This window comes from Selaginella moellendorffii, unplaced genomic scaffold (genome assembly GCF_000143415.4).
Source record: "Selaginella moellendorffii unplaced genomic scaffold, v1.0 SELMOscaffold_9, whole genome shotgun sequence".
Taxonomy (NCBI): Eukaryota; Viridiplantae; Streptophyta; class Lycopodiopsida; order Selaginellales; family Selaginellaceae; genus Selaginella; species Selaginella moellendorffii.
In genome coordinates this window covers 710,905-838,410 of record NW_003314270.1, presented here as the reverse complement: position 1 = coordinate 838,410, position 127,506 = coordinate 710,905, and the positions used below count along the sequence as shown (strand labels likewise).

The window sequence follows — 127,506 nt, the reverse complement described above, 5'->3', positions numbered from 1 at the left end:
AGATGGCATTACTATTGGGTTTAAATCCTGATAGTGTGGAGAGTGATGAAATTCCAAGATTATTGTATAGGCGTTGGAGGCAAAAAATAACAGTCTGAGATGGCATGTATTTATTTAAAAATGTAACTTATTATGGCATGGGGTTCCATGCCATTGTATTAATATTAAAAGACAATTCTTTGAGAGGATTTGCATTATACTAGAAGTGTTACAGCATGTTATTGGAAGTCTACGAAGTTGTTTTATTAATAAGGGGAAAGTAAAGATTGAATAGGGACTTGGGCTCCACCTAAACTTGGAGCAACTGAGCCAATATTAAAAGGATGGAAAGAAATTGGACGACGATGACAAGGAGAAGAGAGAGGTGAAGTAGTGGCAGGGGGAGGAGAAGTGATTGAGTAGACATTTCCTTGTTTAAAATAAAATGGCATGTGCCTCAATGCAGTTGAATTTTGTTATATTTATATACTATATAAAGGTTTGGAAACCTTATTTTACAAGTGGGATAATGACAATTCCCACTTTAACGAAATAGAGCTTGTATATGGTTTGTTCGAAAGGAAAGTGGGAGAAGATCTCAAAATGACTTCAAGTTGAAGGCTATGGCAGGGATCTTGAGAAGTGTAGGACAAAATGGATGAACTTGATAACTATTTACAAAGCCATCAAGCTCTATGATCATTCCACTAGCTATAGCAGTTACTTTGCACTGACGACCAAGGAGTGAAGTGTTGTGAAGCTTGGGATTATTGAGAAAAAAGTTTTTGATGAGATCAATGAGTTCCTCTCTGCAAAGCCAAATATCACTTTAGTGAAGCTTCATGACAGTAGCAATCATCCTCCTACAAGATCCAATGGTTCTGGCAGTGGTTCTTGTAGCAGCAACTTTGGCACCAATATTGAAAATGAAGAAAGAGGCATAGCAGAAGAAGTCCACAGTCCATTGTTGCAGCAGGAAAACTTAGGTGACAAAAAAGTTGAATTGACTGGCCAAGCAAAGAAGAAGGCAAGAAGGAGCGATCTCCTCACATTAGCTGATGCCCTCAAGGAAGGGAATGAGGCATCACTCAAGATGTTCACCGCTGCCAAAGAGATGAGATTGAAGATGCATCAAGAGCAAATAGAGCTTGAGAAAGAGTCCATCCACCTCAAGCAAGATTGATTAGCCATGGAGTAAGAGATAAACCTTGGCATAATCACAGCTTTAGTTGCAATAGCATCTATGATCTAGCAAGGTAGGATAGATATATTCATGTTAGATTCAATTGGTATTTTCCTTTCTAGCAATTCTTTTTTGGCATTGGGGAGCAAAAAATAAAAACCTAAATAAAGATAGTTAATATAGATAGTTTATGTTCTTTTCTTTCTCAAAATGCTATTATATTTTTAGGAAATCCTCCACCTTGTGTTGTTGGTCTTGGTTATACACCATTTGATATCAATATAAAAAAGGGATCAAGAGTTCTGAACAAGGTAGCAAGAAGAGAAGATAAGTTGTAGATAGCTTAACAGAAATGGATAAATAGGAACAGAAACAATTAATACCACTGTGGTCTTTTCACTCTCATGTCATGGCTACTACATCAAGCTCTCAATAACCACAACTAGAACAGATTTGGTGGGTGAAACTATGATCAACAATGTGGTTTGATAAGTTCGTGAATAGATATTATAATGACAAGCAGTGGAAAGAGAACTTTGGAATGAAAAAGCAAACTTTCAACAATTTGGCTAATTGTTTGCATGACTTAATCATGAAGCAAAACACACACTACCACATGGTTATACCAATTTGGGATTGGGAAGAGTACAACATTTGAAGTTATCAAGGAGACATGTGCAGTGATTCTCAAAGTCTTTACAGGTGTGATCAAGTTTTCGACATCATCCTTAGATCTAGAAAAGGTTATAAATGGATTCCAAGGGATTACAAGACTATCAAATGTTGCAAGGTGCATAGATAGATCGCAGATAAAAATAGAAAGACCATGGGTCACCATTGCTATAGCATCATGTTACAAGCCATTATGGATAGTAAGAAGAAGTTCTTGGATATTTGTTGTGGCTGGCTTGGAATAGTTCATGATGGACATATGTGGAAAAACAATGGCTTTCAACAACAAATACTACTTGGAGAAGTCTTGCAATAACTAGTGATGGAGCTTCTAAAGATCCCAGATGTTAATTTGAAGCCATATCTACTTGGTGATAAAGGGTGTCCTTGCAATATCACGATTATGACTTTATTCCAACACTTGGTAAATTTAAGTATCTTGAAGCGATTTTTCAATAATGAACTCTCCAAGGCTTGGCAAATTGTTGAGTGTGCTTTTGGTCTTCTAAAAGGTTTGTAATTGTTTCTTCAAGATTTTATTTTCAGGAAAGTTTCAAATCCTAAGTAGCAAAATCAAAATGCAACCAAGAGATGCTATAGATGTTATTTATGTATATTGCTTGCTACATAACTACTTCATCAATAGTGGAGATGCAAATGTTGATGAAGAAATTGAAGAGTTAAACTCACAATAATAGAGACCATGCTGGAGGTGGCCACTAAAATGAAGCAAATGGAGAGGAGTTACGAGAAAAGCTTCTTAACTATTTGTCAAGAGCTTAAACTTGAAGAGAAATAGTAACTTTTTTTTTTTTTTTTGGTGTTACATGTGTAAGATCTCATGAAAAGCTATAGCAGTAAATCATGAATTGCAAGTATTGCTACTATCATCACCAATAAGAGATCCACCAAAAAGAAAAATGGAGGCAAGAAAAACTGCCAAGAAGAATGTCTCCACCAAGAATAATCCAACAGTTTTCTTAAACAGATTCCTATGATACTATTAGAGTAAGAGGGAAATTTCGAGCTAGCACTGGATATTTTGATTGGCCACAAATGCTTAGATTGTGCAGTAGCATTGTGGCATAGGATTGCCAGTAGCAGCATCACATGGCCGCAATGAAAGATCTTTGTTAGGAAGTTTCAAGCTAGCACTGGATGTTTTGGGGCATAGATGGTTACCTCTAAATGGCATGGTGTAAGGTATAGCGGGAGTGTGAACCGGTTATGGCTAATGCTATTATTAACTAATATTGGTGTGAGAAGAATAGCATTAAAATTTTAAATTAGGTTAAAATCTAACTCCCTAATTATTTTTAAGAGAATGACCGTTTTCAAGAATCCAAGGGTAAGAGAATATCTATCACCCCACATATTGAAAGATTATACCCAGTCTTTTATTACATCCCCAAGCACTTTCAAAATAAAAGCTTAATTCACTTCAAAAGTCAATAGTCCAAGTCAATTCCAGCTTGTAATATCATTAGTCCGCCAGAGGCTGCGCTTGCATCAAAGCATGCAGAACGTATTAAGCTTGAACCTCCACACGCCACTTGCATTTTCCATATGCCTAGATCAGTAGATTGGCGAGATATCTATCCCGGCATCCATCTCAGCCAGATGCTTGGAGTCGCCACTAGCATGAACTAGAAGATCGAGCCAGAGGAGAACAAAATAATGACGGTCATAACTTGCCTAGAGTTCTTGACCAAGTCGATCACTGCGGGACATTGGAAATGCAGGGGATTTTGCCGCCGTGCGGGTGATTGATCTGGAAATCCGGGAGAGAAGGATAGATACCTCAGCAATCTGATGATCAAGATTTTTGTTATTCATTTGGTTGATAGAAAAAGCTCACAATACTCTATGATTGAGGTTCAGCTGGCGAGAGTTGGGAGAGAGGCTAATTTGAATTTCCCTGAGATTTATTATAGTCATGAAACTGTTGATGACCTCGACTCCTTGTCATTGTAATACTTCAAGCTGAATCTCAGGTGAGACTGTATTGCACAATTGCTTCTTCCTCATTTTCGTTTATATGGATTTATAAAGTAGTTCCTGATTGACACTTGGAGGATTACCAAGCCCCACCGTGGCAATGCTTTGAAATCTTCAACACTAAACTCACAATATGTTATCTCGATAAACTACCCAGGTAAACTACTCGGGTGATGGAAGTGCTATTCTTTAGTGTAATGTATTCTTAAGTAGTGTAATGTACAAGTCAAGATCTAGAAAATGGCGGCGGGGTTTCTGCCTGGGCCTCACTGACGATGGGGTTTCCCTTCCAGTTGCAACATTATACTCCCGAGAACTTGCCTCAGGTACTGCTCGAAAATTTCCCTGTCTATAAAACTTTCATGGTGGTTTTTATGCGAGGCCGCTCCACCATTGTTCATCATTTTGAGTGCTCCAATGATCTCGGAATCCATCTACAGAGAAGAAGTTTTTTAGTTGTTCCAGAGTTGGAACTCTTTTCCCCCACGAGAAGTATATTCACATACCTCTTCGATTGCTCCAAGCGGTGGCAAACCAGCTCGAGGTGAGACGAAGTCCAAGCCAAGGATGAAGTCATCCTTTTTTATTGAGCGTTTTCCAGGCCTCGGAGATCACCTGTTGCGTGAAGCGCGAACCTATCAGAGGTAACATGGAGAGAATTTTGTGCTTTTACCTTCTTGTTCTTGTCGCTCAGGAAGGCTTTGACACTTTGGCCGTCGAATTTCTTTCGTACGTGAGCCACAGTTCTTTGAAGAGCTCCACATACTCGTTTTGATCGACGAGGGCGTCCTCGTTAACTCCCGATCTCGAGAGAGCAGCGTCCACTACAGCGTCCACTACGGGCAAACTCGCCTGGAAGAAAACAGTTTAAACACTCCGAGGAAGCTCACACAACCCCAAAGAATTCCGCTTGATCACGGAATTCCTCCGCATAGATATTGCTAACGTAGCTACTGACGAACTGGTATCCAACTTTATCATCTCCAGCTATGCAGCGCCTATCGAAGGAGGCCATGTCGTCAATCCGCTTAAGCTTGCTAACCTCGAGGATGTGCCGTAGAGACATTCTGATGCTGTTCATCTCTGCAGAGTCCTCAAAGGTTTTAAGAGCTGCCCACTCGTCATCGTCTTCGAGTAAAGCCACAGCTTCGTCAACCGATGCCTCCACACCAGTTTGGTGTAGGCATGGAGCCTGCAGCTTTTGTCGAGCAAATCCAGCGAGAAAGAGGGCATCCCTGCATAGTGCTCCACAAGCTTGGCGCGCTCTGGAAATCTCGAGCACAGCAGCCCAAGCACGGGAAGCTTGCCCATGAAACCTCTTGAGAATTCACACCGCAAAGTTCCAACGACAAAGGATCTCAAAGAAATCTCTCGTACCTCAGTGAATCCGTCCTGCAACACCACGACATGCATATCAGTGCACCGCATGTCATCGCGGTAACTCCATAGACAACGAGCTCAGCAGTGGAGGCAATATAATCCACTTCCTCACGAAACCTCTTTCGCTTTTCTCTCCAACATTCTCCCTCTCCCACGCTGCTGCTAAAGATATCGAACAATTCCGCCTGATCAATGATGAACAAGAAGCTCTCGCCAGCAGCTCTCCTGACCCATGAACGTCTTTCACAGACGCGAGCGCTGCAATGCGATCCAGCCGCTTGACATCCCTGCAGTAGCAAAACCGCAGCGCGTTCATCACATAGCCCACCAAGCCGTCGTCTCGATAACCCATGAGAGCGCTCTCCATGTCCCAGAAGCAAACAACTAATCATGCAGCAAGCCAGCGCCCTCAACAAGCAGCTCTTGCCAACAACGAGCGCTGGTCGGCGTGGAGTCTCAGCCGCTCGCAGTAGCTCCTCACGGCCTACAAACGCGATCTCGCCGCCGGGTCTAACCGGTGGCTTCCCAACGCCTGGATATGGAGATCCGTGATCGCGCCTGACGTGCATAGCTTCACCTTGTCGATCTTAGCTATCTTGTCGAGTGCCTGCTTCGCATGCTCAAGATCGCAAGCCAAGATATAATTAATTGATTTTAAATAGAACTTTACTGAGAGTTAATCAGAGATGGTATGAAGAGAGCGGTAATATAATTATTATAATCAAATTACTATTGCTTTTCTATAGAAATATTCATAATAAATCATTGATTGACAAAGAACCAGTTGAAAGCATCTAAAAAGTTGATTGTCAAGGAGATGAAATTTCTTTCTAATTCTTTTCTAATATATTAGTGAAAGTTCCTGTTACAACACATCTATACAAAAGAAAAAGCTACCAAATAATAAGCGTCCCACTTCACAAGAACTTCTCCAAGTTCTTGGAAAACTTTAAGGAACTGGACAACTCTCCAGGAAGGGCACGATTCCTGGTTGAGTCGGGCACGCTGCCAGTGGACAATTATCAATGGTAGCCCCCCACCAGTTCACAGAGTAGTCTCCCATCCTGGTGGCAAAGTAAACCAAGATAGCCATAAACGCGACGCCAGCGTCCAAGGCAGCCGATAGAACATAGTTGTGCCGCTGCCACCACGCCTTCCTATACCGGAAGATGAGATAGTTGAAGACAAAGCCCATGAGAAACCAGCTCCAGTAGTTCACTGCTGTTGCCGGTGGTATGGCTCCGGTGGCTCCCAAAAGAATCGGCATGTTGACGAGCCTCAGCCATCGCTGCTTGGGAAATAGCTTGATTGCGATCCAGACGAACACGGGTGCCACAGCCCCGACCAGGAAGAACCAGTTCATCTGGTTGTACTGGCCGAGAGAGCCCCACATTCTCATGGGGCCGATCAATCCCCAGATAACCGAGGCGTCGAAGAAGACGGTGTCGTTGGGACACGTCCAGGGGCTGTTTCGCGGGAGCTCGCTGGGATGGCAGATGCCTTTGATGGAGCTTAGCAGCCACCAGGCGGTGCTTAAGTTGACGGTGGCTGCGATGACAGTGCCGAGAACCTGTGCAAAGATGAACAAAGAAGTAGAGCCGAGTGAAAACTTGATTCGAGTGACTCTACCTGGACTGTGAACATGGACCTTGGAGGTATTTTCATGTAGTGCCCGAGTTTGAAGTCGGATAGAAAGCTCACGGCCTGAGTCATGCTTATGTAGCCGTAAGTTTTGAAGAGAACGTTGGCGACTGGCCGGTTTGGATAAACATAGCCGATGAGATACTCGGTGATGACGTTTAGACCGGGTACCTGGAAGCGTAGGGAAAGAACTATTTTCTTGTCAAGGAACAGTTTGCAACCAAAGACGGCTTCATACCTGGTTTGTGGTCGCGGCGATTATGGCGATTGGCATGGTGAAAATAAAGGCGATGCCAAACGCAAATAACAGCCCCCACCATCGCAGCTGAACTGTGGAGTTGAAGTACTCACAAGTAAAAATGGCGAGCGCCATAGAGGCGAACATCATTCCTAGAAACCAAAACTGTGGGACGGTTTTATAGCGCATCATCAGCCTAGTGTGCACGTCAACCTTGCGAGATGTCAAGGCACTCGTTGTCATAGAATAAATCTCCCTGGAATGGTCGAAAGTTATCAGAAAATGCAAGAAAAACAGCATGCAAAAGCCAAAAAAAAAGAGAAAACAAGACTGAAAAACTTACTTGCCATGGAAAATGGCTACGTGAGCAAGAGTCGCAGTAAGCGCTGCAAACGAGGCCCCATAAGTAAACACAAAGAAGTTGCTCAGGTGGAGCTTGCTGTACGAGTTGTAAGCATCGTAGTCGAGTTGCAGACTGTGATCCTTGATCACCCTGGTGAAGTTGTATTCCGAGCCATCGTCTGCGTAGAGCCCCGAAGAGAATATAGGAAATCTCTTGGCCCCGTAGAGGTTGCTCCAGTAAGTGAGCGGCGTGACCACGTACATGAAGAGTGAAAATCCCACCATCACGTTGGCAGTAGCAAACCAGGGACTCGCGAGTGGACTGCCGAGGTAAGAAGCTACGGCGGCCCAGTCGAAAGCAATGCTTCCCAGGCCAAGTCCATAAAACCCCGAGCCTATTTGTTGTGCTGTGACCGACTTTGGCCAGGCGTAGCATACCCACGACAAGGAGCTCAAGGAAATAAACCAGTAGTCCGGGAATGTGTAGTAGCAAAAGCTGAAGGTAAGCGCGATGAGAAAAAACTGTAGTCGCGTCAGTCCACCCTTTCGACGGACATCCTTTTCATGCAAAGTCCTGTTTCAATCATAGAACAAAGAGAAACTTTATTCTAGTGTGAAGTTAGCAACCGCGTACCTGAAGATCGAGACTTGCACCAAGTTGGAAGGCCACCACATCTCGGCTGGATCCACCAAATACTTGCGAAAGATCCCAGCCCAACCATAGCCAATGATCTGTATCACAAGAACAAGTTTTCTAGATGAAGTTCAAGAGCATAAAAGACTCTAGTACCTGAGTCGTGATTGTGATGAGCAAGCCCACTCCAAATTCCATTCTTCGCTTGTAGAACGCCTTGACAATCGTGACGATTCCAACGGCATAAGCACTGCCGGCACCGGTGTTTGCGAAGATGGTGATGAGGACATGCTCCTTTTTGTTGAAAGCCCCCGGGTTGAGCGAAAACTCTCGGCCGAAGATCGAAAACTTTCTCGTCGGCAGCGTTGCAGCCATGAGTTTGCCGAGCGGGAGCGTGACAATCTGCGCGGAGATGGCAGTGATGATCAGAGGCTCCGTCCTGTACGCGAAGAACTGGTTGAAAAACGCGAGCAGCACGCACGACACGACTCCCAGCGTCCACATCCGAAAAGTGTAAACCGGGAGGCTGGGATCATCGCTAGTGTCGACTGTGAGAGCAACCTCCTCGATCGGAGACTGTTCTTCTTTCTCTCCAACTTCTTCTTTCTCGGATCCTCCCTGGTCCAAACTTTCATCCTTGAGCTTGGGTTCTTCTCCAACTTGATGATCTTGATCTTCTCCTCCTGCCTGCGAATTCTCTTTGCCATCGTGAAGATCTCTAGCTTCTTTCTCTGCCTCCATCCTCTAGACTGGCCTCGATCTGTCTCCTTTGCGAGACCAAAGTGTGCCGACAAGTGAGAACTTCGTATGAAACAAGGAGGAATAATGTCCAAGCTGGCTGGCGCTCTTCCCCATGAAAACGAAACTTTCTTGGCGTTTACTCGGGACCATCTTCGCACTAAGACCGACCTCCTGGCCTCTGTCGGCGATTTGGATGAATCCAATTCGCGATATCGTCGATCACACGGAGAGCCAGGCCGCTCGATTCACACGGCGCGTAGATCGTGGCGCGCGCCATGGCGAAATGTAGGTCCTACCCGCGCAAACCGCCTGGACGAGTGTGGATCATCCATTGCGCTCACGGGCGACCTAACAGCCTTGTTAGATTTCTGTGGCATATTCTGGCATATTCTGACATAAGCTTTGACTTCAACAAGTTTGCACTCCCAGGAATCGAACCCGGGACTGTTCCATGGCAGGGAACTATTCTACCACTAGACCAGCAGTGCTTAGATGAGTATTCCCGTAACCTTTGATTAGATTTTAAAGTATAATTTTATAAAATTTGCACAGCCCAGGAATCGAACCCGGGTCTGTTCTGCAGCAGTGCTTAGATGAAGATTGCCGTAAAAAGACATTAGCTACATAATCTGTAATAACCTTTGATTAGTTTAAAAGCTTAACTTTAGAAAACCTGCACTGCCCGGGAATCGAACCCGGGTCTGTTCCGTGGCAGGGACCACTAGACCAGCAGTGCTTAGATGAGTATTCCCGTAACCTTTGATTAGATTTTAAAGTATAATTTTATAAAATTTGCACAGCCCAGGAATCGAACCCGGGTCTGTTCTGCAGCAGTGCTTAGATGAACGTAAAAAGACATTAGCTACATAATCTGTAATAGCCTTTGATTAGTTTAAAAGCTTAAGTTTAGAAAACCTGCACTGCCCGGGAATCGAACCCGGGTCTGTTCCGTGGCAGGGAACTATTCTACCACTAGACCAGCAGTGCTTAGATAAAGATTCTCGTAGCATATTCTGACATAAAAAACTTTTTTAGATTCCTTAATAACCTTTACTAAACTTTCAGCTAGATTCCCATGGCATATTCTATTGTAAGTATTAGTTTAAAAAGTTTAAACTTTAAAAAAACTTGCAGTGCTTATTTGAAAATCAAAGCTATTAAGGCTAAACCCGATTTTAAACGGCGTAGTGCTCGATTGTCACCTCCTTGGCTTTGTTTCCCATGCTCCTGTTCTTCATTCGCAGTTGGATGTACTCTCCCTGGACGAATTTGCGATACTTCGGTGGCTCGTGGGCGGTGAATTCCTCGAGAGGAGCGATCTCGGTGCTGGATCCCGGGATGTGGAAGAAGGCCATCGAGAATCGATCGTTCTCTCTCCTCACCACCCTGTGCATCACACTCTTGTATCGCCCATTCGTCCACACCTGATCGATCAAAATCGAAGATCGATGGAGCAAAGTTTGATCGAGCTTTTCTTACCTGCATCACGTCTCCAACGTTGATGACGAGGGAGTTTTTGAGTGGCTTCACTGTGATCCAGCGATCGTCCTTGAGAACCTGGAGGCCGGGGACTTCGTTGAGCTGCGAGAGAAGCGTCAAAATCCCACCGTCTTTGTGCTGGCCGAGAACCAATTCGTGCTCGTAGTCGGGGGGGCAGGCCGGGTAGAATGGCAGCAAGAATGAGTCGCCGGATTCCTTGTTGTAGATCTCGCGAGCGCAATCGCCCGAAAGCCCGAGAGCCTCGAACAAAATTCTGGTCAGGAGCTTGGAGAAAGCCGCGCACTCGCGCATCATTTCCTCCACCACGCCCCTAAAGAACAAGAACAATATGATCATAAAGAGAGAAAGATTCCCAGCCTTTACCGGAAGCCGTGCGGCGACTCCGGCCACGCATTGTGCCGCACGCTGGGATGATCCAGGCCGAAGAACAGCAAATGCTCCTTCCGATCCACCACGCCGCTGGCGCCGCTCTGGTTAAGGAAGCCGATCGGGGACATCGGCGTGACGAGATCGAGCTTCCTCTCCAACGGCAGCGCGAAGAAGTCCCTGGTGCACTGCAAAATATTCTCCAGGCGATCGGCGCCGAGGCCATGATTCACAAGCTGGAAGAATCCCCAATCGCGGCACGCCCTGTCGATCTCGGCGAGAGCTTTCACCCTGGCGCATTCATCGCCGAGAACGAACGCGCTATGGTCGATAACAGGGATGCTCGCCTCCTCGTCGATCGCCATCGCTGTCAGATAACCTAGCGATCTCTCTATCTATACGATGCCCTCTGCGAAGCATGAGAATCAAAACATCGCAAAGAAATAAAGACTAAACCCCTAAACCATAACGTTAGACCTTTGACTGCCGGAAAATACATACCGGAAGATACGTTTCCAACCGACGGAATATGCCGGGCTTTAAGCTTTGGGTTTTTTAGGGCTTTTGCATCTAAGCCCGCATTCCCGGGGCAGCCCTAGTCCTAGGGCTTGAGCGCTGCAACGCGCTTTGATCGTTCATCGTCTAGATCTTCGACCCCTCGCGGTCTCGTGCCAGATTAGCAGCTGGATGCGCGGCACAGACTTCCAGCCGATTTCTCAGCGCCGCAGCGGGAGCAGCGAAGTAGGTTCTAGGGTTTCATGGCCAGGACCTCGAGCGGAGGTGGATCCAGGTTCGCGTCGTCCAATCTCAACGATCTCTATGGCAAGCAGGCATTGTCGGGTGTGAACATCGGCTCTGGCGGATCGAAATCGAGGTATTTGCATGGCGGCACGCACGGAGGTATGCTCGTCCTGGCCAGGCCAGTGCGAACGCCGCCGGGGAAGCAGGCTAAGCCGGCACAGCCCAAGCTCACAGTCCCAGCGCCCGTGAATCTCCCCTCTCTTCGCAAGGAGCACGCTGGGAACGACCCTAGCATCACGCTCGTCGGGGGGACTGGAGTTTCGGGATGGTCCAAGCAGCAGGCCCCAATCCAGCAGCAGCAGCAAGCGCTGGTGGAAGATCCGGGCGTGGGCGATGGCCATCTCAAGTCCAACGGGTGGGGGATGGCTCAGGCACAGCACTTTGCGCAGGGCGGCGGCGGCGGAGCTGCGGTGATCTCCTCGGAGCAGTCGCCGAGGACAACAGGGAAGTACACGCCGCCGGCTGCTCGGGGCAGTGGCGCTCCTCTTGCGGCTGCTGCTGCTCCAGTTCGTGCTCCCACTGCTGTGGTGCTGCGCGGGGAGGATTTTCCGACGCTCCAGGCTGCTGCTCCTCTCAATCCCGTGCCGTCGCAGCAGCGGCAGCGGGAGATCCAGCAGCGGCAGAAGGACAAGCAGCGAGAGATGAAGCACCAGCAGCTCAAGTTGCAGCAGCTGTCGCAGAACCAGTTCGAGAAGGAGCTGGATGAAGATGATGGCTACAAGCCGCCGTCGCCGGTTCTAACTCTCCAGCCGCAATCCAAGCAGGGTGGTCTCAGAGACGAGTCTGTCCGGAGCTACTTTTCTCTCAAGGAGAACAGGAAGCCGAATGACTTGTCTTTGAGACCGGGGCCTCTCATTCACTTGACGCACACTTCCAACTGGGCTGACGATGAACGAGAGACGGCTTCCGTGTCCAAGCCTCCCGACTGGGAAGATCCACCGCGCTACGGACAGTCTTCTTTTGCTCGACCGGCTTTTCAAAGAGATGAGCGAGCGAGCTACAGGAGGGATGTGCCCGAGTATGGTCGTAGCAGGGAAGCGCAGGACTTCGGCTGGGATAGAGAGGGGTCCTTCGGGAGAAACGACTGGAACTTTGGGAGGAATAGCGGTTTTGATAGAGCAGAGGCGGATTCTAGAGGGAATAGTTGGCGGATGCGCGATAGCTACCACCACAATCGTGATAGTTTTTCGAGGGAGAGCTTTTTCAACAAACCGGGCGGCGACAGGGGAAGGCTTGGTGCACGAAATGGAGGTTTTGATCTTCCGGTCCGAGTCCGTAGCCCGTACTCTGAAGATACGTTTATGAGAGATTTTCCGGAGCTTCCAAACTTGGATCTTCGGATGGATTTGAAGTACAGAATGCGGAGGAAGAGGGAAGATTCGAATGAAGTCAGCTATCGCGATCTGGAACGTGAGTCATTCGAAACGGAGCTTGAGAGAGTTCAGAAGGAGCAAGAGCAGGAACGGCAGAGAAAGATCGAAGAGAGGGAGAGAGCAATTGAGCTTGCGAGAAAGGAGGAGGAAGAACGAGAGCGTCAGGCAAGGGAAGAAGAGGAGCGCCAGCAAAGACTTGAAGAAGAGGCCAGGGAAGCTGCAGCCCGTGCAGAGCAGGAGGCCCTTGATTCCGTTCGAAAGGTTGAAGAAGCTAAGAGAGCTCGGGAAGAGGAAAAGCGCAAACTGGTGGAGGATGAGGAAAGGAGAAAGGAGAATGCACGTCGAAAACTTCTTGAATTGGAGGAGCGTATCGCTAGACGTGAGATGGAGAAAAAACAACCGAAAAATGGAGTGGAGGCCCCTGGTGACAGCAATATTCCAGCAACAACAACAAAGGCGCTAGATGATAACGACGACAGAGCCACTTCCAGAATTTCTGGTTTTCGGATGCAGCAGGATCAAACCAGCTCCCGTTTACGATCGCCCGACATGCACAGGGTAACTCGTGAGCCGGTCCCTCGTGGTGGAGATGATCGGTCACGACTTTCTTCTGCGTCTTGGAGAAGAGATTTGGGCGATCTTTCGTCTTTCCCCAACGATCACGGCAACAGTATGATGCACTCTCCGGGGCGCAGAGTTCCAGATGAAGGTGATAATTTTTACGGGAACGTGGATGGGCCTGTTGACAGTTACAGGAAAGATCGGGAAGACAAATGGTCCTCAAACGGCGATCAGCTGCGAAACATGTTCGGATCCCCGCGTCCAAACAACTTTCCAGAACACGGTTTCATGGAAGACGATAGACGTTGGAGCAGGCGGCCAAGGGAGAGCAGACCATTTTCACCTCCTTCGCCAACTTCGTATGGCGGCAGCTACGATGCTCCTGATGGAGTTTCCTACGGACGCTTGCGGCAGTCGCTTCCAAAGCAGCCCCGTGTGTTGCCTCCGCCAACAAGAACACATTCTCAGAAGCCGTCATTTTCTGGAAGTCAATCAGCTGCGTCAACTGTCACTTCATCTTCAGATCTACGAGAAGATGTTGCTCCGTCTCAAACAGTAACCGATGTGGAGAACATGGCCGAGGAAATGTTTCCGGAAGACGAAGCATGTAGCGTAGGCGATGTACAGATCGACGTTACTGCTGAAGCTGTAGAGGCTGACACGAAACAACAGGGTGGAAGCACAGTGGAAGTCTCCGGTGCTCCAAATTTCGAGGAAGAGATCTCTGAAACGGTGGACGAGACGGTTGATGAAGAGCAAAGGTCTGATATCAGCCACGAAGAAGACATCTTGAAGGGCACCGGTGAGCAGTCGGAGTTCAACTCGGAGATTCACGAAGAAGTAGAGCATATTGATGCAGCAGATCTGAACGCCACCTTGTCAGAACTCGTGGACTCGATCGTGGTGCTCCCAAAGACTGAAGTGGTGGAGGCTACTCAACTCGACAGTGTTGCCGTTCCTGTCGACGAAGACAAGTCGGAGGAAGTTGAGCTCAAGAGCGAGGTCATTGAAGTTGTTCAGACTTCTGAGGTCCCAGCTGCGTTACTGCCGTCACCATTGCAAACTACACAGCCTTCTCCAGCCGGGCTGCAGCAACCGTTTCACCATCCACCGAGTTTTGTTCCGCCACAGCTTCCTCTACTTGATTCCAGGCCGAGAATGCAAGGTCCAATGCCAGATCGACCAATGACCCTTCAGTTCGGACTTCTTCCGGGTACATCTCTTCTTCAAGGCTCGATTCCAGCGATTCAGATTGGCTCCATTCAAATGCCACTTCAACTACATCCTCCCATCGGACATCACGTCGCACACCTCCAGCCGCCACCTCAGTTTCAGTTTGGACAGATTGGTCAGCAAGCACCACTACTGCCTTCGTTTACGGTTCATCCTCAGGCAATGATGCAGCCTTCTATCATGAACATGGATGGCCAACAAGGCGTTCATGGGCAGCAGTTTCGAATGCAGCCACATCCTGAGAGGACGTTTTGGACTCATCAATATGGCCAGGGAGGCGCAGTACTCCAGTCTCCGGTCCAGAATAATTCGGCGAGCGAAAAACAGGTGGAGGTAACTGAACATGACGATGGAAAGCGCAAGAAAGACGCCGGAAAACCAGCAGCCGCAGCCCAGGATTCATGGAAGCCATCTTTTACAGATGGTCAAACCTCTGGTTACAGTCGTTTTCAAGAGAAAGTTGATGCGAAGCAATGGTCAGCGAGGCACGAGGGGCATAGTTCGACAGAATCTTTTCGTAAGAAGCCTAATCGTCGGGGTAGTCTGGATTTCAGAGCGCCAAACTTGTCAGAACGTGGACATTATGTACCGCGGAAGGGGGTTAAAGGTGACGACGAAAATGAGAAGTCTAGGCAAGCGGCAGAGCTGGCTTCTTCCGAAAGATTATTTGACCATTCCGGAGGGAGCGAAGAAGATGACTTTATCGAAGTCAGATCAAAACGGCAGCTGCAGAAGGAGAAGCAAGTGAAATCCAAGCCAAAGCACACAAAGGTACTATACTTCTACTTGCTGGTTTTCTCGCAACTGATCTTGTATATTAGCAGCAAGCTCCCAAGCAACGAAACGGGTCGAAGCCTTTCCCGCCTAGAGATGCGAAAAATGACAGTATGCCCTTGGCAAATTGCCTCGATGTTGTAGTGACGACTTCACGAACAAGGCAAGCTTCGCTATCAAATCCTGAAGTGGGGTTTGAAAAGAGAACAAGAAGTCCACAGTAAGTGCCTTTTATTTTAGACACATCATATATCTTTGGCTTTTCTTTTCATGCAGACCAACACAGATAAATTCCCTTGTTCCCGATGCTCCAGCTTTTCCTCCGATTGTTGGTGAAGGTCAGAGTGCGCAGGCTAATGGAGCTGCATGGGGTTTTGGTCGATCCAATCAAGAGGTGACTCATTGTACATTAGCTCAATGTCTGAAACGTTTTATAGGTGGTTACGCTTACACAGATTCAGCTGGAGGAGGCAATGAAACCAGCTCGGTTTGAAGTTCCACTTCCCTTGCAGGTACCTCTATCAGAGCATCTCAGTTCGGGACTAGAGTCCACATCCACACCATCTGTTACAGCGAAAGAGAAAGGTCCTCGGCCTGCGGCCGCATCAGGGCCTGTTAATTCTCTTCTTGCCGGAGAGAAAATACAATTCGGTACTGCTGCTTTCGATCTTGTGACAAGTGATCTCATGAGAAGTTTGTCTTGCAGGAGCTGTTACGATGCCAGCATTTGCGTCAACAGTCCCTTGGCTGGGTCCCTCCCGCTCGGAGGGATTTCTGGGTGCTAGAAAAGAACTACAAGATGAGAATGAACTGGCATCGTTTGGCAAGGGGAAACGCTCCCGGGAGAACGAAGACGGGACAATGGACTCGGAGGCTGAAGCTGAGGCGGCCGAGGCAGAGGCAGCTGCATCAGCTGTTGCTGTTGCAGCAATCAGTAACGATGATTATCTACACGGTGCTGACCAGCTCGTTTCGTCGCACGGTATTATTGGTTCTTCTAACAAAGGCTCTCCAGCTGGTATTTTTATGCTGCAGTTTCTAAATTGCATGTCAACTAAGAGGTGTCCTTTCGCTTGTTTCAGGACTTGACACTCAAAACCCAACACAGTCTTCGGGGATTGACGAGACCATCAATGTCTCACTTCCAGCTGACTTATCCGTCGATATGCCACTGAGAGGACCTCCCACTTCTGGGCCACACTTGCCTTCGCTACCTGGCTTTCCTGGTTTGGAGATGGGAACCTTGCTAGGTGGACCAGTTTTTGCATTCGGCACGGGTGGTGAGGCCTCACGCGACTCCAACGGTGAACGTCCTGGTCCCGGTGGTTTAAACTGGCATCCGCGTCACGGTGTTGACTCCTTCTACGGTGGCCCGCATGGCTTCGCAGGGCCTTTCATCAACCACGGACCGATTCCAAGCATTCCTCCACACACTCTTGTCTACACCAGTCCGTTTGGTGGCGTGGGCCAGTTCGGGCAGCTGGGTGTAAGCTACATGGGACCGGCCCACATACCTCCCGTCAAGCAGCCGGATTGGAAACACACTCCAGTGACTTCTACGTCCTCAGGAGCAGGAACAAACAGTGGGGACGCTGGAGGTGGTAACGGACCCGGTGCCGGCGGTGGCAGTATGCTCTACGCTCCGCACAGTAATCGTCACTTGGGCCATGATCCGTCAGTCATCTCGGTAGTTCCTCCTGGTCCATTCGACATGTACAGGGATATGGCATTCCAGGTAGAAGAGACTTTCTTTTCTTTGGTTTTCGTTCAACTGGCTCACTTTTGCTCTTTGCAGTCCCAGTGGTCGCACGTCCCGGGGCCGCATGCACCGATGTCTGGGCCGATCCCGGGCTTTCCCCCGATGCATATGAGGCACCCCCACCCGGCTTATCACATGCAGCATCAAGCCGATATCGCCAACGATCCGAGCTTGGCGTCCGCGGCGGCGGCAGGCGCTGGAGCACCGGCCGAAGCCAGCGACCAGTACCTGGACGAGCTCGGGCTGGGGGATGCCATGTCCACGGCCAGCTCCGACGCGAGCAACACTTTCGCTGTACACCAACAACAACAACAACAACAACAGCACAAACATCACCAACACCAACACCATCAACAACAGCAACAGGCAGCGCCGCCTTTCAAGCCTCCCAGCCCGGTGGTCTCGTCGCTACCCGCGGGAAGCAAACTACACTCCAGAGTGGTGGTCCAACCGGTGAGTGGAGCTGAGGGTGGCGGTGGCGGTGGCGGAGCTGGTGGCAGGCCAAACTCTGGAAGCTCTCGACCCGGCGGTGCTGCTGCGACAATGCCGACTTTCCAGCCTCACTCTTACGTCGCCACCGCCGCTGCCGGTGCTGCTGCTGCTGCTGCTGGCCCGCGACGCTCGATCGGGCACCAGGACAGGAGAGTGGCTCACGGTGGCGGCATTGGCAAAGTCGGGGTTGCAACAGGATGGTCTAACCACAGCCACAGCCAACAGGGAAGGAGAGGTGGAGGAGGATTTGCGGGTGATGCCAGCGGTGGTAGCAGCAAAAACAGCGGCTCCTCGTCGTCGGTGGCGCCGGCTTCCAAGCTCAAGCAAGTGTACGTGGTGAAGCCTCCTCCTCCAGCGGCGGCGGTGGCGATCAACACTGGCGGCGGTGATCACCATGCGGCAGAGATCTTCTCGGCGGACGCGAGACACATGTAGCGCGAGGCGAGTGGCAAGGCGAAGCGACAGAGGAGAGGCGGCGGCGCGGCGCGAGCAAGCGAGACGGAACGAGGCACAAACGCTCAACGCTCATCGCGCAAAGCACAAGAGCTTTCCTTCTTTGACGAGGTGAGAGAGTGAGTGAGTGAGAGAGAGGAGAGAGTCTTTTGGTGACGGGAACGAAGGGGAAGGAAGCTCTCACTTGCGATGCTCACATTCCTTTGATTCCAGAGAGGGATGGATGGGCGCAACCGAGAGCTCCGCGCGCAAAAGCTTTGTATTGGTATTTACGAGGAGGAAGAGGAGAGAACATCTCTCGAGCAAAGTTTGTGTTACTAGGCAACGAGGGCAAAAAGACTGACAGCGTGGGAGTGGTTTTGTAATAAAACAACATGTCTATGATTTAAATTCTAAGACTAATTATATTTCCATGAACTAATTCATTTTTTTAGATTTATATGATTAATGTGACATATACTTGATAAGTGATCATCATCAATTCACCAATTGTATCATCAATTTCTTACCATTTAGCGAACAACTGGCGCATCCATCAAACGAGCAGAAAGTTCCAGGCAAAGAACGCTACGTTGGAAACTCAACAAAGCCAGCTATGGCTTAAAGCAATCTTCTCGCCGATGATTATCTTTTCTAGAAGAGAGTGGGAGATGACGCAATTTGTATTGTGGTCTATGTTGATGATTCGTTGTTTGTCCGCAACAGCTCTGAGCTGAGACCAAACAGATTTTTTCTTCTCAAGGACTTCATCCAGCTTGACAGGAAACGAGATTGGCTCCATTTGCCTACACCAAGCCAAGTATGTGGAGGACATACTTCGGAAATGTTCCATGGGGCGTAGCTCACCAGAACCAACACCAATGATAGCAGGTCTGAAACTTTCTAAGGATACATCTCCTTTCACCGATCATGAGAAGCGTCCCTTGTATCTGGTCGTTTGCACTAAGCGTGGTAAGCAGATTCCTGGACAACCTAGCTTGTAAACGAATTTTTCGGTACTAACGCGTCTTCTGGCCTTTGTTACAAGCAGCTTTCAGCTTCACAGGTTTTTGTGAGCGTTCCCATACAGGCTATTCTTTTAGCTTCTACGCATGGAGCAGTAAACACAAACCTCGTAGGCGTGTTCCAGCTGTGAGGTCGAGTATATGGCAGTCGCAAGGAATCCATATGGTTGAGGCGTCTTCTCGCTGAAGTTGGCGTTCCTCCGGCTGGCGCGACTGTGACAACCAAGGCTGTATTTCCTTGAGCAAGACCTCAACTCTAGAACCAAGCACATGGACACAACTCACCATTTCCTGCGTGATCAGTACGAGGATGGTGTGCTTGTGCTCACATACTGTCCTACTCAGGACATGACTGCGGATGTGTGTTGACCGAACCATTGTCATCACCAAAATTCTTCCAGTTTTGAGCAGCCCTCGGTGTCTGCCCGAGTGGGAGTGTTATGGAGAGTCCGTGGAGTGTCCATTCTTTGGTGATATTGAATTCAATCTCAATTCAAGATCTTACCAGACAGGTTGATCGAGTTTTTTACGGGAAGCACTAGCGTGAAATATCGAGTTTTATTAGACCAAACATAACTTCAAACGCTCACACAAATGGTATGGTATTCCGAACAGAGGGACTCTGTTCCTGGTGGAATGATATTTTTACATGCTCAATACACAACGGGAAGGCCTCCCTATGGCGAGACTGCAGATATGTTTTTTGAAAAGTCATGAGCAGATTCCATAGCCCTATCTACCATATGGACGTGGACACTGCATATCCGCTAACTCTACAAGCTGCCTCTAGTGCAATGGATCCAAGATCATGGTGGAATGTGATTCACGAACTCCTGCCCAGCTATGCTGAACTCCTATGTGCAAATTAGTGCCTCATTGAGCTAATGATACACATCCATAATTGCTCACGGACAGCAGGTATGGCTTAAGCAGTTGTCAAGATTGTGTTAACACAAGGTTCGATGAGTGCAGGGTTCATAGCACATTTTTGTTAAGCTACTGCCTTCGCTAGCTAGGCTTCCATTTGCCGGTGATTACTCTCCATGATCTCTAACTGCAACAGGCTAGGCATATTTTTCATGGGAACTGACTTCTTTATCCATACACTAATCCTCAACCCTTTCCCTTACTCTCCAGAGGTTCACCTCCTATCCACGCCCTCCAGAGGTTTACCTTCCGCATCCACGTAGCAACGACGGTCGCGGTCAAATATACTTATGTCATACTTGGGGCCCTTCAAAGGCGCTCCACGGCTGCATGCAAGTGTCAAACACCCAAAAAGAAAAGAGAAAAAAAGACAAAAAAAAAAAAAAAAACAACAACAAAAAGAGATGAACTCACTAATAGCCAACCCTGTGGAGAGCCTCCTTGAGTGCTACCGCTGATTCCCACTCCTCTTTTGGGAGGTCACAGTTCTTTGGGTCATTGTCTGACCCATGGAGCCAATCAACAAACTTGCTCTTTCGAAAGCCTACCGAAACATGTTCCGTCCTGTGTGCATTGGACCAAATTTGTAAGCTCGGACATAAGGTCAAACCACAAACCTTTTCAGCCTTTCAATTCGCCGTCGCATTGTACTTTCACCATCCGGGTTGAATTTCATCACTGATTCGAGCATCATAAAAATTTATGTGTAGAGGAGGCATGAAGATAACACTTACTCGGAACAGCTTTCCTTTTTTTCAGAAACTCCTCTCTCAGTGAAGCAGCCACCACGGCATCATCCAGAAAGGAGGGAATGAGGGACCGCAGCCGGCTGAGTGGCATGTCATGGATTTTGGCGTATATCTTACCCTTCTCATCCGCCGCCAGCGGCAATCTTCCAAACCGATCCCACACCTCGTCCACCTCCGCCGGCCCCTTCGTCTTCGCCACCCCCTTTGCCATCAAACCCTCCCTCAAGCTTTAGGGCGCATACCTAAAATGGCAAAGGCATCTAAAAAACGACATTTGGTAGGCGAATGAGTTGGGGGCACGGGTGGGCAGGGAGTGAAGGCAGAGCTGCAAATGCGTTGTAGGTGGGATTTTTCTAACGCAATAGCAACATTGACTTTGGAGTTAGTTGGCTTCAGTTTTATGGATGTTTTGAAGACGGGACAGCTTTGCTTTGCTTGCGTTGCTCATGGCGCTTGCACAACAGCGCTTATGGAGCTCAGGTGTATCTCACAGTGTTAGCTAGATATAACGGTGGGAGCCACGGGGCAGCTAAGGTTTGTATTTGTTCTCTTGGGAGCTATCACTGGCACTAATCTCACCCAGCAGCACTTGGACAGAGGTATTCTTGTATTGGTATTTAATTTGTTTGTATTGAAAATGTACAAAATATAGAAGTACATCATATGAAAAGTCAATGCAATGCTTTCAATGTTTGTGTGTCAACCAAGAACCCCTTGCACGTACTTAAGCTTCTTCTTCTCTAAGGAATCACCTATCTCAGATCTGCATTGGCTTGCACTGCCTGAAGCCATGACAAGATAATTGAATACATGAATAATTAAATTTTCATAGAGTTTACAAAATCTATAACCACTGCCCATCTCCATGCAAATTAAATTAGATACAAAAAGTTATGAACTTAAATGTGCTTGCTAAAGGAAAAGATTGGGTTGTGCAGCTGCTTTGTTTTGTTGGTAGCATTGGAGACTTTTAGCTTTGATCATGGAGTTACACATTCCAGAACTGACGTTAGCACTAACACCAAATACGTAAGGTGTTATAAATTTAAATCTGATACCTCGTATGGATTGCATGATCAAAGCACCAAAAATTTTCCTTATCATCTCGTAAATAGCTCCTGGCTTATGACCATCACTGCTTCTAATATATGGGATCCCACCCACCCATTAGAACCCTCTGATGAAGGCCAGAGAGGCCTGAGCCTAGAGATCGAAACTCGACTGGCTGTGAGCATGTTTTAAGGCCCAGATCCTCTAAAGTGTGGTCATGCCCACAAATCTAGTGCTTCTTCACCAGATCTTTCCATCATTCTAGCATATCACCCGGCTTGCCTGCTGGAACCTCCTGTCGCAGCTCTCCTTCAAATGTTGCTCGCTCCGCAAAAATATGACATTTTCCTCGAGGCAAGAATCCTGGAAGCACTGGATCTAAGGAGCTGAGATTTGGGTCCCCTAGGTTGTAGCTACTGGAGCTCAGTTGCCCTGCTTTGGCCACCTCACATGGCGCCAAGCAGCATCTTCTTCCCAATCGACCAAGGAGAGCGGCGACAGCCAGAGGGCTGGTAAAAGGAATCTTTCGCATGACAAGGAGCGAGAAAAAAAATTCCCAGGACATTTACCACTATCCCCCACTTTCCCCTTGTTGTGTAGGAAACTTCACAGCGGTAAAAGGAAATTTCTTATCGCTCTTGCAAATGAGGAGAGATGAACATATTCCTTTTCCTTCTTAGAGTCACTTATCTGGGGAGGGTTTTTCTCCAACTCTCTCTCCTCCAATCTCTTCCAAATAGTCAGCTCCTTTTGGTGTTGGCAAAACCTTCCAAATGTGGCAAGCCTGGGTGAAAATAGTCTAAGTTGGTTTTAATCCACATAGCGATTGGTCCATGGGTTGTTCTCTTCTTCTTCCTTTTGCCCTGACTGCTCTTGAGCATATCTGGCTTGCCAATTGCAGCTCTAGGGGTCTTCTTGTAGCAGGATTTCTGCCCACCAGCTCACAGTACCAAAAAGATGTTGCATATGGATTTTCTAGTGAATCTTTCCTACTCCTACCTTCTTAGTCATGACAGAAATGGCTTTTGGTTCTTTCTTAGGCATTGCCGTGTTCTCAAATGTGCCTGGAAACATTATTGATCTCCAACTATTCGCAATGCATTTTACCCAAGAAGGTGTCAAGCTTTTTCTTGCACCAAAACTTGCTCCTAGCCACTCCAACTCACTAGAGATTCTCTCAAGACTTCCAGCACACTTGGGATTGTTGTATTTCCACAAACAACTTCAAGATTCCCTCCCTACTATAATGATGGGACAAACTCAGAATTCTCTCATGACACTCCAAAACTCACAAAGAATACTCTCTTCCTTCCAAAAAAGATGGAAATTTATTTCTAAAACCAAAGTAAAAGGTCACTCCATCCTTGGCTTTATATCCTCTAAGCCTTAGATTCTCACATTCCCGTGTCTGTTTTGTATGCTTCTATCATGTTTTTGCCACACCTTATGATCTTTATGGATCCTCCCAAGCTATACCAAGCTCCAGAGATGTCTGATTCCTTCCTATCAAAATTCTGTTTTACTCACAAGATACTAAAGTTTGCTTAGCTGAGAAAGCATATGCTTAATAATGCATAGCAACTTTTACCCTTGATCATCTGAAAAAGCTAGAAAAAGCCTCAAACACTCCAATTATAATATTTTCGCAAGAAAGGACCAAAACAACTCAGAATAATCCTTTACTACGTATAAGAAACTGACCAACTCTAGTTTGGACGACCATCTAAAGAGCACCCTCTCAAGGATCTTACCCTGTATAACCTCATAACCAGTCGCCCACTCACATTTGTCAGTGCCACACTTGTGACTTGGGAGCGTCAACAGTGATGACGCCTCCACAAATCTGGAGCTCCAAGAAGTTCATGTTGGGGTTATGTAACTCAAGGTTAGCGTCTATCAGTCGCAAGCACAAATTTGCCTTGCTCACACTCTTGATATGAAAGCCTAGAGTGCATCCCATAAGCCTTGCCAAGCGTAGGAGGGATTTGATTTGGATATGTGAGATAGCACAGATGAAATGCTCCTCAAGGTGTCTTGGCACCCATCAGTGATAAGTGGAGGACTATGAGGAGGATTTGCAACACAGACCTATTTAGAGATGCTAAGGACAGGAAGAAGAGATCTAGCACTACTTCTCTAACCCACAAGATTAAAGACTTTGAGCCTTGAAGTGAAGAGGTTGCACACTACTGCCTCCAGACTACTATTGAAAACTCTTCCAGACTGTGGAATGATTCAAAGAGAGGGCAAAGCACTTGCTGGAAATACTTGAATGGGTACTTATATTGACATCTCGTCAAAGCGAAAGACATCCCTAAAAGCCTCCTACAAACTATTGGAATTGCCATAAGTGAGTACATTGATAAAGTTTGAATATTAGTTATTAAAGCCACTCAAGCTAGTGAGGCTCCAAATGCTTGCAAGTAGCAGGTAAGTCACAGCATTTTGATCACTCAAGCTAAACAAGTTGTTTGTTACTCGAGCTCCAAGCTCCACATTGTTATGATTCTTGCAGGCACCAAGCAAACATGTCCACTCCCATGAATCTGGACAAAATGGCATATATGCTATGAGCTCTCCAGCTTCTTCTAGTCTTCCGGATCGAGATAAGAGATCCACAATGCAACAGTAGTGCTGCTTCGTTGCTTTCAATCCAAAATCCACAGTTAGTGAAACAAAGTAAGAGATTCCAGCTTGGGTTCTTCCAAGGTGAGTGCATGCTAATAAAACACACACAAAGGAAGCCTCATCTGGATTGATATTAAGCTCCATCAAGTAGAAGATGTCAAGAACCTCCAATGGCCTTCCATTTTGGGCATAACCAGCAAGCATAGCATCCCATGAAACACTGTTTCTCTCTTCCATGGAATCAAAGAGATGTCTTGCCATGTGAAGATGCCCGTTCTGAGCATATGCCGAGAGCATGGCCGTCCAGGAGAGAATATCTCTTTCCTTCATTGAGTGAAATATTTTCCATGCTTCTTTAAGGTAACCATGCTGGGAATATCCTGTGAGCATCGCATTGAAAGAGACGAGGTTGTGCTCTTGCATGGAATCAAACACGTATTTTGCTAACTCTAGATGCCCGTTTTGGGAATAAGCTGAGATCATAGACGTCCAAGTTACTATGCTATGCTCTTCCATAGTGTCAAAAATTTCCTTAGCTTTATCTAAATTACCATTTTCTGAATAAGCTGTTAAAATAGCATTCCTAGACACCAGATCCACCTCTGGCATAGTTTGAAATATTCCTTCTGCTTCTACAATATGCTCTTTTTCAGCATATGCTGCCAACATTGCTGTCGAGGAAACGAGATCATGTTCTGGCATAGAGTCAAATATGGTTTTAGCATCTGTTAGTTTCCCATTCTCAGTTAGACCACTGAGCACACAAATCCAGGAAACTAGATTTGTCTCTTTGTTATGCTTCATGTCGTCAAACAAAATCTTTGCCTTGTCAAGATGCCCGGATCGAGAATATCCCGCAAGCATCGCAGTCAAAGCTACAAGGTCCCATTCTGGCATCTGGTCAAAGCAGTATTTCGCCTTTTGCATGCATTCGGATTCTGTAAAGGCGACAAGCATCGACGTCCATGAAATCAAATCCCTCTCTGGCATTGCATCAAAGATACCCTTTGATTCTTCAAGATACCCCGTTTGGGCATATGCAGCAAGCATTGCATTCCACGACACCAGATTTCTCTGCGGCATCTGTTCAAATATTTCACGCGCCTCGTATGTAAATCCATTTTCAGCATATGCCGTAATCATCATTACCCAAGCAAAAATATCTCTATTTCTGCTGGAGAGATTGTCGAAAACTCTTCGTGCAGTGTGTGGATTACCCTGTTTGCCATGGAATCTTATTAAAGAACGCTCTATCATAGAATATGTATGAGGATAGAAATAGTAGATCATAACATCTTTTGACCGTTTAAAACTTCCATTCCATGAACCAGCTTGATAGAAACTCTTGCATTCTTGAGCTCAAGTCGTGCAAAAGCCTTGATGCTGCCAAAAATCTCCACTCCAAATTCCACGCCCTGATCTTTCAATCCGACGCCTACGTCCCCAACAAGCTCGTGGAGCTCTATGGCAGATGTGGGAGTGTCAATCTTGCCCGTTCGGTGTTTGACGGCATCAACAACAAGGACATCTACTCCTGGGTGTTGATGCTCTCGGCATATTCCAGAAATGGGCATATTCAAGAAGCCCGTAACACGTTTAACAGCATGCAAGAGCACAACTTAGTAGCCTGGAACTCGATGCTTACAGCATATGCCCAATCCGGGCATCTGCTAGATGCTCGGGATCTTTTCGATTCCATGCCAGAGAGAGACCTCGTCTCCTGGACCACAATCACTGTGGCATATGCGCAGCGTGGCTATATAGAGTCTGCAAAGGCTCTCTTTGATACCATGCCTGCAAGAGATCTAGTTACTCTTACCGCAATGCTAAATGCCTATGCACAAAACGGACACTTGGACGAGGCAAAGTTTGTGTTTGATTCCATGAAGGAGAGAAATCTAATTTCCTGGAATGTGATGCTCACGGCATTTGCTGATAGTGGGTTTCTCCAAGCGGCCAAAGATTTGTACCATTGTATGCCCGAGCATGACTTGATAACGTGGACGGCAATGTTGGTAGCGTTCGCATCGGACGGTCAAGTGGAGCAGGCCAAAAGAGTATTCGATCAAATGGACGAGAGGGATTTAGTAGCGTGGAATGCCATGCTTTGTGCATATGCCGACAACGGGCATCTGGAAGAATGTAAGCGCTTGTTTGATTCCATGAAAGAAAGGAATATCGTCTCTTGGACTGTAATGGTCACTGCATATTCCGAGTTCGGTTATATTCGTGATGCGAGAATCCTGTTTGACAGGATGAAGGAGTGGAGTTTAGTGACTTGGAACGCGATGCTCTCGGCATATGCCCAAAATGGTCAAGTCTTTGAAGCAAAGAGGCTGTTTGATGAAATGGACGAACGGGATGCTGTCACGTGGACCGCGCTGATGGTGGTTTACGCACAAAACGGACATCTTAAAGACGCAAAACTCTTGTTTGATCGGATGGAGCACTGGAATCTCATCACATGTAACGTTCTCCTTTCAGCATATACCGATTCCGGGCATCTTGATTCCGCGCGTGAATTGCTAGAGAGCATGCTTGAGCGGGATGTTGTGTCGTACAACTCAATTCTATGCGCATATGCCCGTCACGGACATCTGGAAGATGCCTGGAGAATCTTAGAGCTCATGCCGGAGTGGAATCTCATCACCTGGAGCGCATTGTTCTCGGCATATGCCCAGAGAGGGTATCTGGAGGAGGCCATGAAGATGCTTTACAACATGAGCAGCGAGCCGGTCGTGTCATGGAACGCAGTGCTATCCTCGTACGGACAACACGGCTACATTGACGAGGCCAAAGCGGTGTTTGATGGAATCAAGGATAAAAACTTGGTAACTTGGTCGGCAATGGTTTCCACTTATGGACAGAATGGTCGACCATTTGAGGCCAGGCGAGTCTTCGATTCGATGCATGAGAGAAACTTGGTGGTGTGGAACTCCATTCTTGCCTCTTATGCGCGAGCGGGGCTTTCCAGCGAAGCCTTTGAGCTTTTCTATGGCATGAACATGATAGAGTTTCCAGACGATGTATCGTTTGTGTGTGTTCTCGTAGCTTGCAACCATCTGGGCGAGGTTTACCCCGCAAAGTTTTGCTTTGGGTCGATCGCCATGGACTTCGGCTTGGTTCCTACGAGACAACACTACTGCTGCGTGATTGATCAGCTCGGACGAGCTGGTTTTCTCAGCGATGCCGAAGATCTTATCAAAACCATGCCTTACTCGCCGGATGCGCTGGACTGGAGTTGCCTGCTTGGAGCATGCACGAACCAGAAGGATCGCCGGCGAGGGGAACAATCCACCAAGTGTGTTCTTGAGCTGGACCGAAAGGATGGGTCGGCTTATGTGTTACTCTCGAACATTTATAAGTCCAGTTTGAAAGCCAAACTCTCTCATTCTGGTCTGTGAATGTATTCTTTCGTCTATTATAATAGATGAGAATTGTAAAACTTTGACCACCTTTTGTTTAAGAGAGTTTAACAAGATATCCTGTAATTTTATCAATAAGAATGTCAACTTTAGTTTTGAGGATTTGTTTTTTCTTCTCTTTGTACGAACATTAGGTCGAGGGGCATTCAAGACATTGGAGCGCGCATGAGTTAGGCATTTCTTTTGTCGCGTTAAAATCCATCTTCGTCCGCACCCGCACCGAGAGACACGGACAGGTAACTTGTCATCTTTTGTTATCTTTCTTCGAAGAGCTGTGATCATAGATGATGTTGCAATTGCCCGGCATAGCGAGCAATCCCTTGTGGCTCTCACCGTCTCCACACCGGCAATGTAGCAGGTAGAGTTCTCTAGAAATGTTGTTACAAAGAATAGAAGTTGGAAAAATCTCACATTAGCTCTCTCTGCACAGGCCTGTGCGAGCGAGGAGGAAATGGTCAATCTATGCATCCAACAAAGGTACTGCGATTGAAAGGAGAGAAAAATCGCGTCGAAGAATAGCTAAAGTATGGGCTTTCCAGGCTCCAAAGGAGATGGAGAATTGTTTCAAATGCTGCAAAGGTTCATGCGAAAGAAAGCGAGGGCTCTCAAGGGGGATTTAACAACATTGCGAACAGCAAACCATCACCGTAGACCTCTCACAAGAGTATGTATCGTTTTCGACTTTTCTCGCTCCGATCAATTCCACTCTACTTTTCCTTCTTTTGTCTCACAGACTGTGACAATTGGCCTGATTGCGGTCTCAGCAACGCTCTACCTTTGGAACTTGAAGGCTTTGATTGCACATATCTTGAAAAGAGTTTGCGTCGAGGCACTGTCGAGGTCGTCCTTGAATCGATTCGCGTCTATCAGCCTCTCTGCGCTATCAAACCACAGGAGAGAGTTTGTAGCAAACTTGAGGTGGTCCATCGCCCATCTCTCGTATTTACTCGACGTGGTTCTCGAGCGCCATCCTACTTCGTGAGTAAAGCTTCAGGCTCTTTGTTTTCTCATCTTGTTTTGACGCAGATATTTAGTGATTCTCGGGACAACTTGCGCGGTTCTTATTTTCATTGGAGGCTTTGCTTTCTACCATCTCAGGTGAAAAACTTCTGTTTTTTCTCCTGTGACTGGTAAGTTTTTTACTCTTTCTTCTAGAACACGTAAGCAAACGCTAGGCGATGCTTTCTGGGAAGCATGGGCGTGTCTTTGCAACTCCAGCACACACCTGAAAGTAAAACTTACTCTTTTTTGCTTTGAAGTTCTCTCAACTTTTTTTTTGCTTGCAGGAACAAACCGTCGTGGAAAGAGCAACTGGATTGCTACTGGCGATTGGTGGTTTGATGTTCTACTCGCTCCTCACGAGCACACTCACGGCGCAATTCAAGGTTTTACTTCCGGAGTTCTCGTCTCTTTCTTTTCTAACAGCTTATACATCAGGATTTCAATCAAACATAACTCTCTCGTTTCCACTTGTAGAGCCGGATGGAAATCTTACGCGAGGGTGCGCTCTTTGAGGTGATGGAGGTCGGGCATACTGTAGTCTGTGGCACCAATAACCATTTGAGCACACTGCTCAAGCAGCTCAACAAGGCGCAAGACTTGGCGATAAAAAATAAGACAGCAACTTCTCGGTATTGCTTACATAACTTTGTGGCTTTTTTAATTTGTTTTATGTCTTGTTTTTCTGTTTTTTTTTTTTGTTTTTAATTGTCCAGGAAGAAGACTGTAGTTCTTCTATCCGAGAAGATGAAGAAAAGCAACAGTGTTGTCTCCAATACAATCAAAGAATGCAAGGCTTTGAATGTCCTTGTTCGAAGGTAAAGCTCTTTTTAGTGGATCATATTTTGTGAACTCGAGTCATTCTTGTCCATTATTTTGCAGTGGCAAGCTTAACAAGACCTCGACGTTTCAGACTGTTGGTGCTTCCAGAGCCTCTCGTATCATATTTCTTGCGAGGAAAACTGATTCGTAAGTAGACCATACTAATGCGGTATTGATTGTTGTTTTTTTTTTCCTTTTCTCTAAACCAGATACGAGGCCGATGCAGATGTGGTGCTGTCGGTGCTGGCTTTGCAGCCATTACGCGAGGAAAAATCGGTGCAGGTTATTGCGGAGGTAATACTTTCTCCGGTTTTTCTGGGTGCTAGAAGAACTTTTTGATGGAAACCAGGTATCTAAGGAGGGAACAGCTCAATTGCTTCAATCTCTCGCGGGCCAAAACATAACTACTGTGCAAGATTTATCCTCCAAGCTCTTGGTACAGTGCTCTCGACAGAATGGTCTTATAGACGTGTACCACGAACTTCTCGATCATGGAAGTATGTCTTTTGGATTCCTCCTCTCTATTATTTTCTGTGTTTCTTTTTATGCCTTCCAGGACAAGTGATCATTTTGCGACACTATCCGAGCTTAGCTGGTTACAAATATCGTGATGTGCGTCATAGTTTTCAAGAGGTACCATTCTTTATTATTATTATTTTCCTTTTCCTTCTGAGAGATTTGATTTCTCTTCACAGGGAATTGTGTGTGGAATTATACGAGATGGTGCCATCGACTTTCATCCCAAAGATGGTCTTGCCTTGGAGTCTACAGACAGGGTATGAACTTTCTAGTCTTACAGGCGTTATAGCATTTTCTTGTTTATTTTTTTTTCAGTTAATTATTATTTCCCACAAGAACAGCAGTGAAGAAGTTAGTATACTTCCCGCGACTGCTCCGGCATTCAACATGGCAAGCGTCGCTAGAAGATCACTTAAACCTCTCTCAAAGGTAAGTCGAGCTTCCTTTCCCATTATCACAGTTTGTATTAGTAAACATATTTCATCGTATGGATGGTTTTCTAGATCGAGTGGAGCATTCCCAAGAAAGAGTACATTCTTATACTGGGATGGAGACCATCGATGAAAGACATTGTTGCCGAGTATGACGACTATGTTGGTCCTGGAAGCGAGCTGGTAAATCTTTTCCCCTTCTAGTTTTGCGTTCCTTTTCTAAATGGAGATCTATTATTTGCAGCTGATCCTTGCTCAAGAGCCTCTTAAAAAGAGGCAACTGGTAACTTCGCCACTCAAGAACATCAGAGTTACTCAAAAGATTGGAAATCCTCTAAACGAGACAGACCTGGCAAGCGCGATATCCGAAGTCGAGGCTTGCAAATCCAGCACAGATGCCCTGTCCATTGTGGTCATCATCGACGATAAATGGCAGCAAGAAAGTTCGTTCGCTTTTTCTCACTAAGAACTCAAGTACTAAACCAGTTTTTGTTTATATACAGGCATTTCCAAATCTGATAAGCAGTCCATCTATGCACTTCTGCTCGCTGAATCTGTTTGCATCCATTTAAAAGTCAAGGTGGAAAATCGTTCTTTCTTTTTTATTTCTCATTTTGCTTTACTAGGTTGCAAGCTTAGTTGCAGAGCTTGTAGACACAAAACTTGGAAAACAAGTTGTGAAAAGCCATGACACTTTGACATTCATTGGAACAAGCGAGTTAATAGGACTAGTGACAGCCCAAGGTGTTTTTTTCGATTTCTATTTTTTATAATTCTTCTATTTTTCAATTGTTTTGGTTTTCACCATTCCACAGTGGCCGAGAACACGGAGCTAAATGATATATGGACTGAGCTTCTCAATCCCTGGGGAAATGAAATCTATGTCAAGGTGAGAGACTGAGCGAAGCATAAAAAGTTCTCACCAAGGAAATTTTTCTAGGATATCGCTCTCTACATGAAATCCGGAGAGGCTCCAACGTTTCAGGAGCTTGCGGATCGAGCGGTTTTCCGGGATGAAGTTGCCATCGGCTATAGAATGCACAATAGCACAGTAAGTTCTTCCTCTCTGATTCGTTTTTTCTTCTCTTGTTCTTTTTGTTTTCTCATGCAGTATTTTGTGTATAGGTGATCAATCCAGCTTCTAAAGATGTCCCACTGTGCTTCTCACGAGGGGATTCTCTTGTTGTCATCTCTGAGTTTGAATATGGAAATTATCAAGGGAATTAATCCAAGTTAAGTTTTCTTTGAGAAAAGATTTATTCCTCAATATACCTTCAGAGTTCAAAGGTATCCAAAAGGTAAAATTTTATTTTTTAAGGCTATATTAAAAATAATTTTTTATGTAATTTTGGAAACTTTGATGTTTAGTATTACTAATAAAGCATTGTATTTTGATGTTGGTTATTAAATATGTGCTGATTAAATATTAATAGATATACTTAAAATTGCTAAAATTAGTAAAAGTATGATGATGATGATATATATACTTTCATTACAAATTTTTATTTTTATTTTTTATTTAACATGCCTAAAAACTAAATATTAATCATAAAGTTGATGTTGTAATGATATTTTCAAATGTCACAAGATCTCATACTTTACTTTTTAACACATTTTTAAAATAATGTTTTTTTATAAAAACAAAAATAAAAAAGGAAATATTTCAAATTATGAGTGCTTGGAATATGGAAAAGGAATACAGAAATGTGTATATCAATTAGCCCAAAAACCCTAGCTTATATACAGGAGTGAGTGGTCCGGATTGAAACCAATCCAACGGCTACCAAAATCCCACTACGCTAATATTAGTATACGGCATTGTAGCCATACACTTGGCCCTCACATCATCCCCTCCTCTCGGAATAATGGAAGACTGTCATAGTTCTCTTGTAGATGGGCCAGGATCTAGAGGAATGTCAGGAGGAGGCATCGGCAGATCTGTAGGTGGTATTAACTATTCCTAATCCCTTTGTATGAAGCGTTTCAACTGCTGCACGCACAATCTCTGGAGGATCGGCCTGTTGAACATCATGCCAAACCTCATAAACTTGTGGTCCAACTTGCTATAACACCTGATATGGTCCTTTCCACTGTGTAAGGAGCCCCTTAGATAAACCATGTACCGTAAGATGGGGAAAATGGACTAACACCAAATCATCCACTTTGTACTCCGCAGGTGGACAATGATGGGAGTTGTACCACCGTTGTTGTCCCACTTGTACGCTGCCTAAGTATTCGGTAGACTCCGCTCGGACAAGTGGAAGAATGCTCGTCAAATACTAATCCCACGACCTAGCATCCGCAGCTCGTGGCAATTGCAAAGGTAGACCCATCTTCGTTGGTAATATTAGATCATGACCATATAGGAGTTTATATAGTGAAGCACCAATAGAACTCTGCACCCCTGTAACATATGCATACCGAAGAGACGGCAAATAACCATCCCAATCCGAATGCTGAAAGTTCACATACTTCGCAATCATCCCCTTGAATGTCCGAACAAGCCGTTCCACCAGACCGTCTGGTTGTGGATGATAAACACTCGTGAAAGTGTGGCGTATCCCCAGCCGAGACGTCAAAACATGAAATGCCTCAGCCATAAATGCGGGACCATTATCCGAAAGAATCCACTCTGAACAAGAATGTTGGAACACCACTCGATTGAGGAGGAAGTATCCAATAGCAGTTGTAGAGGCACTAGCAAGAGCACCAACTTCCACCCAACGAGTCAAGTAGTCAGAAGCAACAATAACATACTCATTGCCAGCAGTCGACCGTGGAAAAGGTCCCATAAGATCAAACACTACCAACTCAAACGGATGGGAAACTGCAATTGACTCCAACTGTCCTTCCACAGCTTGAGGGGGAGTATTACAAGCTTGGCACCAAACGTAGTTACGCACATACCGGATAATATCACGTCGCATCTTCGGCCAATAGAAAGACCTGCGCAGCTTCTCAATTACACGACAATGTTCCATATGCCCACCCAAAACAAGAGAATCATGGTAGGCATGGAGAAACCATGGAATAAAGATAGAAGGCACCACCAGTCGTAAATGATTATCAGGATCCATCCTCATAAAATAAAGAAGGCTGTCTTCAAGGCAATATTGAGAATGTAAATGCCGGAAAGGCAAGTCATCAGCAAGTGATGCAGGATTCTCAACCCATCTCAAAGCCGTCGAATCCACGGCTCAATCTTTTGAGCCTCGCGAACCTCATCAAGAGAAGGTAGATCTTGCTCTACGCCTTATGGACACTGAACGTCAAGTATAATAACCGCCGACGGCACAGAATCCTCATCTAGAAAATCCATAGAGGCTGGAACAATAGGCTCATCAGAAACATGAGAAGAGAATGGAGAAGGAAGAGGAGCTCGAAAAAGGGCATCAGCATCAGCCAAAGAACTCCCTGGGTGATGAACAACATCAAAATCATATATCTGAAGCTTCAAAGCCCATCGAGAAGTACAACCAACCAGGTTCTTCCGCTTCAATAATGAAATAATAGTAGCATGATCACCTTCAAGTAACGTCCAAGAACCATGTAGATATGCATGAAGTTTCTTAAAACCCCAAACTGCTACTAAACACTCCTTCTCTGTTGTGGAGTAGTTCATTTCTGTTGGTTGTAATGTATGGCTTATATATGCAATGAGATGACGCTGACCAGGCACACTCGAGCTCTCTTGCATCAACACACCTCCAAGACCAATGTCAGAAGCATCCACGCGCAAAATAAAAAGTCGAGTGTAGTTAGGATATGCCAAAACCGGAGGAGTCGTCAACAGCTCTTTGAGATCCCCGAACGCCTGCTCACAATCCGGAGACTAGATGAAAGATGATGTTGATGACTTCAGCAACGCTCACAACGGTGCAGTGCGATCAGAAAGATGATCCACAAAACGACCGAGATATTGCACCTTGCCAAAGAAGCGCTGCACATCATTCACACACTTCGGAGTAGGGAACTTTAGAACAGCCACAAGTTTGTCAGGATCAACTTGCAAACCCTCACGAGAAATATGGTACCCAAGACAAATTGTATCCTTGAACCCAAACACGCACTTTGTCCGCTTCAGCTTTAAACCAACGTCGCGTAGCCGATCCAACACTTTACAAACATTACGAATGTGTTCCTCCCACATCCCCTCCGAGTGGATCAAGACATCATCAATGAAGTCAACAGTCACCTACGGCATATCGCAAAGAACCTTGTCCATCATCTGTTGGAAAGTTGCTGGAGCATTATTCAAACGAAACGGCATCACCAAGAACTCATACAAACCAAATGGTGTACAGAAAGCAGTCTTAAGAATATTTTCTTCGGCCATCGGTACTTGCCAGTACCCAGAAGCAAGATCTAGTTTGGTGAACCAACGACTTCGCCCCAGACGATCCAAGAGATCAGTAGTGTGAGGAAGAGGGTACACATCTAGGATTGTTACTTCGTTTAATAGATGATAGTCGATGCAGAAACGAATACTCCTATCAGGCTTCATCATAAGATGAGGTTCACATACCCAAGGACTCCGTGACTTCCGAATAACACCCTTCTCCAACATCTCCTTGACATTTGTACGTAAAATCTTGATCTCCTTGGGTGACCGACGACGAACAGGAACCTTGATTGGATGAGCATCCCCGGTTGGAATTGGATGACGTGTGGCAATCTTGGCCCCAGACGATAGGTCAAATTCAAAAAGATCAGAATACTCCTTCATGAGCTGGTCCACCGCTGCAACACAAAGATCGTCGGAGGGATTGGAAAAGGGAAGAGCAGAACAAGATGGAAACATAGGAGGAAATAGTGGGGAAACAAAAATAATGGAAGCAGAGGTAGAAATATAGGGACAAAGAGGTACAGAAGTGAGAGGAATGTATGAAACATAAGGAAGTATGAGACAAGGGGGAGACGCTTTAAAATCACATTTAGCATGATTGCGCTGCAACCAATCCATACCAAGAATGAGGTCAAAAGCTTGACTTAGCACCACCCGCAATGACTGCAACTCAAGCTTGAGATCGCCCATATGCACAACCAAGTCCACCTCATCCCATGCACATGCATGTGTACGGCCGTTGCCATAAAGAATGAAAATTAGTTCTGCCGCACGACGCAAGTGTAAACGGCAATGTGTGGCAACAGGTCGAGCAATAGAAGATAAACTCAAACTTGTATCAACCAACACGGAGAAAATAATAGGAGAAATGAGCTTGGAAAGTAAACACTGGATGAACTGGTGCCGAGTGAACCCCTTGATGATACTTCTAAAAGAAAGATGGAGGGGTCACTAACTTATTCATGCAAGGTCCCTCCGTTACTCGCGCAACTCCTCATTTCCCGGATGTATCTCGGTGTCCAAACCGTCCACTGCAGCAGCACCAATGGGACGTTGCTGACGCCAAGGTCTCCACCCAGGAAATGGAGGTCACCAATCCGGAAAACACCGACAACGCCGATAAGTATGACCAACTTCATCACACGCCCAGTAGCGAACATTACGGCCACGACCATGTCCTCGCCCTTGTCCTTGGACTCGAGTAGCAGCAGCATCAATCTCCATTAGAACAGGACCATCACCTATAGGAAGTGGAGCTGAAGGATGTGCAGTGAGAAGTGGAAGAGGCAATGTCTCATAACATTGTGCTAAGCGAAGAGCATCGTCAAGGGTGGCGGGAGCAAGTGCATGCACAAGTCTGACAAGATCTTGACGAAGTGCTAGCCACAATATTCCTAGCTTGATCCGCTTCGACATATTTGGCTCCGCACGAAGCAAAAGACTTTGGAAACGAATGCCAAATTGCATCACCAACTCAAATGGCCCTTGGCGAAGACGATGCAATTGTTAGAAGGCGTCATCACAGTCATCGGCATGTCTGAAGGTGCATTTGAAGACGTCCTGGAGAACGCTCCAATCCCCACGAGTGGTTGTGCTCAAACTGTTATACCACTGCAATGCCGTCCCTTGGAGACACATGGGAAACTCATGCAAACGTCAAGCATCATCCCAAAAATGATATGTGGCAATCACCGTGAAGTGATCGAGCCAATGGTACACATCATCCCCAGAATTCCCGCGAAAGAACTCCGGCCGAACGCGAGGATTGGCACCAAGAGCAAGAGGAGTTGTACCACGTGCCGTGAACGCCGCCATCAATTGAGTTTGGTTGTTCAATTTCAAGCGCATAGCATCAAGCAATTGTACCAACTACTGCTCTAGAGTCAAAGGAGGAGATTGTTGATCTGCCATAAAGACGAATGAAAAAGAAAGAGCAAAAGAAGAGAAATGACAAAAAGCTAGAAGGAAATGGTAGATCTAAACAATGCAAAAAGCTAGATCTAAACCAAAATCCTAAAAAGAAAGAATAAAAGAAAGGAAATGGAAAAAACTAGATCTAAATAATGCAAAAGTTAAATTTAAACCAAAATCCCAAATCCAAGCACTCTTCAGGGGCAATCAAAGATGCCCCTCACCTCCACCAATGTGAGTGTTTGGAATATAGAAAGGGAATATAGAAATGTGCATATCAATTAACCCAAAAACTCTAATTTATATACAGGAGCAAGTGGTCCGGATTGAAACCAATCCGATAGCTACCAAAATCCCATTACGCTAATATTAGTATACGGCATCATAGCTATACACTTGGCCCTCACAAAATTATATTTAAATTGAAATATCTAAGATAAAATTATTTTGTAATAATTTCTCAAAATAGATTTCCACTTTTATCATACTCCAAAATACATATGTCATATAGATCATCATTAAATAATACTTTTTATGTTAAAAAATCATCTTATTCAAAATAATTTAAATAATAAATTTATAAAGGCAAGTAGCTTAATTTTTAAGTAATTCTAAAATCTCATGAAATTTAGCATATTTATTCATATTTATAAATCAATTAAAAAAATAAATTCAGATTTTTATTAAACAATAATAAATATTTTTTTATATATTACTAAAAGAGCTCTTAGTATGTTAATACATACTTATAAAATACATGAGTTTTAAATTTTTTTATTAATTTCACCCGTCATAAATCAGATGTTAACTATAATACCCTCAAAAAAATAGCTGAGCAGAAATTCAATCACACACTCTCTCATATTTTACACAGAAAATATAATATTCCCATAAACTAAAAACAAAATAATAAAAATACATAAATTATCTGTAATATGTCTTTCATACATAAAATAAAAGTTTAAATAGTAATAAAATTAAATTTATAATTTGTATTAAAACCTTACAATTTTAATATTGTACCATCCTTCTCTACTATGAGTTTTATTTGTTTTAATTGCCTTTTACTAATGGTTATTTCTACTCCGCCACAATTCAATGCTTTTTTATCTCCCGTTCAGTGTGTTTCTAGGGCTTAAGGGATGGATATGGCATTGCCGCCAAGAATCCGCAAGCTCGAGGAGAGCGTCGTCAACAGGATCGCGGCGGGCGAGGTGATCCAGCGCCCTGCTTCCGCTCTCAAGGAGCTCCTGGAGAATAGCCTGGACGCCGGCGCCACAGTCGTCTCGGTCATCGTCAAGGATGGGGGATTGAAGCTCATCCAGATCACGGACAATGGGCATGGGATCCGGGTATGTTGTTTGTTTGATATTCCAGAGATTTTCGAGAGTTCCCTTCTGGTAGAAAATGTAGCTTGAGATTTGTGTAGCATAGTCTTGAAGAAATGCTGTGACGATTTGGACTAGATGTGAGATGTTTTAGCGAAGTTTGCGATTGAATTTTCCTCTTCTGTTTCCTTGCAGTATGAAGACCTTCCTATACTCTGCGAGAGACACACCACCTCCAAAATCACTGCCTTTGAGGATTTGCAAAAGGTTAGCACACTGGGCTTCCGAGGGGAGGCTCTGGCGAGTATGACTTTCGTAGCTCATCTCACTGTTACTACAATGACTGAAGGCCAAACTCATGGATACAGGTGAACTTTACGCAGCTTTAAGCTCACATTTCTCGATTTTTGGATTTCAGAGCCTCGTATAAGGACGGAGTGATGGAAGGCGATCCTCGGCCTTGCGCTGCTGTGAAAGGAACCCAAATAATGGTTCGTATGCTTTGCTAGGGGTTTTTTCTTTCTTTCTTTTTTTCTTGTTCCAACTTTGTGTGTTTTGTAGGTGGAAAATCTGTTCTACAATGTCACAGCTAGAAGAAAGTCTTTCAAGAACCCAAGTGACGAGTATGCTCGCGTTGTTGACGTGATCAGCAAATACTCGATCCAAAATCCGAAAGTCGGATTTTCGTGTAAGAAGGTTCGTTTCAGTGTCGTTTTTTGGGACGAACGATTCACATGTTTGTCATAGTTTGGTGATGCACGAGCAGACGTGCAAACTCCTGGCAACACGTCGTCGTTGGAAGCAATTCGAGCAGTCTATGGACCTGGGACCTCTCGAGAACTTATCGAAATCAAAACCTCCAAGAACGATTCCTCGGACTTTTTTGAGATGAACGGTTACATTTCGAGTGCAAACTACAGTGCCAAGAGAACAACCATGATTCTGTTTATAAACGGTATGGACTTGATTGAATATCAAGTTGTTGACTTTGTAGCTGCTCCATTTCAGATCGTTTGGTGGACTGTGCTCCGCTGAAGAGGGCAATCGAAGTTGTGTATGCGGCTGTTCTACCAAAGGCATCAAAACCGTACATTTACATGTCTATTCGCCTTCCTCCGGAGCATGTTGATGTCAATGTTCATCCAACAAAGAAAGAGGTTTAAGAAGTTTTTTCTCGCTAAGAAGCTACTGATTATCTTTTATTTGAACAGGTGAGCTTTTTAAATCAAGAGTCGCTTATAGAAGCAATCCAAACAGCAGTCGAACAAGAACTTTTGCAGTCTAACAAGTCTCGGACGTTTTATGCTCAGGTACGACTCTTGTCTTACAAGCAAGTGACTAGAGTTGTATTGTCGTCCAGACTTCGCTTGAAGCGGCATTTCTGCCACAAGGACAGCCTGCGAGTCAAGCAGAGAGTACGTTCTTGGTCTTTCCTTTCTTTCTCTTTTCTTACAATTATCAGATAAAAGCTCTCAAAAGGCACCTGTTAATAAGCTTGTGAGAACGGACTCGCAAAGCCCCGCCGGACGAATGCATGCTTTCCTTGCCAGTGGAGCGGAGCTTAAAAATGATTTAGCTGCCATGCGGTAAGGCTTCCGTGTCCTATGATCTTTTGATAGACAACTAGTGATGAAACAGGCGAATTGTAAGGCAACGACGGCACTCCAACGATACTTCTGGCTCATCTTCTGGTTCGTCTGCAGTCGAACGTATGCTTGCCGCTGTCGATACAGAGACACATTCAGGTACATACGGAATACCACATTTGCTGGTTTTTCATTTGATATTGACAGGCCTGCTCGAAATCGTAAGGCACTCTACGTTTATTGGAATGGCGGACGATGTCTTGGCGTTGATCCAACATAAGACGAGGCTTTATCTTATGAACTGCTTGACTCTAAGGTAATAGGTTTTTTTTCAATGGGACGAATGCTAACAAACGAAATGCATGCTTTCAGCAAAGAGTTGATGTACCAACAGGCACTCGTCCGGCTTAGACGTCTAAATGCACTCCGGCTCACCAATCCTGCGCCAGTGTATGACTTAATAGTCATGGCTTTGGACGAGGAGGAACAGTGTGGGAACTATCATGCTACTGATGGATCTAAGGATGGAATAGCTCAGGTGATTTGCAATATCTGTAACTTAATGTCCTACTGACGTGTGTTGCGCAGGTTTACTGTAACCAGATTTTAAAGCGTGCTGAGTTTTTGCGAGAGTGTTTCTCGATTGACATTGACGATAATGGAAACGTTTGCACACTTCCCTTGATCGTGGAGCAGCATACGCCGGACATGGACAGGCTCCCTCTTTTCGCTCTGCATCTTTCGAAAAGCGTACGTGATACAGGCGAACCTTATGCACTTTTAAGAAACAAAACTTTGGCAGGTCGATTGTGATGTAGAGGACGAGTGCTTTGAAACGGTAGCAAGGGCGCTTTCGGAGTTTTACGCTCTTCATCCTCCCTTGTTACCGAGACCTTCAACCAATCCTCCGGGTAAGAGCTACGAAAACTATTATCCTCTGCGATCGTTTTGTCACAGCTGTTTGCGCAGAAAGTAATGAAACCGAAATGGACGAAGATGTCGGTTTGGAGGCAGAAAGCAAATGGTCCCAGAGAGACTGGACGATTCAGCATGTACTCTTTCCAGCCATGAAGCTGTTGCTAAAACCACCGGTAAGGATGGCGACTGACGGTACTGCACTCCAGGTACGCCATTCTCATCGCCATTCTGATGCTCAAGCGCGTTCGTCCCTGCCAGGTCGCGTGTCTAGAAAATCTGTACAAAATTTTCGAGAGGTGCTAAGGTAAACTAAGTAAAAGGTTTAGAAGTTGGTCAGGCCTCAGCAGGTTCACTCAGGAACTCCAGCATCTGTTTCAGTGAACATCTAAATTTTGGTTTGATTGTACTTAGTTTAAAACGAGTGTAGTTGTCGTTTTTCCAAACGAAAACTGGTAATTCCCATAATTGCGTAGAGAACACAGAAGCTCAAAAATGTTCTTACTTGCCATCAGAAAAAGATCAAAGAAAATAACTAATTTCGGGACTATATAATATATCTCGTTGAGAATTCGTACACCACCCTTAAAGCATTCGCATTTGCAAAGTGTGGACTCTTCACGATTGTAGCCCTCAAATCGATTGCATGCTTTCTCATGTCTCTGACTCAGTGGAAGTTGAACCAGGGAGTGGGAGGTTTATTCGAAGTAACTCAATAAGCTCAAGGTCCTGAATTCTACATGTAATATATATTTATATATATAAATAAAATGAATCTCTTACGCAAAACTAGTGGATATACCTAAAATATGCTTGAATATTTTAAAATATTCTACCATCTCATATATTATTAAATTTTAAACATGTTTATAATTTATAAAATCTTCAGTATATTTTAGTTTATTCTACCATGGAATAATTAATCTTGTGTTTATAGATTATAACTTGAGAGTTATGAATATTAAAGTATATTCTTTTGTTCTTGTTTAAAGCCCTAGAACCTACATTAGGGCTGACGCCAGGGAGCGATCGATTCATGGAGAGTGAGGAGGAAGAGGAGGGCGCTGCCGCGGCCAGATTCGCGAGCTCCTGGAGCATCTACGAGAATCGCGAGGTCTTGGCCAGGTACGCGGTGCTGGATCCCATTGGATCCGGCGCCTACTCGGATGTCTACCACGGCAAGCGCCGGGACGACGGCCTCCACGTCGCGCTCAAGGAAGTCCACGACGGCAAGAGCTCCTCGCGCGAATTGGCCGCTCTCCAGCTCCTCACAAACTCCAGCCATGTCGTCCAGCTCTTGGATCACGTCTGGCTCCATCCCGGGGTATTGCTGGTGCTGGAATTTCTTCCGGGCTCTCTCGCGGAGGTGATAGAGGAGCGCAAGGAGATCCCTTTCCAGGAATTCGAGGCCAGGAACTGGATGGAGCAAATCCTCAAGGCCGTGGCCGAGTGCCACAGTGCTGGGATCTTGCACAGGGATCTCAAGCCATCCAATCTTCTCATCTCCAGCGATGGCGTGCTCAAGGTGGCGGACTTTGGCACGGCGCTCGTCCTGCCAGTGGAGAACGTCGAGGAAGCGGTGAAGGATTCTTCCAGCGGCAAGAAGAAGCTCAAGGGAGGAGCGGAGTTCGATCGATTTGGCAGCGGCAAGAAACTCGACAGTGAGGAGATCGAGGCATGGCTCCAGGGCGGGAGCTTCAAGCTCAAGTCGGCCGCGACATCGTCAGAGCAGCAGCCGGAGACGATGGTTCCAGCACAGATTCGAGGCAGCAAGAGCTACGATCGTCTGGAAATCGAAGACTCCGGCACCGAAGTTAGTCCTCGAGTGAGCGATGCGGAGGAAGAAGAAGATGGTGCTCGAAGATCATCAGACAGGAACGATCGCTACAGCGATGGCGAGTGGGAGAAAACTTCCAACAAGGATTCCGATTGGTACAAGGTAGAGAGTCTCTCTCTCTCTCTCCGAAGTTCTAAGTTCTCTTTCTCTCTCACTCAGTTCTAAGTTCTCTCTCTCTCTCTCTCTCGGTTTTAAGTTCTAAGTTCTCTCTCGGTTTTAAATTCTAAGTTCCTTCTCTCAGTTCTAAGTTCTCTCTTTCTCTCTCTCTCAGAGTTCTAAGATGTGGTGGTGTTCTTCACAGGTGGGAAACGATGACTTCCGCGGAGAGATGACCGACTGCGTGGGGACGAGGTGGTACAAAGCTCCGGAGCTCCTCTACGGTTCGACGAGCTACAACTTTGCGGTGGATCTCTGGGCCGTGGGTTGCATCCTCGGCGAGTTGATCCAAGGCGAGCCACTCTTCCCGGGAGCCTCCGACATAGATCAGCTGAGCAGGGTGGTGAGAGTTCTCGGTGTCCCAAACGAGACGATCTGGCCCGGGATCTCCAGCCTCCCCGACTATGACAAGATTTGCTTCAACGACGATCGCCCGCCAGTGACTCTGGCCAGGATTTTGCCGCGAGCGTCCGGAGAGGCGCTGCGCTTGATCGAGAAGCTCTTGGTCTACGATCCAGCCTCGCGGCTGTCGGCGTCCCAGGCGTTGTCTCACGAGTTCTTCTCTGGACGCGCCAGCTCCATTGATGCTTGGCTCAATGCTGGAAGTCGCAAGTAATGGAAGATCTAATGGAAGATCTAAGTTCTTCCAAGAAGTTCTTATCTATCTATCCAGCCATGGAAGACGTCCAGTTCTATGCCACCCTCCTGCGATCCTGCGAGAAATCCCGGGATCTCGCCAGGGTCAGCGAGATCCAGGATGAGATCCACAGCAGCGGGCACTCCCGGAACATCTTCCTCGCCAATCTGGTGATCCGCGCCTTCGCCAGATGCGGGAGCTTGGATCGCGCGACCCGCGCATTCGCGGCGTTGGATCGCCCAAATGTGTTCTCCTGGAACACAATGATCGCCGCTTACGCGCAGCACGGGCGCCTGGATCTCGCGCGAGCGGCATTCCAGCGGATGCCCGCGACGATCCGAACGATTCAATCGTGGAATTCGATGCTCCGGGCGCTCGCTGAGGCTGGGGAGCTGGGCGACGCGATCGATCTCTTCGCCAGGATGGAGGAGCGCAACACCGTGTCGTGGAATTCCATGATCGAGGCCTACTCCCGCGCTGGGCGAGTGATCGAAGCCAAGGATCTCTTCGATCGCATGCCCGACCGGGATTTCTTCTCGTGGGCTGCTATGATCGAGGCCTTCCTCGCGAGAGATCTCGTGGATCCGGCCATGGAGCTGCTGCGCCGGATCCCACTCCTCGACACCGTGCTCATCACGAGCGCGATCGTCGCGATTGCCAGATTGGGGCATCTCCGCAAGGCCTGGAGCTTGTTCTTGGGGATTGAAGAGAAGGATCTCATCGCCTGGAACGCGATGCTCCAGGCGTTTGTTCTTCATGGGCATCTGGAAGGGGCGCAGGATCTCTTCGATCGAATGCCAGAGCACAACGCAGTGACGATCAATACCTTGATCCAAGGCTACGCGCAGCACGGGAGCTTCGATCGAGCAAAGCTTTTGCTCGATCGTTCGCCCGAGAAAGATCCAGTAGGATGGAACTCTCTCATCACAGCATATGCCCTAGCAGGGCAAATGGACCTCGCGAGAGAGATGCTGGATCGGCCGTTGGTTTCGCTCAATGTGGTCTCGTGGACGGTCGTGATTAACGGGTACGGACAGCACGGACGAGTGGAAGAGGCTAGGGGAATCTTTAGAGCGATGTCTGGCCACGATTTGGTCGCTTGGAACGCGATCGTTCAAGCGAGCGCGAGTGATACAACGGTGGCGCGTGAATTTTTTGATAGAATGCCGGAGAGGAATTTAATCTCTTGGAACACCATGATTCAAGCTTATGCTGACCATGGTGATTTGGAAAATGCGGCTATGGTGTTTAAAGCATCGCGAGAGAAAAATCTCGCAACTTTGAATGCAATGCTTGTGGCAAGCTCGAAGTCCGGAAATTTGGAGGAATCGAAACGAATATTTGACCAAATGCCCGAGTGGGACGTTATTTCATGGACTACCATGATCATCGCATATACCCAACATGGGCATTTAGATGCCGCAAGAAGAATCTTTGTTAAGATGCCCGTCCAAAGCATAATAACCTTCACAGCTCTTTTGTGTGGTTTTCTAGGCAACTTTGAATTTGTTCTCGCGAAAGCTCTTTTCGAAAGATTCCCAGAGCGAGATCTAGTCTCCTGGAATCGAATGGTATCAGCATATGCCCAAGCCGGGCATATACCCATTTCCAAAAAACTCTTTGACACAATGCCAGAGAGAGACGTGGTCTCTTGTACGGCGCTAGTCACAGTGTATGCCCATTTAGGGTACGGCCTTACAGCCATTGAGAGCTTCCAGACCATGGCCATGGATGCCGTACACCCCAACGACGTAACTTTTCTGGGCGTGTTCGTGGCGTGCGCGCATTTGGGCCAGGTGGCCGAAATTTACGCCTATTTGGCCTCCATGGAAATCGACTATGGCATCGTCCCAACCCAAGACCACTATTCGTGCATCGTCTCGGCGCTGGGGCGATTAGGGCAGCTCAAAGCCGCGATGGAAATGATCCAACGAATGCCCACCGCCGGCACCGCCGCCGCGTGGGAATCTTTATTATCCGGCTATAGATTCCAGCGCGATCCACGCCGTGGGATCGATGCAGCCAAGCAAATCCTGGAAATCGAGCCCCAAAATGCCGCGGGCTATGTGCTGCTATCAAACGCGCTACTTTAGATGGTCAACGGATTCTTTTTTAAAAAGTGAATATACCGGCATACTTTAGGGTTCTTAAAACTTTTTTGTCGGGGTTTTAGGGTTCTTGAGCATCAAATGCAGGGGCTCAAGAGGCTTTTGGCGCAGCGGGACAATCGCGTGTGCGCCGACTGTGGAGCTGCCGATCCGAAATGGGCGTAAGTGATTTTCTGAGCTAGCGCCGTCATCTCTGAGCTGTGAAATCGAGCAGATCTGCGAATTTGGGGGTTTTTGTGTGCATACAATGCTCTGGGATCCATCGCAGCCTTGGCGTTCATATTTCTAAGGTACTGTCCTCTCTTATTTCCTCTCTTTTGACAGTGATTCTCTCCAACTTTCTTTGCTTTCTTCCCTTTCTTTTGTTCTAATAGGTGATGTCGACCTCGTTGGATGAATGGACAGACGAACAGGTCTCTGTGATGGCTGAAGTTGGAGGAAATGCGGCAGCGAATGCAATCTACGAGGCCCATTTGCCCGCTGGAAGCCGGAAGCCATGTCCAGATTCGACTATGGAGGAGCGAAGGGAATGGATAGTGTAAGACTATTGCATTCTTTCTTAGACTGTCTCACACTTCTTTCCATTCTTTCTCAGGAGAAAATACGAGTACCAAGACTTTGTGAAGCCCACACTCCGCTTGAATTCCACAAACCATTCTTCCCATTACAGGCAGTCGTTTAGACAAGAGGAAGAGCGCCCTTCCTCAACCTCTCGTCGATCTTCCATGCGGCATCTCCTGTCCCGAAAGAAGACATCCAAAAACTCTCCATCTAAATCAGTCTGTGCGCTTTGATTGAGCCTTGCCAAGTTTCCTCACGAGTAAGCTTGCGTTTTTATTTCAGGCTGCCATGGTTGAGTTCCTCGGTTTGCTCAAAGTGCGAGTTGTCAAAGGGACGAACTTGGCCGTAAGAGACATTCTCACGAGTGATCCTTACGTGGTACTGAACTTGGGCCATCAGGTACTACTCTCCTTCGTTCTTTGCTCTCATAAAACTCTTGTTTCCGATAGACGGCTAAAACCAAGGTTGTGAACAGCAACTTAAATCCAGTCTGGGACGAAGAGATCATGTTATCGGTTCCAAGCGGGCCTCCTGTTCCACTCAAGCTCGTAAGTTTCTTCAAACCTTTTGTGACAGGAGTGATCTTCTCTTCGCGTTTTATGTCACAGCAAGTTTTCGACTATGACAAGTTCTCGGCGGACGATATTATGGGAGAAGTGGAGGTGGATTTACAGCCGATCGTAGCGGCGGCGAGCGTTTTAGAGGAAGCGATGGAAGACCAAATCGATGATCCGGGAGAAGTCCAAATAGGGAGATGCCTGGCCACGGCCGAGAACGCGCTTGTAAGTGACAGCGTGATTAGATTAGTCGGGGGTCAAATAAAGCAGGATTTGGCTGTAAAGCTCCAGAACGTCGAGAGCGGCGAGGTCCAGCTCGAGCTAGAATGGGTTCCTTTGGCACAATAAAAAAAATAAAAGCATAGCTTTTCATTTGGTAAGAGGATATTCGATTGAGCGATTGTCAAACAAATCTAGTGCGCGAATAGCAATCAAACAAAGTTGGCGAGCCAAAGATCTTTTCAGGCTTTTTGCTTGGGCATCCAAGTTGCGCCCCGCATTGTGTGGCTTGGAACACTCCATGTCACGTCAGGGAGCAAATCTATCTGGTTAGTTGACAATGATCTTAGGGTAGCGAAAAAAGGTGGCGGAGGAAAGAAAAAGAGGAAAAAGAGGGTTCCACCACCACCAACAGTTGTAGCAGTGGAAATCCAGCAAACTAACCGGAAGGGTCTTTTCGATTATCTTTTCTTTCCTCTCTTTTTCTTTCTTTCTTTTTTTTTTTTTCTTTTTTTTCTTCCATCGCGTCTCTCTGGCATTGCAAGTTGGAGCATTCAATCGCCCAAAGTCTTTCTCGTGTGTTGTTACATGTTTAATCTCTTTGAAATTGAGGCGGTGTTGCTGCGTTGCGTGTTCCACCCGAATTTGATAAGGTAAAGCCTGGTTTACGCGCGTGCCCATACAATTTTTAGGTCACCCAACGAAGAGCGAGAGAGAAGATGTACCAAGACACACGGGCGCACACAATTTGACAATTGGCATTGTTCAAACGTTCTTGCTGCGAGCCAGTAGCAATATGCCACGTGGCAGCATGGAAGTCTTCGTACATGGGCCATGGCCGATTCGACAAAAATGGACAACTGGACTTTGCGTTTAATTTTTTTTTCCCTTTTGTTCTTCCGCGTCAAGTGGGATAATCGGATCGAGCGCGCTGCGCAGGCGCCGGGCAGGCAAATGGCGAATGCAGGCCGCGAGTGGAGCGTCACGGCGCGTGTGAACTTTCCATGAGAATATCTGATCTCGCGCCTCTCGCGATCGCGTAAATTTGTGTCGGCGGGAGGATCTTGGCATCGTTTGTCCAGCGGCCAGGCCAGGTACTTGTGTTCTTCGCTCTCCAATCCCTCCTCTCGATGCTCCGGAGCCTCGCGGGGCGATATTTCGATCGGGGATGAGCTCGATCGCAATCCCTAGCCCTCGCCCGGCGATATTTCGATCATGTTTCTTCTTCTTTCTTCTCTTCAATCCTTGCGCCTTGAGATTTCTTTCTTTCGTTTGGAGCTCGATCGTTCTTGTGTGTCAGAGACTTTCTTCTTCTCCTTCTTCTTCTTCTGTGGAGCTCGAGCTCCATCCTTCCTTTGCCAAGCACTGTTTCATCCAGATTTTTTATTCTTTTCGCAGGATAACTTTTATGCGCTAAATGGATCACTTCTCGCCCACAGGTCTCAAGGTGTTAGTCGTGGACGATGATCCTTGCTGCCTCACTCTGCTAGAGCGAATGCTGCGAGAATGCAAGTATGCTGGTAAGCTTTCACTCCAATTCTTTTCAATCCACTCGAAAGTCATTGCTTGTTCTTCTTGAAGCTCTTTGCTGCTTGACTCTTAAAAGCTTTTTTTCCTGTGTGCTGCTTGACTCTCAAAATGTTTTGGCTGCTGCTAGATACTCTGTCTTGGAGTTTATCTTTTTCCAAGTAAAAGTTCGCTGGGATGTACCTCTTGCCTGTTGTCTCGTGGTTCTTTCTTTCTGACTTGGAGTGTGGTTTCTCTCGCAGTTACAACTTGCAGCCGTGCGACAGCAGCCTTGACAATCCTCCGGGAGAGGAAAGAATCATTCGACGTAGTAATCAGCGACGTTCATATGCCTGACATGGACGGTTTCAAGCTGCTGGAGCTCATTGGCTTGGAGATGGGGATCCCCGTTATCAGTAAGTCTTCTCTCCCTCTTTAATGCTTTCGCCCAGGACGAAACAAACCCGGGACAGCTACGGCAAACCCGTAGAAACAAAACAGAAGAGAGAAGAAAGCAACAAAGATTCTAATGGTGACGCTCACACTCACACTCTTTTGTTTCCTTGCAACAGTGATGTCCGCCAGCGGCGAGACGGACGCGGTGATGAAGGGCGTCGTGTATGGAGCCTGCGATTACCTGGTGAAGCCCGTGAGGATCGAGGAGCTACGGAACATCTGGCAGCATGTCGTCCGGCGGCGTACCAAGGACTCGGCTGTCCGAGACGAAGCTCCCGAGGAGTGGGAGGACTTCATGAGGTCAACCCCCACGGATTCCTCCGAGGAGGCCGACGTTGACCTCCGCCTCCTGCGAAAGAAGAAGCGTCCGAGCTGCGACTTTGGCGGCGGTGGCGGCGACGAGAGCGTGAGGAGCATCGCCAGCAACAAGAAGGCGAGGGTGGTGTGGTCATTCGACCTCCACCAGCAGTTCGTCAAGGCCATCAACCACATAGGAATCGAAAGTAAGTTACTTCTTGTTTTCTTCGATCTCGAGAGCTCACATTCTAAGTTTCTTGTCATAGAGGCCGTGCCAAAGAGGATTCTCGAAGTGATGAACATCCAGGGGCTCACGAGAGAGAACGTCGCCAGTCACCTCCAGGTAATCGCATTACCAGTTTGTTCTTTCTCTCTTTTCCAACGCTCTGTCTTCTTCCCTGTGTAGAAGTATCGTCTCTATCTCAAGCGATTGAGCGGCGTCACGCCCGAGCCATTCCCGATTGCTTCGTTCCAGGCCTACGAGGGTGCCACCTTTGGCGGCACCATGCAAATCCACCACCACCAAAGGTCCTCCTCCACTCTACCTCTCCTCCGTACCAGGAGTAGCGGCAGCAGCGGTGGCGGCGCCCCGCCGTACAACGTGGACACGCTCGCCACTCTCAAGCAGCTCCAGGCACTCCAGCAAGCGGCTCACGAGAAAGGCCAGGCGGCGGGATTCGTCGGTGGCAGCGGCGCCGCCGCCGCCGGGATCCGGCCGGGCTTGCGTGTGGAGGAGGAGGATCACCATCACCACCATCCAGAATTTGGTGGCGGTGACGACGACGAGCAGCATCACACGGGCAGCGATCACGAGGGGGAACTTTCCGTGCGGCTCAAGTGTGACGACAGCCTTCACAGCTCAATGCCTGCGTCATTCCAAGGCGCGGTGTTCCACCGCCACCACCACCACCACCACCAATATCAGATTTAGATTCGATTGCTCGCCGTCAAGGAAGACAAAGAGAGTAGAGATCTTGGCTGCCTGATCTGTAAAATTCCAACCACTGTATTAATATGACACACCGAATGGGACCAAACATATAGTACCTTTTGTCTCGCTATCACAACTTGCTTTCTTCTTTCTTTTTTCTTCCTCTTTCCGCCGCAAGTTAGCCGATGGTCGTCAATCTAATCCACGAATGCTAATCTGGAAGAACAAAGATGGTGTCAATGGGAAAAACGAAGATGGTGTCGAGTGGTAAAAGCAAAGATGGTGTCAATGGAAAGGAAGGAAAGAACTTACTTTTTACACTAGGATGGATTCGTCTTGGCTTTGTCCTTCTCCAAGTCGCGACGCAATCGCTTTTGCTCGCGTCGATCGATCGCCTCCAGTGGAATCCCCCGGCTCCTCTTGACCAGCTCGATGAGTTTTCTTTGCTCCTCCAGCTCCTGCTTGAGCCGTGATACCTCCTGCTCGTGGACAGCGCTCTTCTTCTCCAGGCTCTCGATGACCCTGTCGATCTGTGCCTCCTCTCCGTTCCTCGGCGTGGAGCTCCTGAGAGCCAGTGGCATTTCCTTGCTTTCCTCCGCTGGCTCCCTCGGCTCCGCCGCGTCTTTCACGGCCAGCGCCGCGCTCTGCCCGCCTTTGACCGACTCCAGCTCCAGCCTCAGCCTCTCCAGCTCGCGGGCCATGCTGAGATTCATCGTCACGTACCATCGCTCGCGTCTCTCGGCGTCGGCTAGCTGCTGCTGGAGACGTTTCACTTCCTCGCTCGTAGAGTCGCTGCCGCACGCCGTCGTGGTTGGCATCGCTGTTCTCACGCGCTTCTTGATCTTGTGAGGCGTTAGAGCGACGAGCGGCAGCGTTTCCTGCTGCTGCTGTGGAGCTTCGATCGCAACCACACTCTCTGGAGCTGGGGCTAAAGCTGGAGCTGCCGCCATGAGTAGCAAAGCAACGTCGTTTTCCATCGGCTCCTCCTTCTCCTGGAACTTCATCTCACCCTGGGAGTCGCTGCACCCGTTCTCCACCAGTCCGGTTCCCTTCTCCCCTTCCAGCTCCTCCCCGAGAGCGTTCTCGATCATCCCCGTCAGCCACTCCCCAAACGCAAACCTCACGTTCCTCGTCCTCAGCTTCGTCAGCTTGATCGCGTTCTTGATCGTCTCGGCCATGAAGTCGGCCCACTGCATGAGCACCTTGAGCCGCAGCGACGTCTCCATGGCCAGGATGATCGCCCCCTTGATGTAAGTCAGCTTGAAAGTCCGGCAGACCAGCTTCTCGGACAGAGCACTCGCCACTGCCACGAACGTCTCGGTCTGGTCCTTGTATCGCAGATACCGCAAGTCGTATCCATAGCTCGTCCGTTTGAGCCCCGGAATGAGCCTGTCCATCACTGGAAGATCCTCCGCCCGGACGTCGTGAACGATGGCCCGCTCGCCTCGGGTTCCAAGAGGTAGACCCGTGAGCTTCCTCACGGCCTGCGCAGTGATCTTGATGAGCCGGCCATTCACCACCCCGGCACCTTTGTGGTGGCTGTAAGTCGTGATGAAGTCCGTGCAGTAGCTCTTGTTGAATCTGGGAACCTCGGTGTGGAGCAAGAACTGCTCGAGCCCAAGGCTCCGGATCATCGCCAGCCCCTGTCCCTCGCGGAGGAAGTGCCGGTTCTTGAGCTTACAGCGCGTGAACTTGTAAGGCTCCATGCCCCGCTTCTTTGCTCCTCCTCCTCGATCCTTGTCCAGGCCGCTACTCCGACGCTCGCGGGCGATGCTATCGTCGGGATTGGTGTCCTCGCTGCCGCCCTCTTCGTCCTCGCCACCACAGCCATCGTCCTCCTCGATCTCCTCGGACTCGCACACCGCCCCCTCGGCATCGCCGCATCGCTCCGCCAGTACCTCCGCCAGGACGTCGATGCTGCTCTGCATTTGCCGGGGCTGGCTCTTCATCGCGCGCTTCTTGCGCGGCACGGAGAAATCCGCCGGGCGATCGCGGCTTGGGCCGGCCACCGCGATCTCTTGAGGATTTCCCTCCTCCATCCTGGAGATCTTAGGGCGGGCGAGTCGATCGATCGATCCTGGCTATGCACGAGCGGTCATCGATCGGATTTTCCCACTGCACGGGCCGCGCACGCCTCAGATCTAGAGAAGTTTGCGAACCTGGGAGTGGCGCCGATCCAGGAAGAATGCGGCGTGTGGATCAAGGCGTCATGGAAACCCTAGCTTCCAGATCGAGTGCGCTGTCCAGTAAGAACCCTACCGCGCTGCCTCATGCCCGTGAAGGGCATCTTGGAGAGAAGAACAGTATGCCCCGGTTTTTAGGGCTAGCGCCCAGAGATTAGGGCAAACGATCGCCCAGGAGCTGCCATGGCGGAGCAGTGGAGCAGTGTCATTTCCCTCTTTCTGTGAAAACTTTTGCAGGCACGCTACCTCCATGCACGAATTCTCCCAGCTTATAAATCCATGGAGCGAGGATCCATCACAGCGCCAAAGCCAGGAAGCCTTCGCTCTCTCGATCATCCAAAAGATATGAGATCACTGAGAGGATTTCTCGCATTTTTTCTCGCGCTCATCGCGTCGTCCATGGAGCGATTTGAGGCCGCAGGCGCTCAAATCCGACGGTGGAAAATTGGAAGTCTGGGAAGTCTCCGGAGTTTTCGAAGAGCTCGGAGTTGTGGCTGGCCGGACGATGCTCAAGCGTAGGGGTCTCTTGCTTCCATTCTATCTCTACTCTTCCCTGCTCCACATTGTCACTTGAGGTATAGCTATAGTTCTCAAACTTTCTCCTTGTTCTTCGCTAAGCTTTCGTAAGGTTGGTTCTATGGTTCTCAAACGATAGGTGGTGGACTTGTTGGGATTCTCACCTCTCTTGTTGATCGTAAGACACGGGAGAGAGAGGAGATGTTGTCGCAGTTCCGCAAGGAGTTGCTTTGTGGTGGTACAACGGCGGAGACCAGGAGCTGGAAATCATGGGAGTCGCACATCTGGCTGACAATCGTCACACAAAGGTAAAAACCTCTCTTTTTCCGCCATCGTTCTTGTAGAGAAGCTTTTTTTTTTTCTACTTGGCAGCCATTCCTTCTGGCCGGAGGAAAGCCGGACGAGCAAAGCCAGAGAGGATTTGGTTTTGGAGCTCTGATCCATGGCTTCAGCTCGGGAGTTCTTTCACGGGCCTGGGAGCTGGACAAGAGCAGCGTTCGAGACGTCTTGGAGGGCCAAAGCGGTGTTGGCATTGTCAAAGTGGACGAGGACATAACTTTCCCAGATGCCACCAACGCTTTCGATCGATCGAGATCCATCCCGACGTTCGCGTCCAAAACGGTGGAGAGATCCGAGAGCTCAGCAGCTACAAGCTTCCTATTCTACGAACCTTGGGACTTGGTATGGAGTGTAAGGTAGAGACCTCCATCTTCTGTGAGTTAATACTAGTTTTTTCCAGGGAGCCATGGTCGCTCCAAATTGGTTCCATGGTAGCCATCAGATCCTCTACGTCGTTCATGGACGAGGAAGGATCGAGGTCGTGGATCCCAGTGGCGAGAGAGTTCTCGACGCAGAACTGGAACAAGGGTCGCTCGTTGTCGTTCCAGCTTTCTATCCTTCCAGCGAGGAGAGCTTCCATTACATCACATTCGTCACATCCCACAGGTATCCAAAACTCTCCATAGTTTTTTTTAACTTTCTTTTTTAGTGTGTGTTTAGGCCTATGATCTCTTACTTGTCGAGGAGAAATTCGGTTTACAGAGGCATTCCTCTACGTGTTCTATCGCGCATGCTCAATATTCGCGAAGAAAAGGCAAATGTGGTCCAGAGTGCTCACCAAGAGGAAGCTATTATTTTTGCTCGTGAAGCGTGGATTGAGCCTTTTTTATGCCGCTAAAGTCTGTTTGGCTCAATAAAATCACCACCTTCTTTGTTAATTATGTGGTGCTTCATATGTCCAAGAGAGCTTTCACTTGTCGCTTTGTTCTTGGCCGACTCAGGAATTGGAGCACTGGACTGCTCCAAATTGGTGATTACAATTTTACAACAATTTTAACAAAAAGAATTCCTCCTCCAGCGACTTTCACCAATGAACAAGGAATTCCACTATAAAATGCATGCAGCTAGTGGCACTGGGCTGAATATGCACAAGTACTCACGTCAGCAGTGCATGTATCACCAATCTCTTTGCTGAAGCTTGGGAGGAGCCACAGTCTCATTTGTCTTATATTTAATTGACTAGAATAATAATAAATACTTCACGAAATACGAAAAATACTTATTCCTATTCCCATTCTGGCATCGTTTTGACCGGAATTTGAACCACAACCATGTATCACCAATCTGGCCTTTGTTGAAGCTTGGGAGGAGCCACAGTCGGCCAAAGCTCCCTCGGACATCTGAAACACAACATAGCCGACGAAGAAACCAATTTTCAAGTGGTTGAATTGTGGCAGTGGTACGTGGAGATGCACGAGTTTCTTTGAACTGTGTGTTTCTACTTTTTTTTTTTTTTTTTTTTTTTTCGACAAACTACAACTCATAAATACATGGAGCGAGGATTCATCTGTCGCTGCAAGAACCATCACGTCCAAAACGGTGGAGAGCAACGGACCTTGGGGCTTGGAACACTGTCAAAGTGGACGAGGATATAACTTTCCCAGGTTGATCCACGGCCACCCTGATCACAGCTCCAAAACTCCAAAACCGAAGTCTCTTTACTTTCCAATGTAGACCAAAAAAAGGAGGAATTTAATACAGATAGACCACTCAAAGTTCCACTGCCCCGATTTGTCTCGATAAAGACTACAACTCATATGATGAGGAAAAGCCGTTCATGACGAAAAATACTTCACTTTTATTATTCCTATATTCCAGTCAATTAAATATAAGACAGATGAGGAAGCATTTGCTTGGCATCATTTTGACCAGAGTTTGAACCACAATATGTCTACGCAGAACAATTGCAAATCAAATCATTATTGAGCTAAAAATTGCAAGAATTTTCTTCCTTGATCCATCAACCTTGCACGGGCTTGGGGCAAGAGCAAGTCTCACAACTGCATGTCCAGCCACACTTGCAGAAGGGCTCGCCTGAGGCAGTTTTCTTGGCACAGGCGCATGTCTCACACTTGCAATTTGCACCGCATTCGCAGAAAACTCCGTCGTGGCCACTAGCACATGATCAAAAGAGTTGCAAAACTAGCATAATGTATATATTGGAAAGAAAAGGATCCATAACAGAAACTTACGTTCTTCCAGCAACACTACCCATTGCTCCACATCTGTGATTAAGGGATTTGTTGATAGATCAACAGTTCTAGAAACACAAAGATATCTCTTACTTGCAATGATCTCCGCATGGGCATGGATTCCCACAAGCACATCCAGCAGTACAGTCGCCGGTGGCCGTGATAGCAGCTCCAGCAGCAGCGGTGGCCATTGCTAGAGATCAAACAAAAAAGTGAAAGAAAACTATCGATAACACGATTGAGAAACCCCCACAGCTGCCGTTTTTATAGAATGGGTCATGCATGAGACACCAGCAATTGTTACTGCACCGGTAAATTCTTATATACTTCACTAATGTGCAGTAAGCAGAGATAAACAACGCCATTCCAGTTCAGTCAAGGAATTGGCTATTTATGGGAGTTAATGTAATGTAATGTAATAAACTATCCACAAATCCCACAAATAATCCCAGTACTGGAAGATTTGTGGAAACAGCAACCTTTTGACATCTTCCCAAACATAACCAAAGCTTTAAGGATGTTTCTTTTGGTTGGTATAGATTGATTAGATGGTAAAGGAGCATAGCATGTAGTTTTGTCTCAATTTATGCCAGACTCCCAGATCTGGATTTCATTTGATTTAGCGTGAGGTGCTAGGATTTGAAGGAAAAAAAAAGAAGTTATGTTTACTACCAAGATAATCACTCAAGCTTCTGCTCACCATGCATTTAACGGAAATTGGCATCTGAAGACTAATTTTAAATGCTATGCTTTTGTGGTTGGTTGGCATGGTTGATAACGTCCATAAGGTGTTTATTAAGATTATCAAAGCACCTTTATGATTTTCTATAAATGCCCTCCTTACATTTAATAGGGGAAGATCTAGGGCAATGGGTAGAAAATATTTAGCTTCTTATCTTTTAATTGTTAAGATTAAAACTTCTATGCTTTTAATGCTTTTTAACCAACTTGAAATAAATTTCTGCACTTTGCAGATTCATAAATCTTGAATTTTGTTGCTAGTTCTCAAATAGATTAAAAGAATATCACAAAGTTTCATTTCCTATCTTGAGACAAAACCTCCACCCAAAGGAAGATAATTTTTCAGCAACCTCGATATGTATTTATTTCTATTTCCTTTTCAAACTTACTAACTCAAACATGAAGAACATACCCATGAAAAATCTTATAAAATTATTATTTAGTGACCCAATGAGATTAACTAAATTTTAAAAACTCACTTTTTGGTGTATATATAAACTTTATATTATTCTAAAATTATTAGATTTTATTTTTATGTTTATATGATCTAAAATTAGTTATTAGTTAATTATCAAAAGTTGATGAACTATACCTTTAGAGTAGACTATAAGTGGTTGGCCACTCCATAAGCATTGCCCTAGTGGCACAAAAGCACTCCATATACTCAACATCCTTATTATTTAAAATATATATTCCGTTATGTTGCCAACTTAAATTTATAACACTTATAATATTATTAAAGAGTATAGTATTAAAATAAATTTTTTTAGACCTTCAACACTTGTCCTGTATATTAATCTTAATTTTTCTAATATTTATTTATTGCTTGATAAAGAATAGCTTTATTCACTTTTTTTTATCATATTAGATTGTGTTTATAGTTGCATACTTGAATAATTATTATAAACATCTTGCTAGTTTGTTTTTGAGAGAAATAAATTCTTACTTAAATGGGATATTATAATGCTTTTTGCTATCTCAAGCTCTACAAATATAAAAACATATCAATCAACTTCTCTCCATCTACTATACTATTATAAACATGTAAAAGCTTAAACATTGGTATTAATGTTTCATTTTGTAAAGTTTCATTTTTTATTTTTTTATTTACAAAATATTTCACTTAAATTCTAGGTATCTTTAGAAAATTATCTTCATCAATAACAATTTTTAAAAAGGCTTTATAAATTGATCTCAAAAAACTCCTCAAATTTTTATATTATCATAACTATAATAGTTTGAAACATTTACTGTGCTTTTATAAAATATATTTTTAAAACTAAAATTAAAACTTTTATTTATGAGAAGTTAGCTAGATTCATCTTTTTTCTATTATCTAAATACTTAAGTTGTGAGGGAAATTCTTTTTTATTATGTGCTATAACAAATGTTTTAGTTAATTCATTAAATATATTATATTTAATAAATGGTGTGCTTGTTAGAAATAATACCTCTTGCTTTATTAAAAGACTTTTTACAAAAGATTAATATTGTCAACCATAACAGTACTTTCCTTTTTAGTAATTTATTTCAAAAGAACTTGATAAGTAACACTATAAAATAACAATTTTGTTAAAAGTCTATAAATGTTTCTATAAGTTATGGTGGCTTTGGATTTACATTAATATATATATATATTAAAAAATAACAAATGAGTGTGAATTTGATTAGGAAAATCCAAAACAAGAAGTAAATAAAATATTAAAAGAAACAAGCACAATATATACTGTCCAGTAAACTTGGCCTTCTTATTGTCCTCACATGCAGCATAATCGGGCATCAAGATAAGCATCTAGACAAAGTGTGGAGGATCGGCAAAGCGAAATATCTTACGATTTACAGAGTGACGAGCACTAAAACTATAAGTTAAAAAATAACTTTATCAACAATGAAAAAGAAATTTGTAAAAGAAATAAAAGAGTTTTTATAAAGAATTAGTTTAGTTAAGTGAGAAGTTTTAAACTTAAATTTGAAGAGGAAATAAAAGATTAAATAGAGTTTCTAAAGCTATAGTTTAATTATAAATGATAGTTGGTAGAAAAACTTTATAATTAAGGTTTTATTCTTAACAAATTAAAAACCTTGTTAATCCTTTAGACTCTACTACCAAAATGCTTGCTTTAGGTGATTATAATTAATTATTTAAGTCTAAAAAAAAATCAATTATGAACAACATGCTTTATGAAAATGGAAAGAAGCGTAGAAAATCTTGCTTGCAATTGAGGCAATTGATTGCACTAGCCACAACATCAAGAATCCACCCATATTCACAAAAAAATTCATTAAAACTAAGTAATAACTTAATATTTTTATTTGAAGAAAGTACAACAATGTCTTAAAGATTCATAGTAGAAATGATTGTAGAGAAGATTTTTCTTTATATAGATATTTTTCTCTCTCTATTTTCTTTTGAGGTATAAAAATATTTTTTTAGTATTTAATTTGAAAATAAGTTGTTGAATGTAAAAGAATCATAGGAAGAGTGGCTAAAATTTAAATTATCTCTAACTTCATCTACCTTTATTCTCTTGTAAGTTGACTACATAACATTGGATTAGTATTACTAATGCTCTTGGTATACATTTATTTGCTTTAACTCCTACTAACTCATTCACTTTTCATGACCCTTGAATATATATATACAAAGTGATAAACTCCTATCCCATATTGTATATCATATACATATTTGAAGTCAATATTTCAGCATTTTAAATACACATACTTAAAGGTAAAATATTTTTATATATTCATAAAAGTTTTGAAGTTCTTTCTGCTTTCCTTGGTAAATTCTCAAAAGAAAATGGCCCTATAATGATATTAATGCCCTCTCAATATATTCAAAAGTGTTGCTTGGAAAGGTTTTGCTTGGAGCCATGCCAAATTGATTATAATATTATAATCTTATCTCTCTCATAAAAAGGAGATGTATTACATGAATGTACTTATAGTTTTTTAAAGTAATTATTGCAATTTTTCCATGGATAGTTTAGACTTATCAGCTTATATCATCACACTTGTGTGAAGAAAAAATCTAAACACTTGTAAAAAAATAAAACGAGGAAGTTTCCATTTTTATTAATGAAATAAGAGTAATACAAAACCTATTTATGAGAAATTAAACAATTCTCATATGTCTAATTTAAAGTTTAAGACTTGATAAACAATAAGTTTGTACCCACCCTCCAAATCCTACCTTTAGGATCATATAGTTGCCCAGTGTATTTAAATTTATAACAATATTTGTTTACTTTAAAGAGGTATATAAAAATATACTTAAAAATATTCAATTATATTTTAGGATATCTTAAAATCTATGGCTGTGCTTTTTCTCTCCTAAACTTTTCTAATTCATTTTTAATCAAGTTTAATTTCTTACTTGTTTAAATTTTTTATTATAGGTATAAAGTATATACTTAGAATCCTAGGATATTCTTTAATTTAATGGTTATGATTTCTTGCTTTTAAAATTTTCTTTAATTCATTTGTAATCAAAGTTTAATACTAATGACTAATCCAACTTAATGAAAAATTTCAGTAAAGAATTAATAGTACTGGACCTCATGATCACTCTTCCTCTTTCGATTTCTCCATGGACATAAAATCTCAATTGTTCTCATTGATCCTTTTAAACTTTTATTAGGACTATTCTACACATCAACAATGGATTCATCCGGGAGTTTGTTATATTTCACAAGGATCCAAAGTCTTAGATTTGATAAATTCCATTAAAAGCCCTTTAGACTTTTTCTGTAAGAGAGTTAATGTTTTGATGGTTTATAAAAAACAAGCACTTAGTTGTTTATTATAATTCTATATTGCAAGGGTGAGCACTATGAATTCAATGCAATAAAGAATTTCTAAAACTAGGGAATAATGAAGTAGAAGGATTAACTCAAGGATCTAACTTATAATATTCCATCATAGTTGAATTTCCTAGAAATAATAAATTTCTATAGGAAAAAAGGTGTAGTCTTGGAGTTTTTTTTTTCTTTGATTAACTTCAGATTCTCATCTCTTAACTAAGCATCTAATAAGGAATATGGGAAATAAATATTTTATTCATAGCTTTATAGATATAATATGGCAATTAACTTATCCCCCCCTAAGGTCAAGTAATTTATTGTATTGACCTCTATCTTGTTCAATGGGTGTTCCATAGGCAAACCTTAAATTTTCTTTTTTTTATGGTATTTAAATTATGTTATAAGGAAATGCTATTAGATCTATTTAGTTTCAAGAAAAGTTGATAATGATTATAATAAAGCTTATCTAAATTTAAGAGTTATAGTATAGTCAAGAAAATTTGATGATGGTTATATTGAAGATTATTTAAATTTAAAAGATATAGTATAGGTATTTGTAAACTTTGAATTTGAACTTCTTAGAAAGTCACCCAACCCAATACTATTCAAACCCAAGGATGTTAAAAATAAAAAACTTTGTTTAATATGGTTTCTATATCATATTGGCACCAACTTTTACTTGTAGCTAAAGAGTCAATATACCAAAACCCTTTCATGTAGAAAAACAGGTGCACTCTTATTTATATATTATTTTCCTTTATATTTGAACCTTTATAGATAATTTTTTGACTTGCTTTTTTTTCTATTTACAATTCACTATATTTCTTTGCAAATTTATACCCTTGTGGATGAAAGTTAAAAGTTCTAACTCTCTCAAGAACTCCACTCTCTTGATATTCTACCCTCAAATTTAACTTAGCTATAGCAAGCTAGATCACCATATATCAATATCAAGATGTAGTGTGATTATTTTAACCAACTAACAAAGTCAAACCTAAAACTTGTTTGATACAAAATGTAAATTCTTAAATTTAACCTTCCCAAGAAGTCATCCATAGTTAAACTCAATGACCATTAACCCTAAGTATCTTAAAACTCTTAATTGATTAAAAAAAAACTTATTCATAAGCTTTTTCCCTTTATATTTGAACCATTATAAATCATTTTTCAAGTCATTTTCTTTAGTTGCTTACAATCCATTATACTTCCATACAATAATACGCTTTCATAAATGAAAGTTAAGAATTGTAGCTCGCTACTCTTCTGACTTTTAACTAATTGAAAAAAAGGGTGTACTTTTGTTTATGGGCCTTTTCCTCTATATTTGAACCCTCATGAATTGTCTCTCATATTTTTTTCTTCAATTATTTACAATATCTCATGAAGATGAATATTTTATAATACCTTTGCAATATTTATTTATAAATGTTTATATTGATATTTTCTAATGAATATTGACTATATATTAAAAGAAAAAAAACTACACATTATAGTAAATTATTTGTTTCAAGGAGGAATCTAGGCAAAATTCTATTGTCTGTAGCATGTAAAAAAATGTTTATATAGATCTAGACCACAATTTCATATAACCATAAACTGAGATTTTCTTTTAATCTTAGATTGGAAGCTAGTAAATCTTTTTAGCAACATTGTATACTTCAACTAGAGGCACGTCTTTGAGGATAGCTATAATTTTTTCCAATAAATAAAGGGTTATGTCATTTTCTCAATTGGAAAAGAATAATCTAAATTTTAGATTCTCTTCCTATCACCTCTATAAATGTTTTATCTAACAATTTAATTGGCATTATCTAAAAACTTGAATTTATCCTTTTAAAGTAATGTTTCTAATGAGCTCAATAAGCTCCAAAACTTGGAATCCTTCAATCTCTTTAACAATTACTTGTAACAAGAGATTCTTTAATCACTCACTTAACTATAGGAGTAGAAATGATTTAAAATTTTATACCCTCAACTTCAAATCAAACTTTTTCTTTATATCTTAATACACTAATAATGGAATTTGTGGTCAATCCATTGAAATAAGGGTATTCAATTTCTAATACACTTGATGATAGTTCAAAGTTGAGTGATTCAATGGTAATCAGGCTTAATCAAAGTTGCACCCCAAGTGGAAGTCTTCATCCACATATACTGTTTTTGCCACAACTTCCAAGGAATTCAAGTAAGCTACTCTAATAATCACCTCCAATCAGAAAAAGGACCTTGGTAGAAAGTATGGATAAACATCTTTCATATTTCATAACAAATACTTGAAAGCAAGACCTTTATACCATAGGAATAGGTTTATCCATTTAAAGGTTCTTACAACCTAGTCCTTAATGATCAAGCTTGCACTAAACTTCAAAAAAAGCACAAGAAATATAAATTAAAATATAACTTTATTGAAACATTTTTTAATATGCAACTAAAGTGGTGTTTACACAACAATTTCTTTTAAAATCTTTTAAGATAAGCTAGTAAAAAAGAAAGTACCATTTTGGCTGACAAGTTCAAACTATTATAGAAATTCTCTTAGCAAAGTAGGAAGTATGCACAACTATGCTAAAGTAGAGCTACTAAATACAATAAGTTTAATGAATTAAGCTAGAGTAATTTAGAACAAAGGGGAATCTAGAATTTTTTGTGGCACATAAGAAATAGGAAAAAATTTAGTTATAGTTTGAGCATATAAATAGTAGAGCATAAGTGATCTAGTTGACTTCTTAGGAATAGAAATAAATGAGCAATTAGTTCTAATTTTAAAAATAAGTTTTTATAGAAGCATAGTAAATGCTTCAATCTATTAGAGTCATAACATTGTGGGAAGCTCCATAGGAATTTGAAGACTTTTATAGGGCAATTTTACAAAGACTCTATAGGTAATTGTTGGTAATGAAGATGATCTGCTATAAACTGAAGCAAAGTTTATAATTGAAGCAAAAACTCTTGCCCCAAATGAAACAATAGAAAATGGAGTAACACAAGATAAAATATTGGTGTTAATTATTGAATTCTCTTTGATATTTCATGCTCCAAAAATATAGAAGTGTTTGAATCAATGACTTTTTCCTCACTATACTATACACCATAATATCCCATTTAATGGAAATCCATTTCTCTTAAGAAACAAACTAGCAAAGGTGAAAGCTAGTGTCTATGATAATAGTTCAAGTGTGCAAACACAATCTAACGTGAGAATAGGAGTGGATGTAATTATTCTTTATCAAGTAGCAAATAAGGATTGGTATGATTGCAATTGGTACATAGACAAGTGTTGAAGATTTAAAAAAATAAAGAAATATTTAGAGGGAGACCCAGGAACTTTTTTATTTGAGCAATTATACATGATATTTTTGCACTAGTATCAAGAACAAAGATTTAAAATATAATTTAGTTGATATTAATACTGTGCTTCTTGATAAACTTAACTTTGCAACATAGAGGAACAAAGATGTGAAGCAAACAAATTAAAAAGCTAAATATACTTTTGGTTTGCTTAAGCAAATTGAGATGGTAGTGAATATACCTAAAATATGCTTGGATAATCTAGGGTATTCTACCATCTAATGGTTGTTATTCATTTAGATTAATCTTGTATTTATAATTTATAAACATGTATATAATTTATAAACTTTTTTAAACATTTTTTAAAATATTCTTTCTTTATTCTACCATCTAATGGCTGATATGCAATAAGGTTAATCTTGTGTTTATAAATTATAAACATGTTTATAATTATAAAATTTTAACATTACTTGCAACACTTAGCAAATTATTTTTAAAACACCAAAACTATTCCAAGATCTTCTTGCGCTTCAGTGTGGGCTCCGCGACCGCTAGTGGCAAGCTTGGGTAGTGAACGCGATTGCTGAGCGCGCCCAGTCCCCACAGAGCATATGCGTCGGCGGCTTGATCGTCTCTGTCAGGGCCCCAGACCGCAGTCCCACTGATGTGCGCAAGAACAGAGGCGCTCAGCTCCGTCACGAACAGCCCCGATCTGTGCTTCAGCACGCGGTGCGCCATCGAGGACTGCGTAGGCAGCACGATCACCTCCTCCTTTTCGAGGTGGAGCTGCTCTGGATTCTTAGGATCTGGCTGCAGGTGAACAGTGAACACCGCATTGATATTCGCGGGGGAGCCGATTGAAGATCCCAGCAGCCAGATCTTGAGATTCTTGCCCTGGCTGCGATGGTAGACACCGTTGTCGAAAGCGAGATGGAGAAGTCCGGCAGTAGTCGCGGTGGTGAGATGGAACCAGGTGATCCATGGCTCGTTCGTCACCTTGTTGATGCTAATCCTTCCAAAGGTACCGGTTCCCCCTTTCAAATTCCCAAGCAGGACGAACCAGGCATTTCCATCGGGGCCAGTGATGAGCCCAACAGGGGTGCTTCCCTTCCCGGCCGGAATCTCAATCTCGGATGTGGCTTCACCATTCCTCTGTAGGCAGAATATTCTGCTACTCTCGTCCATGCTGGCGTACACGTACTCGTGTGTCGGCGCCACAAAGATGGGGCGGCGGCTGCAGGGGTAGTATGCCACGACAGCAAACTCCCGGTGATTCACCTTCGCCACGTGGCAGCTGTCCTTACACGTCACCCACAGGTAGTCGGAGCCGTCCTCTATGACGACGTGGGGGCCTCGGAGAGGCTTTGGAAGCCGAAACCTCTTCTCCACCCGTGGGGGCATATTCTGTTGAGTCGCAATGGGATCAATGAGAAGTAAGCTGTTGTCGAACTGGAGCGTCACCCAGGCATAGCCCGGGTAAGCTTTGGAATCGCGGAGGCCATGAGCTCCTTGGTATGTGGATCCGTCCAGGGTGAATTTGGAAGCAAATGTCGGGCTGCCGGTTGCTGGATCCAGCGTGACTTTGATGATCCCATTGCACTCCTGCTGGGTGATGAGCAGCAGCTCGTCTCCAATGGGGACGACCTCGTGCGTTTGAACGGTTGCAGGCAGAGCGTACTCAGAGACTTTCTTCTGGATACCCACAATGGGGACGATGCTGTTGCCGTTGTCCATTACGCTCTGCAGAGACGATGTGAGCAATTCTCAACATTCCAAGGTATCCTTACCCTCTTGTTGGTTGAACCAAAGTTTGAGAATGCAACCAGCTCTTGATCGCCCAGGTGAGAGAAGAGGACTTTCAGAGCTCCAACTTGACCGCCTCACCTCGCCTCGCTGTGAAGATTTGCACGAAAACAATGAGGAAACAAGCTGGGCTTTATAGCCCCGTGAGCTGCAATGTCTACACTGTGACATCTACAGAGCGCATTTCTGTTCACATATTGTGTGGCTTTGCACAGGGAGAGAATGTACAAATTATTGGCGCAAAATGCCAAATAACACAAGTTTCACGTTGAGGATAAGGTTTAGATTTATTATATTAATTGCTAAGAGCTTTGGTTTAGTGTAATATGATATACAAGGAGAAAATGTGTTTTCAGAATGATCCAAGAATTTCTTCCCTGCTCTAAGATAACCGAGAATCTCTGGAGAAGAAATCCAATGAAAAATGGAACGAAGTGACAAGACTTTAATGAAGTATAAATAATTTGCTGTGTGTGTATTTTAAATAATATATATTATTATAGCATATAATTTAATTCATTATATACTAATTTTGAATTAGAAAAATTTAGAGAATTTAATTTCACTTCTTATGTTGCCCTAAAACTGCCATTTTTATACTATTAAGTTTAAATTTTAATTTTGAAACTATCATACCCTTGCAACCATTAAGAGAACATTGTAGAGGAATGTAGAATTTCTCCCTGCCAAATAAGATATCATAGGGAAAATAAATAAAAGAGATGATAAGATTCGTTTTGGAGAATGGAAGCTTTAGTAGAAGGATAGAAAGCTGAAATAACAACTAGCGAGCCTTGTTCCACTTGTTTGTCGATAACTCTCATCCACGGCCTCGATCTTTTCTCCCTCGTCCACCATGGAACCAATTTGGAGCGATCATATCTTCTTGGAAGAAACAATTAGTTCACAGAAGAATTTGAAAGAAAAAGAGTTGTTGAGCTGGACGCAGTCCATTCCAAGTCCCAGGGTTAATAGATTAGGAAGCTATGGATCTAGCGGAAGTGATAGATGAAGTTTCGATCGAAAGCATTGGTGGCATCTGGGAAAGTTATATCCACTTCGACAATGCCAACACCACTTTATCTCTCCAAGACATCTCGAACGCTGCTCTTGTCTATCTCCCAGGCTCGTGAAGGAACTCCCGAGCTAAAGCCATGGATCACAGCTCCAAAACCAAATCCTCTCTGGCTCGTCCTGCTTTCCTCCGGCCAGAAGGAATGCCTGCCAAATACGAAACAATAGCTTCTCTACAGGAACGATGGAGAAAAAGAGAGATTTTTACCAGGGTGTTTTTACCAGGGCGTGAGATCACAGGGCTGCATGGAACACCATCCTTGGCGAAGGAGACCACTGGAGCGCTGGTAGCCACCGTCGCACCTCTTTAGAACCACTCCGAGCTTCCTTTTCCGTCCACCAGAGCCCGCGAGATTGCAAAAGAAGAGGTTTTAGCGGAAGTCGGATTCTGCTGGAGCAATCTCCCAGTAAAACGCTGCTTCGTGAGATCACCTGTTTAATTGTCAAGAGCGCTGGGATTGATAGCTTGGACCTATCAAATCATATCAACGCCCTGGTGCTCGTATCAACGCCCTGGTAAACATCGAGGTACTCAACCCAGCTTCGCTGGAGATCTCGGGAATAGAAGTGGCAGGCATTGACGAAGATCCAGTGGAAAATCTCGACTTTGCAGAATCATGAGTACATTTGCGCATTTCGTTTCACAGCTGCCAGGCTACGAAGGATTACGAACGGTCTTCATACAACACAGGGAACAGCAGCAAAGCCCACGTCTTACTTACTTACTCGTCCGTTGCTTTGAAAAACTTCCCGTGGAACAGTGGTTTTGATCCTTCAGTGCGAGGCAGGACAAAGCTGAGCGAGAATTTTTTTCTGTAACAGGCAGCATTGTTTCCAAGCACAGAGAACAGGCCAAGAAGCTAGCCTCGATTGTTTTTCTTCTGCATCGTACTTGGAAACTCATCACATTCAAAGGCAAGTGCACAGTCCAATGACGAGATTTTCACGGTCCGCTTTGTTTATAACTTAGGCTCTTGTGAGCCGTCATGTCAAACCATGGGGTACTACTTCCTTCTCTTTTCCTCCTTCTCTTCAGTCGCTTCTATAGAGACAATCGAACTTGTAGACTGTGGTGGCTTGTCCAGGTCTTGCACAGATCCTTATTACGACTATCTAACGAACTTCCTTGCAACGTGCACTCAAACGAATGGCTCTCCTCTCTGTCCTGGTTTGCGATCATGCTCGGGAACGGATGCTCCGGAGAGATAATGAGTGGAAGGTTGACAAGGTACAAATCGTTGGTCTTATGCGTAGATGGACAATTCCAAATCTGCAATTGTCTATCCTTTCATTAGATTTCTTATCTCATACAAAACATAATATAATGGCATTTCTTTTACCAGCAGTAACAATTGGTGGTGAACTCGTGCCTGCCCTTGCATAATGCATGACCCATTCTATAAAAGTGGGCAACTGTGGGCATTTCTCAATCAAGTTCCTCACTGTTCTAATAGAGTGTTTTTTCGTCCTCTTTTCTTCACTTTTTGTTTTGCAATGGCCACCGCTGCTGCTGGCGCTGCTGCTATCACGCCCACCTGCGGCTGCACTGCGGGGTGTGCTTGTGGGAATCCATGCCCATGCGGAGATAATTGCAAGTAAGCGATATCATTTGTGTTTTTATAGCTTTTGATTGATTGACAAATCCTTGGATCACAGATGTGCAGCAACGGGTGCTGCTGGACGAAGGTAAGCTTTGTGTTTTCCTTTCAATTAAATGCTGATTCGGCAACTCTTTTGATCCTGTGATAGTGGCCACGACGGAGTTTTCTGCGAATGTGGTGAAAACTGCAAGTGTGAGACGTGCACCTGTGCCAAGATAACGGCCTCAGGCGAGCCCTTCTGCAAGTGCGGCCGGACATGCAGCTGCGAGACTTGCTCTTGCCCCAAGCCAGTGCAAGGTTGATGGACTTGAAAGAGAGATCTTTATGCAATTTTTAGATCAATAATAATTATAAAGTTTTGCTTTGAGATTATCACAGCTGTGGTCAGGCTGCTTTCTTCTCGATCTGAAAAAAGAGACTTCTTCTTTTCTAAGACCTTTTCTCTCTCCTTCTACAGGACTTCCTCGCGCATGCTGGGCGAACAAACGGCAAAGAAGCTGGTCCGGAATGCTCAGCGTTTTGATTGTCCTTTTTATTTCTTACGTTTTGTGGCTTTTATAGAAAATCTTTAGAAATCTCCATGAAGAAAAGCAAAGAAAAGCAGCATTATGTCATTACATTCCATTCTTTTAAGTATATTCTAATCAATTGCGTAACATTTCGAACCAAGTATTTTTATTCCAGCAATCCATAAACCAACACTTTTGGTTACCAACTGCTTCCAGGACTATCTCCACGACATCAACCCTGGGAGAATCATTGGCCCAGCATCCACAACGCCACAGGCTACACCACCAGGCGCATCCTTGCAACATACCGAACAAGCATGCACTCACTTCACGTTGAACTAGGCGGAAGACAGAAGCCGCTCACGCCTAGAGATGCCATATATGACTACCCTGCCTACATGCGGCTATGGCTCTTCTTTCCCACACTAGACTTCCATGCCCAAGACCTCTAGCATTCATGGGAAACACGACCATGGCAGCAATGACTGCTCTTTATCTATGTCATTGAAGACTGGAGGGCACTGCTCATCAAAGCAACATGCCCCCACTTCCCAGACTGAAACATATAGCAAATGCTTGAATGCCCGACTCCCTGCTCTCCTGCCCTCCTACTCAAAAGTCCCATGCTCTCACAGGTTAACGGCAACTATAAACACAATTATCTATTTATCTATCTATCTATCTTTGGTTATTCTTTCCAAAGTATTTTCACTTCCATTCTCTGTTGCTTATATGGTCGGCCACTGGGCAGTCTACCTGGACATTGCTTTGGGCCTGGATATGGAATCGACTCCTCCCATCCCTTCGAAGATGAGTTGGCATCCACAACTCATCTTCGTGTTGAATATCCAATTCGTGTAAGTATTGGAAGATTTCAGGCTCCATTCCTAGAAATAGCAATTTGCTAACATCTTCCCAAATGTAAGGATGCTCCTTTGGGTGTTGATCAAGTCGGTGGATATTAAATCTCACCTCCTCAACCTTGTTAAACACGCTTGCCAGCCAATCCTTAAGGAGCACAGCATTTGCAAGGTGTCTTCATCCATCCCAGTCTCGGATTTTAAAGTTGTCTCGATGATAATGGCAAGAGCACATTCGTTGTTGTGGTAGTCCATCCATACCCCGAGCAGCTCTCAAAACTCCCGGCTGAAGCTCAAGAATTGATAGCCGAAAAGTTTGAAATGAATAGAATCTAAACCTTATGAGCATTTAAATAGGACAAAGGTTTATGCTAGGGACTAAAAGGTCACATATACCCTAATATCCCTTTTGTACATTGCATCTAGTAATAATCTGGTAAACTTGTGCATAATGCAGCCATTCTATAAACGGGCAGCTTTGGGCGTGTCTCCCAAGATGCGTCAGAAGGTGCGGCAGGCAGATTGATGAAGCCTAGGGCGGGGACAAAAGGCTTGGTGGCAGAAGACTTAGAAGAGTTTTGCAAATGTAAGATTATCAAAACAATTTACTGTAATCTATTGGTCTCATGTTTCTTAGTGGGTACTACTAGACTATGTAAACAGCTATTGAATGAAGGAATGAATCACTGTGTCTCATCTTCACTTGATCGAGAAATGGCCACCACTGCTGCTGTTGCTTCTGCTACCTGCGGCTGCACTGCGGGTGTGCTTGCGGGAGTCCATGCCCATCTGGAGCTAATTGCAAGTAAGTGATAAACGCATGGTTTGTGTTTCTGTAACTTCTGATTGATCGACAACTCCGGATATTCAGAGCTGCTGGACGAAAGTAAGCTTCTACTATTCTTCTCAATTTAAGGGTTGGCAACTTTTTTGATCCTGTGGTAGTGGCCACGACGGAATTTTCTGCGCATGCGGTGCAAACTGCAAATGTGAGACATGCACCTGTGCCAAGAAAACGGCCTCAGGCGAGCCTTGTTGCAAGTGCGGCCGGACATGCAGCTAAGACTTGCTCTTGCCCCAAGCCTGTGCAAGGTTGATGGAGAATATTCTTGCAATTTTTAGCATTTGCAAGTTTTCCTCTGAGAAATAACTTCTTGATCACAGGTTTAGCACTTCTGTGTACATACAGTAGTCCAAATTCCAAATTCAGACGGTCAATAGAATCCTGCTAATTGTAAGCATCTTTCAAAGTATACGTTTAAAATTGTAAGCTAAGGATGATAAAATATGTTTTATCATGGACGGTTTTCTTCATCATTGGAACTATATACTTTCAGAGGTAGTTGCATAAAGAACGGGACAAATCGGGGCAGTGGAATCTGGACGGCGTTATATAAACTTTGAGTGGAGCTTAGGCGATGTCTATAGCTTGACGGCACAGCTTGATTCTTTTGTTGTTTGTGATTGGGACTTCCAAATTGTTTGGATGCTAATGACCTTCATTTGTTCTTGATTTTAATATTCATGGTTGGTATGGTCACTGGAAAAGAATGCTTTATATACTAATTTGCTATGATCATGATCCACTTAAGGTCGGTTGTTTGTTAATTACATACTAATTTGATCACTTTAGCTGGGCAGACTTGCGGCAGAAAGTGTCAAGAACGTTTCCTGTGACTTCACATGGGGCTGTGAGATGTTAAAACTTAAAACTCGTACAGTTCGAGAAAGTTGGTCAAAAAGAGAGGATTTGAGGTTGAAAGTTTGGAAGTTTGTCTCAACTTAAACGCTATTGAGTGAAAAACAAGTGAAGGGAAGGTTCACACAACTCTAAATTTTTTTATAAATCGTGCCGACTGTCATACAACAAGCGTTGGGACGGGCATGACTGCATGATTGCTCCACCTCGATGGAATTATACCGCGCACAAGCATCGAGTATTTGTATAATTTTTACTAAAATACTAAATTAGAGCATGGTCTAACTTAATTATTTTTTGAATCCACCGCGTCGAAAAAATCGGATATCCATTAGAAAAGTTTCTCGCACAAGAGAATACCAGAATTACTATCCTGCCAATGGCATATGGTGTATATAATGGACATTCCAAGATGGAATATTGTAGGCATCTAGATTCAGCCCAATGAACATCCACCACGTGGATTCGTGTGTTGTCCACGTGTGCGTGGTGCAAAGTTGCGTTTTTTCATGAGAGGAAGTCTCCACAAAGTTTTGTCTCCCAACGCAACTTCCCTTCATGTTCCACGGGGAATAGTTGTCTTACCGTAATTTGCGAGAGATTTATTCATCCATATCCTGCAAGTAGAGTTCTTGAGAGCGATTCAAGTTAGTTGATCTCGAAAAGAGCGTTTCTCGATTTCTATAAGAAGAATGCCGTCGAGTTTCTACGAGAATGACACTGGCAGCGAGAGTTTTAGCGGCAGCAGCACGAAATTCAGCTCCATTCCCGCCAGCTCTAATACCAGCGATGCCGATCGATCATCTGGACGAGAGTCATGGTCTCTGAAAAGAAGCCTCAATCGTATTCACAATTCTAGAACAACTCGAGGAGCCGAAGAAGGAGGAGAAGTCGAAGATCAAGCTCGCGAACAATTTCGCCAGGCCTCTTATTCCTCCCTGGGTTCTTTCCGGGCTCCACAGGGTCCCATTTTCTCTCTTTGCTGGGCCGGGAAAGATCTAGATCATGGGCTTTTGATCGCTGGCTCCCAGGACAGCCATATCAGTCTGTGGCAATGCTTCCACCGATCAGAGAATGATGGAGCTTTGATCCACTTATCGGACTTCGCCAAGCTTGGAGATGGTGGCTGCGTCAAGTCCCTCCTCCAAATCACCCACAAAGGCAGGGCTCTAGTCCTCAGCGCTCACCAGGACAACAAGATCCGCGTCTGGAAGACAGTCGAGCTTCTCAAGATCAACGAATTCGACTCCATCGCCAAGAACAGCAACAGATCATTCACGATGAAGCTCCTGGCGACGCTGCCCCGGCCCAGAGACGTCGCGAGGTCGTGTATGTTTCCCGCAAGGTATGTTCGCGTTCGTCGCCACAAGACTTGCCTGTGGCTCCAGCACACCGACGCGATCTCGTCGCTCGCGAGCTCTCACGACGGATCTCTCGTCTTCTCGAGCTCCTGGGATCGCAGCGTCAAGGTCTGGAGGGTCTCCGACCTGCGATGCCTGCAATCCTTCCGAGCTCACGACGACGCGATCAATGCGCTGGTTGCGTCGCCGGAGGGATTTCTCTACACGGGATCCGCGGATTCGATGATCAGGGTGTGGAAGAAAGGGGGAAGCGATAGAAAGAAGAAGTTTGCGCTGCTCGCCACACTGTTCCACGAGACGCTATCAAAGAGCGTTAGCAATGGCTCTACTGCAGTGAACGCGCTGGTTCTTGGGGGCGAGTTTCTCTACGCTGGGCTCTCGGATTCCACAATTGCGGTGTGGGAGAAATCGCTAGCAGGGGTAGTTCTTGACGATCGCGATCGCGATCACGATGATCCGTACATGAGTTGCGTGGAAAGGTTGCGGGGGCACCGTGGAGCGGTGCTGTGCCTGGGACGCGCCGGGGGATTGCTGTGCAGTGGATCCGCGGACGCGACCGTGAGGATCTGGAGCATCGAATTTGGAGGGCTCGGTGGTCACTGCTGCCTGGGAGTTTTGAAAGGGCATACGGGACCGATCAAGTCGCTCGTGGTCGTGGCCATGGATCCAGCACTGCCGCGAGAGAAGAACGACGATTTCTACAATGATAGCGCGGAAGGGGATCACGGAGAGGGAGAAGAAGAGCGCGCATTTTGCATCTACAGTGGAGGTTTGGATCGGCAAATCCGAGCGTGGAGGGTGCGCGCAAGCAGGAATTCTACCCCGCGTTCGAAAAGTGGTTGACTGGAATGAATATTCGTGCTTAGATTAAAGAATATTTGAATATACTAGGTATTAATTAAGAAATCAATTAACTCAAATTAATTTGGCATCTCTGAAGCATATTCGCCTATAAATGTAAAGTTCTTCCTTTTTGCTAAAGAAATTGGGGTAAAAGAGTTTCTTCTCCATCATAGTTTTGTTCTCTTTTGTAGACCTCTGCCTTCTGTTTTTCCATTATTTTTCTCCACCATGGCAGGCTTTCTCGTGCACGCTTTTCTTCTCCAACTGATAGGAATCGCGATCCTCGCCGCGGCGAGCGATACCAGAGCGCTCTTATCCTTGAAAAATGGAGTGGGCGATCCATCGCGGAGCCTCGAGAGCTGGAACGCGAGCACGCCCTCTTGCCAATGGCAAGGCGTGCTTTGCTCCCTCCATGGCCGCGTCGCGTCCCTGAGCCTCCAGTTCTTGGAGCTCCCGGCCTCTCTCCTGGCTTCCACCATCGAAGAGCTCCCCCGGCTCCGCCAGCTAAACGTCTCGGCCAGCAACTTCACGGAGCCCCTGGCTGGGATCACTCTCCACTCGTGCTCGCTCGAGTCCCTAAACATTTCCAGGAACAGTGAGCTCCGCGGGAGTTTTCCAATCGAGTTTCTTACCAGGTGCTCGGGCTTGCGGCGGCTGGACCTCTCGCAAAACCAGATAAGTGGCTCGATCTCTGGAGCGTCTTTCGGCGATGGTGGCTGTGAGAGCTTGCAATGGCTGGACCTGTCCGGGAATGATCTGGCTGGAGCGATTCCTCCAGAGCTCCTCACTGCCTGTACCAATCTCCGGGAGCTCTACCTGTCTTACAACAGCTTCTCCGGGGCTTTCCCATCGCTCAGCTTCTCCAACAGCATCCGGAAGCTCAAGCTGGCCGGGAACTCTTTCACCGCTTTCGAGATCCGGTCGGGGGCTGCGTGTCGGAAGCTGGTCGAGCTGGACGTGTCGGCTAACAACATCTCCGGAAAGCTCTTCTTCCAGCCGACGCCGTCTTGTCCGAAGCTCAAGCATCTCAACATCTCGCTCAACTCCTTCTCTGGAACACCACCCGACATTCTCGGTCGTCAAAGCTTAGAAAACGATGGTTTCTTACCGTCTCTCGAAGTTCTCGACGCCAGCTACAACGGGTTCGCCGGTGAAGTCCTCGGGATTCACCAGAACCTCGCGTTTCTCAACTTCAGCTCTAACAGATTCACCACGATTCGGGACAGCTTTTTGTCTGGAGCAGAGCCCGCCGTTCAAGTTGACGAGCCTTCTACTGCCAAAACACAAGCTCGGCGGTCGGGTGCTCGACTCGCTCGTCAACTGCACCAGTTTGGAGATGCTGGATTTTAGTTTCAACAACGCAACTGGAGAAATACCGGATCGTTTATGTGAGAACCACCCGCAGCTCCAGCATCTTCTTGCGTGGGTGAACAACTCCAGGGCATCGTTCCGCCAGCTCTCGGGAATTGCACCAATCTGACCATCGCACTTTTGAGTTACAACAATCTGCATGGAGCTATCCCTCCGGACATCTCTCGCCTTCAGAACTTGTGGTGGCTTTCGTTGTCTTCAAACAGACTGACTGGGAAAATCCCGCCATCCCTGGGAGAGCTGCAAACCATCGTAGTTCTCCAGCTCGGAAACAACTCTCTGGAAGGTGACGTACCTCTGGAGCTGTCGAAGTGCAAAAATCTGATCATGTTGGACCTGAGTGCGAACCAGCTCACGGGCACGGTTCCTTCTCGCGTCGGTCGCGATTACACCGGGGAAATGGTTCTCGGTTTGGCCCCGGTAGCAACCTCCCTGGGGAACTGTAAACTTCTCGAGGTCCAGTTCTCCAAGTGCCGAGGAAGAGACGGGATGTTTGCGCTCCAGGGACTCCGCCTGGAAGATTTGGAGCAGCGTGTGAGTGAGTTGGCGACCGAGTGCGTTTGGTCGATGCAATACCTGCCGCTGTTCAAGATGGAACTGACCAGCCTCATCGTCCTGACTCTCTCGTACAACAATCTCACCGGTGGTATTCCTGGAGAATTGAGCAGCATGCAGAACTTGTATAAGCTGGATCTGGCACACAACTTTCTGGCCGGTCCTATACCTGAGTCGGTTGGTCAACTCAAGAACGTCCAGGTTCTGGACCTTTCGGAGAATTTCCTGAGCGGCCGGATTCCGGACTCGATTGCCGGGCTGACTTTTCTTTTCAACTTCAACGTTTCCTACAACAGATTGTCAGGCATGATTCCTCAGAAAGGCCAGCTTACCACTTTTCAGAGCAGTAGCTTTGAAGGTAATCCAGGACTGTATGGCTTCCCTCTCTCCAACATCCGCCCGCGGGATTCTCCGGCCTTATCTGTAGAAGAACATCATTCGGACGATGGTTACCGTGAGGAGCTCCTGGCTGGAGTCCCATGCTTTATCATTTCGTTTCTGGTAGCCACCACCGCAACAATCCTTTTGACTCGTGCAAGTCAAGTCCAAAAAGTTCTAAGCCTGCGTAGATAAAGAAGTGTGTATATAAACTTCGATCGGATTTAAGAACGTCGTCGTTATATTTAAGAACATAACGCCGACGTAGTCGTTCTGTAAAGTGGTGCTGTATAAACTCTTTTCTAATGGCAATAGAATGTTCTTAAGAAAAATCTTGGGAACGATCACGACCTGTAAGGTATCGACAAAAGTTATCTTTTAAATTGACACTTTACCTTTTGCGAAGGATAGCCTTGTTAAACACGGAAACATTTTGAGGAGGAGAAACTACCACCTCAATCGAGCTAAGAGAACGACATTTTTCATAGAAACAATCATACACCAATCTGAAGAAAACAGAGTTACGATTCTTGCGGAAAAAATCTACGAAATTACGCATACGCCCCTAAGCCTCCCTTTTAGTGGTCCTTTATATACATTGAAACTGCAAGAACGTGATTGATAGGTGAAAGACAAGACTCGATAAAGATACCTCTCGCAGAATGGTGTGAGCAAGCTACTACCAAATAGCAGTATAGCACCCTTTTTGACCATACAAAGCTGGACCACCAACGGCGAGCAAAGAGGTGCCAGTCACGTCATATGAATGTGCATAAACAGCATGCCATTTGAAGTCTCGTTCGGCCTACAGAAAACGTAGATCAGAACCATAGCTTTTTTTATGGGTCACTCTTTACTGGAGCTCCCCTGCCAATCTTGTAATATAAGTGCTTATTTCCGCTAGCGTCCGGGTCTGCGATCCAGAAACGGATTACGACGCAATAGAAAATAATCTACGACATACCGAGAGTAAGGTACTTCATCGCTCTCATCTCGAAGAAAGATAATCGTCCCTTTCCACCTCCACATGTTAGCAAAGGACCTCTGAGACTCAACGAGCGAACACCTGCTAAGCCAAAATGAAAGATCCGTATATAAAGTCTAGATGTTACCCCAGGCGTCGTCCAGAGATTCAATGTGTTTAGTAAGATGCCCACATCTCATGTCGATGAAAGATACGTGCTTTTGAGAACCAACAGCCAAAACCGGGTACTGAATGGCAAGGCACTGCAAGTGCCTTCTGTAGTGCAGCTGGACGGTTGAAATCTAAAGAAGAAAGAAAACTAATATTATTCAAAGGAAGCTTGAAATACTTACCACTTCCATCACGTGTGGATCCCATATTTTGCAAGTGCCATCTTGACTCAGCGTCCCTAGAATCTGGAATGGAGTTGTAAAGATAAGAAATTCCAGTCTCGTTACCTCAGCTTGGGAACAGTATTTAATATCTCTCACTTTATCCCGGTGATATCTTCTCTCAGCAATGGGGCTTTCGTTGAGGTAAGAGCGGCTCCGGGTCACTGACCAGAGCTTTACAGTGGAATCCCGAGAACCTGTAGAGCAATCAATCATAGAAAGAGCCAGGAAGGAAAAAAGAAAAGAAGGAAACTGGACACAAACCAGTTGCAAGAACTGTGTCCGTAAGCCAGGAGGTTGCAAAAATCCAGTCGTCGTGCTTCTGCAAAAGGTAAAAGTTGTAAGCAAACAAAGAAAAAAGAAGCTCACCTTTAAGAGCTGCAATGGTTGGAAGGATGGAAGTCGAAAGACGGCAGCATCGTTTGGATGATCCGCTCCAGTCACGAGAAGCGACTTGGAGAGATTGAGCGAGCTTACGGATGAGGATCACGTCCACGATCGAGCAGCAATAGAAAAATCGTTGGAAGGATACATAGAGTGGATGCCGCAGGAAGAATCCACGGGCTCTGGCCGGCTCCACGAGTTCCTGCGAGGAAGCGTTATCTCGACACATCGATCCTTCTGCGAGTGGACGAGCAGCAATTTGTTGTCCTTGGTGCCGAGCGCTACATTGGCATCGTCGATCCATGCCGCGGCAAACACCTTATCGCAGCTGCTGGATCCGATCGAGAGCTCGCGCTCGCGAAGGACGTGAGGGACATGGCACGCGGCTCTCTCCTTGCACAATCGCAGCTCTTCCCTGCGAAATATTCTCGTCGCGCATCGGAATCCAGCCAAGAATCTTACCCGCATTGGCTCGAAACCTCGCGTTTGCCGATGTAATCGATCATCGCCAGGGAATTTCATGAGAGATCGCGATCCCGCCGCTCGCAGCGCCAACGATAAACCCTACCTATTTGTCACGCAAATGGCAAATATTTCTAGGGTTCTTGCGAAGCGAAGGCAATGCGCCCACGATGCGACGGATGCGATAGGCCCTGCGCGGCGTGCCTGTGCCCGGCCATGCCCAAGGAGCGCATCCAGACGCGAAGAACAAGCGTGATCGTGCTGCAGCACCCGCTGGAGACGAGGCAGAAGCTCGCGACGGTACCGATTCTCGCCAAATGCCTCCATCCGGACTCCTGCGAGGTGATCGTCGGGCGGCGATTGAGGAAGGGATGCTCGGCGCATCTGGATCGGCTCCTGGGATCGCCCGGATCGCCGGCATTGCAACCGGTCTTGCTGCTATTCCCAACACCAGACGCCACGGAGATCTCTTCCTGGGCGAGAATTGGCGATGGAGCAGCCAGCGCCGAGAGGATCGTCTTGCTGATCGTGGACGCGACCTGGCAGCACGCCAAGGAGATGGTGAGCGCTAGCATGGAATTCCTGCGTGGATTCGCGATTCCGGTGTGCCTGCCGTTTGACAAGCGCAGGGAGGGGCTGGGAATGGGAGGGAATTCGGACCTAATCCTCAAGAAGGAGCCCTACCATGGGTGTATGAGCAGCATGGAGGCAGTGGCGAGGGCGCTGGGCGTGTTGGAGGGCGAAAATGGGGGAGAGATCGAGCGGGCATTGCTATCGGTGCTTCACAGGATGGTCTCGCTACAAATCTCCCATTTGCCACAATGTAAGAATTAGGGTTCTTCTTTTTTCAAACTGCTGGGATGATACGTGTACGGCGAAGAATTAGGTCTCCTTATTTTTCAAACTTAGGTCTATCGGCTGGTATGATGCCACGTGTACGGCCAAGATGATTTAAAATCCCTCGTTTGCTTCAAAAAGAACTAAGAACATCGCCTCTACTTCTCAGACGAATTGGGGCCGCGCTTCTTGCCAAATCCGACCACTGAAAGCGCGACTCGTGAGCGAAACAGCAAGAACAAGAGGAAATTTCAATCGCTAGCTCACCGGCGGTGACGAATCGCCTGTTGTATTGCTCCCTCTTGTGTGCCCGGCCCTTGGGCTTCTTCTTCTTGTCCTGCTTCTGGACCTTGGGCGTCTGGCCGCGCACCTTGCCCGCTCGGGCCAAAGATCCGTGCACCTTACCTGGAATCACAAGAAAACGCTATTGCTACAACCGCAAATCCTCGCTCGCGGACTTACTCATCTTCCTCGCCGCCTCTGGAACTCCTTGCCCTAAATTTCACTTAGGGTTTTAGACAGAAGAATATTCTTTAGATTCCTTTTCTAAGTTTATTTTTATTGCGGAAAATATACTTTATATTCCTTCTTCTTTAATACGGATTAAAGAAATTAGGGCTTTTATTAGGTAAGGCTTTGGTTGTGAGGAAGAAATGCGCCTCTGGAGCGCCTTGGTGCTATGGGTCCTTCTCGCGGCGCTGCTCAGCACGGCCGATCGGAGAATCGCCGAGTGGCGAGGTGTGTCCACCGAGAGCTCGTCGTCGCGGTGGCAAAGATTTCGGATCCAGCTCCCGACGCTCGCCGATGGAGTTTCTTTTGGATACATTGTGGATGATTCTTCGTCGCTGGTCGATTCGGCGGCATCGTGGCTGCGCCGCGCGGCGGACCGCGTCTCCGGGGCCTTCTGGGGTTTTGTGGACTTCTTGGAGCGCTCCAGGCGCGATTTCTACTCCAAGATCAACGATCTTGTGCTTCCGGCGCGCTCTTCCTTCGTAAGCTCCTCGAAATCTTCGTGAAACTAGCATAGTTTGTGACACATTTCTTGTTTGTGGCAGAGGTCTCCATTTGGTAATTCCGGAGCTACTGAGCCGCTTGCAGCTGTGATTCCGGAGCCACCGACGATATCCCACACACATGACCTGAGAGAGCGGCTCTACCTTGCAGCGGATAAAGCGATCAAAGCCTTTTCTTTTTACGACCGGCCAGGTTCTTGTTTGAGTAAGTACTCTGTAAAGTGGGTTTGAGTGTGCTGCTAAGCTTTATGCTTTCTAGGCGCCGTGGATGGGGAATTGCCGGTGTTGAGAGAAATGGTGAAGCACGAGCTCGGAGCAGGAGTTTGTGGAGCTGCGGAAGTGGACCATGAGTTTGTGAGTATTTTTCTTTTGCGTACCACCACAAGTTCTTAAACACTTCCCTTGTTTAGTGCAAGGTCTTCAACATTGACAAGGAGATGACTGTCGATATGGTTTTCTCAATCTTGAACGTTAACCCAGTCGATGTTGTTGCGAGGCATGTGGAACAAAAGCGGCACTGTCACAGTGAATTCGGAGCCGGACACTGGCAGAAGAATGTGAGTCGTTTTTTTGCTGTTTGTTTTGCAAGTGATTAACTGCGATGCTGTGCAGGCTCTTGCTCTTGGACATATGTTTCACGAGAGTAACAAATTCGCTACGGCGATTGTTGACAGCCCTGAAGGTAGTATAACACGAAAGACGTTTCTCCAGCGCCTTCGTACTCACAAGAATGCTTGCAGAGTCCTATCAGCATGCTGCTTCTCTTTCTCGACTGGGACAAGAGCGGGTGCCTTTGATTTGCAAGAGCACTCGTTGTCCAGATGTGCTCCAAGCTGTGAGTAACAACTCGATACGTCTTGTCGCCCGTTACTAACATGAGGCATTTCTTTTTCAGTGCCACCTCAGGAAGAAGCATCCAAATGTCTTTGCGGCGCTCTTCTCTTCGACCTTCCGCCCCTGGGACATTGCACGCGGTGACACACTGGCTCCGCGACGCCTGGTCCGCTACCGAAGGGCAATGCTTTTCCCTCGCATGCCAGTCATGGGCATCCAGGTTTACAGCGACAGCAGGGTCGTCACGACGCTCGTGGCTTTTGGCACTCTCAGCCTTGACAAACCGATCGAGAGACCTGCCGCAGTGCCGCAAATCAGGAAGCGCGAAACTGACGAGCCTGTCATCAGGATGAACGCAAAGAGTGCTGGAGCTGCCGCGATGTGAGCGGTGCTTGCGGTGTACATACTAAGAAACTCAAGCTGTTCGTTTTACTACTGCAACTACTACCGCAGCCGAGAATAATCTACGTACATTTTCTCCTTGCTTAACTTTCCATATTCATCTCTGTGTTTTTGTCTCTGAGATTTTTCCTTCAGTAATTTTAGTTCGCTCAACCAGATCATCTCGACTTTGGGTACGTAGTAATTTTTTTTTCCTTATCAGCTTTTTCAATTTAGTGACGACTGATTATCTGAATTTGTGACTGCTGAATAGGTGGATGAGAAAGTGATATGCAATTTCCCCTGACTGAGACTGAAAGGGAGATGGAACTACTGCAGCTCCTCACCGGTTCCTACTTAACTCTCGATCGTTCTTGATCCTTTCATTGACAAAAGCTGCATTACGTGACAGGGAGATTATCCAAGTCATTTGTACCGCAACATGATGCTGAAAGCATGAGGCAGTTAACATCCTCTAGCAGACGGCTCAGAGATGGAGGTGGAAGTTGCCGTAAAAGAAGCAAGCAATTAAAACGGCTGTCAGAGCTGGAATGAGAGAGAACTATGGTGAAAGGTTTTTCACTCGGCAACATAGGTACAATGAGATCTCTTTCTTCATTTGGTCCTGATCTCACTCCATGCAGATGTTGTCTCAGGAGGCACCACAGTGCGATGGTGGTCAAGAAGAAAACGAGCGAAGGAACTTTGTGGAGTCCTTCCAGCAGTGCTGCCCGCCCGGTGGCGAGTCAAGCGTTGTTCTCTACTGCACCAGCCTGAGGGGAATTCGAAAGACGTACGAGGACTGCCGGAGCATGCAGATGCTCTTCAGGACGCTGGGCATCAACATCGACGAGAGAGACGTGTCAATGCACTCGGGCTTCCGGACGGAGCTGCGGCAACTCCTGGGTGCTCCGGTGGGCCTGCCGCGGGTGTTCATCGGGGGGAGATTCATCGGTGGTGCCGAGGAAGTGAGATCGATGCACGAGCAGGGAAATCTGGCGAGGCTGCTCCAGGGGATGGTCTCCCGGCATGGATCGTTCCTTGCCTGCGACGGGTGTGGTGGGATGAGGTTCGTTCCGTGCCGCTGGTGCCGTGGAAGCTGCAAGCTTTTCCTGGTGGGAGGCGGCGGTGTGAAGAAATGCCCGCATTGCAACGAGAACGGCATAGTTCGCTGCCCGATTTGCTCGTCGCCTAAAGCGGTACTCGTCTCACGTTTCTTAATGTTTCTCGTGGCTCTTATGATTGTCATGGTTTTCCAGGTGACACTTCACATTAACGCGAGCCACAGAGAACTGTATCCAGGTACACTGCCATGAGTTGGTATTGTTTCACGTTTTCTTGTTCCAAGTCTTCCAGTATGGCACTGAAAGTCCAGGTCTACACCTAGTCGTTTGCGTCGTTTTCTTCGTGGTCGTGAGTCCGTGCTTAGAGATTCCCGGCGTGCTCTCAGGATCGAGTCAACCATGGATCGATTGATCGATTGATCGATGCTTCTTCCAGCAATTCTCTCCAACTTGAAAGGGATAAGTTCCAATCCTCTCCATGAAGCTAGAAAGCTCTACATGAAAGCTAAATCCAGAGCATCAATATCAATACTTCTTCTCAGCTTGAAGATGATCCAATGAGTTCCAATCCTCTCCAGCTAAAAAGCTCTCCATGAAAGTTAAAGAGCCTGGATCGACAAAGAGTTTCTCCTTTTCCTTTGTAGGCTCGATGAAACGAAGAGGGAATTAAGCTAGAGGGAGGGGAAATGAAACTTTTGCTTTGTTCACATTGTTGTTGGATCTTTTATTGCTTCCTCCACTGGGAAGCTAAAAGCTCTTCTCTACATGATCCAGGATCTCATCCTCCATGCTGCGCTTGCTTCCGCCGCAGGAATTCGCAATATCTTCCAGGATCTTGACGGCAACGGACCCTCGCACCGGCTGACCCATGCTTCTACGTTCTGCTCTGCTAGGACAACCAAGAACAAATCCCAATTGTAAGTAGGACTATTCGTATGTCCTTGCAGATAAAATCTTAGACAAATCTGCAGCTTCGGACTAGTAAGAAGGTTCATTCCTCTTTCCAACAGACCAATTCTAGAACCATGCCTCAGTAAAGAGTTATCAGCTTGTATCAGATAACTAATATACCAAATATTAAAGTAAAGAAACACAAATTCTAGAACCCATCAATTATCAGAAAAGAAACACAAATTCTAGAAGCCACAATTATCAACTTTGATCACCAATTATTAAACAAAGAAACATGTCTTTCTCTTCCTCTATTGCTTCCTGTTACAGTATCAAAAAAATAAGATAAAAAAAAACAACCACCCAACCATGTTGAACACAGATAAATAATCTCTCCAACCTGCTCTGCTGTTTTCTTTTAACCATCTTGCACAGAGGAGGGTTCTGCTGCTGCTTGCTGAATTTGCTGCTTTGCATCACTCACCTGCTCACCACCACCACCACCACCACTCCCACCACCATTTCCACCACCACCAAATCCTGGAGCAAGGTTGGCCATCCCTTGCTGCTTGAGATACATATCCAGCGGCAAGCTCGCGTCCTGCAGCAGCCTCATCATGCTCAGCCTGCTCTGCTGTGCCGCCTCGTCCCGCTCCGGCTGGCTGTTGAGATCAATCCCTCCTTTCCCCGCCAAGTTCTCATCCGCCACAGCAGTAGCACCACCACCTCCTCCTCCTACTCCTCCCCCTGGAACTGGCGGTGACGCAAACGCTCCCAGCAGCTCTGGGAATGGAAACGTCTTACCTCGCTCCGTCACAAACGGGTTGATCGGGTTGATCGGGCTCGGACTCGGGCTCGGGCTCTCCGCTGGCAATGCCGGGCTCGCCTTTGGCGGTGCCGATGCCTCTCTCGTGTTGTAGCGCTGCTGGCCCCTCTCCGGCGTGGTGGTGACGTTGTTGTTGTTGTTGTTGCCTTTGAGCCACTTGGCTTCTGCCGGGGACGCCGCCGCGGCCACCCCGTCGTCCTTGTCCCACGCCTTCTTCTTCCGCGCCGTCTCCGCCTCGCGCTCCGACTGCCGCTTCTTCCGCCTCATCATCAGCGTCTTGAACCTCCGCTTCACGGTCAGGCAGACGTTGCACACGCACGTCGGCTTGTGCTTGGGACCCTTGCCGCTGGGAGGCTGGATGCAGACGATGCATGTACAACCCGGACGGTGGCGGGGATGCTTTGTTGTCGCAGCTGGTGGCGGAGGAGATGCTGCCTTCTCGTCGCCAAATGCCGCAGCGGTTGCCAAGGCATCCAATCCCGATGGCGAGCTGGCCGCTTTCCCGGGTTTACCTGTTATATATACACCACACACCACATGCTTATCAGTTTCTAATCACATTCGTTGCTGGGCTTTACCTGACATACTGTCCATGAGCTGGTCCATGTCTTCGTTGCTGAGCTCCTTCGCGGCACTACAGTTTGCTCTGGTGACAAAGGACAGACGTGAGCACTCACTCTGCATGCTGTATAGAAATCTCTCTACCTTTTCAAGTCCCAGACGTTGTCGGTACAAGTCCATCTTGTGTGTATAAATATGTCAAGAGGAACCCGCCTAAACTTTGCACAATCATCGCATTGCACCCAGCGGTCTTGCTCCCTGCAGCGCACGAGAGGCTAGTGGAAGAACGAAATTGAGAGCTTCTTACCCCGAAGGTTTGGTCCTCGTCACCGTTTTCTTCGTAAGAACAGGAGGCTCCTGCAGGTTGTCCATACAGCTTAAATATATGCAGAATGACTACAAACCGAAGTACCTCGTACTCTTCAAATTGATGGCCGTCGATAGTGACGAAGCTGGGCGTGACCCCGGGAGGCGGTCTTAACAACTCCTGAGCTTCTTCCCAGCTTGTCTTCAACTCCAATGAGTCTTCACTATCTAGACGAAGTCTCTTGCTCTTTGCTCCTAGAGGCCGACCCCTTCTTTTATCCGCTGAAAGAGTTGATTGAGTTTCCTTAGCTTTTGATTTGTAATCTGTCTGTTTAGCACCGGGGTACTCACTGTCCCCAGAATCCTGAAGAGGCTTATGCCAGATTCATTCATGTTACTGTTGTAGTAAATAGCTTACCTGTGCCTTCCTATATCCCATTATAAGTTTTCCTTCTGGTTCTAGACGGCTGAAAGTGACTGGAACCAGAAAAGGCATTGTTGAAGACATGAAACAGAAACTTGTCATGGTATCATACCTGTGTCACCGGCTTGGAGATGCATAGCCTGTATACATGGTGTAACACCTTCTAGTACATACATGCGACTGTTGTTATTTGGCCAGAAACGGAACTGGAATTGCCACTCCCTCCCACTGATGTCATTAATTCTTAGCGGAAGGCCTTCAGCTTGTGAAATCGTGGGAAAATACGCCTGCATCAAAACACAGTCGCACAATGCCAATGAAAAGGACAAAAGAACATGCAGACCTCCGCACATGCTTTTGGAAGAACCAATCGTCCAATACGTCCAGCGTCACTGGCACTGAGTACTTTCTCGAACAGGGGTGTAATTTTAGAGCTGGAAACAAATGAGTCATAAGAAAAACAAGAAGAAAAAAGGAGAGCGAACAACTTACTCTCCAGAAGTGAACTGTTGAATTTCCTGGTCTGTAATCCGAGGCCAGTAGCGAGGCAAAAGCTGGTTCCTCCCTTTACTATCAGCAGGAGGACGTGCAACTCTCGGGTCGTTAGTTGGTTCAGGTGCAGCCCCTGAGAGCGGAACACGCGGTGGAACTGGTTGCTTCCCAACCTGCCGATGTCGTGGTCGATATGGAATCGGTGAATACTTCGAAGGATTTTCCTTGGCTTCGCCACCTGAAGCTGGACTTTCCGTTTGGAAAAGATTACCAGCTGCTGTGTCATCAACTTTTATCCCCATCCCCAAGCCTAAAGAGGTATTCAGGCTCGCCACCTCGGTTTGAGTTCCAGGTGATTCCCTTGTAACCGCTAGCTTTTCCATCTCTTCCATGTAAGTAACTTCCCGTTTTGCCGACAATTCCTCTGCGACACCTCTAACCTTTTCGTCTTCGCTACCAGTCGCCGCCATTTTCTGCTCAAAATCTACTTCAGACTTTGGCTTGAGAATAAGGTTTTCTTCCTGTTCCTTTCCTAAGTCACTATCGTAGGAGAATCCCCCCAAAATGCCTTGCTGAAAAAAAAGGAAATGAGAACAATGGAAAATCAGAAAAAAGAAAAAAGAAGCTACGCACCACGTTGCGAGACTCTCTAAGATCGACACAACCTCGGCAGGAAACTCCTCCCGTATCCAAAAGCACAAAAAGATGAATGGAAGCTATACATCCACAATGGAGACCCTGCAAGTTCACACAAAAACACTGGTCAGACGTGAACTTCCAAAAGACGATGCATCCCATGCTCTCTAGTAAAACCCTCTGCGACTACTTGGAAGCGGCGAATCCAGGCCGATCCTTCTAAACATTAGAGCTATATTACCTTTCCGCACGCAATGCAACTTCTCCACCCGGGATCATACGCATGAAACTTTTCGCAAAAGCGTGACAGCTCAAACGCCGAACTGGTAACACCGCAAACCAGAAAGAGAAAAAACAGTCAAGGTCTCTCGCGACTGAAGAAAAAAAGAAACGTGATGTGGGTGAGACTTGCAGGATCAGCCGAGCTCACAGCAACCCAAGATGCAAAACACCACAACACTAATCTAAAAGCTAAAGAAGGCAGCCACTACGTGAAGGATAGAATCACATACCCACAGTCTGTGCATAAATCAGCTCGGTCGCCGGAGCGGAGCCGCCATCCTCGCTTCCATGCTGCGCTCTCGATCGCCTCACATCTGACATTCATGCACGCTTTGTGCCGTGTGGGCTCCATTGCAGCACCGTCCACCGCAGAGAAAACTGCCCAGCCCCTCCTCTGTGCAAAACTAAGAGGCCCCCATCTTCGTTCTATCTCCTATTCTCCCTGTCCCTGTGTGTTCTGTTCTTCATGAGAGCCCCATTCCTAGTACTGTACTATACTAGTTTCTCGTCCATAGTCACGACCAAGTCCACGTAAACCCAAACAGAGTGTCGCGATCCTCACTGCAAGAGTATTTTCACAAGGAATTAGTCACAATGCACGCTTCCAAAGATCATCACTCCACACGCACACAAGACACTCACACAAACGAAGCGCAAGAAGGAAAGAAGTCAAAAAAGGGGAGAAGAAGAAGGAGAAGCTCGAGCGGGGAAGAAAAGCTGCCATATGCACAGGACGCGAGCAAAATTTCCCACGCAAGGCGTGCGACGCACGCAAGCCATGGATCGCCAGGCCGTAATATCGAAGATCGAGACGCGCGGCGCGCAAAAGATTTCACGGCGGCGTACCTTTGCAAGCTGCGCGATGCCGCCGCCGCCGCCGCTCGACGCCATAGCCAGCACCTCGTCCCTGCGATGGATCACTCGAGCCCTAGCACCAAACGAGTCCCAGGGTTGTGTGATCTACCACGCAGCGCAATGGCGCCGCCCTGGCCCTGGAAAACCGCAATGCCTATCTAATCGAAACCCTGGCGCCTCGATCGCGAGCGCCAAATCACTCGCGGGGCGACTGGATCACGCCGAAGAAATGGGGTCGAGTGAGTGCGTGCGTGCATGCATGCACGACGACATATAAACGCACACGTTTTTAACCATTCCACGGTATATTCCGTCGTGGAAAGAATATTCTGGTAAAGAGCTCTATCGCGCGCCGTTGGATTGGAACGAGGGTAGTGGCCGGCCCTTAAGTGAAGATAAATATAACCGAGGATTTACAATAAAAATGCCAGGTGTATTCCACTAAAAGGTAGTTTGCTATATTTTTAAAAGGTATAAACGTACGGGCATGCATGCATGGACATGTATATACTAATCCTTCCTATACAGCAATCATGACATTACATAGCATGCCGACCTGACAAAGCTAATGAGAGTGTTTCAAAATACCGCAACGTGATTGGTGGGCGCCGCTAGCATTCCTACATTTTCGCCACGTCGCGAGGCGGCCGCGTGTCACTTTCGCTAACGTCCGCACGAGCATGATCCACCGTCGAACCGATGGAGCATCTCGGCGTCCCTCACCACGATCTCCCTGCGGCATCTCTTGGAGATGCCCTTCATGAAGGCGTGGCACTCGTGGCATATTCCCAGGCTGCTCACCACGCGCAGGGGGATCTCGCCGCTCGTCTTGAGCATCGCAAACGCCACCGCCACTTTCTCACTGTGGTGGCGGTGGAACAAAGGAACCGTGGGAGAATCTAGCTCGAGCTCCAGGATATTGGCTTGGATGGAATCTTTCTCAGGGTGTGTCTCATCGCCTTGGATAAACTCGTGGAGCCGCCCATCAATCTCCACGAAACTCTTGCCCGTGGACTTGTCCAGAGTGTTGGCCATGAGCTGCCGTACCCTGGAGACCTCGTCCCACATGCCGTGGCCGGCATACATATTGGACAGGGCCACGTACGGAGCCACCTCCCCGGATTCCACCTGGAACGCCCGCCTCGCCACGCGGGACCCCCTCTCCACGTCACCGTGCGTCCGGCACGCCCCGAGCAGGCACATCCACGCGGATATTCCCAGCCTGTACGGAACGCTGGCCATGAGCGCCTCGGCCTCGTCCAGCCGTCCGGCCCGGCCCAGCAAATCCACAATGCAGCTGCAGTGCTCCTCGCAGGACTCGATCCCGTAGTCTCTCCCCATGGACGCGAAATAGCCGAGACCATGGTCGAGGAGCCCGGCGTGGTTGCAAGCAAAGAGGATGCTCACGTAGGTGATATAGTTTGGGCGGAGCCCTTGGAGCTGCATCTCCCGGTACATTTCCAGCGACCGGTCGGGATGCCCGGTTTGGGCATATGCTGCTACCATCGCCGACCACGTCGCGACGTTCCTCTCCTCCATCTCCGCAAACACGAGATCAGCATCCACGAGATGCCCTCCACGGGCATAGGCATTCACAAGCGCAGTTCCAAGCACCACGTCCAGCTCCACGCCAGTGTCCACAATCCGAGCATGGACCAACCGCGTTTTCGAGGTGAGCGCGAGGCTGGCGCAGGCATCCAGGACGCCGATGAGCGTCACCTTGTCAACCCTAACGCCCTCCAGATCCATGACGTGGTATATCCGGATCGTGTCCCTGCTATGCCCGCTCTGGGCATACGCCGCGATCATCGCATTCCAGGCCACAATGTCCTTGTCTCGAATCCGCTGGAAAGCACGTACGGCACCGCCTAGGCTGCCGCAACGGCCGTACATGCTCACGAGCGTGGTCCCAACCGTGGGTCGAGACTCGAGCCCAGTGGCCAGAATGTGCGCGTGGATGGACCTGGCCTCGTCCAGGGCGCCCACCGTACAGCACCAGCTCAGCATCCCGACGAAAGTGCCCTCGCCCGGCCGTACGCCCTCTACGGCCATTCGCCGCAGAACCAGCACCGCCTGGGCCATTTGCCCATTCCGGGAATATGCCGCCACCATGGCGTTCCATGCCGCGAGATCCCTCCCGCAGATGCCCTCAAACACCGCCCGCGCGTCCGCGACGCTGCCGCACCGCCCGTACATGGTCACCAGCGCGGTGGCCATGACCGCGTCCACCGGCATGGGCCGCTCGTACGGACGGCTCCGTGCTCCCAGGACGTGGGAGCGGTGGATCTCGCGGCCGGTTTTTAGGTCTTCCAGGTTCGCGCAGGCGCCCAGCACGCTCACCAGCGTGATCGCGTTGGGCTTCACTCCCTCGCAGCTCATCCGGCGGTAGAGCGCGATGGATTCGCGGCTTTGCCCCCTCTGGGCATTTGCCGCGATGAGGATGTTCCAGGGAAACGCGATCCTCTCGCAGGCGACGAGCTCGAATACGGCGGTGGCGTCGCGCAGGCTGTCGCATTTGCAGTACATCTCGACGAGGGTGTTGAGGAGGAATCGCTCGCCGCCATAGCCGTGGCGGAGGATGTGGGCGTGGATGGATCGCCCGGCCTCCAGGGAGTGTGGATTCGCGCAGCGCCGGATGAGGGACTCGTAGAGTGGGACTGTGATTGGGAGGCGCGAGTGGTCCATCCAGTCCAGCGCCGAGAGAACATCCATGGAGGAGAGCTCGTCCAGGATTTGCTGCTGGTGATTGAATAGTCGAGGCAAGCCATTCGAGCATGGTGGTGCTTGCATTGGACAACGCTGGCTATCTCTTCGACATGAGAACTTTTAGATCGCGTTAGAACCTCGAGCCAGGAAAACCATAGCTGACCTGATAGGAAACTTGATACCATGTCAGGAAAACCATAGCTGACCTGATAGAAAACTTGATACGAAACTCCAGCTAAGAAAAGAGAATGGAAAACTCTAGCTGAAGAAAAAAGCTATGAAACTCGAAGCTGCAAAAGCTCCACGAAAAGAACAAGAACAAGAACAAGAAAAGAAAAAAATGAAAAGAGCTACCTGGAACGATATGTGTGAATCTCAAAGCTGACAATCACGTTACCATATCAATGACAACTAAAGTAGCTAGAAATAAACAGAGCTGACTTGTTCTCTTGATACCAAGTAATTCAAGCCGAATGAAAAACTTTAGCTGACCTCGGACGAGGCCGGAAAGTTGATACCAAGAAAAAAGCTATGGAACTTAAAGCTGCAGAAGCTCGACATTAGATCAAGAACAAGAAAGGAAACAAAGAAAAGAGTTACCTGGAACGAGATCCGTGAAACTCAAAGCTTACAATGATGTTGTTAACATATCAATAACATCTAAACTAGCTAGAAATAAGTTTAGCTGACCTGTTCTTCACCTTCAAACTCGGAAAGCATCGGTACGAACGTGCAGCTGAAAGCTTCTCGGTCTTTGAGCAGCACCAGTGACGAGCCATCCGGGTTCCATTTGAGATCGGTCACCAGGAACTCTGAAAGTGGAACGTTAACGCAGCAAGCTCCTGCGGGAGTCCACATGTAGAGCTGCGAGCTTCCAGTGCACAGGGCCAGGCGCGGAGACACTGGGTCCCAAGCAGCAGCACGGATTGGTTCTCTCTGGATCAAAAGCGCTGCGAGCTCCAACCGGGAGATGTCCCATATCCATAGTGCTGTTGGCATGTTTTCGTTGCGGCTAAGCAAATATCGACTGTCAGCACTCCAAGCCAACAGACCTGCGATCACATTATGTTTTTAGAAACCATGAATCACAACAAAAAAAAAAAAAAAAAAAAAACGCGTACCGATGCCTTGCTTTGGATTTGGCTTGTCGGCGGGCGGCTTCTGAGCAGCAATGCTGACTGGAATATCAGCAACTTTGTATCGCACTCGTACATGAGAGTCGCCAGAATTTTCTGAGTGGAAACAGCAACTTTAAAGCGTCGTCCATCTCAACACAACGATATGATATACTCGTACCATTCTGGAAAATTTCGTTCTCTCTGTCATCAGTCAGATACAGGCTTGACATGTCAAAAGGCTCCTCTATTTCCTGCTCAGAGAAACTCGCGTGAGTAAGAAGCAAAACCACAAACGTAAACGCGTACCTTAAATACCACAGCAGTTGCTGGTCCTTTCACGGAGCTCGTATGCGTGAACTCAGCAACGGGCTTCCATGTCAAATGGTTCAAAACGCGAGCGATCTGGTCATAGCTACCTACACCCAAAAACTCGCCGCACGGCGACCATGCGACTGTTCTTACACCCAGAGCATTCTCGTAAGCTTGGTACTTAAACAAACAACGGCCATCTGGGGAATACACAAGGACCTGGAAAAAACAACACAATGGTTGACAAGAGAAAAAAGAAAGAAAGAAGAGCGACTTACCTTATACTCGAGCGATGAGTCCCAAACGGCGATCGTGTTATCGTTTGGCGACCACTCAAGATCAGCAAGGTCCACAGTATCCACGGCAAAAGTCCCCATTCCTTCCCAAGAGTTACTCGCCAGCAAGTGAACATAGTCCTTACAGTCCCGGCGCGTAGCAATCGCTACAAACTTCCCGTCCTGAGTGAAGGACACGCCTCGAGCAGCATGCTTGGGCCACTGGACGTGAACACACGCGGTGCTCACGAGAGACCAAACCGTGAGACGAAGCTGGAAGTCGGAGGTGGTGAGAATGTGTCGACTGTCCGGACTCCATCTCGCGTGAGCGATCCCGGCAGGACCCTCGTCGATCTTACACGTCCATTCGGGCTGTGACACCGACCAAGCTTGCACCATCGCGCGCTTGAACAGCGCACAAAGAACATACTCCGAGTCGGGTGCCCATTCTACATGGCTGATCTTATCGAGGCAAGAGTAGAGCTGCACGACCTGTGAAACAAAAATAGTTCCAAAGAAAAACTCAAAGAACTTACATTGGAAAGAAGAACAAAACCAGCAAAGAAAGAGATCACAGTACCTTGAGGCTCACAGCGTCGCGAATTACAAGCCTGGCCTCCACAGCGACGGCGAGAAATCGAGCATTCGGAGAGAACGCACAGGGGCCGCTGTATTTGTAGGTGTCGCTGAACTCCATTGAGCTTGGATCAAACCCTGGCACTCACTGCCCGGGCGGCATTTCCTCCGATCAACACCAGCGCTAGGGTTTTGGGAAGCGCCAGCAGTAGCATCATACCTCTCGGATCCAAAGCTCCTCCGGCGCTAGGGCGATGGCGCAATCTTCCATAGCCCTGATTTTAACTTCGATTTACCTATTTGGCGGGAAAATTACCCCGTGAACCCTGAAAGATCTCAGCCGTTGGATATCTTGCGGCCGCCCTAGTGTTTAGGGTTCTAGCGCTTAGGGTTCTAGCGGGTTTCTGGCAGCGCAGCCATGGTAAGCGCCTGTGGATCAATGCCGCTAGATCTCAAATTTTCGTCCATCGCAGGCAGTCGCCAGGGCGCAGAAATCCAAATCCTACTACAAGAGGTACCAGGTCAAGTACCGCCGCCGAAGAGGTAACGATTTGGATTCTTGGAGCTTGAAATTTCACATTTCTCTTCGCTTCATCTCTAGAGGGCAAGACCGATTATCGGGCTCGGGTGCGCTTGACGAATCAGGACAAGAACAAATACAACACACCGAAGTACCGATTCGTCGTTCGCTTTGTAAGTTCTGTCTCCTTTATCATTTGGAAAACTGGAAAAGCTTACGTTTTTTGTTTTGATTTTGTGTTAGTCCAACAAGGACATTGTCGCCCAGATCGCATATGCTACTATTGCTGGAGATGTGATCATGGCTGCTGCCTACGCGCACGAATTGCCGCGCTATGGTCTCAAGGTTGGCCTCACAAACTACGCGGCTGGTAATTCTCTATCTTTGCCTTGCCAAACCATTTTTTTTTCTCACGTTTTCTATGACTTCGTTTGTAGCTTACTGCACGGGGTTGCTGCTGGCAAGGAGGCTGCTCACGAAAATGGGCATGGCTGACATCTACGAGGGAAACACTGATGTAACTTTTACTTCTTTCTCTCTATTTGTTCTTACGCTCGGGACACAGGTGAATGGTGAGGACTACAACGTTGAAACTCTGGACGAGAACAGGCGTCCATTCAGGGCCCTTCTTGATGTTGGCCTCGTCCGGACTACAACGGGCAACCGAGTCTTTGGTGCCTTGAAGGTTTGTCGAGTTTTCCGAGTTCCTCTGTTACAAAGTTTCTTTTTTTCTTACTTCACAGGGTGCATTGGACGGTGGACTAGATATCCCGCACAGCGAGAAACGTTTTGCCGGCTACAGCAAGGAGGACAAGTCCCTGAATGCCGAAGTGCACCGGAAGTATATCTATGGCGGGCACGTTGCTGCTTACATGCTGGTATTCGAGGCCTCTCATTCTCATTCTCATTCTTCTTGTGGAGAGCTCACGTTTATCTCTTCTTCCAGAAACTAAAAGATGAGGATCCCGAGAAGTACCAATCTCACTTCAGCCAATTCATCAAGGAAGGCGTCGAGCCGGAGAGCTTGGAAGAGCTCTACACCAAGGTCCATGCTGCGATTCGCGCGGACCCAAGCCCCCGGGAGCCTCCACCAAAGAAGGATCACGGTCCTCACAAGAAGTGAGTATACTTCCTTTGGATTATATCTCGCTTTCACTGACATGGTTCCTTTGGTTTTGTCTTTCCAGGGTTAAACCCACGAAGCTCTCTTACGAGCAGCGCAAGGCCAATCTCATCAACCGGATCAAAGCACTCAACGCGGCCGAAGACGATGAGTAGAGGAAAGTATGATGTGCCTTTGAAAGAAAGTTTTGGTTATTTCAATCACTCGACTTCTATATCGTTTCTACCTTGGCTTTCCACTAGGAAGAACTTTAGCAAGTTGCGAGACTGGATTGGCACTTTAGAACTCCTACCTCGGCGGTCATCGCCGTAACTTGGCTTCCAGATTTCACTTCGAATTGTTGCTCGGGGGTGTATCTGGAGATCAAGTCTCCCCTCCCCGACTCCACGAAGAACGCTCCATTCAGGAACACGTCGTCGATGGAGATCCAATCCCCGGCGTGGCCGACGCGCTTGGTGATCTGTGCTCTCTGTTTTGTCAGTGCCAAAGAAATTCTCAGCGAGATATTGGACTTACTTCCTTTGCGTCTCGGTTGTCCGAGGCAAGGAAGCGGTTTCCTTGACTGATAATCGTGGGATGAGCGCTACCACCGATCGCATACATCTCCCAGGCGTGGTAGTCATTGTCTGCTACATGGAAGTATCCAAACCGGCATCTATAGAATAAAGTTTTCAAGAGTTCTATTGAAGAACTGGGAAAATAAAGCACCTGGGCATTCGCTGCACGCATCTGGGTCCAAACCTGTTGTAAACCACCGTGATCTTCATATCATGGTCGAGCTCCGACTCGTCAGCATGGCCCAGAAGCATCACCTACATGGTTTCCAGTCAAGAAGAGAAAGAAAAACGCTACAACTTAAAAGAACACGTAACCTTGTCGTGGTCGTGGAAGTGATTGTTGGAGATGGTGATGAAGTTTGAGCCGTGAAGAACGTCGACGAGGCCGTCGTGACACTCCCAGAAGCTGTTGTGGTCGATCCAGACGTGGTGCGACTCAAAGACCCGGATCCCATCGCCGTCGGCTCGGCCCCGGTGACTTAAGTGGCCCGGCTTGGTCGCCACCCATCCTCCCTCGGTCGTGACGCAGTGATGGATGTTTAGGCCGTGGATGATCACGCGGCTAGCCCGGAAGATCGTGATGCATGCGCCGTGGGCGATGTGAACGCTTGCTCCTCGTCCATCTAAAGTTTTGTGGCTGTTGACTACGAGCTCGTTCCGGAGAGTGATGGTCATGTCGCTCTGGAAGACAATCCACACCGGCTCTTCCTGGATCACTGCGTAGCGGAGCGTTCCCGGCTGTGGATTCAGTGGATCGTCGCTCGGGTCTGTCACCGTGTAGTAGTTCCCGTTAGCTCCGCCGAAGGCACCGCTGCCAAACCCGATTCCACAGCCGGCCATGTGCATTCGATCGCTGTTCCAGTCGACGGCACTTTTTCGGCAATCGTCTATAGCGTTGCCTGTGCTCAAAGTTTGCAGTAAACTCCGCGTCCTGTGGAAAACAAAAAGATAATTGAGAGAAGGATCAAAACTTCGTACCGGTTGGACGAAAGGCCTGGGACGATAGCTTCAACCTGCATTGAGAGGAAAACGAAGAAACAGTATGAACAAAGATGCAAGAACGAGGTTTTGCCACTCAACGAGGCTGCCATGATCGACCACACTCCTGCGAGGCAAGAAAGAGCGAGCTTTAATACGGGAGTTTTGACGGGGAGAATGTGAAGCGGCTTACATTAACTTGGCTGAAAAAGATATGGAACTCGTGGCGTGCCTCGAAGAATAAGCTCCTTTGCCTGTGATGAAGCTTTGCAAAGACCAAACCGTATGTGTATATTCAACTCAAAACTTGAAGAAAAATTCACGTGAGTTAGTGGCTTGTTAGGCCTCCTTTGCAAAAACGGCCAACACACCACCTCCAACTCGTCGCAACAAAAACTTAGCTCTTCAGTGACTCTTTGAGTCGACCTCGGTGTGCGTCGCGAAAGATAGGTAGGCGTTCCAGACTAGAGCAATGATATTGCTAAAACCGACCTACGCATCCAAGAGAATTGTCAAAATCCACGTTCGTCAGAACACAAGAAAAAATCAACCTGGAGCTTCTGAGGAACGAACATGAAGTTGATAAACTGGAACGGCACCCACAACTTCCAATTGGTAATGACTGCTGATGGCCAATCCTGGAAGTTCACAGGCATTAGGAGACAAGCGAGAACACAATAGTAATACAAACCCGGCTTAGTTTCGGACCGATATCTGAAGGCCGCCCTTCCAATGTAAGCAAGCAAATGAAAAATACTCCGATAAAGAGCGGGGAGAAGAAAAGCTACAAAAAATAACACTGAAGGTTGGACGAGAAGTTGGAGGATCACGAAACTAACCTGGTCAAGGAAAAGTCGAATGCCAGTTCCCTTCACTCCACCGATTTTCACTACCTTGCTCAAAGTCAAGTACCTGTAAGTTTATCAAACGATCGAGCAATGAGAAAACAAACAAGCAAACAAAAGGCAGTGATTTACCAAAAGTGAAGAGTAGGACCTACGAGCATCAATCCCAAACTTGTGATCACGACAATCCGCTTGATGTCAATGCCACCAGATTTTTCTATAACCAGCTGAAAGTTTCACAAGCCTCCTGTCAGACCAGGAAGAAGAAGAGCATAAAGAGCAAAGAAAGCGAGAAGATCTACCTGGGTGAATAGATCGCCCATGAAAGTCAGTATAGCCGCTGTCACTGCCTTCGTTGTTACAGGCCTCTCCTCGAGCAATTTCATGTACCTGGCAGTAGCCAGGAAGGAAATCGAGAAAAAAAAAAAAAAACAAAGAACTTACCACGCAAGAACTGGATTTCCACCTCCTCCTCCTCCACTCTGTGAATGATGATCACCCTGTCCCCCGCCACCACCGCCACTTCCACCACGTCCAGCACCACCAGCGCCATCGTCGCTCCTCAAAGAACCACCGGAGATGAGCCCTTGCTCCTCATTCTCGTCCGGAAGCGCTCCCGCCACCGAGCTGTGCTGCTGGATCGTCTGCGTCGTCGACACGCCCTTGAAAATCCCTCCCATTTCCAGCGCTGGATGCTTGGGGCCGAGAGCCATACACGGCCGACGAGCTGCCGATCGAGAAAAGCTCCCGATGGCGAAATTTCGAGACGAATCGCATCGACGCTGCTCCAGCCCACCTCCAGAATGCCGATTACAGAGCGCCAGCGCCGATCGAGACGGCTGCGAGTGGATCGGCGATCGCGGAGAAGAACAAGAAGAGAGGCCGCGCGAAGACGCTAGGCGCATGGCGCAGCAACGGGCCACCATTGCCATATCGACGGACGGATTGGATTCTAGGGCAGCGGCCACCGCGCGAAGATCGCAACCGCTCATCTCCTGGCGAGATTTTGAGCTAGAATGTCCAGCTATCGCGGCTTCCATGGCCAATGTGGTGGTCATCTCCAGCGCCTCGAGGAACGCTAGCTCTTCCAGAGAGGTAGACGCTTCGATTGATCAATCTAGAGCTAGAATTTCCGTGATTCTTCCAGATTTCCAAGGAGAGGAGCTACAATGCAAAGAGATTGTCCCTGGCTGGGCCGCTGGCAGCCATTTCGATCGCTAGCGCCACGATCGCGACGCCCTATTGTGCTCTGGCCGAGTTCCTGGTAAGAAAGATCCTTTCTAGAGAACGCTAGATTAAATTTTTGTATCTTTGTGTGAAGAGTTACGATCATGCTAGCATGCGCGGCGCGGATCTTTCAGGACAAGACCTTAGAGGCGCTGTCTTCGCAGGTAAGAGTTTCTTTCCTTTCCTCTTTGCTCTTTCAGTGGGAATCTCTTTTCTTCTTCTTTCACTTGAAAGTATCTTAAAGAGTGAGAATTTTTCCAGCTTGTGACTGCAGAAAGATCAATCTGAGAGGATCAAACCTCGACAGCAGCACTGATACTTTTGCGGGATTCGAAGGTGGTGATCTTCAAGACACAAGCTGGTATTTGTCTCTTCATGGAAAATCTTATACACGTTTTGCAAACAGGGTGCAAGCCTTGGCTGATCGGGTCGTGTTCCGAATGACGAATCTACAAAACGGTACGTCTCATGGATTGCTTTGACTCTTCCTAAGTTTTTGTGTCTCTTGAATTCTTCTCGCTAAGCTTTTTCCTCCAATGCAGCAATCTTCACGAATGCGATACTGACTGGTTCACAGTTTGATGGTAGCTTTTCTAGCATTCCTGGTTCTTATGTCCTACTCATGATCTTCTTCCAGGCGCAGATATCACTGGAGCCGATTTCACAGAAGCAATCCTGGACAACTACCAGCGTCTCAAGCTTTGCAAGCGAGCAACAGGGACGAACTCGATCACTGGCGTTGAGACACGAGAGAGCCTCGCTTGTTCGTAGTCACACAAAGCAGTAACTTTCGACTCTTTGTCTGTCGATCTCGAGGATCAGGTACATACATTTTCCTTCATCAATCTATGTGAAGTTCCTTTTTTTCAGGAAAAGTTATTTCGAAAAAAGAAAAAGGGAGTGTTGTATTTGTTTTAACTCCTTTGGAAGCTTAGTATGGCTAGCAGCAATGGAGCTTACTACTCGGCTACTCTCATTCATCCTCCACAAGCTGGTTCTCTCCAAGAACACCGAGAATTTACGTTCCAATCTTGGCTCTCCTCGGCAAGCTCCCTCACATCTCCCTCCTCGATCTCTCCTAAAGGGATGGAGGACTCGTGTACCTCAAGCTCGGGCAAGTTGATGCGCTCATCGTCTCCTGCCCGGACGCCGCGAGAGAGCTCTTCAAGTTCCAAGACGTCGCGATTTCTTCCGGGCCCCCAGTCGTTTCGGGGAGATACTTCGGCTACGGGAATGAATCCGGAAGATGTATACTTTGGAGAGAATCGTCGCCTTGAGCAAGCCTGGATCGCCTACCTTGTCGGAAAGCTTCGATTGAGCGCTCAGCAAGGTGGATAGCTTGTCTCATGAATTCATTAACGAGCAATAGGGGTGGAGAGATCCTCATTTTCATTGAATATGCATACGCAAGCTCCGGCTCCTCACGGCCAAGCGGGTCCAGCCCATTCGCAAACAAGAGACCGAGAACTTGCTCCTGGCGATGGCGGAGGAGGGCCGGGAGGCCGATTTGTCGACAATGGTGAAGGATGTTACGTTCAACACCGTCGCCAGGATGGTGGAGCAAGAGCTACTCGGCCGGGAGCGCGACCCGAGCAAGGAGGAGATGAGGAGGTGCTGTTCTTCAACCGGGCAATCACTCGGGCGTTTGAGCTCGGTGGTAGCATGCACATTGGGGATTTTGTTCCGTGGCTGGGATGGATGGACACGCAGGTTGCAAAGATCGAGGAAGTCCAGCACGGGATCGACCAAAGGAGATTGACACTCATCGCAAGAACTTTGGTGGCCAGCCGAAGGACTTTATTGACTTGATGATCTGCACGGGGGAGTTGACGGACGCTTCGCTCAAGGCAGTTTCGCTCGTACGTTGTAGCAATATGAAAATCTTTCTTTGGATGGGAAAGTTGACGTGAATTTTGCAGGACATGATCGCGGCTGGAACGGACACTTCGGCCGTTCTCATATAGAGTGTGCAATGGCGGAGCTAATCAAGAACCCAGATTTCATGGACAAGGCTCGCGAGGAACTCAAGCGAGTGGAAAGCTCATGGAAGACGAGAATATCTCCAGGCTCGAGTCCTTGCAAGCGATTGTCAAAGAGATCCATTGGCCAGTTCCACTCTCCAGGAGTAATTGAAGAATCTATATGCGGCATCTCCTTAGTGGGCAGCACTCCTAGTGCCTAGAACTGCTTTTGGCAAACTGGATGGTAGCCAGGGTGGGTGAGAGGAAGAAGAGGAACAGCCCAAGCCAAATACATGGATTAATCCTACTGATTTAGAACTGACTTGGACTATTGTATTGTCCAAGGGTGGGTGTAGGTTGTTGATCTCATGTACTACACTGTTGATAAACTGTTGTACCGTCAAGTGTGGGTGCAGGCTGTTAATTACATGTATTACACCGTTGATTGGTTTTTTAATGTCACTTTCATTCACAGGTTGAGGAGTTCATACCTCAAAGGTGGTGCTTCCAAGTGCTTGAGGGGCTTGTTAAGATGGCCTTAGAAAGAGCTTCAATAGTCTAATTGTGTTGTGAGGAGATAATTCTTGAGAAGGTAGCGAGCTTTGGCACTTCTCAAGAGTCTCTGTGTCAACCTTTTAAGTCCTTCCAATCCATGGCTTCTAAATGCATGGAACTTCCTATAGTTTATTTTTTTTGCAGGTACGATTTTTGCCCATCACATTCTCTATCCATTCTCATTGCCGCTAGAAACTCTAGGTCTAGAACTATGTTGGAGATTGCCTGGAATCAATGCTGGTTGGAGGATGACCTCAGCCTTATAAATTTAAAACCTTTTGTGCTCCTCTTGACAATCACATGCCACTTCTCTCAGTTTTTGATTTGAACCAGATCCATGCGTGAAAGCACCCTGAAACTACTTCATTAAACACAGTTTGTATTAGTTAATATTAAACGCTTGAGCGGAGAAGTGGGCACGCTCAATCCAGCAACTCGGACATAGCCAGGGACGCCGGGTCCGGTCCACCCCAGTCAAACACATGGATCAAATTCTCCAGGTGAATTCCTGGGCAGCTCCTCCTCCTGGATCCAAACGGCAAGAGCTGGCCCTTGACATCCACACAACTCCCCAGAAATCTATCTGGATCAATCTCCCTCCATGTGGATTTGTCACGCTGGATCACGTAGACATTGATCAAGATCCTGGTTTGATTGGGACAAAACTTAGCCACATGGCAAATCATGAAATAGACAAGTCTGGAAGCTTCACTAGTAAAACATGGAGGTGGCAGAAGTCCACAGCAACAATATAGAAGATTCATCCTTAGTGGGAGATCATAATTTTGATAGAAAGGAATCAGAGATCTCTGGGGCTGTGGCCAAAGCATATAAAACAAATATAAGTGAGTCAAGAAATGGCGGGCACTATTATAGTATGAGAATCTTAAATTTAGAGGATAAAAAGTCAAGGATGAAGCCAGACCTCATCCAATCACAACCCTTTGGTCTTAGGAGCAAATTTCTATATTATTTCAAAAGAAGAGTGTTCTTTGAGTGGAATCTCTTTGTAACTTGTGAACTACTATGGATACATAATGTTCCTAACCCAATAGTACCAATTTAAGTGTGTTGGAAGAAGTTGTGAGAAGATTTCAAGCTTGTCAGATCTTTCTAGTGTTAGGGAGGGAATTTTGGAATTGTTCACTATTGGCTATAGAAACTAGTGATTTTGACTATACTGGAAGTCTTCAGAGAGTTTTTTAGTGAGTTGGAGTGATTGGTGGGAGCAAGTTCTGGTGCAAAAATGAGCCCACCACCTTCTTGGGCGAGTTGGGTTGAAGAATCTTGTGAACATTGATAAACTAGTGGTGTTCTGAAACATATTTGAGAATAAACCAATGCAGAGCTAAAGGCCATTTACATTAATTTCAGCGCCACATCTGGTCCGTTCATCCAGCATCAATCCAAAACGCTCATCTCCAACAACCTCAAAGAATCCAGACTGAACACACCACCCACATCCAACGAAGCAGATTACGCCTCCAGCAACTTCACATCCTGGGACCAAAGAACACAGTGAACCCTAGCGAGGAACACAAGGATCACAGAGCAGGAGCAGCAGCAGCAGCCATGCCTCAGCCACAGAGTTAGGTATGCCATGATTACGACGAGATCAGGAAGGAGTATGAGGATAAACTCTTCGATCTGAGCTACTGCACCTGCAAGTTGTTCGAAGCCCTTGATCAATGCATGCACCACGAGCAAGCGAACCACTTCCCAACACCAGCCGACATCACATAGGACCTTCTCAAGCAAGACTCCTTCATATACACCCAAGGAGCAATCAAGAAGGAGTTCTATGAGCCCTTAAACCACCGGCTCGACACTCAGCTTAAGAAGATGAAGTAGATTTGCACCGACCTCCGGGACATTAGGAAGATCATCTCCAAGCAGCCATCAGTAGCTCATGAACTCACCTACAAGTTCAAGTACGATGAGATCAACACCCACTACTAGAAGCTAGAGGATGACCATACCACCCTCTTGGCCAAAGTAGCCAAGCTCCAGGAAGATGGGACAGATCCACTAGACAGTGTCCCCAACCATGAACTCACATCCTGCAGTAGAAGTGCCACCTCTATCGACTCGAGTAATAGCAGCAACAAGCAATGGAAATACTCGCATTTAGTTCTGTCAGAGGAGTAGATTATATCAACCAAAAACCCAGGCTCAAGGAACTCCAACCCTAAACCCAAGGCTGCATAGACTTGATCATAACTACTAGCATATGCTAATAAATGGTATATAGAACCACCAGCCTTTCAAGGGGGAAATCTGAGTTGTGAATCCCCATTTCCATTCATTATTTTCATATTAATTCACAGCACTCATTCACTCATCTTTCCTCTCATCCCCTGGAGATCAAGCCTTTTTCCCCTTTGTTTTCTTACTAGCATTGCTAAAACCTCTTAACGGGCTGTGGCTTGCCTATTAACTTGATCCAACCGTTGGCAGCCGTCGGATCAAGTCAGGTTCTCTGTGAGAACGTGGCTGACAACTGCCAGGTTCTCCAGAACCTAGCTGCCAGCCACCAATAACGTTATTCCATGTGTCTGTTTGACAGTCTTGCCACAGCCCATTAAGGCCGTTCCTTGGGCATGGCCTCGCTCGTTCCCTCCCGAACGCACTTGCCAGGCTAATGCCCGGCTCGCCCTACCCGGGAACTCCCCAGGTCATATGGATTACATTCCATCTGCAAAAAGCACATTCGGTTAGAAACCTCTATAATCCGTCTCATGCTCCTGGCTTTAAGCTCACCAGGGAAACACATCAAGACCTGCCACAAATATTCCACAAGTTGGTCAGTCAGCCTTTTACTTTCAATCTGAGTACAGGTGCTGATTGGTAAAGCAGCTTTCGAATCTCCAATGATGCAATCTGAGACACAAAGGATTAAAGTTTCGTACATTTCTTTCAACTCATCTAATTACAAAATGTAAATGAGTGGCGCCCAGAGAAGAAACAGTTTACTGCTTGACATATACCACGTGCGACAAATGTATCTCAGGCCTGGCCACAGGTTTGAAAAACTCCCTTGACAGACCAATGTTCCAAAAACTATCAAAAGGTCGCTAACATGAACAAAATCTTCCATAACGGTTTTGGAAGCATTCAAACAGTCAAAGTAAGCAATCAAATTATCCACAACAAACCTTTTGAGCTTGGCACTGTCTTCCGGCTTGAAAGAAAAGCTGTGAAGGTTCGCCAGAGCTAGGAACTGTTAGAAATGTCAACCAGTTGAAAGAAGCTCGGCAATGCAAACTTCTGAAACAAAGAAGGAGTTCCTGGGTAGGGCAAGCACGTTCCCGCCCAGAACGGGCGAGCCAAGCGTTAGCCTGGCACGCATGTTCTGGAGGGAACGAGCGAGCCCGTGCCTGTGAAATGGCCTTAACAGGCTGTGGCAAGACCTTTAATGGACACGTGGAAGAATGTTATTCGAGGATGAGAGGGTTTTCCAGAATTGGCAGCTGGTAGCCTGGTTCTCTAGAACCTAGCAGCTGGCAGCTAAGTTCTGGAGAACCTGGCAGTTGTCAGCCACGTTCTCGTAGAGAACCTGACTCGATTTGACAGTTGCCAACGGTTGGATCAAGTTAACAGGCGAGCCACAGCCCGTTAAGAGGCAGTTCCCAGGTAGGGTGAGCACGTTCCTGCCTAGAATGGGCGTGCCGGGCGTTAGCCCGGCAAGCGCGTTCTGGAGGGAACGAGCAAGCCCGTGCCCGGGAACAGCCTTAATAGGCTGTGGCGAGACTGTTAACAGACACGTGGAAGAATATTATTCGAGGATGAGAGGGATCTCCAGAAGCTGGTAGCCTGGTTCTCCAGAACCTAGCAGCTGGCAGCTCGGTTTTGGAGAACCTGGCAGTTGTCAACCACGTTCTCGTAGAGAACCTGATTCGATTTGATGGCTACCAACCGTTGGATCAAGTTAATGGGCGAGCCACAGACCGTTAAGGCATAAGGCATGAAAAATAAAAGAAAAGATGCAGGCTCTTACTTGCAGCCGTCCACAGCACCTTCGTCGTCTCCACGCACAGAATACTTTTCACTTGCTGCATTGTGTTCTGCAGCAACTGAGCTAAATCATGACTGCGAGACAGCGAAAGGACCCAAATGGCCGTTCAATAGAGTCCAGTTCTGCAAAATCTTAGAAGTACCTTAGTAGCTGTCTGAAATCCAGGAGTCAGTCAGTTGTCGCACATAACGACGGTCGACTTATCCTCAGCATCTGATGATCTGTGCATCAGCTCCTGATGACTTGCATCTCACTCTTGAGATCCACGTCTCGTCACTACAGATTTAGAAGACTTGTGAAACTGATTCTCTACTTCTGCCGCAAATCACGATGCAGTCCACCTAGCTGGAGCTGCATTAGCCTGTACGCATGTCAATCGAATCTGTGCCAACCTTGCCCATAACTGAAGTACAAACTCTTCACAAGCTTTACCTCGGCAGCTTGTGCATGAACTGCAAATCACAAAAAAACGAAGTTACAGAATGCAAGCCTAGAAAAAATCATACCGACCTGGACCTGGCATTTCTTATCACTGAAACTCTATGCGTGTCAGTAGGCAAACAAGAACCTGACACCACGTCCTGGAAATTATCCAGGCGAGAGCTACCAGCGTGAGCGCCAAGAAGTGGCCTCGTCAAAGATCCGAAGAGGAGTCAGCCTCAAGGAAAAAGTCATGAATCTTTTATTACGAACTCTCGGAGGTGACAAGAAAAAGGGGGGAGCTCCCAACAAAAAGAGTTACCTCCGGAAAAAAGGAAAAACGTAAGCAAACTTACTGGGGGGGGTAAAGTGGAGTTTATGAGCTTCTCCAGCTCTAGCAACACACCTGTACACTCCTCAGTGGTGGCTGTAGCATGCAAATCTTGTTGGAAAGAAGTCGATGCATCCAGAAGCATGTTGAAGCTTTAAAAAAAAAACAATTAAATTTTTAAAAGGAATAAAATGAAATGAAAGCTTATTGATTATGCTACAAACCAAGTGTTAGGTGGGAAATGACATTGAAAAGATATAACCATACCAGATTTTTCAACACTCCCTGATTCAACTGATCCTTCTTGATCTTCTCATTGTGAATTGCAATGCCCAGGAATTTCTGGAAATGCAACTCTCAGACACCAAAAAAAATGCAGTAAAATACCTTGAACAGACTCCCAATTGGTTCCTTCTGAAGCAGTCGCTCCTTGCAGGTGTGGATAGGCAAAGGAGGTGTCCTAGCTGCTACTCACCCTCTGAACAGTAGAGTTGGCAGCGGCGGTGATGGAGGAGGCGGCAACGGCGGCGGTGGAGGCGGCCCCGGCAGCACTGTAACACACAGGGATTGAAAGAAAGAAAGAAAGAAAGAGAGGGACATGAAAGAACCTTTGTAGATCCTGCGATGGGGGTGCCAAAGCGGTGGCTGAGCTGCAAAGAAAGAAAGATTAAAGAAATGTTTGAAATGATCGGAATGGAGCACTTACGCTTGTAGAGGCGGTTTATCAGAGATTGCGGATCCCGAAACTTCTTCTCCTTGGCATTTGGAGCACGGGGAAGAAACACGAAATTGTGCCAGCTCTCCTCCGCCTCATCGTCACTGTCGGTACCCATCCACATTCCCGTGAAGATCAGTGGGACAAACGAGAGAACAGCCACGAACACAACAATATGAATCACTCGCATCGCGCTTCTCTCTCTCGCCTCTCTCTCAATCAAACATAAACCCCAATCTTGTAATTCAACGTCTCGATATATATATTAATTAACCACAATGTAAATTAACAAGAATGGCTTAAACGTCGAGAATGGCTTAAACGTCTCACAGCTCGAAGGAACGAGCTTGGCGTCCTCCAGACTGGCCATTTCGGTGCGTTGATAGATTCTTCTCCTGCATCCTGTCGAAGCCGCCATTCTCCCACGGAGTGTTCCCGAAAGAGGTGAATTCCTCGCCTCGTGAGCCCGGACTCCCTGCTCGCAAAGGCTCGCACAACTATCGAAGAGACGCCGGTCTTGACGCCTTCCTGGTTCATCCCGGCCTCCTGGTCTGAGCGTAAGCATCTTTGTCCCCGTTCCTGGCAAATACTTGGAGCAGCGCCTCTGGAGGAAGCCCAGCGGAGATAACGAGCTCCTGTTGCAGACGTCGAGCAGAAAGGTGACTTTGTCGGGCCGGACGCCTTCGTGCTGCATCGTCCGGAAGAGCTTGAAGGGACAAACCGCGGTGATGTCTCCTAAAGCAGCTTCTCGAGATAGCCATGCAGAACGTCGCAACATGGTAATCGTTTTGCAAAGATCTCCCCAGTCCATTCCAGGAGCTTTCGACTCCTGTGAAAAAGAGGCCGAACGTCACATCTACGCACAAATGAGCATGCTCCTTACCCTGGCGGATTGTAACGCTATGCCTTCTCCGAGCGTAAACTGTGACCCAGCCCACCGGTAAGTGATATGAATTAGTACCAGCTCAGTGAAAGTTCGAAACGGGGGGCCTTGGTTCCATACCTGGGAGTCACATTCTGCACAAAGTCTGCATCTGTCACTCAAAAACTGGAAAAACGGAGATGAAAATCCGATGGCATCAAGGCCTGCCGGTCATGGTCATACTCACGGTCCATGTGATGCATCAGCTTCTAGTGATCGCAACCGCCAGAATCGACCTGAAATAAAGAGTATCCCAATTCATTCTGAACAACAAAGAGATATACACTCACCACAAAAGCTCCAGCAGGGAGACGCTCGATGCCTTCCGGTCTCAATTGCTACTGTAAGCAACTGTTTGCGGCCATCAAGCAAACTGCAGAACTCTGTACCAGCGGGCTTGAGGCAAACGCTGTGGTCATAGGAATCAAAAGGAGAAACTCGCTGAGCTTATATCTTTGCACTTCATAATTCCACAATATATATGTTCCTGCCTGGTGTTTTAGTCAGCATACTTTGGCTGCCTATAATCACAAAAGCAATGACACGACTTTACCTGGATAAACGTTTTAGGAAGGCCAAACTCAGCCATTGTAGAAGACTGGCAAGTTGAAAGCTTCCGCAGCCTGACTTTGCGCGGGAATGGATTGCTGCAGTTAGAAACAAGCAAGTAACTGCAGTGAACAAAAACCAGACCTTGGCTTGTATCGCAGGTGTCTTTCGCAACACCCAGAAAACCGCCGATTCCTGGTTTGACTGCAAAACGCACCAGCTTTAGGCATGGCGCGTAAAACGACTTCCGAGAAAGAACATTGAAAATTGAATGTTACACAGAACCTCCGGGGCATACTATTTGCTGGAAATACGTACTCTCTGCATCTGGAAGAAGCTAGAGTGTTCACTTTGAGGAGTATGACACCCCTGCTTGTCGAAAATGAACGCTAACTTAAATCTCTACGGAAGGATGTCTTACCAAGATCATTTGGAAAAGGTTTTCCTCGTCCTAGGGAGCAGTACGTTCCGAGCAGATATCCACGCTAACCATACAATTGAATCGTGTATGTGAAACGAGATATATTGTGCTAGAAACAATAGGAGAACGATGCCTGATTGAGAATGACTTACTGACCTTGTCAATGTCCATGCTCATGTGGACTGTAGTCTGGAGTCAAAGAATAAAACACTGGCAGCATCCCGACAAAGATATTAGTGCACAAGCACGCACGAGAAGACATAAAATAAAGAGCAAAACGATGTGTTTCTCGCCGGACTGGGCGGCAAGATCGATTGCCGCGTTCTCGATCACTCCGGACCAAACCCTAGCAACAAAGTAGATCGCCAGTGATAGCTTGACGATAGCAAGCTATGTCCAGCTGCTTTGCGTCAAGGAGTAGTACACGCTGATCCTTACCTCAGAATACAGTGCTCTCGTGCCGACAAACACCAGCTGGATGAGCGTAAGGAGCGCCGCAGCAGGTTGTAGCGATCCGAATTCGGCACTAGATGGTCCGTCCAGACGATGACGATAGTCTTGGATCCAAAACTGGTTTCATCTCGACCCATACTTGCGAATCTGTCTTGCTTTAGGTGCGTTGCTGCGTTCATCTTACTCTTGCAAACTGTGAGCATCCATTTCAGGCAAGCTGGATTTGTTACCGGGACAGGAAGAAGTGGATTTCTGTCACCTACAATATCTTGATGCATTACAAAGCTCAAGGAGATGTATCTTCGAGGCGTCAAGGCCAGCGTTGCCTCCGTGTCATAGGGAGGAAGCTCGGGTGTTCTTCTCAAAATTGAAGAAGCAGGACCTGGAGCCCAATGTCGTCACGATGAGTTTCTTACGTTTCCAGCACTTTTGCTTTTCTTCCTGGCTTCCGAGTGAACCCGTGTCTAATTGTGCAGTGTAGGCGCATGGTCAAGGCCGAGGTTATGCGCACTTTCTCGTGTTTGCTGCACGGGTATGGGCAAGCAAGGGAAGATTGAGGAGGCGATGAAGATTTTCCAGGCCATGAGAGACAACATCTTGATGACTGAATGGCCACCACTACCATGTTTCCACGAGGATGATCGAGCCTGGGCTATGTAAGCTGATTCAAGTCCGTTGGCGCAACGACGAGGTAGAGCATTCTTCATTTTGTGTGCCTCTCCTAAGCTCTGATGGGGAGTTCCAGCCAGTCATTATTCTCCGTTACTACAAATCCACGACGACCAAGTGAGTGACCCTATCTATGTTTTTCTTTTCTGACAAACACCAGATGACATTCGGTCCTGTTGTTCCCAGGTGGAATCTCGGGAAAGGTGATCAGCCCGGACAACGAAGACTTGAAAGATTTTCATGTCGGGCCTGATGTCGACACTAGGCTGGCGTTGTCTCTTGGAATTCAAATGGGACAAACAGTACTAAGTGTCGTGATCCACACCGGGGATCTTCCCAGAGTGTGGTTTAGATTGGTGCCTTCTTCACTGTTATGATACCACATATACAGCAAATGCCAGGATTCTCACCATTGCGATATTTTTTTATTTTCATGTCTTTCTAGGAGCGGGAAAAGTACGTATAACCAGAAGCTGATGACATGGAATTGAACTCCAGTACCGTCGGTATGGCTTGCAAGCTGAGTCTATCTTTTCGTTTGTGCAAAATGTTACTCCCAGAGGCTTTCCCATTGCACTAAAACCATTTTGGTGCAGGATCATCCATGAGCTTGGCCCATCTTATGAAGGCATAAGCATAAAACGAGCAGAGTTTGGCTCAAGGTGTACGTCATTTTTGTCCACGATCTATCCAAACATAAAGGTCTCTTACGTCGCTGTTAATCCCAACAACAACTGTCTCAACTTCGTTTTACTTACAAGAGTTACAGCGATGTGGAGCAAGGCAGCTGCATAGCTCTCTCCCCTTCGAAACCAGGCTCCATAAATCCCGTGTCTAAATGAGCCTGTCTAGCTCTACAGGGTTCTTCCGCAACTCCAGTCATTCAAAAACCTGGCAGTGAATGACATAGCATGGATAAGAGTCGACGCCATTGAGAAGAGCTCTGCACCACAACAAGGAAAACTACAGCCTGAGCAAGTGATTTCGAATGGCTTTCGAACCTCAATGGAATAGCATAAGAAATCTGCCTTGGCCTTTCTCACTTTCGATAACAATGTTGAGCTGTGTGCACTTTCACAGCCTGCACCTGGCGTGGTATGAAATTTCTCTTTATTCATTCATTTATTTTCTACTGTCGCCATTAACATTTTTGAGACCAAGTCTCTAACTCTCCCAATCCACACTAGATACATGGCCATTCTTATCCCAATGTATTTTGATTTTTGAGACCAAATCTCCTGGAGAAGTATATGCATAAAGCTCATTCTCTCCAACCGCAACCAATTTGGTTACTGGATTGCCTTCCAGCTTTCCATCCAAAAATTCCCAATCAGATTCATTGTCATTCCAAAAGAAGAGCCAATTCGTGTTGGTGTCACGGAACCACTTCACCATTACTAGCACAACGTTGTTTAAAGTTGTTATACCCGGGATCACACCATCTTCAATAACGTCCGTCGCAAACGGTGGCCTCCACCCTTTCTTGTTAACACCCTTGTAGTCCAAATCTAGAAACCTCCACTCTAGCTTTACTGTTTTAATTCCGCATGGAAAACTTTCGCGTTTAAAAACCCCAACAATCCCATCCTGCAACACAAACAACCTCTCCAACTCGCAACCTAAAGGAAGTCTTTGTTGCAAACTCCATTTGTCCAACCGCGGGTTATATTTTTGCAACTTGAAATCAGCAGCAACGTAGATATTATTTCTGAGGTACACCATTTGTAGATTGTTCATAAAGTTGGTGAGCCAAGTGATGGGATGACTAGTTCCATTTGAAAGGTTAAACAAGTGAGCTTCTCCAAGCTTTCTACAATACGTTATCACAAACCCCTCCATGCAACACATAACTTCCCACTCGTCGCTATGATCTCCAGTAGGGCATGGAACTGCTGCCTGCCCTAATATCTGACATGGAAGCTTTATCATCCTCTGAAAGGATTGGTCTTTTGACTGATCTTCGACTTCTCCAGAAGAACCCCCTTTGCCAATTGCCGAAGTACCTAGATCATCAAGCCTTACAACACTAGCCCTTGAAATAATTTCCTTCAATAAGTCGTCTGGCAACATGTCAAACCCTAAACATGCCAAGCCGACCTCGTTCTTTTATACTCAAACCAATATCTTTTCCTTTATAAACTTTTTTATGAGATTTTTTGGCGGTATGAGATTCGAGAAACAGCGCCGTGAGTTCAGCACTAAGTTTGTCTGATTCGTGTACAACCCACAAAGTTTTGTTTGAGCTTGCTGGAGTTACTTCCACGGCATGTGATACTTGACTCCTGCTCGTCCGAACCAACCAGATGCCACTTTTGTGCCTTGAATGCTGCTGCCACATCTCTCGCTGTTATAACTCCTCCATGTTCGAACGGCTGTGACAAGTCCTTTGCGTCAGGCAATTTCCATAGCTGCGTCTTTCTCGTCAATCTCTTGATCCAGGGCTCCCGGAAAAGGCAAGGATGGGAACAGATGACGATATTAACTTAGTCTATACTGACACGTTGAGCTGAAGCTTGTTAAAGGTTTTGTCGGTGATATATACAAGTTTCTTGTTTCTTGTTCTTGACACGTTAAGCTGAAGCTAGGCAAACAATACTTTCCTATCAACTTTGTCAGCTCACTTGCCTCATTTTGAGGATTGGAGAGAGCTGAGCTGGCAATTTTAAAGGTCGGTCCTGATATTGCACATGGTAGCATTGTCATCAAGGCATCTGTTGATCGCCAGTTCTTCCAGCTGGGAGAATAAAAAATGTAATTTCGGTGGTGTATAGGCATAAACCTTGATAGATTGCTGAAGCAGAGTACACAGTGGCATCGGCAGAAACAGAAGAGATAGTTTGGCTGCGATGAATGCTGGTTGAGCTGAAGCAAGCACAGTCACAAACGACTCCGTTGTTCTGCAACAACAAAAGCACAGTCGCCACGTTGAAAAATCCAGTGTTTCACTCCAGCTTCTTGTCCTCGCTTGCACTGCTCACTTCTGCTGCTTGTGCCACTCGCTGCTGGTTTCTGCATTGCTCGGGCATAAGTCTTGTGCTGATAAGTCAGTGTCGATTCCAAGAGATCAAACAAGGGTTCCCACTCTGGAGCAAACAGCAAAGAGAGAGAGAGGGAGAGATGTTTAGACACGATTGGTCGAAGGAAACTAGAACAAAGCCAGAACACTCGATCGTGGCTCTTACCCAGTTGTTTCTTGATGATCGTCATGTCTGGAATGCGCTTGTCGCTGTCATCATATCCCTCCCCGTAAAACTCTTTCGAGCTCATGTCGATTGTGGGCTCATCCAGCTGCGGTCTGCCACTTACACCTGTGTGGCACCAATAAGAAGTACGAAGATAAAGCCTGGGAAACTGAAAGAAAGTTTTCAAAACAACACTTAAGTTCTCTAACTGTCACTTCGTTGTTTGGGTTGCCCATGTAACCATTTTCTTGTTGTGGATTTTCTTGTCGTGGTTCCAACTGATTAGACTACATTTGGATTTATTCCAACATCATAGAGACTTACCACCATACGCATCACCGTGTCAATGGCATCCTTGACGTACACGAACGTCCGTTGTGATTGTCCACCATCGACAAGCTTCATAGGCTCGCTCTTGAGCAAGTTCTACATGGAAGTAATAAAGTAATTCGTCACATAAAAAGAACACCAACAGCTAGACTCCACAGAAATGTGGTGGCTTGCATATTGTACTGAAGCAAGCCAAAACTCTTTGTATGCCTTCGCTTGGCCCATCGATCCCGGGAATAAAATCCATCTGTGGCCCAATCCAGTTGAACGATTGTGAATTGAAGGCCGTTCTCTGCTCCCTAGATTATAAAACACCACACCCACATACTTAGTTCCTTTCAAACAGAAACTTTGCTTACCATAGATCACACGCTCAATAAGCTGCTTTGCACAAACATATGACCATCACTGCTTCTCAATCGGGCCAAAAATGCAAGGAGACTCGTCCTCCTTAAGCACGTAGTAACTTGGGTCCTATCGCCACAAACAGAAAGGTAAAATCAGACAGATCGAAATCAACAAGAAAAACAAAAATACATACCTTCCTCAAAGAACTGTCTAGCTTCTAATCGTTTTTCCATGTACTTCGCACGAACGCAAGCAGAAAGCATCTACAAGAAGAAAACTCAATCACATATTTAAAGCTGTGTTATAATACCTCCATCGTACTGCTATAATCCGTGAACAAGTTCCTTGCTGCATTGCATCCATTGGATTCTCCTTGCCTGGACGTAGAAACCATAGAAATCAATCCAAAAATGGGGACAGCACCAAGATATTTGGACATGGTCAGGACAGCAGATCCCTGGCGTTTTGATCGGGGCTCCAATACCCGCAGAGCATGAAGCGGCAGCTAAGGACTGATCTGCGTTGCCATGGCCAGGACAGCGCCATGGGTAGAACAGCTCCATAGGATCAGATCAGATAGGATCGGAGGTAGATTTCAATACCTGGATGCTGCCTCGCTCCTAGTGCCTCGCTTCCAGCTGTGAAACGTTTGTGAAAAAATTTCATACGATTAAATCACTGGAGTTTAATTGATATTTCACAATGAATGAAATCAAGGATTTTTCTAGTATGAAGCTAGGCAAACAATACTTTCCTATCCAAAAGTATCGAAATGGTTATCATCACGGCTAGTTTGAACTCCAGCAACGTGAGTATTACTTGCAAGTTTTTGTACCGTTTGAGCTTTCATGTGTTCTGTGTTTCAATTAATGAGCGAAATGACTTTGTGCAAAGCGAAGAAACGCCTACAAACATTTTTATTGATAGTATGATGGAGGGGTTGTAGCCTAGGTTTCTGTAAGTAGGATATAAAAAGTGATAAACTGTTGATTTTGTTTCTCATTTCTTGTTCCTGTTTTGTCTGTGCTACACAGCTTGGAGAAATTCTCTACGATCTATCCTAATGCAAAAGTATTTTTGTTTTCCGTCAATATCAACAACAACCGTCTCAACTTTGAGGTATCACATGAAAGATTAATCTCATAATATGATCAAGCAAGAAGAACTACAAGTTACACTTTTGTGAAAAAGAGATGACTAAGAATGTTACTCATGCGAGAAAGGCTTTGGCAGACTCTTGACTTGCAACAACAACCAACCTAGAAATCCCTGCAATTAAGAATTTTTAAACACTACCCAACTGGTCTTGTAGCCTTTTCTATTCCTCTGAAGAAGAAAAAACACAAGATCCCTGATCTTTTTAAAATGTATAGACAGCCTAAAATACATATATACATTCAATGTAGTAATGGTTTATGTCAAATTATGCACAAGACAAATTGGCCAAATTCTTTGCTAGTGACAAATTATATAAATAGAACATGACAAATTGAATATCATTTGGTGTTTATATGGAATGAATATATGTGATTCTACATTATATATTTACCCATGTGCAAATTTAATTTCTTGTTTTGAGTTGCATGCAAAAATATTATACACACAATCACTTTTCAATTGCTCTTGGGCTTGCAAATGAAATATGATTGTGTGTATGTTATGGGATATGATTACCACATAAGGTTGATGCTACATCATCTCAGATAACATGACATCACTACAAATATAGAAAGGTGTTTTCTTATTTCATTTTTATGCTATTAAGTGAGATTTATGATCTCATGATCATGATCATTTCTCTCCTCCTTTATATATGTTCCATTTTCCTCATTTCATGTGGTTATGCTCATTCTTCATGGCTTGGAGGCATATTTAAATTGCAATGTGCACTAATGTAAGCACAGTGCTTTGATACCTCTTACAAGTGCTTCTCATTTTTTGTGGCTTATGTGCAGCATGATACCTTAATCTATGTAGTAATTAATTGGCATAGAGGTGAGTGCAATTGATTAGAACACAGAGACGAGTGCAAAGCCATTTTTTGCATGTTTAGGGCATTAGTGGTTTTTTTTTTTCCAAATATGTGGATTTTGCTATAGCTGAAGTAAATCATTGTTTCCATTGTTTTCTCATGTTCCTAATTACATGCATATATTTTTTGCATTTTATAGTGATTCTTTGTGCTTGGGCATGTTGGTTTAGCTCATACACTGAAAAATATCACATCCATAAGCTCTAACACAAATTTTAAACCCTGCTTACATATCATAAATTTTGCAGACATAATGGAATCTAGTTACAGCATTCCGGAAAATTGCCCCTCGAGACCCCATCAAACCAGCGTCAACTAGATTTGCATACAGCTTCATGGTGATGAGCTCTTTGACTGAACCAGGCATGCTCAAAGCTTTGCAACAGTTTGTGGTATTAGATGTATGGTACCAAAAGTGGGATAAGTTGAGCGAAGCTTCAGTAGTGAAAGTCTTGATTCAGAATGGCAGTTTTTGGCATTGTTGTGCTGAGGTTTTGCTAGTGATGGAACCAATTTTGCAAGTTCTGAAGCTGGCAGATCGAGAAGGAGCAACCTCAGGGCTTCTGTTTAAGGAGATGGATTGAGCTCAAGAGGCTCTTCAGGTTTTGGCTGTGAACAAGATGGTTGCTGAAGAGAGGATCAACGCCATCAAGCATTTCATCTTTGAGTTGAGAACGGAAGAGCTTGACCCAGTGAATCTCCAGCTGCAAAGTAAAAACTGATGGAAAATGCTCCACTCTATGCTCCAAAGTGCTGCTCATTGTTTGAATCCTCTTTGGTTGAGCTTGCCAGAAGATTCAGAGGCAAAGAGTGATCTTCACAATTACTTTGAGCTGGTGGCTAAAGCTGAGAACTATGAGCTGCTTTAGAAGCTCACTTTCCAATATTGGAGTTTCAGGGAAGCTGCACCACAAGAGATGTCTCGTGCAATTGCTAAACATCAAAAAATGTGGCTCCATCCAGTGAGCTGGTGGATAGAATATGGATCAGCATTGCCGGAACTTCAAAAGATTGTTGTGCGTGTTCTCAGCCAGATTGTATCAGCTTCAGCCTCTGAGTGAAATTGGAGCATTTGGAGCATTGTGCAGACAAAGAGGTGAGCTCGTTTGCTTGCGAAGACCATGAAGAAGCTTATCTTCTGCTACAGCAACTTGAAGTTGCTCAAGGAGATCGAAACACATGAGATGAGGCTTCTGGAGGTGAATGCGGATGAAATAAAGGTTGAGCCTTAGTGGATCAGAATTCTTTTGATGCAGGAAACACTTGAGGAGATTGAAGCAGAGCTGCATGTTAAAATGGAAGATGTTTGTGATGATGAGGCAGAGATGGGATCAAATGTTAATGATGAAGAAGAGGAAGTGTGATCACCGCCGTTTGTGTGTTTGAAATTTGAATTTCAAGTTTCAATGTTTTCAAATTTATTTCTTTTACATATATTTAGGGTTTCTTTAGGGTTTCTTTACATTTGAATTATGCAATTATGATGACCAGGACCACAAACATGGGGCGAGAGGAGCATCACTGCAAAAAGAGCATGGATGCTGGGCCTTCATCTGGAATGAGGACAAGGAGAAAATGGGAGGAGTAAACAGGTGGCATTCCTGTGTTAGAGACATCGAGTCCCAGGTTTTGGCTGGATGTGTTTGTGTCAAATCTAGAGCAGGTGATGGGGAGTGGCGACTGCTTGATCCCATGATGACCACAACTTGGTTGTGGGACTCTCCTGCCATGCTATAAGTTGGTACATGGAAGGTAAGCTTTACTGGATTCCACTTCAACCTCCATTGTTTGTTCTTGTAGATGGGGAAGATCTCCAAGAATTGGCTGTGATGTCTTCAAATTCCAGTGCCCTGGATTGAGCTGGCCATTGCGTACTATTCTGCTGTCAAAAGGATCATCCTATAGAGGTGAGAACTGGCTGGTTCGCATGTGCTCAGCGCTCCACACTACAACATTCCAGAACCTTTTGTTTGCTGAGGACAGTGAGGTGCATATGCCTAGATTGAAAAGAGCCAAGAGGTGCATTCACCATCAGCAGCTGATCAGGCTTAGGAGGTAAGTAACTCTCCTCAAGTGTGTTTGACAGGCTGTTTGTTTCCTTGCAGGAGCCACAAAAGCCTTGTTTTAAGTTGGAACAGGGAAAGTGCAGGTTGGGGATGAAGGGCAGCTTGCAGTTTGCACGCTAGCGACCACTAAGTTTTGATAGCACTATTGAAACTTTATGAAATATTAAAAAATGCATGAAGGTACATGGAATTCGGCAATTTAGAAACCCCTGGTTCAATGGCCCAGCATATGTCACGCAGTATCCTCTCAAGCAAGGCTATGGATTCCCACATGTGAACTCTCTTCTGGCATGCACACATCATGTGGTTTCGAGCTACTGTCTATGGAGCCATTGGCAGACCGGCATGAACACAATGAAGGGCATTGTGGATCCCAAGGACCACTTCAGTTGCAAGGAGATTCTTGGAGGAAACTCTACCAGGTAATATAACTGAGGATTGAGTAGCCTTGAAATGTTGTGTTTTGCAATCTTGCTTTGGCCTTGGAGACCCGCACTTTGACTTGCCAGTGGAAAGTTTTGCTAGAGGTGACAGCGTAGGTAGTGCAGCAAAATTGGTCTTCAATTCTGAGCCACATGCCGGTTGTGTTCTTGTTCCATGGCTCATGAAGAAGACATTGCGTCATCTATCCAAGGAGGACAATGCCTTACCCCTACAACCTGTTGTATCATCTCCACAAGAGTAGCTAGATCTAGAGTAGCACTGACTTTGTGCCGTCTTCAAAGAGTGTGTCTAAGACAGGCACGACTTCTGGGATTGGAGGTAAATCAAGTAGTTTTTTATTCTTTTCACTTATGTTATTTATCAAGTGGCACGTCAGGGTGCTAGAAAGACATCTCTATATAATGCGCTGATGGGCCAGGGTGGTAGCATTAGTATGAACACTAATGCCGACAGTTTTTCAGACATGGTGTGAAGGCATTTCATGCGGTATCAAATACATAGATGTGGCAGGTATTAACTTGCAGGTAAAAGTTTCTTCCTTACTTGGCTTTGATTGGTTTACCATTGTTTCCATGCAGGACCTGTCATACAAATGAGTTGAAGAATGAGTTGTCAAGAGCAGATCTATATAAAAGCCTTGAGTTGGTAGTTCTTGTGCACAATTGGGCTCACTAGATTTCCAGGCTGCGACAACAGTTGCCAATCACTCTTGACCAGCTCTCGGCACCCTCCTGGACAAGATCACTACTGCTGTTTTAGCTCTCGCCATAAGTGCCAACCGGCATCAGCTTGCAAGTGTTGCAGCCATGGACATGTACAAGTCCACTCCTGACTCAACAGGGGTTGTCAACTCATGCTTCTAAATTCCGAGAGCCTATTGCAAAGCAACTTTGGTGATGACAAAGTCCCCAAGTATGGCATAAAGAATGATCTCTGCTCCAAATGCCATTTCGAAGAAAGGAGGAGATTCTTCCAGTTGAGGGCGTGAAGAACTTACGAGCTCTCTTACTGATGAGATAAGCCACTTATAGCCTCTTCGTTTTGGTTTTCTAATTTTGCCACAGGTGCTCAGGAGCTTTGAAGAGCAACGCTGGAAGAGCAAGTTAGAAGAGACTTTCCTAGAGTTTTTGGAGACATTTGCTCTCTTGAAATAACCGTTTCCTTGTAAATTAATGAAACATTTTGTTGGTGGAGTTCCAGAAAAAAATTCATTCATCAACTCTTTGATTGTCAGGAATTCACATGCTATATTGAACTTACTATAATCATATCAGACTTGTTGATGTTGTCTGCTATTGTGAGTTGACCACTGTTGTAGTCTATATCATTGATGCTCACTACAACATTATTAACAAAACCTACAAATTCTCGGCCTCTACATGTCTCCATAAAGTTTGCAATGCTGACAGTTGGTACAGACAGACGAAGTTGTGGCACTATATGATTGAATTCCTGGATCACAGTTTGGTTGGTAATCTTCAATGTAAAATTCCATGTGCCTCTACCATATCTAGGATCAGTGGGGAAAATTTCAAATCCAAATAATTTCAGCCATTTGCCTTTTGCAAATTGTTGTGCTCTATTTTCTACAATGTCATAAAACATCTATATTGTCTCTTCTCCCATGAAATCCGTCATGTCAACTCTTAAACACTGGCCTCTATTTGGTTTATGGCTATTGCTAAGCCCATATCCATTCAAAGTGTAGCCCGCAAACATAAGTATATTTGTGCTCTCGTTGATATTTCGTATAGCTATTGCTTCTTCAATTTCCATGTTTCTTGCTTTTCTAACTGTGACATCTGTATTTTAGAGAACAAAAGAAATATGTGCCTTTCTAAACTCACCTGACGGAATTTTTATGGCACTTTGAGTAAGACTTAGAGCTCTCTTATTTTTACCTGCTCGGATCAAAACTCTATTGTTGATTTTGATTCATCAATCATGATATAATTCCTTATCAACTTTTTGAGATATCAATTCATTTTTTGTTTTTCTTGAGAAGAAATATTTTAATTGTACAATTTTGTAATTTAAAACTACATACCAAAAATAGTTCTTGAGGCATTTTGTATCAAAGGTATTTCTCGTATGCCTGTTACATTACAGGCTATTGTTTTGTGATATCAATATATTCAATTAACTTTTTTGTTGTGAGAGTAACCTTTGATGTGAAATTCCTCTTTCTCTTCAGAATTGTCTAGATAATTCAATATTATTAAAGTTTCACAACGTCTTTATTACACAGCCTCACCTTTTTTATGTTCTTCTAGATTATCAGTTGTTTCTTCTTTATCTACACAATACAAAAGATTGTTTTTAGTAATGTGCTCTTTTTTGTTAGTTTATCTTCTTTATAATCTTCTATTTTATCCTTGTCTGTATGCTCAGTTTCTTTCCCTATATAGAAAAAAATTTGTTCAATTTGTGTAGATTTAATATTATTTAAGACCTGAAATTGAATGTAGTATTGAAAGATTAGATGTACATCTTCCAAATTTGCAAAGTATTTACTTTAATGAAAGTGAAGAAAAAATAGCCCTAGAGAAAGGAAAACGGACCAAACTAACTGAATAATTTGAGTTAAATAAATAGGATACAGATGCTAGAAAATATACTTAGAAAGAAATTCCAGAGAACTATGTTTGGAACACTTCCATAAAGAAGTGGATGAAAAGACAATTATTTACAAAAATAATTGGTAGAATGTATACAGTACCCTCACGAAATAGTGAATGGTTTTACTTACGTGTCTTATTACTATATAATAGAGGTGCATAGAGTTTTGATGAACTAAAATGCTTGAATGGAAATGTATATGATATATATAAATTTGTTGTATGTGAAATGGGATTATTACAAGATGATATAGAATGGGATAGATGTCTTGTAGAAGCTATAATAATTCAAATGCCAGTAAAAATCTGTTACTTATTTAGTATAATGTGTTTGTTTTGTGAGCTTATAGAACCCAAAATATTATGGGAAAAATATAAATAAGACATGTGTGAAAGAATTTTTGGAGGATTTTTTTTTGATATATAGCTACTTTTTGCATGTAATCTAATGATTCACACTCACCATATAACTATAGCTCAAATTTTGTGATTATTCATGAATGTAATAAAAAATGTAACCAATCTATTATTCTTTTGGTATACTAACTGGGATCCCAGCTAGTTAATATATATGTTTGATTGAGAGAGGCAAGAGAGAGAAGCACAATGTGAGTGATTCATGGTGTTGTGTTCGTGGTTGTTCTCTCGTTTGTCCTATTGATCCTCATGGGAATGTGGAATGTGGATGGATACTGACAATGATGATGAGGCAGAAGAGAGTTAGCACAATTTCGCAATTCTTCCTTGTGCTCAAATGCTAAGGAGAATCCACAATCTCTGATAAACCACTTGTACAAGCGTAAGCGTTCCATTCCGATCATTTCAAACATTTCTTGAATCTTTCTTTCTTTGCATCTCTGGCGGCCCCATTGCAGGATCTACAAAGGTTCTTTCATTTCCCTCTCTTTCTTTCTTTCTTTCAATCCCTATGTGTTATAGTGCCATAGGGGCCGCCTCCACTGCCGCTGTCGCCGCCCCCACCTCCACCGCCGCTGTCGCCGCCTCCTCCATCACCGCCGCCACCAACTCTATAGTTCAGAGAGCAAGTAGCAGCTAGGACACCTCCTTTGCCTGTCCACACCTACGAGGAGCGACTGCTTCAGAAGGAACGGATTGGGAGTTTGTTCAAGGTATTTTATTGCATTTCTTTTGGTGTCTGAGAGCTGCATTTCCAGAAATTCTTGGGCATTGCAATCCACAATGAGAAGATCAAGAAGGATAAGTTGAACCAGGGAGTGCTGAGAAATCTTGTATGGCTGCATCTCTTCAATATCTTTTCCCACTTAATGCTTGGTTTGCAACGTGATCGGTAAGCTTCTATTTTTCCTTTTAAAAGTCTAACTATGTTTTTTTAAAGCTTCAACATGCTTCTGGATGCGTTAACTTCTTTCCAACAAGATTTGCATGCTACAACCACCACCGAGGAGTGTACGGGTAAAAGCTTGTAAACTACTAAGCTTGTAAACTACTCTTACTTCCTGGGTAAGTTCGCTTACGCTTTTTTTTTTTCCGGAGGTAACTCTTTTTGTTGGGAGCTCCCCCTTTTTCTTGTCACCTCCGAGAGTTCGTAATAAAAGATTCATGACTTTTTCCTTGAGGCTGACTCCTCTCTGGATCTTTGAACATACTTACCGGAAAACGTGTTTGATTTATAAAACCCTTGTTCGCAAACGGGTGTTCGCCAATGCGTTCGCGTTCTGTTTGCAGAGGGTTGCCAAGTTAAACAAATATTCCAAGTTAAACCAGAATCTGTTACAATCTTTTACATTTCTTTTTGCGGGTGGGAGGCAATTGCTGGTGCAATGGCTCGCCGAGCCACCTCTTCTGATTGTCCAGGGAAAAGACGAAACTCCTTGTGGGATCGATTCACTATCTGCGGTGCAGCTTACGAGCAAGGCCACGGGCAAGGCCCTTGGACTTGCAAGTTTTGCAATGAGTTGAAATCTGGTTTGCTGAAGAGATTGATTGCGCATGTAGGGAGGGTCCCGGGGGAAGAGATTGAGGTTTGTTGCAATCAGGTGCCCTTGAATGTGCTCAATGAGATGTGAACAAAGTTCTTTAGTGATTATCATCACTGTGAACCACCACAAAAAGATGGCCTTGCTATCTGCACTGCAAATGCCCAATATGTGAACATCAAGGGGGAGATTTTCAAGACTCCTTTCCGGAGATCAGCTTCTGCTACCTGCCCACCGATTGTGACTCATGTAACATCTTCATTTCCTCTAGGTAGTAATGCTCCAAGTCAACAATCCCTAGCTGCAACAATGGATTCTGCTGCTTCGAATGATAATAATGCAGCAGATGCCCAGACAGGGCAAGCACTCTCTGGAGGACTTTCTAGCAGGCAACAACGCAGCAACATGTCAGGTCCTATGAATTCTAGTGGGGGGATGCAACTAGGCCTGGGCATGGCTGCTGGCAGACAACAAAGCCTGCATACAACATGGCAAAACCGGAGCTACATTGATGCAGATGTTGTTGTTCGCAGGTTCATCTACTAAACTGCACAAGCCTTCAATGTTGTGAACAGCCCGTATTGGAAAGAGATGCTCAGTGCTGTGGGGAAAGCTGGTCCGGGCTATTTCTCAGTGTCTCCAAAGTATGAAGCGATCTGGGTGAAACATTTGAATGAGGAGTATGAAAGCTTGAACTTGAGGCTAGATGTTGTGCGTGAAGGCTGGAAGCAATTTGACTGCACGATTGTCACTAATAGTTGGCAATGCTCAAGGAAACGAAACATTGTGAATGTGATGGCAGTGAGCATTCATGGATCAGTGTTTCTGAAATTGTTTGATGCGTTGGAGGAGAAGAAAACCGGTCTCTGGTTGTGGTTGAAGTTGAGGCTTGTTCTCATGGAGGTTGGAGTTGAGAATGTGGTTCAAATGATCATTGATAATGGCTCCAACTTTGTTCACATGGGGGATTTCATGAAGGAGGAGTTTCCAAATATTGTTCATGGCAGATGTGTTTGCCACTGCTTGAGCCTCCTCTTGAAGGATATCGCTAACCTTGATTGGGTTCAACCTTGTGTGAGCGGCTGTGAAAAAATTGTTAGTTTCATGCTAACACAAATGAATACTCATGCATTGAAAAGAAACTTGTGTTCAAATATTATACATATATGTATTACAACAATTCAAACAAACATGTGTTTTTATTTTATATATTTTGTGGGTTTGTATAATTTTTTATTAGGCCACCCACCCCAGGTATACCTCCCCTTTTGGGAGGGGTACCTCCCCCAACAAATTGCTATCACAAAGCACTTACAATACAAAATCTTATCCACATTGTTTTAACCTTTAATAGTACTTCTTTTAAACTCAACATGACTTTTAATCTAATACATATGATATAGTAACTATGAACATATCAAGTGTTGTGTATATATAACACTTCAGAAGTACACATAACTTAAAGGTTTTATGAAGACCTTGCAATAGGAGAAATTATAAAATGTAATTTGATTTATTTCTAGTTGTTATATGGTAATTTTTTATATGTATAACAAAGATATAGCTTAAAAATAATTTATACCTTTTAATTTTAAAATATATAAAAACTATGATAAACTATAACCATAGACTATAAATTGTGACTATATATATGTATGTATGCATGTGTATATATACATATATATACAACTATGGGGAAAAAGACCAATCCAATATATTTGAGACTACTAAATACAAACCAATTAGCAATGACATATATTTAAGAGATTTTAAGGGGTATACTTTCTTCTTTATCTTAGGACATTTGCTTTGATATAGACAGTTAGATGTAATAGTAAGAGTACTTTCTTGAGTGACATACTCCTCCTTAGTATATCCAGATGCTTGAAATTCTTTATTTGACAAAGTTGTCATGATCTACATTAGTAGTGGTTAGGCCCTTTTTCACATCTACTGATTCACTAGTATCCTCATAAAGTTGTGAGGTTAGTAATGAATCTTGTAGTGTTTCTACATGAAAGAAGTCATACATGATTTTTATCTTCTCTTTAGTAGGAGGATCATCTGTAAAAAAAAAAGATAAACTTAAAAGTTAAAATTATATTATGTACTTGAGTTTGGATGTGGATACTTGTTATCCCATCATTCTTGATCAAGCTTGATGCTTATATTGATATACTCTACCAAAAACTTTTTTGATCTTTCTCAACCAACTTTCATTTATATATGAAATAGTAAATTTAGATTTACACTTTGCAATCAAATTGGTTTTTCAAGTAAGTCACTACATCACTTCTAGTTCTCTTTGCAATCAATGGAGACAAGTGGGCTTTTATCTCTCATAAATACCATAGTAAGAACTTTATGTTTTGCCCCTTTCAACAATGATGATATTGGTGGCATACTGTGGCATTTAGCTCGATGATTGTTGATGTGAAGATAAACTTTTTACTTACAATTTGGATGCAAGCAAACATGAGCAATTATTCCAAGTGACTTCCTACAAGAGTAAATCCAAACCCTTGCAAAAGAATTATCACTCTCTAAGTACCTGGTTTGGATTCTCCTCACTTGTGACTATAGGAATTGTGTTAAACTTGTTTCCTCCTCCAATGCTCTCCCAACTCTAGGATCAAAAGTGCAGTTAAAAACCTTAAACCGTGAAGTGTTTTTCAATATAATTTATCATCCTTCCAAATATAATTTGACATTCAATAATTATAATTTGTCATATTTGGTCTCATTTAATCATAATTTATCATCTAAATATAGTTTATAATTTTACATAATTACTTTTAAATTTTTCATGTGGAGAAATTAATAATTGACTCATTTTGAAATTTATTACAAAGATGAATCACTTTAAAAAAACTGTAAAAAGCACACTATCTAGAGCTAAAATACTGCATGGGATGCTCCATAAAATCTTTCTCACCAACCTCCATTGCTTGGGATGGTTTTTTAGTTGTTGTAGGTGCAAGCTTGAATCAGCAACGGATCGAACTTTCAATGTCAAAAGAAAAAATTATGTAAAGGTAAATTTTGGTTACTTGTTTATAAATTTTCACTTTATTAGGATATAATTTAGAGAACTAAAATTTTGGCTCCTTGAATTCCTAAAGTTCAAACTTGTAAAAGGCAAACAAACATACATAATTATGCCATAAACTGGAAACTTCTGAGAAATGTATGAAGTCATACCCTAGAAGTTTTTCTTTCCAGTTTTAATCTGCAAACAGTATCACCCTAATAGCAGTAGAATTTGAATCCTGAAAATCCATGAAACTTGTCTTGGCCTTGACATTCTTTAGAAGCTGGAGTTGATCAAAAGGTATGTTGCAATCCCTAATATCACTGCCACTTTGTATATTGTGATTTTATCACTATTGTTGTTAAGAAAATCATAACCATCCAAAAAGCATAAAATTAATGTATTAGATCTAAAACTTAATGAAATTAGGAAAGAACAATTCTTGAATATATTTGAAAATACCTATTTTAGTATCCAAGATAGAGAATTTTTTCCAACCCTGTATTCAACGTTGCAACACCTTGTTCAAGGGAGTCAACACCACAGTCCAAAGATTGGGTATCACATGTCTCATGAGTCATGTCTCTGATCCCTATAAATGAGTTCAAACTCGATTTTGCAACTGTAAAATATCTTGATGCCACCAGCTGCCACCACAGCTTCAAAACCCTAATCTAAGAAGGCCTTCTATTTAAACCATGTAACAATAAGTTATACAATGAGTACTCTTGTGATAATTTTTGAAGCATGTCAAGAACCTGGAAGAAAGAAGATCCACACCTATTTCTCTTGCAACTTGGACGTAGTTCTATGCAGCAGAAATGCTTGTTTGATGTTCCAGACCATGGAGGAGTGGAACACTAGAACTCTCTCATGAGAGCTTTCATCCAACATGATCACCATGGAGAGCAAAGAAGGGATTGAATTCCTATGGCACCTCCCATGGTGGTAACTCCATTTTTCTGATATGTGCTTCTTTCTTTGTTCTCGAACTTATAGGTTATACCTCCAGGAATGAATGAAATTCATGGCAATACTGTCAATATTGCCAAAGATTTTTTGGGGGGGGGGGGGAAAGGACTCTCCCAAGTTCTCCCTTTGGAAAGATCATGTGCTTCTTGCCCAGGGTAATAATCCTGGCCCTTGCTCCTCCAGTTTCCAAAACTTTATCCCCCCCTTTCCATCTTGGGAGGGATCTTATGAACTTGGGAATTTTTTTTTTTTAAAACTTTTGGAACCCTTTGCAGCCCTCCCCCGGGCCCCGCCCCCCCCCCCCCCCCCCCCTTATGGGATGATCACTTTGGGCTTTCACCCCATAACCTATATTAATATTTAGACTCAATCTCAGACTCCATCTCGGACTTGATCTCGAACACGGTCTCATCCGATGAACTCTTTATCATTCTGGTCATGGTTTCAGAGATCATTTAGCCTACGACACCTTTTCTTTACATTGTTCCTTTTGATTGTTTACAATTCACCACACTTTTTTATAAGTTCACTCCCTCATGAATGAAAGTCGAGAGCTCTACTCTTTTGACACCCTACCCTAACCAAAGGCAAATTAAACCTGCTAAATGTCAATCTTAACATATAATGTGATTCCTTTACTTAACTAATAGAGTGTAAGCGACTAATTTTTCCATTCTACTTTAGTCACTTAACCACACCTCCGACCACTTGGAGGAATCTCATTCACAACCTCCATAAGTCCCATTCAGGACTTGGGGCTTGCTAGCCCCGAGAATGGCATCCATGCCACTCAACCTTTGCACTTGGTCCAAGTGCTCCACGTGTCCGATCCCATGACCGACACCCAAAGGTACCACTGACATCTCGGCTCGTTACGCTAAGGCCATGCCCATTCACCTTTGCTGCGCAAATGGTCCAATACCACTTGCATCACCATCCCGTCTCTCCAAGACTGGGCCATCTGTCTACAAGGGGTCATCCTGGATCCACTCCTTAGCATCCTTAGGATGCCCACAGACCTGGGGAATCGCCTTCCCCAAAGTCCCTTTGTCAGTTCCTACCAAGTCCCTTTCTGCCCCTGGCCGTGTTTGCCAACACTGCCACTGGATCGAGGCCCACAGGCCCGACCACTAAGTCCCACGGTCCTCTGGGACTTCCTCACCACACGACTGTGTCCTTGGTCACTACCCCAGAGGACTGCTCCTCTTCCTTTCCACAGTCTGGGCCTTTGGGACAACATTTCGGAACACCGTGGCCTTACGCGAGCCACCTGGGTACTCTCCCCACCTTTCGCCTTTAGGTGCTCTAGCCATGGGCTTAGAGCGAGGTTCCGTTGAGCCACGCCTGGTATCCAAGTAGGTAGTGCCACCCACACTTGGACTGGGAGCATCGGCCAGTCGATCTCCCGGGGGAACTAGAGCCGGCTCTTGAACACTTCACCAAGCTACCCCGCTTGTCGGTCCGTATTCACTCTAGTCTTGGACTTCCCAGTGGTCAGTTCATCACCCAACACTGGGTCTGGCCTTCCTGGGCCAAACTGGCCTTTCCTGGCCAAACTGGCTCCACTGCAGTCCTCCCCCTACTATACTTTTGGAGCTCACCAAACCCCCCAGGGTCTGGGAGACGAACGCTTTGGGCTTTCACCCTCTCAGGCTCCGGACTCGGACTCGGACTCGGACTCAGACTCGGACTCGGACTCGGATTCGGACTCGGACTCGGGCTCGGGCTCGGTCTCGGTCTCGACTTCGGACTCCATCTCGGACTCCATCTCGGACTCCATCTCGGACTCCATCTCGGACTCCATCTCGGACTCCATCTCGGGTCCATCTCGGGTCCATCTCGGACTCCATCTCGGACTCCATCTCGGACTCCATCTCGGACTCCATTTCGGGTCCATCTCGGGTCCACCTCGGACTCCATCTCGGACTCCATCTCGGACTCCATCTCGGGTCCATCTCGGACTCCACCTCGGACTCCATCTCGGGTCCACCTCGGACTCCACTTCGGACTCCATCTCGGACTCCACTTCGGACTCCAACTCGGGTCCATCTTGGACTCCACTTCGGACTCCAACTCGAGTCCATCTCGGACACTCCCACGTGTCATGTGTTGGTCCTTTTGGGTCCCTTTTTGGAGCCTCGCTTTTTGCTCGCTTCATGCTTGTTCCTCGAGCCCTTCTTTGGGAGTTCCACTCCCGCTCTTGACTTTTCAAGTCGGAGATTTTGGTCCAAACGTGTTACGCTCGTTTGGCTCTCGCTTCAGCCACTACCACGTGGCACCCTTTCCGGCTCCACTTTGGGGCCTAGGGATTTTGTGTCTCACAACTCCACCACCCATAGACGAAGTTCGATGTCCTCATCGAACGGTAAACCCTTTCATAAAGTAACACCCACATGTGTTACCATTTCCATCTTTGGCACCTAGCCAATCTTTGTCTATGGTTTGACATCAAAGGCTCACCATGCCTTGTCCATCCTTTAAGGAGCGTAGTCTCTCCAATTTAGAGACTGATTGGACCACATGTAATGGTTCATCC

General features: G+C 45.6%; 31 protein-coding genes, 1 non-coding gene and 1 pseudogene across 47 annotated transcripts in view; 16 read left to right on the top strand and 17 right to left on the bottom strand.

The window, feature by feature from the left end:
- Positions 1 to 6,035: 6,035 nt before the first annotated feature.
- Positions 6,036 to 9,028, bottom strand: LOC9632823 (oligopeptide transporter 4). The gene is made up of 6 exons (XM_002967551.2): positions 8,224 to 9,028; positions 8,068 to 8,165; positions 7,435 to 8,007; positions 7,092 to 7,347; positions 6,842 to 7,024; positions 6,036 to 6,782 (listed from the first exon to the last, which is right to left on the bottom strand). Exons 1-6 carry the CDS (start codon positions 8,806 to 8,808, stop codon positions 6,162 to 6,164), a joined length of 2,316 nt encoding a protein of 771 aa, XP_002967597.1. The 5' UTR covers positions 8,809 to 9,028; the 3' UTR covers positions 6,036 to 6,161.
- Positions 9,029 to 9,724: 696 nt separating this feature from the next.
- On the bottom strand, positions 9,725 to 9,795 carry TRNAG-GCC. Its single transcript has one exon. It is a non-coding gene; the product is annotated as a tRNA-Gly (tRNA).
- Positions 9,796 to 9,884: 89 nt separating this feature from the next.
- On the bottom strand, positions 9,885 to 11,112 carry LOC9630885 (probable 2-oxoglutarate-dependent dioxygenase At5g05600). Of its 2 annotated transcripts, XM_024672473.1 has the most exons (4): positions 10,672 to 11,112; positions 10,416 to 10,618; positions 10,288 to 10,365; positions 9,885 to 10,232 (listed from the first exon to the last, which is right to left on the bottom strand). In XM_024672473.1, exons 1-4 carry the CDS (start codon positions 11,037 to 11,039, stop codon positions 9,946 to 9,948), a joined length of 936 nt encoding a protein of 311 aa, XP_024528241.1. In that variant the 5' UTR covers positions 11,040 to 11,112; the 3' UTR covers positions 9,885 to 9,945. The 2 variants fall into 2 exon arrangements, with proteins under 2 accessions (XP_024528241.1, XP_002967596.1); XM_002967550.2 differs by having other exon boundaries at positions 10,288 to 10,618.
- Positions 11,113 to 11,248: 136 nt separating this feature from the next.
- On the top strand, positions 11,249 to 18,537 carry LOC9632822. 5 transcript variants are annotated; one of them, XR_002992081.1, is made up of 8 exons: positions 11,249 to 15,413; positions 15,464 to 15,636; positions 15,693 to 15,810; positions 15,854 to 16,067; positions 16,123 to 16,434; positions 16,499 to 17,151; positions 17,212 to 18,231; positions 18,334 to 18,537. XR_002992081.1 is itself a non-coding variant. In XM_024672470.1 (7 exons), the coding sequence occupies exons 1-7, from the start codon at positions 11,433 to 11,435 to the stop codon at positions 18,100 to 18,102; spliced, it is 6,339 nt and encodes a 2,112-aa protein (XP_024528238.1). In that variant the 5' UTR covers positions 11,249 to 11,432; the 3' UTR covers positions 18,103 to 18,537. The 5 variants fall into 5 exon arrangements, 4 of the variants coding, with proteins under 4 accessions (XP_024528238.1, XP_024528239.1, XP_024528240.1 ...); XM_024672470.1 differs by having other exon boundaries at positions 15,467 to 15,636; positions 17,212 to 18,537; XM_024672471.1 differs by having other exon boundaries at positions 15,872 to 16,067; positions 17,212 to 18,537.
- Positions 18,538 to 20,045: 1,508 nt separating this feature from the next.
- Positions 20,046 to 21,032, bottom strand: LOC9630884. The gene is made up of 4 exons (XM_002967549.2): positions 20,786 to 21,032; positions 20,669 to 20,729; positions 20,466 to 20,615; positions 20,046 to 20,377 (listed from the first exon to the last, which is right to left on the bottom strand). Exons 1-4 carry the CDS (start codon positions 21,009 to 21,011, stop codon positions 20,266 to 20,268), a joined length of 549 nt encoding a protein of 182 aa, XP_002967595.1. The 5' UTR covers positions 21,012 to 21,032; the 3' UTR covers positions 20,046 to 20,265.
- Positions 21,033 to 24,226: 3,194 nt separating this feature from the next.
- LOC112345607 (pentatricopeptide repeat-containing protein At4g02750-like) lies at positions 24,227 to 25,621 on the bottom strand. The gene has a single exon (XM_024672738.1). It carries the CDS (start codon positions 25,619 to 25,621, stop codon positions 24,227 to 24,229), a length of 1,395 nt encoding a protein of 464 aa, XP_024528506.1.
- A 179-nt stretch (positions 25,622 to 25,800) lies between these two features.
- Positions 25,801 to 27,882, top strand: LOC112345606 (pentatricopeptide repeat-containing protein At4g02750-like). The gene has a single exon (XM_024672737.1). The coding sequence runs from the start codon at positions 25,801 to 25,803 to the stop codon at positions 27,880 to 27,882; it is 2,082 nt and encodes a 693-aa protein (XP_024528505.1).
- Positions 27,883 to 28,035: 153 nt separating this feature from the next.
- LOC9630883 (putative ion channel POLLUX-like 2) lies at positions 28,036 to 31,927 on the top strand. Of its 2 annotated transcripts, none has more exons than XM_024672474.1 (23): positions 28,036 to 28,139; positions 28,188 to 28,261; positions 28,334 to 28,380; positions 28,443 to 28,567; positions 28,637 to 28,881; positions 28,930 to 29,001; positions 29,059 to 29,134; positions 29,190 to 29,288; positions 29,380 to 29,534; positions 29,619 to 29,720; positions 29,785 to 29,871; positions 29,934 to 30,018; positions 30,074 to 30,221; positions 30,281 to 30,357; positions 30,420 to 30,500; positions 30,559 to 30,672; positions 30,747 to 30,857; positions 30,919 to 31,117; positions 31,178 to 31,254; positions 31,301 to 31,418; positions 31,490 to 31,563; positions 31,615 to 31,725; positions 31,800 to 31,927. In XM_024672474.1, exons 2-23 carry the CDS (start codon positions 28,188 to 28,190, stop codon positions 31,899 to 31,901), a joined length of 2,379 nt encoding a protein of 792 aa, XP_024528242.1. In that variant the 5' UTR covers positions 28,036 to 28,139; the 3' UTR covers positions 31,902 to 31,927. The 2 variants fall into 2 exon arrangements, with proteins under 2 accessions (XP_024528242.1, XP_024528243.1); XM_024672475.1 differs by having other exon boundaries at positions 28,046 to 28,139; positions 28,213 to 28,261.
- Positions 31,928 to 38,065: 6,138 nt separating this feature from the next.
- LOC9630882 (DNA mismatch repair protein MLH1) lies at positions 38,066 to 41,227 on the top strand. Its single transcript, XM_024672476.1, has 16 exons — positions 38,066 to 38,282; positions 38,454 to 38,626; positions 38,677 to 38,749; positions 38,820 to 38,954; positions 39,006 to 39,213; positions 39,267 to 39,415; positions 39,470 to 39,568; positions 39,619 to 39,673; positions 39,721 to 39,844; positions 39,897 to 40,003; positions 40,052 to 40,160; positions 40,217 to 40,382; positions 40,433 to 40,594; positions 40,647 to 40,755; positions 40,814 to 40,968; positions 41,021 to 41,227. The coding sequence occupies exons 1-16, from the start codon at positions 38,073 to 38,075 to the stop codon at positions 41,063 to 41,065; spliced, it is 2,079 nt and encodes a 692-aa protein (XP_024528244.1). The 5' UTR covers positions 38,066 to 38,072; the 3' UTR covers positions 41,066 to 41,227.
- Positions 41,228 to 41,763: 536 nt separating this feature from the next.
- Positions 41,764 to 43,437, top strand: LOC9630881 (cyclin-dependent kinase 20). The gene is made up of 2 exons (XM_002967805.2): positions 41,764 to 42,698; positions 42,898 to 43,437. Exons 1-2 carry the CDS (start codon positions 41,796 to 41,798, stop codon positions 43,366 to 43,368), a joined length of 1,374 nt encoding a protein of 457 aa, XP_002967851.1. The 5' UTR covers positions 41,764 to 41,795; the 3' UTR covers positions 43,369 to 43,437.
- Positions 43,428 to 45,482, top strand: LOC9630880 (pentatricopeptide repeat-containing protein At4g02750). The gene has a single exon (XM_024672736.1). The coding sequence runs from the start codon at positions 43,428 to 43,430 to the stop codon at positions 45,480 to 45,482; it is 2,055 nt and encodes a 684-aa protein (XP_024528504.1).
- Positions 45,483 to 45,557: 75 nt separating this feature from the next.
- LOC9630879 (probable ADP-ribosylation factor GTPase-activating protein AGD13) lies at positions 45,558 to 46,995 on the top strand. Of its 3 annotated transcripts, XM_024672478.1 has the most exons (7): positions 45,558 to 45,658; positions 45,712 to 45,787; positions 45,872 to 46,035; positions 46,093 to 46,276; positions 46,341 to 46,457; positions 46,508 to 46,606; positions 46,667 to 46,995. In XM_024672478.1, the coding sequence occupies exons 1-7, from the start codon at positions 45,579 to 45,581 to the stop codon at positions 46,961 to 46,963; spliced, it is 1,017 nt and encodes a 338-aa protein (XP_024528246.1). In that variant the 5' UTR covers positions 45,558 to 45,578; the 3' UTR covers positions 46,964 to 46,995. The 3 variants fall into 3 exon arrangements, with proteins under 3 accessions (XP_024528246.1, XP_024528247.1, XP_024528248.1); XM_024672479.1 differs by lacking the exon at positions 45,558 to 45,658 and having other exon boundaries at positions 45,903 to 46,035; XM_024672480.1 differs by lacking the exons at positions 45,558 to 45,658; positions 45,712 to 45,787; positions 45,872 to 46,035 and having other exon boundaries at positions 46,206 to 46,280.
- Positions 46,996 to 47,796: 801 nt separating this feature from the next.
- On the top strand, positions 47,797 to 50,130 carry LOC9632821 (two-component response regulator ORR21). 3 transcript variants are annotated; one of them, XM_002967802.2, is made up of 6 exons: positions 47,797 to 47,928; positions 48,233 to 48,354; positions 48,604 to 48,756; positions 48,913 to 49,299; positions 49,360 to 49,436; positions 49,500 to 50,130. In XM_002967802.2, the coding sequence occupies exons 2-6, from the start codon at positions 48,252 to 48,254 to the stop codon at positions 50,022 to 50,024; spliced, it is 1,245 nt and encodes a 414-aa protein (XP_002967848.1). In that variant the 5' UTR covers positions 47,797 to 47,928; positions 48,233 to 48,251; the 3' UTR covers positions 50,025 to 50,130. The 3 variants fall into 3 exon arrangements, with proteins under 3 accessions (XP_002967848.1, XP_024528570.1, XP_024528571.1); XM_024672802.1 differs by having other exon boundaries at positions 48,913 to 49,436; XM_024672803.1 differs by lacking the exon at positions 47,797 to 47,928 and having other exon boundaries at positions 48,018 to 48,354; positions 48,913 to 49,436.
- On the bottom strand, positions 50,013 to 52,755 carry LOC9630878. The gene is made up of 3 exons (XM_002967548.2): positions 50,337 to 52,755; positions 50,141 to 50,240; positions 50,013 to 50,080 (listed from the first exon to the last, which is right to left on the bottom strand). Exon 1 carries the CDS (start codon positions 52,061 to 52,063, stop codon positions 50,345 to 50,347), a length of 1,719 nt encoding a protein of 572 aa, XP_002967594.1. The 5' UTR covers positions 52,064 to 52,755; the 3' UTR covers positions 50,013 to 50,080; positions 50,141 to 50,240; positions 50,337 to 50,344.
- LOC9632820 (13S globulin basic chain) lies at positions 52,681 to 53,964 on the top strand. Of its 3 annotated transcripts, none has more exons than XM_024672804.1 (5): positions 52,681 to 52,782; positions 52,863 to 53,031; positions 53,096 to 53,404; positions 53,463 to 53,668; positions 53,723 to 53,964. In XM_024672804.1, exons 2-5 carry the CDS (start codon positions 52,993 to 52,995, stop codon positions 53,898 to 53,900), a joined length of 732 nt encoding a protein of 243 aa, XP_024528572.1. In that variant the 5' UTR covers positions 52,681 to 52,782; positions 52,863 to 52,992; the 3' UTR covers positions 53,901 to 53,964. The 3 variants fall into 3 exon arrangements, with proteins under 3 accessions (XP_024528572.1, XP_024528575.1, XP_024528574.1); XM_024672807.1 differs by having other exon boundaries at positions 53,712 to 53,964; XM_024672806.1 differs by having other exon boundaries at positions 53,096 to 53,418.
- Positions 53,965 to 63,494: 9,530 nt separating this feature from the next.
- LOC9630877 lies at positions 63,495 to 65,186 on the bottom strand. The gene is made up of 2 exons (XM_002967547.2): positions 64,874 to 65,186; positions 63,495 to 64,826 (listed from the first exon to the last, which is right to left on the bottom strand). Exon 2 carries the CDS (start codon positions 64,818 to 64,820, stop codon positions 63,594 to 63,596), a length of 1,227 nt encoding a protein of 408 aa, XP_002967593.1. The 5' UTR covers positions 64,821 to 64,826; positions 64,874 to 65,186; the 3' UTR covers positions 63,495 to 63,593.
- Positions 65,187 to 71,256: 6,070 nt separating this feature from the next.
- On the top strand, positions 71,257 to 72,899 carry LOC9630874 (protein JINGUBANG). Its single transcript, XM_024672366.1, has one exon. It carries the CDS (start codon positions 71,325 to 71,327, stop codon positions 72,834 to 72,836), a length of 1,512 nt encoding a protein of 503 aa, XP_024528134.1. The 5' UTR covers positions 71,257 to 71,324; the 3' UTR covers positions 72,837 to 72,899.
- A 38-nt stretch (positions 72,900 to 72,937) lies between these two features.
- LOC112345605 lies at positions 72,938 to 74,348 on the bottom strand. Its single transcript, XM_024672735.1, has 2 exons — positions 73,945 to 74,348; positions 72,938 to 73,887 (listed from the first exon to the last, which is right to left on the bottom strand). The coding sequence occupies exons 1-2, from the start codon at positions 74,346 to 74,348 to the stop codon at positions 73,413 to 73,415; spliced, it is 879 nt and encodes a 292-aa protein (XP_024528503.1). The 3' UTR covers positions 72,938 to 73,412.
- Positions 74,281 to 75,699, bottom strand: LOC112345604. The gene is made up of 4 exons (XM_024672734.1): positions 75,536 to 75,699; positions 75,095 to 75,171; positions 74,784 to 75,049; positions 74,281 to 74,720 (listed from the first exon to the last, which is right to left on the bottom strand). Exons 1-4 carry the CDS (start codon positions 75,697 to 75,699, stop codon positions 74,406 to 74,408), a joined length of 822 nt encoding a protein of 273 aa, XP_024528502.1. The 3' UTR covers positions 74,281 to 74,405.
- LOC112345646 (DDB1- and CUL4-associated factor 12-A-like) lies at positions 75,600 to 77,435 on the bottom strand. Its single transcript, XM_024672850.1, has 11 exons — positions 77,343 to 77,435; positions 77,029 to 77,295; positions 76,866 to 76,968; positions 76,761 to 76,818; positions 76,563 to 76,693; positions 76,458 to 76,520; positions 76,253 to 76,406; positions 76,105 to 76,206; positions 75,998 to 76,053; positions 75,793 to 75,945; positions 75,600 to 75,744 (listed from the first exon to the last, which is right to left on the bottom strand). Exons 1-10 carry the CDS (start codon positions 77,384 to 77,386, stop codon positions 75,820 to 75,822), a joined length of 1,104 nt encoding a protein of 367 aa, XP_024528618.1. The 5' UTR covers positions 77,387 to 77,435; the 3' UTR covers positions 75,600 to 75,744; positions 75,793 to 75,819.
- A 47-nt stretch (positions 77,436 to 77,482) lies between these two features.
- On the top strand, positions 77,483 to 78,345 carry LOC112345647 (DTW domain-containing protein 2-like). The gene has a single exon (XM_024672851.1). It carries the CDS (start codon positions 77,502 to 77,504, stop codon positions 78,174 to 78,176), a length of 675 nt encoding a protein of 224 aa, XP_024528619.1. The 5' UTR covers positions 77,483 to 77,501; the 3' UTR covers positions 78,177 to 78,345.
- LOC9630873 (40S ribosomal protein S30) lies at positions 78,213 to 78,706 on the bottom strand. The gene is made up of 3 exons (XM_002967546.2): positions 78,642 to 78,706; positions 78,447 to 78,584; positions 78,213 to 78,384 (listed from the first exon to the last, which is right to left on the bottom strand). The coding sequence occupies exons 1-3, from the start codon at positions 78,643 to 78,645 to the stop codon at positions 78,338 to 78,340; spliced, it is 189 nt and encodes a 62-aa protein (XP_002967592.2). The 5' UTR covers positions 78,646 to 78,706; the 3' UTR covers positions 78,213 to 78,337.
- Positions 78,707 to 78,790: 84 nt separating this feature from the next.
- On the top strand, positions 78,791 to 80,512 carry LOC9630872. The gene is made up of 7 exons (XM_002967796.2): positions 78,791 to 79,171; positions 79,235 to 79,397; positions 79,452 to 79,546; positions 79,603 to 79,749; positions 79,805 to 79,874; positions 79,933 to 80,027; positions 80,088 to 80,512. The coding sequence occupies exons 1-7, from the start codon at positions 78,833 to 78,835 to the stop codon at positions 80,409 to 80,411; spliced, it is 1,233 nt and encodes a 410-aa protein (XP_002967842.1). The 5' UTR covers positions 78,791 to 78,832; the 3' UTR covers positions 80,412 to 80,512.
- Positions 80,513 to 80,747: 235 nt separating this feature from the next.
- LOC9632818 (uncharacterized protein At5g39865) lies at positions 80,748 to 82,178 on the top strand. Of its 2 annotated transcripts, XM_024672563.1 has the most exons (3): positions 80,748 to 81,002; positions 81,052 to 81,606; positions 81,667 to 82,178. In XM_024672563.1, exons 2-3 carry the CDS (start codon positions 81,052 to 81,054, stop codon positions 81,721 to 81,723), a joined length of 612 nt encoding a protein of 203 aa, XP_024528331.1. In that variant the 5' UTR covers positions 80,748 to 81,002; the 3' UTR covers positions 81,724 to 82,178. The 2 variants fall into 2 exon arrangements, with proteins under 2 accessions (XP_024528331.1, XP_024528330.1); XM_024672562.1 differs by lacking the exon at positions 80,748 to 81,002 and having other exon boundaries at positions 81,009 to 81,606.
- Positions 82,179 to 82,610: 432 nt separating this feature from the next.
- Positions 82,611 to 87,022, bottom strand: LOC9632817 (B3 domain-containing protein Os07g0563300). 2 transcript variants are annotated; one of them, XM_024672560.1, is made up of 13 exons: positions 86,736 to 87,022; positions 86,120 to 86,450; positions 85,849 to 85,930; positions 85,605 to 85,709; positions 84,972 to 85,543; positions 84,823 to 84,913; positions 84,592 to 84,766; positions 84,474 to 84,532; positions 84,162 to 84,428; positions 84,057 to 84,106; positions 83,894 to 84,007; positions 83,767 to 83,834; positions 82,611 to 83,700 (listed from the first exon to the last, which is right to left on the bottom strand). In XM_024672560.1, the coding sequence occupies exons 2-13, from the start codon at positions 86,239 to 86,241 to the stop codon at positions 82,781 to 82,783; spliced, it is 2,625 nt and encodes an 874-aa protein (XP_024528328.1). In that variant the 5' UTR covers positions 86,242 to 86,450; positions 86,736 to 87,022; the 3' UTR covers positions 82,611 to 82,780. The 2 variants fall into 2 exon arrangements, with proteins under 2 accessions (XP_024528328.1, XP_024528329.1); XM_024672561.1 differs by having other exon boundaries at positions 84,162 to 84,419.
- Positions 87,023 to 87,178: 156 nt separating this feature from the next.
- LOC9632816 (pentatricopeptide repeat-containing protein At1g11290, chloroplastic) lies at positions 87,179 to 89,559 on the bottom strand. The gene has a single exon (XM_002967544.2). It carries the CDS (start codon positions 89,532 to 89,534, stop codon positions 87,408 to 87,410), a length of 2,127 nt encoding a protein of 708 aa, XP_002967590.2. The 5' UTR covers positions 89,535 to 89,559; the 3' UTR covers positions 87,179 to 87,407.
- A 260-nt stretch (positions 89,560 to 89,819) lies between these two features.
- On the bottom strand, positions 89,820 to 92,008 carry LOC9630871 (WD repeat-containing protein WRAP73). The gene is made up of 7 exons (XM_002967543.2): positions 91,733 to 92,008; positions 91,156 to 91,644; positions 90,875 to 91,096; positions 90,747 to 90,819; positions 90,572 to 90,682; positions 90,051 to 90,502; positions 89,820 to 89,994 (listed from the first exon to the last, which is right to left on the bottom strand). Exons 1-6 carry the CDS (start codon positions 91,847 to 91,849, stop codon positions 90,132 to 90,134), a joined length of 1,383 nt encoding a protein of 460 aa, XP_002967589.1. The 5' UTR covers positions 91,850 to 92,008; the 3' UTR covers positions 89,820 to 89,994; positions 90,051 to 90,131.
- A 24-nt stretch (positions 92,009 to 92,032) lies between these two features.
- On the top strand, positions 92,033 to 93,594 carry LOC9632815 (60S ribosomal protein L5-2). Its single transcript, XM_002967794.2, has 9 exons — positions 92,033 to 92,149; positions 92,202 to 92,271; positions 92,330 to 92,421; positions 92,492 to 92,618; positions 92,686 to 92,765; positions 92,814 to 92,933; positions 92,992 to 93,126; positions 93,195 to 93,367; positions 93,436 to 93,594. Exons 1-9 carry the CDS (start codon positions 92,147 to 92,149, stop codon positions 93,524 to 93,526), a joined length of 891 nt encoding a protein of 296 aa, XP_002967840.1. The 5' UTR covers positions 92,033 to 92,146; the 3' UTR covers positions 93,527 to 93,594.
- On the bottom strand, positions 93,524 to 95,150 carry LOC9632814 (probable pectate lyase 20). Its single transcript, XM_002967542.2, has 6 exons — positions 95,100 to 95,150; positions 94,907 to 95,033; positions 94,244 to 94,859; positions 94,080 to 94,183; positions 93,888 to 94,026; positions 93,524 to 93,831 (listed from the first exon to the last, which is right to left on the bottom strand). The coding sequence occupies exons 2-6, from the start codon at positions 95,017 to 95,019 to the stop codon at positions 93,622 to 93,624; spliced, it is 1,182 nt and encodes a 393-aa protein (XP_002967588.2). The 5' UTR covers positions 95,020 to 95,033; positions 95,100 to 95,150; the 3' UTR covers positions 93,524 to 93,621.
- A 30-nt stretch (positions 95,151 to 95,180) lies between these two features.
- Positions 95,181 to 96,715, bottom strand: LOC9630870 (peroxisomal membrane protein 2). The gene is made up of 7 exons (XM_002967541.2): positions 96,196 to 96,715; positions 96,054 to 96,141; positions 95,884 to 95,978; positions 95,746 to 95,818; positions 95,598 to 95,690; positions 95,458 to 95,544; positions 95,181 to 95,398 (listed from the first exon to the last, which is right to left on the bottom strand). Exons 1-7 carry the CDS (start codon positions 96,681 to 96,683, stop codon positions 95,312 to 95,314), a joined length of 1,011 nt encoding a protein of 336 aa, XP_002967587.2. The 5' UTR covers positions 96,684 to 96,715; the 3' UTR covers positions 95,181 to 95,311.
- A 5-nt stretch (positions 96,716 to 96,720) lies between these two features.
- Positions 96,721 to 97,924, top strand: LOC9632813 (pentapeptide repeat protein Rfr32). Of its 2 annotated transcripts, XR_002992080.1 has the most exons (8): positions 96,721 to 96,846; positions 96,899 to 97,015; positions 97,073 to 97,142; positions 97,240 to 97,339; positions 97,385 to 97,437; positions 97,521 to 97,562; positions 97,616 to 97,800; positions 97,849 to 97,924. XR_002992080.1 is itself a non-coding variant. In XM_002967793.2 (7 exons), exons 1-7 carry the CDS (start codon positions 96,790 to 96,792, stop codon positions 97,747 to 97,749), a joined length of 573 nt encoding a protein of 190 aa, XP_002967839.2. In that variant the 5' UTR covers positions 96,721 to 96,789; the 3' UTR covers positions 97,750 to 97,853. The 2 variants fall into 2 exon arrangements, 1 of the variants encoding a protein (XP_002967839.2); XM_002967793.2 differs by having other exon boundaries at positions 97,616 to 97,853.
- A 12,942-nt stretch (positions 97,925 to 110,866) lies between these two features.
- Positions 110,867 to 112,412, bottom strand: LOC9630869 (annotated as a pseudogene).
- A 9,146-nt stretch (positions 112,413 to 121,558) lies between these two features.
- Positions 121,559 to 127,506, top strand: part of LOC112345603 (cytochrome P450 71A1-like) — a 15,185-nt gene continuing 9,237 nt past the window's right edge. Inside the window, exon 1 of the mRNA XM_024672733.1 lies at positions 121,559 to 122,041. Coding sequence (XP_024528501.1) covers positions 121,559 to 122,041 — 483 coding nt within the window. The remainder of the gene's footprint in view (positions 122,042 to 127,506) is intronic.

Excerpts from the sequence above, each read along its gene's own strand:
- LOC9630879 (XM_024672478.1), top strand. The coding sequence starts at position 45,579 with ATGCAGGGGCTCAAGAGGCTTTTGGCGCAGCGGGACAATCGCGTGTGC. Across the intron at positions 46,036-46,092 it reads GAGCGAAGGGAATGGATAGT|GAGAAAATACGAGTACCAAG; the intron begins GTAAGACTATTG and ends ATTCTTTCTCAG. Across the intron at positions 46,607-46,666 it reads CTCCTGTTCCACTCAAGCTC|CAAGTTTTCGACTATGACAA; the intron begins GTAAGTTTCTTC and ends TTTATGTCACAG.
- LOC112345646 (XM_024672850.1), bottom strand. The coding sequence starts at position 77,386 with ATGATCGATTACATCGGCAAACGCGAGGTTTCGAGCCAATGCGG. Across the intron at positions 77,296-77,342 it reads GAGGTTTCGAGCCAATGCGG|GGAAGAGCTGCGATTGTGCA; the intron begins GTAAGATTCTTG and ends AATATTTCGCAG. Across the intron at positions 76,207-76,252 it reads ATCTCTGGACGACGCCTGGG|GTGTTCGCTCGTTGAGTCTC; the intron begins GTAACATCTAGA and ends TTGGCTTAGCAG.
- LOC9632813 (XM_002967793.2), top strand. The coding sequence starts at position 96,790 with ATGGCCAATGTGGTGGTCATCTCCAGCGCCTCGAGGAACGCTAGCTCT. Across the intron at positions 96,847-96,898 it reads ACGCTAGCTCTTCCAGAGAG|ATTTCCAAGGAGAGGAGCTA; the intron begins GTAGACGCTTCG and ends TGATTCTTCCAG. Across the intron at positions 97,016-97,072 it reads GTGCTCTGGCCGAGTTCCTG|AGTTACGATCATGCTAGCAT; the intron begins GTAAGAAAGATC and ends CTTTGTGTGAAG.
- LOC112345607 (XM_024672738.1), bottom strand. The coding sequence starts at position 25,621 with ATGATTACGGCATATGCTGAAAATGGATTTACATACGAGGCGCGTGAA.
- LOC9630874 (XM_024672366.1), top strand. The coding sequence starts at position 71,325 with ATGCCGTCGAGTTTCTACGAGAATGACACTGGCAGCGAGAGTTTTAGC.
- LOC9632820 (XM_024672804.1), top strand. The coding sequence starts at position 52,993 with ATGGGAGTCGCACATCTGGCTGACAATCGTCACACAAAG. Across the intron at positions 53,405-53,462 it reads TCTACGAACCTTGGGACTTG|GGAGCCATGGTCGCTCCAAA; the intron begins GTATGGAGTGTA and ends AGTTTTTTCCAG. Across the intron at positions 53,669-53,722 it reads ACATTCGTCACATCCCACAG|GCCTATGATCTCTTACTTGT; the intron begins GTATCCAAAACT and ends GTGTGTGTTTAG.
- LOC9630885 (XM_002967550.2), bottom strand. The coding sequence starts at position 11,039 with ATGGCGATCGACGAGGAGGCGAGCATCCCTGTTATCGACCATAGCGCG. Across the intron at positions 10,619-10,671 it reads GAGTCGCCGCACGGCTTCCG|GGGCGTGGTGGAGGAAATGA; the intron begins GTAAAGGCTGGG and ends CTTGTTCTTTAG. Across the intron at positions 10,233-10,287 it reads ACGTTGGAGACGTGATGCAG|GTGTGGACGAATGGGCGATA; the intron begins GTAAGAAAAGCT and ends TTGATCGATCAG.
- LOC9630878 (XM_002967548.2), bottom strand. The coding sequence starts at position 52,063 with ATGGAGGAGGGAAATCCTCAAGAGATCGCGGTGGCCGGCCCAAGCCGC.
- LOC9630880 (XM_024672736.1), top strand. The coding sequence starts at position 43,428 with ATGGAAGACGTCCAGTTCTATGCCACCCTCCTGCGATCCTGCGAGAAA.
- LOC112345606 (XM_024672737.1), top strand. The coding sequence starts at position 25,801 with ATGAACCAGCTTGATAGAAACTCTTGCATTCTTGAGCTCAAGTCGTGC.
- LOC9630873 (XM_002967546.2), bottom strand. Across the intron at positions 78,385-78,446 it reads CAGGCGATTCGTCACCGCCG|TGGTCGGATTTGGCAAGAAG; the intron begins GTGAGCTAGCGA and ends TCGCGCTTTCAG.
- LOC9632817 (XM_024672560.1), bottom strand. The coding sequence starts at position 86,241 with ATGGAGCCCACACGGCACAAAGCGTGCATGAATGTCAGATGTGAGGCG. Across the intron at positions 85,931-86,119 it reads GATTTATGCACAGACTGTGG|TTCGGCGTTTGAGCTGTCAC; the intron begins GTATGTGATTCT and ends CGGTGTTACCAG. Across the intron at positions 83,835-83,893 it reads AACGTCTGGGACTTGAAAAG|AGCAAACTGTAGTGCCGCGA; the intron begins GTAGAGAGATTT and ends CTTTGTCACCAG.
- LOC9632816 (XM_002967544.2), bottom strand. The coding sequence starts at position 89,534 with ATGCAAGCACCACCATGCTCGAATGGCTTGCCTCGACTATTCAATCAC.
- LOC9632823 (XM_002967551.2), bottom strand. The coding sequence starts at position 8,808 with ATGGAGGCAGAGAAAGAAGCTAGAGATCTTCACGATGGCAAAGAGAAT. Across the intron at positions 8,166-8,223 it reads TCATCACAATCACGACTCAG|ATCATTGGCTATGGTTGGGC; the intron begins GTACTAGAGTCT and ends CTTGTGATACAG. Across the intron at positions 8,008-8,067 it reads GTGCAAGTCTCGATCTTCAG|GACTTTGCATGAAAAGGATG; the intron begins GTACGCGGTTGC and ends TGATTGAAACAG.
- LOC9630881 (XM_002967805.2), top strand. The coding sequence starts at position 41,796 with ATGGAGAGTGAGGAGGAAGAGGAGGGCGCTGCCGCGGCCAGATTCGCG. Across the intron at positions 42,699-42,897 it reads AGGATTCCGATTGGTACAAG|GTGGGAAACGATGACTTCCG; the intron begins GTAGAGAGTCTC and ends TGTTCTTCACAG.
- LOC9630871 (XM_002967543.2), bottom strand. The coding sequence starts at position 91,849 with ATGGAGTTCAGCGACACCTACAAATACAGCGGCCCCTGTGCGTTCTCT. Across the intron at positions 91,645-91,732 it reads GCGACGCTGTGAGCCTCAAG|GTCGTGCAGCTCTACTCTTG; the intron begins GTACTGTGATCT and ends TTTGTTTCACAG. Across the intron at positions 90,503-90,571 it reads AAATCCAAAGCAAGGCATCG|GTCTGTTGGCTTGGAGTGCT; the intron begins GTACGCGTTTTT and ends ATGTGATCGCAG.
- LOC9630872 (XM_002967796.2), top strand. The coding sequence starts at position 78,833 with ATGCGCCTCTGGAGCGCCTTGGTGCTATGGGTCCTTCTCGCGGCGCTG. Across the intron at positions 79,172-79,234 it reads TTCCGGCGCGCTCTTCCTTC|AGGTCTCCATTTGGTAATTC; the intron begins GTAAGCTCCTCG and ends TGTTTGTGGCAG. Across the intron at positions 80,028-80,087 it reads GTCCAGATGTGCTCCAAGCT|TGCCACCTCAGGAAGAAGCA; the intron begins GTGAGTAACAAC and ends TTTCTTTTTCAG.
- LOC9630870 (XM_002967541.2), bottom strand. The coding sequence starts at position 96,683 with ATGGCAATGGTGGCCCGTTGCTGCGCCATGCGCCTAGCGTCTTCGCGC. Across the intron at positions 95,979-96,053 it reads TGGGCGATCTATTCACCCAG|CTGGTTATAGAAAAATCTGG; the intron begins GTAGATCTTCTC and ends TGAAACTTTCAG. Across the intron at positions 95,545-95,597 it reads TCGGTCCGAAACTAAGCCGG|GATTGGCCATCAGCAGTCAT; the intron begins GTTTGTATTACT and ends GTGAACTTCCAG.
- LOC9630884 (XM_002967549.2), bottom strand. The coding sequence starts at position 21,011 with ATGGCAAAGGGGGTGGCGAAGACGAAGGGGCCGGCGGAGGTGGACGAG. Across the intron at positions 20,616-20,668 it reads CGAATTGAAAGGCTGAAAAG|GACGGAACATGTTTCGGTAG; the intron begins GTTTGTGGTTTG and ends CAATGCACACAG. Across the intron at positions 20,378-20,465 it reads CTCCACAGGGTTGGCTATTA|CCGTGGAGCGCCTTTGAAGG; the intron begins GTGAGTTCATCT and ends ACTTGCATGCAG.
- LOC9630882 (XM_024672476.1), top strand. The coding sequence starts at position 38,073 with ATGGATATGGCATTGCCGCCAAGAATCCGCAAGCTCGAGGAGAGCGTC. Across the intron at positions 39,674-39,720 it reads GCCTGCGAGTCAAGCAGAGA|ATAAAAGCTCTCAAAAGGCA; the intron begins GTACGTTCTTGG and ends TACAATTATCAG. Across the intron at positions 40,161-40,216 it reads ATGAACTGCTTGACTCTAAG|CAAAGAGTTGATGTACCAAC; the intron begins GTAATAGGTTTT and ends GCATGCTTTCAG.
- LOC112345604 (XM_024672734.1), bottom strand. The coding sequence starts at position 75,699 with ATGCGTAATTTCGTAGATTTTTTCCGCAAGAATCGTAACTCTGTTTTC. Across the intron at positions 75,050-75,094 it reads AGCTACTGCTCTGAAAAGTG|GAAACGTTGAAGTTGAAAAG; the intron begins GTAAGCTGGCCT and ends AATCTGTTGTAG. Across the intron at positions 74,721-74,783 it reads TCCATCTTGAACAGCGGCAG|GCGGAGTCCCTGGAGCGCAA; the intron begins GTATTGCATCGA and ends CAAATCTTCCAG.
- LOC9630883 (XM_024672474.1), top strand. The coding sequence starts at position 28,188 with ATGATGTTGCAATTGCCCGGCATAGCGAGCAATCCCTTGTGGCTCTCA. Across the intron at positions 28,882-28,929 it reads CTCGAGCGCCATCCTACTTC|ATATTTAGTGATTCTCGGGA; the intron begins GTGAGTAAAGCT and ends GTTTTGACGCAG. Across the intron at positions 30,673-30,746 it reads CACTTAAACCTCTCTCAAAG|ATCGAGTGGAGCATTCCCAA; the intron begins GTAAGTCGAGCT and ends ATGGTTTTCTAG.
- LOC9630877 (XM_002967547.2), bottom strand. The coding sequence starts at position 64,820 with ATGGACAACGGCAACAGCATCGTCCCCATTGTGGGTATCCAGAAGAAA.
- LOC112345647 (XM_024672851.1), top strand. The coding sequence starts at position 77,502 with ATGCGCCCACGATGCGACGGATGCGATAGGCCCTGCGCGGCGTGCCTG.
- LOC9632814 (XM_002967542.2), bottom strand. The coding sequence starts at position 95,019 with ATGGCAGCCTCGTTGAGTGGCAAAACCTCGTTCTTGCATCTTTGTTCA. Across the intron at positions 94,860-94,906 it reads CCAGGCCTTTCGTCCAACCG|GACGCGGAGTTTACTGCAAA; the intron begins GTACGAAGTTTT and ends TGTTTTCCACAG. Across the intron at positions 94,027-94,079 it reads TGCGTGCAGCGAATGCCCAG|ATGCCGGTTTGGATACTTCC; the intron begins GTGCTTTATTTT and ends TTTATTCTATAG.
- LOC9632822 (XM_024672469.1), top strand. The coding sequence starts at position 11,433 with ATGGCCAGGACCTCGAGCGGAGGTGGATCCAGGTTCGCGTCGTCCAAT. Across the intron at positions 15,414-15,463 it reads CCAAGCCAAAGCACACAAAG|CAGCAAGCTCCCAAGCAACG; the intron begins GTACTATACTTC and ends CTTGTATATTAG. Across the intron at positions 17,152-17,211 it reads ACAGGGATATGGCATTCCAG|TCCCAGTGGTCGCACGTCCC; the intron begins GTAGAAGAGACT and ends TGCTCTTTGCAG.
- LOC9632818 (XM_024672562.1), top strand. The coding sequence starts at position 81,046 with ATGCAGATGTTGTCTCAGGAGGCACCACAGTGCGATGGTGGTCAAGAA. Across the intron at positions 81,607-81,666 it reads TTTGCTCGTCGCCTAAAGCG|GTGACACTTCACATTAACGC; the intron begins GTACTCGTCTCA and ends ATGGTTTTCCAG.
- LOC112345605 (XM_024672735.1), bottom strand. The coding sequence starts at position 74,348 with ATGCAGATTGTTGTAACTCAAAAGTGCGATGGTCAGATTGGTGCAATT. Across the intron at positions 73,888-73,944 it reads GTCGAGAACTTCGAGAGACG|AGAAGGAGTTGAGCGAGATG; the intron begins GTAAGAAACCAT and ends GTGGTGTTCCAG.
- LOC9632821 (XM_024672802.1), top strand. The coding sequence starts at position 48,252 with ATGGATCACTTCTCGCCCACAGGTCTCAAGGTGTTAGTCGTGGACGAT. Across the intron at positions 48,355-48,603 it reads GCGAGAATGCAAGTATGCTG|TTACAACTTGCAGCCGTGCG; the intron begins GTAAGCTTTCAC and ends TTTCTCTCGCAG. Across the intron at positions 48,757-48,912 it reads GATGGGGATCCCCGTTATCA|TGATGTCCGCCAGCGGCGAG; the intron begins GTAAGTCTTCTC and ends TCCTTGCAACAG.
- LOC9632815 (XM_002967794.2), top strand. Across the intron at positions 93,127-93,194 it reads ACGTTGCTGCTTACATGCTG|AAACTAAAAGATGAGGATCC; the intron begins GTATTCGAGGCC and ends CTCTTCTTCCAG. Across the intron at positions 93,368-93,435 it reads GATCACGGTCCTCACAAGAA|GGTTAAACCCACGAAGCTCT; the intron begins GTGAGTATACTT and ends TTGTCTTTCCAG.